This window comes from Pollachius pollachius (assembly GCF_949987615.1).
Source record: "Pollachius pollachius genome assembly, chromosome: 14".
Taxonomy (NCBI): domain Eukaryota; kingdom Metazoa; phylum Chordata; class Actinopteri; order Gadiformes; family Gadidae; genus Pollachius; species Pollachius pollachius.
This window is the reverse complement of record NC_136947.1, coordinates 12,465,844-12,597,657: the sequence shown is the minus strand read 5'-3', so window position 1 is coordinate 12,597,657 and position 131,814 is coordinate 12,465,844. Positions and strand designations below refer to the sequence as shown.

Sequence of the window (131,814 nt, the reverse complement as noted above, 5' to 3'; positions counted from 1 at the left end):
TTGACAGGTAAGAGCATCCAGCCATTTATATTGAGTTTAATCAAGTCAAGAGTTTAATTATTCAAATGCACAGTAAAACACAGGGTAGTTCCTGTTTCAACTCTTTTAATATATCCGGATGCACATGCTGTCTGACACTTTCGTCAAATGATAACAACATGTTACATTATCCCTCGGAAATTCATAAAACATCAGGTTCTGTAACATTATTAAATTGATCTCACTATCAAGTAACTCATTATTATACTAGTATTATTTTTGTTTTCATATCATTGTCACAACATACATTAAGGGCCAGAAATACAAAAATGAGTGAAGTTATACTCAAAATGTTTGGAAAAGAGACTTGTTAATATATTGTTGTGGAGTATGTGTAGGTTATATCTAGGTATAATAAAAGTATCATAGTAGTACTTAATTCAACGCTTTCCTCTCTCAAACCAACAGGGGCAAAAGGTAACTTTGAATCAACCTTTGAGGTGAGCCAAATCAAAAGCAGCTATGAGGATTCAAAACAGATTTCACATCAGGCCATGTTCGATGGAAGGAAAATACATAAACAACAGCAATCGAAAATCAAACAGATCTCAATTCAATTCACAAACCATTGTTGCCGCTATATGTGTGCAAGCGCACTTGAGTGCTTGTGTGTGTGTGTGTAATTGAGTGCATGAGTGTGTGTGTGTGTGTGGCTGTGTGCATTGTCATGCAACAAGTCGGGTGACTCATCCCTTGAGTCTGTAGCACTTGCGTCACCACCTGCGCGTTTCATCCTGGAGACGTGGTTAACGCGGCAGCAGAGAGAGAGCGAACAGCGAACATGCTTTTCTGTGTTCGCCGCGGGTCGTCTGGCAGGGAGGCGGCCCCCTGACCAATCACACGCACGCAAAGGAACAGCACTCAGGGCTCACAATGTCAGCGGGTTCTCCGATCAGACTGGGTTCTGTGCAGAAACCCCATCTACTTAAGGACATGCCCTTCACAGAACTTCAAGGTCGCCCCGTCCTCCCTCCATGCAGTCAAGGGGGCCGGTAGAGGTGTTTGTTTAGTGGTTTGGTTTATGCACATGGTCCTTTTGAAGTAGTGAGCGAGTGCGCCAGGACAGAGGGGAGAAAAGAGGGCTTTTGGAATTGTTTCATTGGAGGTATGCTCCCCCCCCCACCCCCACCCCCCCCCCCCCCCCCTGTCCTCCGGCGCGGGTCCATTGTACACGTTGCTATGGATTCGGCACGTCGATTATATCCGATTGGCTCTACCCCAGCTGTGCTGTGTGCAGTACCCTGTCTCACCACTAGGTCTCTCTGTCTTCCAGCCCCGGCCCCTCTTTCTGTCCTCTCCTCTCATCTTTGTTCATGGAAGAGATGTGTTGTTATTAAATTGGTTTCATCTCGAGTGTCATTACAATATTTAACGTTATCTATCTATAATGTACTGCGTTTGTCTACATCTATGCTTAACATTTTTCTTATGGGCTTCCTGAATACCTTTTTGTACCATATCTGGAAAGATATCGTATAAGAAGCTCCCTAAAGTAATTTCCTCACAGTGCTCGTAAAGCTCCATAGCTTAAGTATTTCTGTTTTATTTCCTTCTAATCTTGCCTCTCGATGGCCCTAGGCCAAATTAAATGCTTCTGCTACTATATTAAACCAATGGATATTAAAAAAGCTGCATATACAGACTTAATCTGAATAAATCCTGAATATTACGTCATAACCTCATGATGGAATCTAGTGATAGGCTAAGAGGGGTTTCTGAGATGAACGCCATTCAACCCATTAGTTCTAGGTGGAATTTAATGACAAAATCTCTTCCATACGTGCTACTGTTTTCCTATTAACGTAACCTGGCTGATCTGCTCTTTTCACTGCACTGTTTTGTTTTTCTTTCTTTCTTTCTTTCTTTCTTTCTTCCTTTCCGTCTGTCTGCTTGTCTCGTGGCCATGTCTGTCTGCCTCTTACACCTGCTTGCTCTGTTCTGTCTGTGTGTCTGTCGTGTCGGCACGTCTGTCTGTCTGTCTGTAGGTTCAGATAGTGCACAAAAAGCTGGACTTCAGTCACATCACGTCTCGCTGTGGCTCCAAGGACAATATCAAACATGTCCCCGGGGGGGGCAACGTAAGTAGAGGCAGAGCTGGAGGCAGACTCTGGCACATTCCCATAGACTCCCTCAGCCGGAATTAGCTTTAGCTCCAATCGCCCCGCTGCCCGGGTTGCATTTATTCACTGACAGTGAAGGGCATGTCTATTTTTATCATTAGCTCATTATTAGCACACTCTGACATGAGTATGCATACCTGACAAGTTGGCCTGAGGGTCGAATTTGCATTTTTTAATAAAGACTTTGCATAAACGTGCTTTGGTCAGAAATCAACTTAGAATCCTTTGTGAAGCCGTGTTTTTTATAAGGCTTGAATTAAAGTCAAGGAAGTCAATGGGGTATGCACAGCCCTTAATGAGAGCCTCAAAGGGCTTCACACGCCCAAGTTATGCCACGTTCTAAGCTCTCTAAAGGGCCAATATACTTGTTCACCCTCGAGAGGGAACACAGAAGAAGGATTCTTGTTTCCAGAGAAGGTTAGGAGTGCAAGGCATCTATGCAGAAACTGAGGACATTTTCAACCCGCTCTGAGTCAGGGCGTGAAGGTGGAGAACTAGGTCAACATTAGAGCATTGCCTCTCTGCCCCATCTCAAGTGTCATCACCCAGAAACAACCCTATCATGCACGCATTAAAAAGACCCTGTGCTAAGCCAAACTAAATTAAAACGCTTCCAGTTGAGCCCGTCCATTGCGGTGCTGGTTCCTCCTTTGCCCTTTCTTGTAGCTTGCCGAGCTAACATGACGCGATCGCTAACATGATGTCATGGCCCACATGATACGATCGCCAGCCCGACGCCATCGTTAACATTTGCGTCGGCTAACATACGATTTGTAACAAAATGCGAGCCGAACAGGATTTGATGTGATTCCTGAAACCATGATACAATGAGTGTGGGACGTCCTTGTGAACGAGAGAACTATATCTATTGTGTGTGTGTGTGTGTGTGTGTGTGTGTGTGTGTGTGTGTGTGTGTGTGTGTGTGTGTGTCTCTCTCTCTCTCTCTCTCTCTCTCTCTCTCTCTGTATTCTGCTTAGGTGCAGATTCTGAACAGGAAGGTTGACCTGAGCAAGGTGACTTCCAAATGTGGCTCCAAGGACAACATCAAACATAAGCCAGGTCAGCCATGCCCTCCTCTCCTCACCTTGGGAGGAGAGGGGAGGAGAGGGGAGACGGGAAGATAGGGAAAGATGAGAGAATGCCATCTTCTTTTTTTTCTCTTCTCCCCTCTCCTCTTCTCTCTTCCCCTCCGTTCTCCTCTCCCCTTCTGTTGAGATATACTTTATCATCTGGACTCATCCATTCTCAATTCCTATTTTCAAATACAGGCGGTGGCGACGTGAAGATTGAGTCTCATAAAATGAGTATCAAGGCGAAGTCCAAGATCGGCTCCCTGGACAATGTGGGACTGGACCCGCCGAGCAGCGGAGCCGCCAACGGGCACAAGGTGAGGGCTGCAGCAGGTCCATTTAGTGCTGTTAGGATATAGAGCGACTGTACTGGCAGTCTGCCATGTACTTTGTCCGATTTCTGCCACTAGGTAGAGAAGTAGCCCATCCTTCTCCCTGCCTTTGGCTCATATTTCATATGAAATGATAATTTAAGTTATGGTATTTTATATAAATTGTATATATATATACACATATATTTATTTATGTTATTTGATTGATATACAGTATAGGCCTGTCTGTAAGCTAACATGCTTCCCTGTGCAGGAGAAAGCTGAGAACAAAGCATCCACACCCCCAAACACAGCCCCGACGACAGGACCAGGAAGTGTTGCCAAGGCAGGGGCGGCCCCGGGAAGCGTTGCCAAGGAGAACGGGGTGAAGGAGCCCCTGCCCAGCACACCTTTTGGGGGTGACGGACTGAATCAGCCCCTAAGCATGAACAAACAAATGACTGAGACAAGTAAGATAGCACACACAGGCACGTACACGTACACACACACACACATATATTGTAAGACTAAACATCAATAATGTATTGTTGATGCGTGTTACGTGAAAAATAAGTTTAATTTATTTCCCTTTTTTTATGTTTCTTGCTTCTTTCCATCAGTCCAATCAGTACTCCCTAACGCTAACTCCCTCCTGTTTCTTTTCTACCGTTTCCTTCTAAAGATTGAGTCTCAACGGTGGTTAACCTTTTGGCGGGAAAACGGCGCTTGCCCTCCTGCCTACAGACAACCAACCAACCAACAACGGTCCTTCATCCCGCCCACTGCAGCACCGAACCGACCAATCGCCTCATAGTGATTCTCTGGGGGGGTCCACCTGCCAGCTTTCTGCTAAAACCCCTCCCACGTTTGACCTTGTGGTGACCTTCGATTGACCTTTCACTCTCCTCTGCAGTAGGGACGAAACACATCCTGTTTATCTGTGTTTCCCTGTTTCTGGTACCACTGTCTTCTACTCACTTAAACAACTAACCAGTAGGTTTAAAAAAAACACCCTCTAAATATCTTCCACAGTGCCCCTTTAACTCCTGACTTGTGTGCATGTTCACACTGTCCACGGGGGAGTCATTTCACATACGTCTACTAGACTAGATACAGTAAATCCATATATAATCAGTCCTTATTCTTCTCACTGTACTCCATGCAAACATTTTCTCAGACACCTCAGTCACCTTTTAGTCACAGTTTTTGAGCTTCTGAACTTTGACTCCAGTTCTACTGCTGCTCAGGTGCAGATATACTAGTTCCCTAAGTCTCTATATTACACTTTATTTACCATTTCCTCAGTCATAAGTATTCACTCTCTTAGACTAGTACACCAAATCTTTCTCCCCTTTGTCTCTATGGACAAATCATAGTAATTTGCCCCAACACACTAAAGGCTAGCTAGGTAATTAGCGATTGCGTTAGCTAAGTGGCTAACCCAGGTATGCATACTCATGTGGCCAAGAATCGAACGAGTCGCTTTGAATCTGCACATTCCAGTCGCTAGGACAACCAGCGTTGACTAATAGCTTATCTCTACTGACACTCTCATAGGCCTACTTGCATACCACTTCTGCAACAAACTAGCGTAGCGTAGCTGTGGTGCTGTGTACTGTTCCGCCTGTATTTGGTTCTGTGCATTGTGGTTTGTGCTAACAGCCAGTTAGAGACGAGACTCTGAGGAAAGATCATTCTTAAACTGCTTGGTCAATTCTGAAAAACGCCTCAATGGTCTGTTTGTTTCAATGAGCCTTGGCCATAGGTTTAAAATGCTTTGAGAGGTAAGATGCACATCATTGCTGTGTATCCTTTGGGTTAAGAAGCTAAGATGAGATGGAACTGTATTGCTCCCAGACAGCAAATTCAGGTGCCATGGCAGCAAGAATAGGCACTAAAATAATAATTTAGAGACTCAACTCTCAACTAAAAACGATATTTATTAATGTATTTATTTTCAGTGTGTATTCCACTATCCACTTTTGTTCCTGGAGATAGACATGAGGACAGACAAACAGGCAGACAGGCAGCTGCCATTGATGCATTATAGTGGCTGAGTGAGGCACTTCCTGGGGAGCGAGGCACAGAAATGGAGCGCAGAACTCCACTAGATATGTTGTGCTTTAGATTCCTGTTTGTAAAGCAAGTGGCTGTTTTCTTCATACATGTAGGCCTCTTTAACAAACAGGGATATCGAAACAGTGAACACACACACACATATGCATGGGGACATCAAACTCATATACAAACACATTGTGCACAGAGAGATCCGCACACATACACAGAAGCCAGACTACGTTATAGTTCTATAGTCAGAATAACAGCGCCTGTATTGTCTCGGCTGAATACTTGCTAACGAGTTGTGTTGTTGTGGCGTCCCCTCTAATATATAATCAACATCACAGGTCGTCATGACAACGACCTCTTCACGCCCGTAACCTAAAAGGCTACAGCTCTTTGGGCGGCAATACACCCTTTTTAACCTGGCAGTCATTACACGCGTGCATGCACACACACACACACACACACACACACACACACACACACAGTGACAGGAAAAACATAAAATGAGAGAGTGAGATTTGGATCAAATTTGTGAGGACTGAGTTGGCTTAAAGAAAGCATTAAGGCAATAACAATATGTTCCCAGAGAGCTGTAACATTTCATACTCAGTTGTCCATGTTATTACAATGAAGCTTCATTCATCACGTGTCGAGTCATGTATAGTTAGCTGCTAGCATAGCGCTAGCTGCTAACCTGCTTAAGGTGTACAATTCTTGTGCTGTATGCAAAGGCTGAAATTAGACACTGACACATCAAATTTGTAGCAATTATGTTAATTTGCCTCTGGGCTATATATATATATTTCGTTATCAAAAGTGATACGTATAGTGATATGTACCGTGCATATATATAGCACAGGCTAAACACTACAGTGGTGGGATGTCTGTCTTTTTGTTTAATGTCTCTGGATGTTAAAAGTAATCTTTAAATGTGATTCTAAAAGATTGACTGGGTGTGACCATGGAAAATACACCATCACCAAATTTAGAAAACAATTCTGTCTTGAAAAATAAAGATCCATGTTAAGAAAGAGAGAAAGGATTTACATATTTTAAAACACAATTGATTGAAATTACGATTGGCTCCATATAATAACATTATTTTCTCTTTTCATTTGAACAATTTCTGTTTTTCTCTGTACATTGCACAAAAAACTAGTTTCACCTATGTTCCCTAGCCTAAGCTTTAGTAAGTCAACACTGTGATATAATTTTGTAGATAAAATCCCATATTTTAGTATTTATTTAAAACGACATAGTACCAGCAACCCCTGAAAATTCTGTCACTCGATTCTATGCATTATGCTTTAAAGACCGATAGTAGCAGTTGGTTTGGTTTAGTCAGCTGTGATTGTGGCCTCTTGCCGAAGTAGTTTCAGATGTGTGAAGTGTTGTTGCTGGGTGCAGCCCTTAGAGGGCGCTGATTAGCCTCTGGAACACTGATAGTCTGGCTTTGGGAAAACAAACCGTGCAACTACCACGATTACTCAGAACCACAGCAGGATAAAACGATGCTCTTCTTAGAAACCTGCTTTTTGTTGGCCACAGCATAAAGTGACATTTATTTCTGGAACCATCAATACTATTCAAAAAAGAAAATATATATTAGCAATGTACAGTACCCCATTTGAAACTCAAATGCCCCTATCTTATGTGATATTGATTCTAGACAGGATGTTGTTCCTTTTTCGATGGACCAAGCTGCTTCCCTGTAATTCACTATGTTGATGTCTGCTACGTGCTGTGAGCGTGGGCAGTCAGGAGCTAAACAGTCTTAATCGTTCAGTTTAGATGTAGCACTGATAATCAACGAGCAAGATATCAAATTAAATACAATAAAGACTAGACGCGTACAAGCACCTTACGAAAATACTTTGTAAGGCGTTGTTCCTGCTAAACAAATGTTAATGGGTTGCTAAAAACTACATATATAGCAAATTGGTGTGACTCTTGTGAAAACAATAATGTGAATCTTCTTCTAGAAGTACAATTGGAGTAAAGGCACTTTGAATGGTCCTTAGAGCTATCTGTGTACATAGACCTAGATACAATAGAAACAGGTGTGGTACTCTCGTGTCCGGGAGCTCTTTGTTGTACTCACCTACAACTAAATGGAAGGATTTGTCTGTGTATTCTGAAGGATACATTAGGTTCCCTTGTCCTCGCATTGGTCACTGGTCAGGTTAGTGGATGCTCATTGGTTAGTGCTTGTGGGTGTCGTGCCAGCGGTGTCGTGCCATTGGTAATTAGCAGTCTGACACCTTGCTTTCCACCGTGCTCCTCTATACTCTTCTGTTCAAGCAACAGAGCAGCTCTGGGTCCACTAGCTATAACTTCAAAAGTTGGATAGCCAAATAGTTATTTTTCACCAAACATCTAGGTAGTGAAGTTCCAGTTGGTATAGCAGGGTATTATTTACTTAAGGTTAAAGTTCAACCAAATTGGAATTGTGTATATAAAGGGAGGGTTAAAATATAGATTAGGGACTAGGAAAGGACAGGGATTATTTTTATGATTTATGAGTTCCCCTGCTCTGTTACTTGGACAAATAGGACCCCAATGTCCTTTCACTCTGACCTTTAGCGCTTTATAAACGCCCTAATGCGTTGTCCCTCTCACGTCCCCTGTATATAGACACTACCTTGTTTTTACCACTACAGAAGTAATACAAATAATACAAATAATAATAATAATAAAAATAATATAATAATAACTTAAAAAACAACTGAAAAAAATCACAAAACCTTCTGTGGATCTTGACAGGGTGTTTGTAGGTGTTGACGAAGGAGCTTATCGTCATGGTAACTATAAGTAGAAAAATGATTCAAGGAAAGAAAATGTAAGGAAGAGAAAAACTGTTGCTTTTCTTTTTGTTTTCCGAGTCTGCCTTTTTTCCTCTGACAAGAAAAAGGGCTGCTCGAGTTTGAAGAATGTTAAAATAAATAATTAATTGTATTGTATTAAAAGATGCAAGATGAGATGAAATACATGTTTGAGGATGTCTGTGTTCTTCACAGTGAAGTGTCGGTTAATTGCTGGATCCCAGTGAGACAGTTGGGGAGAGAACACTGTGTGTCGGAATACCTGCCTGGACGGAATCAAAGTCAAATATGTAACTGACAAAATCAAATTATTTCTTCACATTGAATCAAGTTCCTTCATCTTAAAAACGAGAAAAAACTGTTTCTCAATTGATAATACACAAATACATTTATATTTCATCAAATTAGATAATGACTCAAAATTTTCAACAATATATCACCAATGGAAAAATGTGATTAAAATGTAATTATGGACGTCTGTTCCCAGGCTACTGACACACATTGCCTTGCCCTGATTCCCGTCTACTGCCACCATCCCTGTAAACACGAAGGTCTACGAGTGCATATTCTTCTGGCCTTCGGTAGAGAATAGACTGCTTCTTTAAAGCTCCCAGACATATCTGCCAACACCAGTAGCGTTACGGAAGGAAGCCAATTGAGTCAGAAGTCGTGTGATAAGTGAAAAGTAGACCAATTATTTACATTAAAAAGTACAATAAATGCACACATTCTCGATCAAAACCACTCGCTCCCAGCGGTTCTCTGCGAGACATGAGTGTGGATCCCCAGGGAGACCAGGATTGTTGGTTGATGTTCCCTGGAACACCATAGGGTCGATCGTACTCTCTGGGCATCCATCCCAATACTTAGAAAAAGCGTTTTTCTTACTTGTCCTCCTCACTAAATTAAACCCAAATTAAGCTTACATGAGCAAAAAATTATAAAAAGGTATGTTCGGCCTTTCAAGATGAAGTTTGAACAGCAAAAGGGACGTTGAAGGGAAATGTAATGTTATGTAGCATCACGAGTCTAAATGATTAGAGCTGTATTTTTTATTTAGCTAAACACTACTTGTTTCTTTGCTCACTCATTGACTTATCTGATACCACTGGTTTAATCTTTATTGTAAGTCGGCACGGGCAGCAGTTGGAAATATAATACAAAAATGAAAGAGGAGACAAGGAAAGGCAACTATACTTTTCAGTATTGTGAAACGTGCCGTATTGTATTATTCTTTCGGGCCCCCACATCATGGCAGGAGCATGCAGAGGAACGACTCAACAAAATGGAGCCTGTGTCTCTGAACGAGACAGAGCTCGACCTCTCGTCCCCTCCCCCACCTCCCTCCCCCTTCAATCTGAGGTGTAATGAATATTTTGTATGAAAGAGATGTTCAATGTGATTAACTGTTTAGTGGTGTGAATATTAATCATGAAATAAAAACAATTAAAATGAAGTGTGTTTGGTGCTCTTTGCTTCGCACACAATTTGTTGAGTATGTACTTTTGCTTATGGTCGTTACATCTCCTCTTAAACACACAGTAACAAAAAATATGGAACAAATGGTGTCGGGCAGAGCCAACGTGATTGACAAGCCATGGTAGAGTAGAAATGATATACAATCAAAAGTCAGTGTACATTGATGTGGAAATTGAATCAGACGAAAATAATATAAATTTGTCTCTCACCACAAATTTTGCATATTTTGTAGTAAAGAGTGTGCCGTTGGGCATTGTATTATTTGCATGTTTTAATGAGTTAAAACACAGACATTGGGAGATACATGGACGAAACCCCAGACCTGTCCAGCAGGTCTCGGGTTTGACAAAAAAAGGTTTTCCGATACACAGAGGACAATGAGCTTGTGGACATAGCGTTCCCTACTGGCATCCCATTGTATCCTTCAGCACAAAGATAACCCTGTGAAATTCCTGCTGGCTGCCTTCTTAGAGATGGTAATTCACTGGCAAGCTTGGAGGAGTAGGATAACTTGTGACGCAGGACTTTACTCTCTACATGAAGAGAGGCAGCAACAGGTGTTGCTGCCTCTTACGTCAGACATTTACTGACGTTTACAATGACAGCAACAATGATACCAGGCACAATCTACCAGCCCTTTTACTAGGAGTAATACTACATTATTTATTATATTATATATAATAACTAAAGTTTTCCTTGACCTTTTAACTGTGTTCTAAGAGGTATTGGGTCTGATTGTAGTTTCACAAATGTACCGCCAGGGATTAATAAAATCTATCTTATCTTAACCTTAGAGATATAGTTAGGTTAAGTGAAAGTTGCATGAAAAGATGATTTACAGTTAAGAATATCTTTATTTATAACAATCTATTTGACCATGATCAAAGGGGTGGAAAGCTGTGCAGGCCTAGCCAACGTTTGAGGCCTAGTAGTAGAAGTTTTTGCTTCAAACCACCTAAACCAAAATGTCAAGGATGTCACTAGTTAGTTTCCATAGATAAAGGGAAATCAACAGAAACAGTTAAAGAATTCTTTATAGATGTTTGTTGTTGCCATGGCAGCCCAGCTGCAGACCTGCCGAAATGTCCGTCTGGTCTAAAGGTGGGCCGTGTTTGGGCCTTGAGCATAAAGATGTGCATCGCGCTATGCTATGACAGAAGACAATGTGCCCAACCACATACTCTGATTCTAAACTGATTCACTTTGCACCCTCATGGGAATCTAAATCAGGCCCTTGTGCTGCAGTACCGGTCAGCCTTCGGTCAAAGGTCCAATTCCCAGCTGTCCACAGGCCCTTGTGCTCGTTTACGAAGGGAAGGTGTGAGGAACCTTGACTCCTCAAGTTTGACACCAGAGCTAACTTTCATTTCAGACCATTAGAGCTGCTATTGATAGCTCCCCTGTTCTTTAGCACAGGGTCACTTGAGGTGGTGTGTAGCGAGTGAGCCAGCCTCCTCCGTGTGTACTTTGGTTGTCTTTCATGCAATCTTCATTAGCCCTCATTCAGGCTGGGAAGCAGTGCCTGGCTTTATCATCCTATAGCCCTCCTGTCTAGTGGCTTGAGATAGCAGTTCATCTGGTACTACTCTGTTATGGCACAGAACACAGGGTCACCGTTTTTAAGGTATGGTTGTATGTATGTTTTTTATAGATTGAAATTGTGTTTTTTTTGTTGATGTATTTTTTAGTCTTCAGGTCAAACTAAACAATTAATGATTTCTGTAAGGTTCATAAAGGACAGCGAGATTTCATTATGCATTCATACATATATTAATTCTGTAGTACAGAAAACATTACAAGAAAAATGATGTGAGTACCTAAATAATCAAGACATCTTCAGGCCTTAAGCTTCTTGAAGGCCTGTTTCCCCTAAGTAGTACTGTTGCTTTTATTAGATAGGCGGCATTTAATCAGATCCACTAATCAATACATTAACTCACTTGTATTCACTTTGTTCAGGTAATGTTTGTATTAAGCTATGATGAATTAATTCGGTGGTTCAAATTAAGAAAATAACCACCTGCAGGCCTACCCTAAAGCTGTTTAATAGCCATGTTGTTTTAATGGCAATTTAGACTACTTTCTCAATTATTTTGTGTTTGTTTCCATGAAGCTGGCATAAAGTGATAATAAAAAAAAAACACATTAAAGCCAGTTGCTGTCTCGTCAACCCAAGAGGTAACTCCAAACCCTGCAAGAAAAGAACGAAGGTAATCAGCTTGTTGCTGATTGGTTATAATCACTTTGATGCCGATTGGTTAAAGTCGTCACCTTGACGCAGATTGTTTATTTTCACCTTGATGCTGATTGGATGCTTCAAAGTTCAAAGGACGGCGTATTGCTAGGATACTGACGGGCAGGCAGACGGTCATCCCCGAATGGTCAACGGTAAACTATCCAAATGTGAAAGTAACATTCGGTTATTATTAAGTAGTAGTATTAGTACTGACGTTTATTCTTCAGTGTGTGTGCTACTTTAGCTTTAAGTGAACTATATTCTCTTGTCACAGGCTAATATGAGGCTTGCTACTTGAAGAAACAAGAGTGCTATAGTCCATATGGTTACTTGGTAGAATAAGCTGAAATGTTCTGACTATGGAGAAACGACGACGATGAACATTTGAGTGAAATCATTTTTATTTCCCATATCACTAGCCAACACACTTGAGCCTGAAATAGTTATGCTAGCTGTTTTTCTCCTTTTACCAAATACTATAGGAGAAATACTGATTATACTTTCATTAATTTAAATTGTAATCGTTAGTGAGCACAATAATTCAATAAGTGCAGATGAAGAACAATAGCGTTTTTTAGTCTAGTGACTCAACCCAATGGTTTTAGACCATCTGCTATGTAATTCAGTGTCTTTGTATAATTAAAACTGCAGGTTAATCACATTGCCATGTATACAGTTGTAATCCCTGGTTATTGTACAGAGGAAGAAAGCACAGAGACACATAGAAGTCCAATGCAGATTCCCTTTATACTACGCCAACTAAATGTACTACACGCGTAAGGAGACATCTTTATTAAGCATACGAGGATGCCTCAAGAAGTAGAAATATGTCACCAAAACTCACTATTCATTTTTATTTGGCCTTTCTGAAAAGTAGTACGGCTTATACATCAGAATGCATCTGGTTTCTTAGCTAAGTGTCACTTACCCTAATTCCTGTTAGTGTCTGCTTGTGGAGTTGAATAGTGGAGTCCATGGCCCGCAGGTCATCTCCCTCTTAAGGTTGCTGCCGGTCAACCAAATATGGGGATGAACTTCTTGGAAAGATGTTGTGCAGTTGTTAGTGCAGTATATCAAACATGGGGAGGGCCTTTTCCCACGGGCAACATGATATGTTTCCAATATCCAGTCATAATAATGAATGATTTGATTTGCAATAAAAAAAAAAGAAGCAACAGCCATGCAACTCTAAAAATATGTTCCTTTGAAAGGTACATATTATGTGCAATAATGGATTATGTAAATTGTGTTATTTATAAAATGGATTTACTTGTTGAGACTGGCTGAAAATGTTCAACCATTGGTTTACGTTGTGAAAAGGGTAAGTGACATTGAACGTCTTCTTTTCAACTTTTCTTTAATTCGAGTGACAATACCAAGTAACAAAGTATCGAAAGGCCAAACCTGGAAGTTGACACACCCAGAATCTAATAATTATTACAAACCAATGTCAACCAAACTCAAGTCTTACATATAAATTATGATACAATGTGTAACCAAAGAGCATTTTATGGAGTTCGAAATTTTGGTTTGTGAGCATCGTATGAGGACAGTAGAAGGTTCCAGCTGTTGTTGTCTAATAAGGACAGGGGTCAGATTACTTTCAGTGATCACCCATACTTTTCTAAAGGCTTCCGTCTTCACCCTTTGTCTCGTCCTGTCATCATGCCATTGTTTCCTTCCCCTTTGGCCTTGACGACAAAGATAACCCTGTGAAATTTGTCTGTCTCTTTGTGAATGGCATATGTGATAGATAAGAGGCAACAGGTGCAATACTGGTCAGGGGATTTTTTTATGTGGTCCGTTTTATCTGCCAAGGAATGCTTTTTTCCGTTATTAACACTTCATGTGACTGGAAGAACATGGCCCATTGCATGACTGGCAGGTCTTCATTCAACATCGGGTCATCATTTACCACAAGCTTCTGAGACATGAGGAACAATTATGTAAAAGGATTGTATTATTCGTCAGGGCATCACTATTTTAGTGTTCTGTTGTGTGTTGTGTGTTTGGTTGCTGTACGCAGACCTGGATGACCTTCCTTTGCTCTTTCCTTCCAACTAACAAGCCTGCTTATGTGATTAGAGCTAACCTACCACACCATAAACTAGTCAGTAAAAACATTCACAAAACACAGTGGGAAAAAATGATCAAAAGAATTATTCTCACAGGCATGAAAAATCTCCATGAAATCATTGTCATCATTAAAAGTGCAACAAGATGAACATTTCCTTGGTGCTTCGAGAACATGCCCAGAGAGCCTCCCCACCAACACGACTCACAAGGAGGTTCAATTTAGTCGATTTGAATTAGCTTTCAAATTTGATCATTCCAAGCTGTCAATGCCTCCCTGTAGACACCATAGTCTGGCGTTCCGTCGTCGTTCGTTCCTCACACAAACTCGCCAGATGCTCGACCAATCTGTTGGCAGTTGGCGTCTCCGTTGATGGAAGCGACAGGTGGTGTCACCACCTGGGGACGCTGTGGCTGTATGCTAAAACCCATAGGTGTCCTAGGTGCTACTGTTAATGTCAGTAGGGTTGATTCAGAGAACAGCTAGTGCTTGGCAGTTATAATTATGGGATGTTTCTCCCAAAAACAAGCATCAGTACGACAATGCCCCTGTTGCTTGGCAAGATTATTTTTTATTTCCGTGGTTAATGCTTGAATATATATCCAATCTTTTAACTTCAAACTATGCAATATGTGTCTGCTCTTCCTCAGCATGCATCCAAGAGAACAAAACCAAAAAGAGCTTACAGTGCCCAGGAAGACCTGTGCTTACGTTCCCATTGTTTCCAGGGGTTGATGGCACCAAAGCATCGCAGAGCGTTTGCTTTCCTGCAGTTAAATGATGGCAAGTAGGCAGACATTCTAAAGACTGTTTAAATTACAAACACAAATTTTCGTGGGTCGATTTTAAAGACATGCAATATAACTTTAGCTTAGTAAAACCTTTGTTTTAAAAGCTAAAGCTTACTTACTACAAGCTTACTTTTTATATTTCTATTACTGGATTCATATTTATGCTAAAGGTTTACTTGGTATTTAGTTTAAAATGGCATGGTAGATAAGGGTTAGTGTATTATTGTGTATTTAACAGAAGAAGTACACAGTACATTATATGTCCCTTTAGTTTTACTTGGTACCCCTTCATTGATGTCTTGGCAAAAATAAATGTTGCTGTGGATATCTAAGAGCATTAACAAACACAATAATCATATATATTAACTTTAAATGGGAATTAAGGAGAATTTAGTGGCATTTTGCGGAACTGACTTTACAGAAATGTGATATAATATTCAGAAGTAGGTTTTAATAAGTGTATAATCCCAAGTAAATAAGAATTGCTATGTTGTCGTTACCTAAGAATGAGCCCTTTATAGCTAGATAGGGAGTGGGTACTGCTCTGTTGAGCCTGCCTTGTTGATGTTTTATACAGTGGCCCAGAATGGACAAACGGATGTAGAGAGGACTCATTTCGTTTTTCATCATAATCGCGATCTTACTTGTTAGATATGATGTATCCTGTTACTGCCTAAACACAATTTATGAATCTATCAAGGAACCTAATCCCTTGTAAATGATGAAATCATTTAGGAATAACCTGCTTGCACCTGACAGGCCATTACAGGCCACAGGGGCTTATCCTACGTCACTGCAATGGGATGGGGGTATTCAGTTGGTCACCGCTAGATGCCATTAAATCCTGCTGCACCATTAATATAATTGTATAGATACATTTTTATCAAAACATTACACATTTTGTAGGAATTTAGGAAGTTTATTTATATATAGAATGATTTTGTTTTCAAGTACCCTCCCACATCCTCTGGTATGACTATTTCTGTCCCCCTACTTAAGTCTTATTTAGTTTCATTTCTACATATCGCAGTCTTTTCTGCTTTTTAAACAAGTCTTCTCATTCAAGGTAACAGTGCTTCAATGCTGAGTACAGACGTACTCACAGTGTCATTATGGTGTATTTCCAGAAGGGGGCAGGCATGATCCACTAGGTTGTCACAGCTCTGCAATGTGACCTCCATCATGCCCGAGGCGAGGTCTTCCACACAGATGGAGCCAACTGTGTTATATTCTCAGTCTGTTTTCCCCTCTACTGAGAATAAACAATTGCATCATCTGCTACACTTTCTACACTTTCTCCTTTCTAAGTGTCCTATTAATGATCAATCAATTAAGGAGAACGTAATGAAGATAGAGGTTATGACTGAGTTCAGCTGTATGAAATAACCACTGGGCACATTATTATATTTGAATGCACTTTCGCTTTATTCTACAGAAACACATTGGGGACCATGGGGAACCCTCATCAGGTCCAAAGGGTCCATGGTGGACCTCCAGTAGTATCACTCCTCATCCAGCCCCCTCTGGTGGTAAGAGAGCACAGAGAGTAGATTTAGAGCGAGAGAGAGTGTGAAAGGAATTTAAGGTAAATTAATGTGGAGGTCTTCTAATTAACAATGTCAACTTAATTTACTGCGATGCATGTTGCAGGCTTGAGTCAACGCATCACTTCAACTATATATGCAAATAGCCTTTAACTAATAAGCACTAACGATTGTATTTATTATTCAGAATACCGATACTTTAATTTTAAATAAGATACTGTGTGTGAATTTACAGGGACAATCGCAACTGTGTCAGCTTAAAATGTCAATCCTAAAATAAAGGCCACTGAATCAATCAAATTCCACAACAAACATTCAATTACTCTGAAGTCCAGATACATTTCAGCTATGAAATATTAAAAGCTGCTGGTGTCTCTTGTTTGTCAAACAATATCTAAATTCACTCCATAATTAACCATTAAAACATAACCGATTTTTTAATTATAAATAAAAACATTTTAAATCAGCAGTCCTGATTTGTTTCCGGTTTCCTGATACACCTTTAAGAGGTCACCCACATGTCCCGTAAACAATTCAGATATTATAGAATGTAAACAGTGACTGTGAAAGTAGCTTTAATGAATGCAGCCTTAGTTATTTAAATGATCATCGTCTTTATGTCTGCCACTGACCTTGGGGCCCCCGTCGCGGCTCTTGGCCCTCAGCTTGTTGACCTGGGACTCTGCGATGTCCGCTCTCTCCTCTGCCTCGTCCAGCTCATGCTGCAGCTTACGGAACTTGCCCAGGTGGCAGTTGGCCTGTTCCTCCTGTTTCCACAGGGTTGTAATAGAAGCAAAGCCAACCAGGTTCATTATAAACCCTTCTAGACATGTTTATAGCTTCAACCCTACCTGTAGTAGTCTAGACCGAGCTATGACCTGTGATCATCGACTATTGGATTCACTTTGGAATAGCAGTATTCCACAGAACATTACATATTCTATTACACATGTATCAAAATAGTAATAGCAGGCACCCAAGAGGGTCTGTCACACATTCTACCTGCTACATACTAAACGTTGTAGATAGTGGAGCTGAAAGTTTCACACTCACAGCCTCCTCAGATGTCCTCTTGTAGGCTTTGACCTTCAGCTGCAGCTTGTCTACAAGGTCTTGGAGACGAGTGACGTTCTTGCGATCCTCATCAGTCTGAAAAATGTTGATAAATGTATATGAATACATATACTTGTGTGCTCTACTCAAATACTGTACTTCAACAAGTAGGGTCACTCCACTTGATCTTGAGTAAATAAAGAGCCAACTCTCCCTGCTGAAGGACATTTGTATTATAATGGAGTTTCACTTGTTACAAGTATGTTTCCATTAGCGCTTGTAACAAAAAATGAATAAAGCACCTGATATGTCAGCTCTTTGATTCGTCTCTCGTATTTGCGGATTCCCTTCACTGCTTCGCCGCTCTTCTTTTGCTCAGACTCCACCTCGGTCTCCAGCTCCCGTACCTGAGAATACCAACAATTACTACTAAAGCATCCATTACAAATACATTCATAGAGCAGGTATCGCTGTCTAACTACAGCAAATAAGCCCATAGCAGCGCACTTCAAATATGCAGCCTACTGCTTATCTATAAAGTATACTGGAAAGGTTAAGCACGGTGTGTGTGTGTGTGTGTGTGTGTGTGTGTGTGTGTGTGTGTGTGTGTGTGTGTGTGTGTGGGGCTATAGAGCACTCACCCTGGCCTCCAGTTTCTGGACCTGCTTCTTGCCCCCCTTCATAGCAATCTGCTCAGCCTCATCCAGGCGGTGCTGCAGGTCCTTGATGGTCTGCTCCATGTTCTTCTTCATGCGCTCCAGGTGAGAGCTGGTGTCCTGCTCCTTCTTCAGCTCCTCTGCCATCATGGCCGCATCAGTAATGGCCTTCTTGGCCTTTTCCTCAGCATTCCTGCACTCCTGCACAGCCTCTTCCACCTCAGACTGAAGCTGGGACGTATCAGCCTCCAGCTTCTTCTTCTGGTTTATCAGGCTTGTGTTCTGAAGATTCAGAAGAGATCAGAGTAAAGGAGAGCTGCAGACTCTACTGTTACTGGTTATTCTCAGTCTCTAAATTAATCTGTCATTGGTGATTATCAAAATGAATGTATAATTCCTGTGTCTTACCTGTGAGTGCAGTAACTGCACTCTCTCACTGACATCCAGCAGCTCTTGCTCAGCAAGTTTGCGGCAGCGTTCAGTTTGCTCGAGAGCGGACCTCAGCTCCTCCAGTTCAGCCTGCATCAGGTTGTTACGCCTCTCCACGATTGCCATGTTCTCCTTAAGATCCTCATTGGCCCGGAGAGACTCGTCCAGCTGGATTTGAGAATCTTTGAGGTGACCATGGACAGACTTCAGCTGCTTCTGGGCTTCAGACGCCTGGCGGTTGGCCTGGCTGAGCTGGATCTCCATCTCATTGAGGTCTCCCTCCATCTTCTTCTTCAAGCGGAGGGCCTCATTCCTGCTGCGGCACTCTGCTTCCAGAGAGCTCTGCAGGGTGTCTATGTTCCTCTGCAGGTTCCTCTTGGTCTGCTCCATCTCCTCATCCTTCTCAGCCAACTTCCTTTCGATTTCAGCCTTAACCTGATTGAACTCAAGCTGGGCTCTCAGAATCTTGCCCTCTTCATGCTCCAAGGAGGCCTAGTAAAAGTAATGCTTCTTATTACAAAACACGCATGCTGAAAGTACATCATTATACACAGTATTGTGTATATATCTATATATTTTAAAGTGTAAGTGAACCCCCTGTTTCATATAAAATTTGAACACTGAGATTTAAAATATATTGTTTTGGGCTGAGATTTTTAGGACGGAGAGAGCGTAACCATGGGGTGATCCCCATGGTTACGGTTATAATGAGCGAGTTGCATGAAATACAAGTGTCCTAGAGGCTAAACCCTCTCTTTAATTGGGGGCATAATCCTCTCATGGATTTATATGTTAACAATCTAATGAGAGATATAACCACAAGGGCTGGGTAAAAGTATCGATTCATCAATGCACAGCAATTTATTTGTTCTCGATTCAATTTCCATCCGATTTTTTTGAAAATCGATTATTTCCATAAAAATAAAAAAAATGAAGCATACTCAGTCATTGTAATCTAGAAGCGAGTATGCCTTAATGTACATGCCCTTTTACTTTTGTCCATATTATGATTCTTAATTCTAAATAATATTTAGGTATTTTTATCATCTGCACGTATTATTGAATCGGTATTAAAGCTATTGGATCAATATCAAATCTAATCGAATATATATTGAATCGAATCAAGACCTAAAGAATCAAATTGAATTGAATTGTGAGGTACCTGGCAATACCTAGCCCTACGTTAAATACTATTTTTGAACTAAGTTAAGCGATTTTGGGTTCACTGCCTCTTTTAAAGCACGTCCGTACCTCCGCTTCCTCCAGAGCAGATTGGATCTCACTCTTCTCCTGTTCCAGCTGTTTCCTCAGTTTCTCCAGTTCATGGATGCTCTTTGATCCCTCACCTAGTTGCTCAGTAAGGTCCGAGATTTCCTCTGTTTTTCATTTCATAAACAAGCAAAACAAAATGGCATAGCATAAGCCTTGTGACTTGGTAAATGCAAACCGTAACAGCAAAACTAATATGAAGATCCTACCTTGGAGGTTCTTGTTCTCTCTCTTAATGGTCTCCAGATGATCCAGAGCTTCCTCATAGGAGTTCTTCAGTTTGAAGAGTTCAGTGCTCAGAGACCGTGCCTCCTTCTGGGAGCTCTCCAGCTCACACTGAGACTCCTCAAACTTCTGCTTCCACTCAGATAGGACCTACATTTACAAATGCATAGTTGGGCCATTTTTATGATTGTCCTGCATTCCAAATGTGAAAGAGCCCTAATAAGGTCAGATTATAGAGAAACATGAACTGAAACGGTTACTTCAAGACAATGGCGTTATTTGGATCATTCCTCCACAATCACCCCGATATAATGTTTTATGATTTTCTCTGTTGACCTTATACTACATACAGTCTTTTTAATGGAGTACGGCCTTGCCTTATCAAAGTTTCTTTGCTTTTTGTCCAGAGCGGCAGCAGCAGCATTAGACCTCTCCACATCCACCATGAGATCTTCAATCTCATTCTGCAGTCTGTGTTTGGTCTTCTCCAGGGAGGAACATTTAGCATTGACTGCCTCTACAGCCTCCTCAGCATCTTGAAGACGCTGGGCCAGCTTCTTCCTTCAGAAACCAGACAATCAAACGGTTGTTGATGCTGGATATGTTCGCGCTCCTTTGGTCAATTATCGGTAGTGCTTTGGTTTAGTACAAAGGTTGCTCGTTCATCTAACAGACAAACTTTTTGTTCGTCTTACATTTTAAAAGCAACATAGCACAAACAAAAAGCTGATCTGCAGGATGGAATTGTGTTTTTTCCTTTCTGGAAATGAGAGTTTAGGTTAGCGTCGTTAGTCTCCAGCTTTCTTACTTGGCCTCCTCTAGTTCCTCAGTCCTCTGGATGGCATCAGTTTCATACTTGGTTCTCCACTGAGCCACCTCAGAGTTAGCCTTGGACATGCTGCGCTGTAGCTCAGCCTTGGCCTCCTGCTCCTCCTCAAACTGCTCTCTCAGCAGGTCGCAGTCATGGCGGGAGGACTGCACTGCATGGGCTAATGCATTCTTGGCCTGAAAATTTAATCACAGGATTAGCGTAGTACAGATTAATTTGCAATTTATTTGAGGCCAGTTGTTTACACTGCCTTTAAACTAAATATAAGTGCAGGAAAGCCCTATAATATACCTTTGTCTCCTCTTCTAGTTGTCTCTTGAGGTCCTCAACCTGCTGAGTGTAGGACAGTTTTCCTCTTGTCAGCTGAGACACCAGGGAGTCCTTGTCCTCCATTTGCCTCGAGAGCTCACCTTGTGTTTTAAGTAGCATAATAAACATTTTGGTGTTGGTGTTCCATGGTTTAAAACAATAAGAAACCGATTGCATTGTTACGTCATTTAGCTTCAAAAAAGACCAAATTATAAAAGAACCTACCATTTTCCGTCTGCAGCTTTGCCTTTTGCATGTTGAAGTCATTGATGCAACGTTGACCCTCTTCGTATTTAGTCTTGTATTCACTATTCTGATCTTCCAAGGTCCTGCACATTTTCTCTAGGTTTGTCTGAAATTAAACATATCACAGTGTACTGATTAATTTACTTATTTATTCTATTACCTCATTAGACCACACAATATTAAAGATAGTATTTTTATCTCATTGGACCACACATTCTTAGTGCCAACACCAGTTCTGACTAATATCTGCTTCTTCACATAGTGGTCAAAACAACACCATAAAAAGTATAATGGTTTTGAGATATATCTGACCCTATAGGAGTGGCTTCTTTATCATTCTGCCACCAGAGTCTGTTTACCTCGTATCTCTGAATAAACCACGTGTTGAACCTCTACCCCTGCAACCATGATACCAAGCTATCAAGGTTACACTTCATCAGTACCCCTAGTTAATTATGTATTAATTGGATTGTCCGTTTTATTTTGGCAAACAGAGCAAAATAAATGAATGAATCAAACCTTTGTCTTAACGATATGTTCCATGTTGGAGACCACATCGTCCAGCTCCAGTCTGAGCTCGCTCTTCTCCTTCTCCAGCTTCTGCTTGACTCTCTGCAGGTTGTCGATCTGCTCCCCAAGGTCGGCCACACTGTCAGCTTGCTTCTTCCGGAGTGTGGCAGCGGTGGCCTCGTGTTGCAGAGTGGCCTCTTCAAGGTCTCTGCGGAGCTTCAGGAACTCAGCCTCCCTCTTCTTGTTCATCTCAATCTGGGCAGATGTTGCTCCGCCAGCCTCCTCCAGCCTCTCACTGATCTCCTCCAGCTCTCTGGCCAAGTCTGCCCTCTGTTTCTCCACCTTGGCTCGGGCAGCTCGCTCTGCCTCAAGCTCCTCTTCCAGTTCTTCAATGCGGGCCTAATGAAGATGAAAGCGCTCATAACAGTTTTTCAACTTTTTTCTGCTTTTTGTGATCTCACTTTTTTTTTAATCTTATTTACCTGAAGCTCTTTAAGTTTCTTTTGAAGCTGAATGCTAATAGCCTGCTCATCTTCAATTTTACTGTTGAGTTGGCTCACTTCAAAGTCTTTCCTGTGGTGACAAACAGTTGAGAGGTCAAAAACATATTTAATATTTGTTCTACATCATTGTATGTCATCTGTAGTTCATGTATGGAATTGAAATTTGTGATGTGTTTACTTTTTAAGCCGCTCCTCAAGTTGCTGCTTGTCGTTCTCAAGGTCCATTAGGCTTTCCTGAGTTAACTTCAAGTCTCCTTCCAGCTTTCTCTTAGCTCTCTCAAGGTCCATACGAATTTTCTTCTCTTGTTCCAGTGAGCCTTCAAGCTGAATAAAGTATCACATGGATGAAATAATGAAGACATTTTAATGTTATTGGGTACTTAGACCTGTCAAACAACAATCGTAAGACATGCAGTATCCTACTTACATCATCCACTTGCTGCTCCAGCTTGACTTTGGCCTTGGTCAGAGTGTTGACTTTGTCTTCTTCACTCTGAAGGTCATCCAGTGTTTGTTGATGAGACTCCTGTAAGGCTTTCTTCTCCTTGGTCAACTTGGTAATGATTTCATCCAGAGAAGCCATTTCCTCAACTAGGTTCTTCACCTACAAATGTGGCAATGATTTGTTAATGTTATGATGAAATTACAATACTGCATCTATGGTTCTCAGGATTGTCAAAGGATTTCCTACCTTGTTCTCAGTTGCATGCTTCTCTTTCTCCACCTTTGCCAGTGTAAGTTCCAGGTCATCTATATCCTTCTTCAACTCAGAGCACTCATCTTCCAGCTTCCTCTTCTTAGCAGTAAGTTCAGCATTCATCTCCTCCTCATCCTCCAGTCTCTCGGAAAGCTCCTTGGCCTTTGCTTCCATCTGAATCTTGTTTTTGATAAGCCCTTCACATCTTTCCTCAGCATCTGCAAGATTATCTTGTTCCTGTAATTAAATATTGGTCATGTTATTATCAGTTATTATTATTCATTATTATTATGACTTTAATACTGCTGTATCCATTCATAAAATGTAAATAAAACGTACAGCTTGGACACCGAGCTGCAGGTCGTTCTTCTCTTGGAGAAGAGACACCATTTTCTCCTCTAGTTCCTTCCTGCGAGCCTCTGACTTTGCGTAAGCCTCCTTCAACTTCAGGAATTCTTCCTTCATGTTGGCCATCTCTTTCTCAGCCTCCGCCGATCTCAGCAGAGGTTTGATCTTGAAGAACAGCTTCATCCAGGGCCAGTTCTTCACTCCCATGAAGGCACGGATGTTCCACTGGATTACCAGTAGTGCATCTCTGTTAGAGAGCAATGCAATCGTAAATATTTCAATAATGTCATCTATGACGGAGTAATATTTTAATTACTACATCAACTGCAAATAATTATCCAAAAATGAGTTCATCATAAAGTGTGTTAATGTCTGAAGAGAAAACATACTAATTAAATAATATATTGATATTATTAGTTCAAGGCTTGCTTCATTTCATTTGTCTGACCTTCGCTCCACAATCTTCTGGAATTCTAGCCTTGCAAGGAGTCCCCTTGCCCGAGACTGGATCCCAGATATGATAAGTGACAGACGGTCATCTCTCATCTCCTCAAGTGTCCCGAGGAGACCGGCCTTGAAGAACACCTAGAACCCATTAGAGTAGAAACAACTTAATGATCAAGCATGCAATTGGTGCTGGATCAAATCCAACCAGTTGAATGTGGCTTTGCGCAAATCTGATTAATGAATTCTTACTTTAGTGTGTCCAAACTTGTACTGGTTGTGATCAATATCCAGACAACCAAGTAGCTTCTCAGCCCCTTTCCTGCTGTCTATAAATTGTCCGTCTGGGATTGCAGCAGGATTAAGGATGCGGTATCTGCAATATAGGTATTATATTAGTCAATTGAAATAGTACAATTGTTATACATGACCAACAACCTTCTCATGGAGTTACCTCTGTTTGAAATCTGCATACAGGATCCTGTTGGGGAAGCCCTTCCTGCAGATCCTGATGCCTTCCAGCACACCGTTACAGCGTAGCTGGTGCATCACCAGTGGGTTCTCCATGGCCCCAGGAGTCTTGCTCTCATTGGGGATGATGCAGCGGACAAAATGAGGGTGAGTAGACCTCAAGTTGGTCATCAGCTTGTTCAGGTTCTCCTGTTAATAGGAAAATAAGCACATTTTCAACATAAAAAATAATAACATAAACCTTTTATACAGATGTTGAACACTGAACTTAATCATAAAACTATTCTTAATCTTAAAAGTGTGTTTTACATGATTTGTTTCTTGTCATGCAAAGGTAAATTATCTTGAATGGATTATCAAAGATAAATGATCCACACAGCCAGCAGTTGTTAATTAATCGTTGAATAACCACAAAGATTTTGGATTATGATGGCTTTTTGTTTTGTTCTCTAGTTTACTAACCCTGTGTAACGCTGACACAGTCTGGAAGGAGGATCCCTTCTTCTTACTTCCACCACCTTTTCCTCCTTTTCCATCTGATGATCAAGTACAAAAAACTAGAAGATTAGCTTTCCCAATTAAACCAAGACAATATTGATGATGGCCTGCTCTTGAAGTCAATAAGATATTCTTCCCTTTCCAAATTTGTTTACCTGAATCTGAACCAGCATAATTTACGAAGAGGTTGGACAACATTTTAAGATTTGACTTCTGGTAAAGTCCCACAACAGTTTCATTCAGTGGATCCTTGTTCTTCACCAGCCAGTTAAAGATGTTGTAGTCAACGGTGCCAGCGTAGTGAACCAGGGAGAAGTGGGCCTCTGGTTTCCCCTTGACAACCCTGGGCTTCTGGAAGTTGTTGGATTTCCCCAGGTGGTTGTCATACAGCTTGGCCTTGAATGTGGCATCACTGGCCTTGGGGAACATGCACTCCTCTTCAAGGATGGACATGATGCCCATGGGCTAAGGAGAGGAAAAACGTGTGAAACACTATATTTAATACCATAATCAATGTATTTTGACACATAATTCATGGGAACTATTTCTATATCTTACCTTTTCAATCAAGTCGATGCAGGCCTGCAAGTCCATACCAAAGTCAATGAAAGTCCATTCAATGCCCTCTTTCTTATACTCTTCCTGCTCCAGCACAAACATGTGGTGGTTGAAGAACTGTTGCAGTTTCTCGTTGGTAAAGTTGATGCAGAGCTGCTCGAAAGTGTTGTACTGAAACAGAAAATGTAATTGCTTCGTTCAGCTGATGATACAGTATATAGCAAATAGATGAAAACACTGTACACAGATCATCTGAACTCACATCAAAGATCTCAAATCCAGCAATGTCCAGCACTCCAATGAAGTACTGGCGGGGCTGCTTGGTATCGAGGGACTGGTTGATCCTCACCACCATCCACAAGAACATCTTCTCGTACACTGACTTGGACAGCGCACCGATGGCGTAGTACACCTTGCATGGAAATACATAATTTAAATTACTCTTTCTCTACATCCAGATCAGCAAAATAATTGTACACCCTTTGAGCGTTTACACACCTGCTGAACACTCTGTCCCTTGGTGACCCACTCATTTCCTACTTTGACTCTTGGGTGACACAAACCCTTGATGAGGTCTGCAGAGTTCAGGCCCATCAGATACGCAACTTTGTCAGCATCTTCATAGGGGCAAAGATAAACAATATTTATAGTCTTGCCTAACGGTTGCCTTCTGGACATGGTGGTCTGCTAGTCTGCTTATCATCATTTAACAAGGCTCACCCTCGCTGCCATCAGGCTCAGCCTGCTCCTCACGCTGCTTCTGCTTGAACCTCATGTTGCCATAGTGCATGATGGCACCAATCATCTTATAGATGCCATTTTTGTCTTCTTGGGTGAAGCCCAGCACATCAAACGCATCCTAGTTGAGGAGAAAATGCACGGTATTGTCACTCCAATTCAAGGTCTGGGATAGAGAATGAATCTTATTCCTCAAAGTAGGAAAATAATGATCTGGATTTACATCAGTCATCACTAGTTCCTCAGCATCATCGATAGAGGCTACTGTCGTCTCCCCTTGAGAAATGAAGGAGTAGTCGTAGGGGTTGTTGGTGATGAGCAGCATTTCTGAAATAGAAAAACAATGCATTATGTGTTGGTTGTGAATATAATACGGTCGAGCTAGTTCTGGCAGGGACCTCGAGTCATACGTTGCGGCTGATGGCTAACGCGGTCCAGTCAAACGCACCTACACTGATAGGCAGTCAACACTGATAGCAGAATTCACTCACAAGCACCCAAGCCTCCACCGGCTTTGGTTCTGCTCTGTCAAGTATACAATGGGTTGAGATATCTGATGTACCCCATGGGGGATTGTATACTGTTAGTTTGATGTTGGTATTCTGTATCTGACATCTGTATGTCGTGCTTTAAATCCGACAGCAGGGAGCGGCTGAAAAAAGTTGAACAATACCGCCATACTAAATTGAGTGATTCCCGACAATAGTAGTATAATGCAAATAAGTGTAATGTGCGGTCTTTGATTTACCAAGCAACTCAGGTTTCTTCTGAGACAGAATCTGGTAGAAGATATGGTAATCTCTCTCAGCCTTCAGCTGGAAAGTGACTCGAGACTTTTCCAATAGATCTGTGAAGAGGTATATATCTAGTCAAGCAAAGTTATTCACAAAGCATATTTACTAATATTTAAGGATTCCTAAAAAATCTCCAGAAAAATTCAATAAAATCTGGTCGACGTCTGGATCAGAATTGCTATCATTAACAAAAAGAAATGTGTGAAACAAAAAAAGCAACTTACAAGTCTCAATATCCGCAGAGGCCAGCTTTCCACTGGCAGCAAAATGGATTCTAATAAACTTGCCCTGAAAATAGCAAGTTAACACAAAATCAGGGTTGTTTAATAGATGGGATAAATAGTAGACAGGAACTTTATTAATCCCTCTGGAATATTCCCTCAGGGAATAGCACCGCATTATCAAACCCATGGTACTGAAAATATATGTCATTGTAGAAAAGCACTCACAAATCTGGAAGAATTGTCGTTCCTGATGGTTTTAGCGTTACCGAAGGCCTCCAGGGCTGGGTTAGCCTGGATGATTTGATCCTCCAAGGTCCCCTGGGACAACAAGAGAACACAAGTTTAAACCAACTAGTTTTCCAAATGAGGTTAAGATTGTCTGAATTTTAAGTCTAAGCATGATGTTGAGGTTAAAATAGTCGGAAGGTTATGACAGAGCCTAAGAATGTTGAGCTAGGCATTTCAAGATTGTCACCTTTTTGTCAGAGTTTCCTTCCTTCTTCCCACCGGCAGCGGCGATACTGGCAAAGTACTGAATTACACGCTTGGTGTTGACTGTTTTCCCAGCACCAGATTCTCCGCTGGTAACATAAATTGATGATGTCAAATCTTAGTCATATTGAAATAAGCTTACTTTTTTGTTTCTGAATAACAGATACGACCAGAAAAGTCTCATTACAAAACTATTACTATTTCACCATCATTGTTAACATGCAGACAATTGCGAGACAGATAGAAAGCCCTAACACAAAAATAAGAGGGTTTAGGCTGTTATTATAACTCAAATGAACCAGATGAGATAGCTATATAAATGGAACAGCAGGATTTGTGTATTTTTTAACCAAGAATCACATCCTCATCCTCACATCCTCGCATGGCAGGACCACTTTCTTTCTTGATTTGGGGGATTTTTTCAGTTGGATTCTTAAAGATCTAGCTTAAGAGCCGGTTCCTCCCAATTGCCTTCCCTACCTTTAATATTCAGAATTCACCACACTCAACACTGCCAGTTGTTAACATATCATCCAAAAAATAACTTAGCCCAAAAAACTCACGTGATAAGAATCGATTGGTTTTCTCTGTCTGGAAAACAAAAAGTACAAAAGCGATCAGAAAACCTGTGATTTAAAGCCAGGTCCCAGGCTATTTCATGACACTGAGGTGTAATCACCTGTCAGCATGTACTGGTAGGCATTGTCAGAGATTGAGAAGATATGAGGAGGAGCTTCACTCCTCTTCTTTCCTCTGTACGCCTCCACCACCTCTTGGTTGTAGACTGGCAGCCACTTGTAGGGGTTGACCGTCACACAGAATAGCCCAGAGTACGTCTGAGGGAATCAGAGACGGAGGGGAGGGGGAATGCTCTCAAAATTACAACATCTAAAATAAATTGCCAATCCACGGTAGTGTGCCATTATTATTATTGTTGTAATTATTAGTAGTGCTATCCTGTTTTCATGTTGACAAGACTAACTCAATACAGAGATCCATTGTGCGGGTAGGTCCCCAAGTAAAAGCCGAGTGAAGAGAGCACTCACGTAGATCATCCACGCTGCGTAACGCTCTTTGAGGTTGAACAGCACGGCGGGCTCGTGGAGGAAGGTGAACATCGCCATGTCTTCAATTTTATCAAACTTTGGCGGGTTCTGAGGGTGTACATCACACTCCTTCACCGTCACGGTCTGGGAAACAGAAACAGCAGCTAATCAATCAATTGAAAACATTTTAACAGGGTGCAAGGTGTAGTTGCATAAAACTCGAATTTAGCTCAATTAACTTTAAGCAAAAAACTATTACGCAAAGATGGTGTTTGTTGTTGATGTTTCTCTTATTTAATACCACGCATTTTGTTTTTCCCTTGTGGATGCCATGTCATTGTTAATTAGAGATGCCCTGGCTTGTTCCAGCAGTGCCCAGTAGAGTAGCCACACTCACCTTTCCCCTCTCGGTCTGGGCGATGACGGAGTCCCCTTCTCGGCTGCTGATGGTGGCCTTGACATACTCCTCGTCAGCGTCGGGGACAAAGCATTCCTTCTTCATGTCAAAGGCCCGCGTCTGGGCCTCCAGACGTTCTTTGTCCGACTTCCTCAGGTAGGAAGCGGCGGGCCCAAATTCTCTCATGGTAGCATCCCCCATGTTCACACTGTTTCAGTGGAAATAGGCGCCCGGTTAGTCAGGGGTTATCTCTGTGTTCATGTGTGCATCAGAGGAGGAAAAGCAAAAAGAATATATGCTTGATGCTGGAAAGATGTGAAGTCATACCTTTTGAGCCCCTACCGAAGGAGAATGGAGGTGCACTGGTCCTAAAGAAGCAAATCAAACAGTTGAATGTATTTCCAGTCCATATGAATATAAACAGTAAGCCTCAGTAGCAAGTCAGATAGAGAAGGTGTATATGCCTTTGTGCTTCCATCTTACCGGTTGAAAGAATGGTGACCAATTCGAGGGGTCTGTCAGTGGGCCCTTTTTATAAATGAAGTCCCCCTCTGCCATATATGGGGGAGTGCTCCAGGTTCAGGAATGCTATTATGTCTGCATTGGGATTGGGGGGTTACGTGTAGGGAGGGAGGGGGTTAATGATTGGTGGAAAAGCAATATAGATATCAGCGGGTCGGTCATATCAGTAAGGGGGGTGGGTTGGGGGCCTTAACTGTGCCATATTAGGAGATCCATGCTGTGCCACAATGATTCATATGTATCCTCCTCAGACAGCCCTGCCTGAGGAGGTGCTGCAAAGCCTCCATCTTTAAATAGTCAAGAGGAATTCCATCCTCTACATGTTGTCCTGTGTCGTGTAGAACGCATGTCAGAACAATTGTTGTACCTCTCTGAACTCTGGGCATGTACTTCAGCATAACAGCAGACCACATCATATTTAGTAGCATATAATAATAATTTTAGTTATTACCGTCAGACCAAATAATAATTTGTAGCATGTAATCAATCAATCAACATCAAAATATTATTTATAACTTATCATAAGTACATTAGTTTAGGTTATCAGCTGATTAAGCACTTTTAGATACTTAGTGTATGATTCATATGTGAGAATGAATATAATATTTATTTGAGTATTCCACAGATATATATATATATATATGTGTGCGGAATATGTGTTAGGGTTAGGGTTAGCAAAAACTAAATATATATATATGTGTGCCAATATGTGTGTACATGGCTAATACTAAGGGGAGAATACATGTATACCTATGGTATATTTTACCAACACAATAGATGTATGCAGTGTATATTTGTGGAGATAAGGGCAGTATGTCATTCACAGTTCTCAGTTACAAAGAGGGCTTTGACGGAGCCAGTTTTGGATGGCTTTATCAGAGGATGGACTTTTTTCCTTCCGTAGCAAAAGCTACCATCAGATACCCAGTGGGCGGGTCTAAAAAAAGAACATGAGTCTGTGAGATTAACCAGGCGGCAAGTGTGGGGCAGCTCCCGCCAAGCAATACCACAGGTGACATGCGTGTCTGGAGGATGAAAGGCAGGACTGATGGCCCACAGTGGAGGGCCGAGCGCAGACCCCAGCATTGGGACAATGAAATGCAAAGGTCAACATTGAAGCCCTCTCCATTATCACCGGGCTGCTATAAAGCATTCCCTTCGTTGGTCGGTGACATGGCATTGTTTCTAGGAGGACTGAAATAGACGCGTGAGATTCCGTTAAGGCGCTCCTTATGGATTGAGGAGCGCAGCCCGGGGTGGCTGAGGCATGTTCAGGGTTTGGCCATCGGATCAACGAGAGACAGATGACACACCCTTCAGTGTTGCCTTACATGTAAACAAACCACAACCAAGACCCGAGAAGCATGAGTGGTATCTACTGTGGCCCGTGATTTTTGTTATATATTTATACATTAAAAGGGCTGTTGAGTCAGCCTCTAAGCTGAACTGTTTTGACTTCACAGCGGCTAATTCTTCAGGTCTTAAGCTGGGAATTTTCTCCGCAAATAAATAAAGTTGATGATGTGTTAAAAAAGAAAGTTGCTCTGAAAGTGTGCGAACAAAGGCTAATCAAACAAGTCTTTTTTAATTAGAAATGGCTTTCTATAGATGGAATCCAATGTGGAAGGACATTGTGTGCAGTCACTTCTACTAATAATCTCCTTCCCCTTTAAAGGTCAAAAGATATAGAGAGGGTCAACAACTGCTGACAAGTGTAGAGATAATTTCCAATCTGACAGTGTCGCTGGCCCTATAACTTTCAACTGGTGTCACGCTGCCAAATAGGGGGGCTGACAGATTCCATGCACTTCTAATGACCTGGTGCGCAGATAACACGACCTGCCACTTTCCGCATGTCAATCCTCCCACCATTACTGGAGAAGTAATGGGTCTTCATTGATTTTAAACTTCATACACACTTATATTAAAACTCATAAGAGGAAACATGATATATGTTTAGTGGGTGTCAAATCTGTGCCTTCGAAGAACTGTTTATCAAACAAATATTCTTAAATAGACTTGAAACGATTAAATCATGGTCAAAAATTCACCTTGTAAACATAATGTCAACAATAATTGTGATATAGGAATAACTAAATATAATAAATCATCTATCATCTTCTCGTATAACATACAGACCATTCTTTAGACTGAGGATTTTGACAACATGCCACTGCCTAGGGAGTGCCTTGGCACCTATTAAATCTGCAGTTGTTGTTGTTGTTGTTGTTGTTGGCCTGACTTCTGTACATTTGTAGCATGTTGCTAGTTTGACCCGTGGGCTACGCTGACAGAAGACACATTAACACCTCGACCAGACACCGAGGCCCCTTATTCATGTTCTTGGTCCAACTCTATGGCTTTCTAAACGTTTGTGTCAGAGGAACCATTTTAAATAGCTTGGTTGCAACTAATACATATATTAACCTATTACAACCTAGGCATATAACCTTGTTCTCTGATTGATATTTGGACGAGAAACCAAGCCGCTTGTTGGATGGGTAATATGAGACCTCAAAGCGCTTCCTTTGTTTGCTCAAAAGTCTGGTCCGCCTAAGTTATTATCAGTCTCTACCCTCATATAGTCCCAAGGTAAATCCCATACAATGACAGATGCGCATGTATAGCACTGGCGGGCTGAGGGTGCACAGTCACTACGTAGAAACAGGTATTTATTTTTACCCATCAACAATGCTCAAATTCTTCCTGGATTAACAAGTTGCAATTTGGGATATGCTCTATGTTGTGAATTCTGGATTTAAGCTTTATTGCCTGGGCTGCATTGAATCCTGCTTACAGTATAATTCCGATCTGTTTCAGAGCCCCGTCGTTAGAATTTGCATAAAATATGTGGTTTATGTATATCGTAAATAGAATTTCTTTCACCAAGTAATGTAAAGTTAGGTTGGCCTAGTTTATAAAAGAGCCAGATAATAAATAATCAATGACCAAATCTACAGTTATAAATAGATTGTGAATGCAATGTGCTTCTACGTTTGTTTAGATGGTCTCTGTTGCCATTGTGAGTTGGGAAATAGTCTGAGGCAGACAGGGATTCAGCAGGGCCAGCTGCTGGTGATTATCCATGCCACTATTACGGGCCCCAGAGAAGAGCAGGCTATTGTTGATCTTGTGGCCCTGGCCCTGTGTTTTTTCAAGTGCTATTTTAAGAACTGCAATTTGTTTTCTCTGCCGCATTGTTGAAGCTATCCTCACCTTACCTTTGTGCTTCCTTGAGGAACTCTTCCCTCCCTATTTACTGGTTTCCAAGGTGTTCTTATTTGCCTGGCATCTGGCATTTTGCCTAAACTCTTATCTCAGTGCCATCTTGGGCAGTGTATTTGTTAGATAATAACATCAACGGGAGCAGCAGCCAAACAATTTTGATTTAGTAAGCACAACAAGAAAACCTCTACAAATCAGCTTGTTCGGGAATAGTAACTAAATGTCTTCATGTCAGTCAGCATATTATTATTTTGCCCACTGTAATTTGAATGATTGTGATTTTGTTTTGTTGGAATCCTTTATTTTAGTTATTGAGATATAAGAAGTAGGATACAGCAGGTTTTTGCATGATGAGTTTTTATTGAACCCTATATGTGGTGAGCATTGTACTACACGGAGCAGACATAGGATTGCAGGAAGTATCCAGAGCTTCACTCCTCATCAAACCCTTTCTGTGAAAGCAAGGGGAAGTGGGGAAGGGAAGACAAAAGAAACATGTGTTAAGTTTTGATGGGGTTCAGATTAGTGAGGTTTCATGGGTTTCGATTAGTATCAGCAATAAGTACATGGGTTATACAGCATGTATGTACACCATGAAGCATTTAAGAGACGGGGAGCCGACAGAGGGCAGCATCTACTGGAGTCACATTGTCATGCACAGTTAAGCCTCGCTTACCTTGGAGCCCACATCGCGGCTCTTGGCCCTCAGTTTGTTGACCTGTGTCTCAGCGATGTCCGCTCTCTCCTCTGCCTCGTCCAGCTCATGCTGCAGCTTACGGAACTTGCCCAGGTGGGTGTTGGCCTGTTCCTCCTGTGGAATTAATATGACAACAATTGCTGCCTGTGCTCATATAACATGGATGCACAAAAGCCGGGTGTGAGTATTATTTTCTTTTATGGACTTACAGCCTCCTCAGATGTCCTCTTGTAGGCTTTGACCTTCAGCTGCAGCTTGTCTACCAAGTCTTCGAGACGAGCCACGTTCTTACGATCCTCCTCGGTCTGTGAATAGTGAGAACAGTCATTTCAGTATCTTTGTGTTGAAATTGAAATCTGGAGATGCTGTGATAAGGATATAATATGTAAACTCTGAGGTCCAAACCTGGTAGGTCAGCTCCTTGAGGCGACGTTCATATTTGCGAATCCCCTTGATCGCCTCACCGTTCTTCTTCTGCTCTGCTTCAACTTCATTCTCTAGTTCCTTCACCTGGAATAAGGGGAAGTGATAAAAATCCCTTGTTCTAATTGTGCTCCATTACATTTAAATCTGTGGCTCACTCACCCTGGCCTCCAGTTTCTGGATCTGCTTCTTGCCCCCCTTCATAGCAATCTGCTCAGCCTCATCCAGGCGGTGCTGCAGGTCCTTGATGGTCTGCTCCATGTTCTTCTTCATGCGCTCCAGGTGAGAGCTGGTGTCCTGCTCCTTCTTCAGCTCCTCTGCCATCATGGCCGCATCAGTAATGGCCTTCTTGGCCTTTTCCTCAGCATTCCTGCACTCCTGCACAGCCTCCTCCACCTCAGACTGAAGCTGGGACGAATCGGCCTCCAGCTTCTTCTTCTGGTTTATCAGGCTGGTGTTCTGAACAACAGATGTTTAAAATCACTTTTAGATAACACTGCCATGCAACTAAATTGCATACATCGCTGAAGCGTTGACTGTACCTGTGAGTGAAGTAGCTGCACCCTCTCAGTGACATCAAGGAGCTCCTGCTCAGCAAGCTTGCGAGCTCGCTCAGTTTGTTCCACCAAGGCCCTGAGCTCCTCCAGTTCAGCCTGCATCAGGTTGTTACGCCTCTCAACTATTGCAATGTTCTCCTTCAGATCATCATTGGACCGAAGAGACTCGTCCAGCTGAATCTGACAGTCCTTTAGATGAGATGAAATGTATGATTAATTTAATGTTTCCTACCAGGACAAGAAGTAGTAGAAAGTTACATTCAACACATTAAATTTACGTACCTTGAGATGAGCATGGACAGATTTGAGCTGCTTCTGGGCTTCAGACGCCTGGCGGTTGGCCTGGCTGAGCTGGATCTCCATCTCATTGAGGTCTCCCTCCATCTTCTTCTTTATGCGCAGGGCCTCATTCCTGCTGCGGGTCTCTGACTCAAGAGAGCTTTGCAGGGTATCAATGTTCCTCTGCATGTTCTTCTTGCTCTGCTCCATCTCCTCATCTTTCTCCGCCATCTTGCGTTCAATCTCAGCCTTTATCTGGTTAAACTCCAGCTGGGCTCTGAGAATCTTGCCCTCCTCATGCTCAAGGGAAGCCTAGATTCAATGATATGGTATTCACTTCAGAATATTTTTTTACATTGTTGGGTCTCACACACTTTAAACTAGCATTTTTCCACCCTTGATCAATAATATATTATTAATTAATGGGAACCATGTTTACAGAATATTTTACCCATACCTCTGCTTCCTCAAGAGCAGCTTGAATCTCACTCTTTTCTTGATCCATCTGCTTTCGGATCTTCTCTAACTCATGAATGGTCTTTGCGCCCTCACCGAGTTGCTCAGTAAGGTCAGAAACCTCCTCTGTCAATCACATGAGAGGGAAATCATGTTAATGTTGTTCATGATGGACTTTGCGTCACAGAAAAAGCATTTAGAGACATTACCTTGAAGGTTCTTGTTCTCTCTCTTCATGGTCTCCAGGTGATCCAGAGATTCCTCGTAGGAGTTCTTCAGTTTGAAGAGTTCAGTGCTTAGAGACCGTGCCTCCTTCTGGGAGCTCTCCAGCTCACACTGAGACTCCTCAAACTTCTGCTTCCACTCGGATAGGACCTACATTTACAAATATATTTATTCATGTTTTTTTTCTTCTCATAATTTTCATAATTTTCATCAATTAATATAAATATGTTCTAAGGATCAATGAGCATTTCAAAAGCAAGTTCAATGAAATTTGGCAAATGTGTTATACTTTGTCAAAGTTTCTTTGCTTTTTGTCCAGAGCGGCAGCAGCAGCATTAGACCTCTCCACATCCACCATGAGATCTTCAATCTCATTCTGCAGTCTGTGTTTGGTCTTCTCCAGGGAGGAACATTTAGCATTGACTGCCTCTACAGCCTCCTCAGCATCCTGAAGACGCTGGGCCAGCTTCTTCCTGTGGAAGAAATATTGAATGCACCATATATTCAATATATTCCTCTCCTCTCTTCATGGCAGTGATAAGAGAAGTCATAATCATATTGAAGACTATCTTATTTGAGCTTGCTTGAATAACTTATTCCTAATAATGTCATGTTTGTTTGTGAAAAGTCAAATAAACTTACTTGGCCTCCTCTAGTTCCTCAGTCCTCTGGATGGCATCAGTTTCATACTTGGTTCTCCACTGAGCCACCTCAGAGTTAGCCTTGGACATGCTGCGCTGTAGCTCAGCTTTAGCCTCCTGCTCCTCCTCATACTGCTCTCTCAGCAGGTCGCAGTCATGGCGGGAGGACTGCACTGCATGGGCTAATGCATTCTTTGCCTGAATACATTTGGAGAAGGATAATTAAATGACACATCACTGCAACTAATACTAAAGAGAAGTTGAACATTTTCCGGTTGTGTACCTTGACTTCCTCTTCCAACTGCCTTTTCAGATCTTCAAGCTGCTGGTTGTAAGAAGCCTTTCCTCGTGTCAGTTGCGAGACAAGAGATTCTTTCTCTTCCAGCTGTCTTGAAAACTCACCTTGAAATTCACAAATGAAGCTGTGTTAAATAGTAGTTATTCTAAAATCAAAATAACAGTTGATAGTAGTCTCATGCCATACTGACCATTTTCAGCCTGAAGTTTTCCCCTTTGAGTTACAAAGTCATTGATAGATCTTTGGTATTCCTCACACTTGACTCTGTATTCATTCATCTGATCTTCCATAGTTCTGCCACTTTTCTCCAAGTTAATCTTAAAAGACATGAAGAACACTCCAACTTTACAATATGTTCCTTTAAATAAAATCTCTTAAAGTGTATTTTTTCTATTCGCACACCATTATTTATTTTTCTGGTAATCTTCTGCCGAGGATACACATACCTTAGTCTTCACCGTATGTTCCATGTTGGAGACCACATCATCCAGCTCCAGTCTGAGCTCGCTCTTCTCCTTCTCCAGCTTCTGCTTGACTCTTTGCAGGTTGTCGATCTGCTCCCCAAGGTCGGCCACACTGTCAGCTTGCTTCTTCCGGAGTGTGGCAGCGGTGGCCTCGTGTTGCAGAGTGGCCTCTTCAAGGTCTCTGCGGAGCTTCTGGAACTCAGCCTCCCTCTTCTTGTTCATCTCAATCTGGGCAGATGTTGCTCCGCCAGCCTCCTCCAGCCTCTCACTGATCTCCTCCAGCTCTCTGGCCAAGTCTGCCCTCTGTTTCTCCACCTTGGCTCGGGCAGCTCGCTCTGCCTCAAGCTCCTCTTCCAGTTCTTCTACACGAGCCTAATACAAAATTATATATTGTATAATTTCATTTCACGTCATAATGATCATTTTAGGTAAGATGATGGTTTTTGTTCTACCTGCAACTCCTTCAATTTTTTCTGGAGCTGAATAATTATGGATTGTTCGTCTTCAAGTTTGCTGTTTAGTTGACTGACTTCAAAGTCTTTTCTGGAAAAAGTAATAATTTCATTAGTAAGAATTTTGAAGAAAATTAAAGATGAAACAAAAAGCATTGCTTTTGTCCAATCCTACTTTTTGAGACGCTCCTCCAGCTGTTGCTTGTCATTCTCCAGGTCCATCACACACTCCTGGGTCAGCTTCAGGTCCCCCTCCAGCTTTCTCTTGGCTCTTTCAAGGTCCATTCTGACCTTCTTCTCTTGCTCAAGAGATCCCTCGAGCTATAAATGGTTGACGCAAAGTACACATGCAAAGAAGGTGAAGTACATATTCATTTTTGCTATGAGTTTTGATATATGGTTTCAATCACATTTTTTATGATATTTTTGAATTTGACTCTTACATCATCCACTTGCTGCTCCAGCTTGACTTTGGCCTTGGTCAGAGTGTTGACTTTGTCTTCTTCACTCTGTAGGTCATCCAGTGTTTGCTGATGAGCCTCCTGTAAGGCTTTCTTCTCCTTGGTGAGCTTGGCAATGATTTCATCCAGACAAGCCATTTCCTCTACTAGGTTCTTCACCTACAAATGTGGCCATGATTTGTTAATGTTAAGATGAAATCACAATACTGCATCTATGGTTCTCAGGATTGTCAAAAGATTTCTCCTACCTTGTTCTCAGTTGCATGCTTCTCTTTCTCCACCTTTGCCAGCGTTAGCTCCAGGTCATCTATATCCTTCTTCAACTCAGAGCACTCATCCTCCAGCTTCCTCTTCTTAGCTGTCAGTTCAGCGTTCATCTCTTCCTCATCCTCCAGTCTCTCAGTTAGCTCCTTAGATTTGGCCTCTAATTGGATCTTGTTTTTGATCAGGCCCTCACATCGCTCTTCTGCATCACAAAGATTGTCTTGCTCCTACCGGAGAAAAAATTGTATTCGTATTATTTATTTTAATACATTCTTAAATAATAAAGCGGAAAAATAACACTATTCAAAATATTCTCACAGCTTGAACACTGAGCTGCAGGTCATTCTTTTCTTGGAGAAGAGACACCATTTTTTCCTCTAGTTCCTTCCTGCGAGCCTCTGACTTTGCGTAAGCCTCCTTCAACTTCAGGAATTCTTCCTTCATGTTTGCCATCTCTTTCTCTGACTCTGCCGATCTCAGCAGAGGTTTGATCTTGAAGTACAGCTTCATCCAGGGCCAGTTCTTCACTCCCATGAAGGCACGGATGTTCCACTGGATTACCAGCAGTGCATCTCTGAAGAGAAAACAATGATGATAAATGTACCATCGAATACCATCACATTTATTAGGCTCTCGTATCTAAAGAAAAAAGAAGCTACGAATACCTGCGCTCCACGATCTTCTGGTACTCAATGCGAGACAAGAGGCCGCGAGATCTGGCCTGAATCCCAGTGATTATCTTTGACAGACGCTCATCTCTCATTTCCTCTAGCAGACCCAGAAGACCAGCCTTGAAGAACACCTGAGAATATCCATGTTATGGTCTTGAGATTCAAGCTCTTTCTTTATTATTATGATGATATTGAATCAAAAACATTTACGCATTATGCTCACAGCTTTTGATAAAATGGCCTTCTGGGAAATAGTTTCCCAGATGTTTTAGCTTCCGAGACACTAGTGTTTGTACTATACCGCACTGTACCGTATTGTACTGTACCTTGGTGTGTCCGAACTTATACTGATTATGATCAATCTCCAGAGAGCCCAATAGCTTCTCTGCTCCCTTCCTGCTGTCGATGAACTGTCCCTCAGGGATAGCAGCAGGGTTCAGGATGCGGTATCTGCACTGGCCATATTTACAATGATCAACTTCACAACTTTAAAATTAGGCTGTATCCCATTACAATGAAGATTTTACCTTTGTCGGAAATCCCCATACAGGATCCTGTTGGGGAAGCCCTTCCTGCAGATCCTGATGCCTTCCAGCACACCATTACAGCGTAGCTGGTGCATCACCAGTGGGTTCTCCATGGCCCCAGGAGTCTTGCTCTCATTGGGGATGATGCAGCGGACAAAATGAGGGTGAGTAGACCTCAAGTTGGTCATCAGCTTGTTCAGGTTCTCCTGTTATGTCATCAAAGATTTGGAAGAATGAGAGTGATTCTCACTCTCGTATGTTGCAGCTAGTAACTGCTAATAGAATTTACTTATCTAACAAGTAACATAAATGTCACACAATACCCTATGAAGAGCCGACACAGTTTGGAATGATGCCCCTTTTTTCTTTTTCTCCTTCTTATCCACGGTTACTGTCAAGACAAAACATGCTCCCTCAGTATTCTACAATATATGATATACTATGTTGGTATCGGATGGTCAGTTAGGAAAGTAAGGAGAAAGTACCTGATTCGGCTCCAGCATAGCCCATAAAAATGACAGAAAGTAGCTTGAGGGGGGATTTCTGGTAAAGTCCCACAACGGTTTCATTGAGGGGATCCTTGTTCTTCACCAGCCAATTATTGATGTTGTAATCAACGACACCAGCATAGTGACCGAGGGCAAAATGGGCCTCTGGTTTCCCCTTGACAAGCCTAGGCTTCTGGAAGTTGTTGGATTTCCCCAGGTGGTTGTCATACAACTTGGCCTTGAATGTGGCATCACTGGCCTTAGGGAACATGCACTCCTCTTCAAGGATGGACATTATGCCCATGGGCTTAGGAGAGGAAAAGGTGGGTAATTTAATATATATTATACATCATATATGTATTTGGCCACTTAATCAATTGGGAACTATTGTCATATCTTACCTTTTCAATCAGATCAATACAGGCCTGCAAGTCCATACCGAAGTCAATGAAAGTCCATTCAATGCCCTCTTTCTTATACTCTTCCTGCTCCAGCACAAACATGTGGTGGTTGAAGAACTGTTGCAGTTTTTCATTGGTGAAGTTGATGCAGAGCTGCTCGAAGGTGTTGAACTTGAAGAAGAACAGGAGAACATGCTTAAACTGTCACACATGCCACTGTCGGCCAATGATCATTGCTGCTTGTTCACCATTGAGCTAGGATGTTATCACTCACGTCGAAGATCTCAAATCCAGCAATGTCCAACACGCCAATGAAGTACTGGCGAGGCTGCTTGGTCTCCAGCGATTGGTTGATTCTCACCACCATCCACAGGAACATCTTCTCGTACACTGCTTTAGACAGAGCTCCAACAGCGTAGCTTACCTGAGGCACAGTGAATCAATACCCACGTAACTGCTAAATGTCAACGAACGATGTAGTACGTCAGTGTATGTGTGTTAAGTGATCACATATAATCCTCAATATGTTTTATCATAATGTCCAGTCAACTCACCTGGTCGACTGTTTGTCCCTTTGTGACCCACTCGTTTCCTACTTTGACTCTTGGATGACAGAGAGCCTTGATGAGGTCCGCAGAGTTCAGGCCCATCAGATAGGCAACTTTGTCAGCCACTTTATGGGGGAAATATTTAGAGTGTGTAAAAGATAAGGTCATTCATTTTTTTTATTTATCCTTTTGCCAGGATTGAATGGAATAAAAAGGGAACAGAAAATGTCTTCACCCTCAGAGCAGTCAGCCTCCGCCTGCTCCTCTCGCTGCTTCTGCTTGAACTTCATGTTGCCATGATGCATGATGGCCCCTGTCAGCTTGTACACAGAGTTCTTCTCCTCTTGAGTAAAGCCCAGCACATCAAAGGCGCTCTACCAAGACAGGTCAACCAGGAGTCAGACAAAAAGCAGTGGTTTCCTGAATCAACAGAGATTTCTTTGAATCTTTGAAGTACATCCCATGCCCAGCATTCAGGCGATAACGTTTATTCTTCTGTGCCCGGTAAAGTTTTGACCTCTACATTATACTTCATGCCATGTTCCCTATTATAGATGTACTGGTTCTCAAACCCCAGAGGGTGAAATGAAAACAACAATGGGACTGACGTCTGTTGCCATCAGTTCTTCTGCATCGTCGATGGAGGCGACTTGGGTTTCCCCCTGGGAGATGAAGGCATAGTCATATGGGTTGTTGGTGACCAGAAGCATCTCTAGAGAGCAGAGGTGGGATTCAGAAGGCAGGAATTAGGATATTTAGAATATAAGTAGTATTGTGCTACATCAATGCTAAACCTGCTACAATTGGATATTCAATTTGTTTAAGAAAACATTTGAATAAATATTTGGGCCTTTTTCTTTGGGCCTCCTTCATACTAACCAAGAAGTTCAGGCTTTTTCTGGGACAGAATCTGGTAAAAGATGTGGTAATCTCTCTCAGCCTTGAGCTGGAAGGTCACACGAGACTTCTCCAGAAGGTCTGGCAAGAATATCATTTAGAGGTAATAAGTCATGAGTAAATCCCCCAAACATCTTGAGCTGAAAAGAAAATTATGATCTTACATGTTTCAATATCGGCAGAGGCTAGCTTCCCTCGCGTGTCGAAATGAATTCGGATGAATTTGCCCTAAAAGGAAATATTTGGTTTAAGAATTGTCTGTCATTGTTGTGCATTCAGATTGTCATATTTTTTTGGGAGACATTTACAGCTAACAATCAAATTCTGCTATACATATATGAAAAAAACATACAAATCTCGAGGAGTTGTCATTCCTGATGGTTTTAGCGTTTCCAAAGGCCTCTAGAGCTGGGTTAGCTTGGATGATTTGATCCTCCAATGTACCCTGTGACAAAGGGGAGTGATTTAGATTAAATGAAACTAGGATGAGGACAATGTCAAAACTAAATCAATACAAACAGGTGCTGACCTCCTTCTTGGTGTCCTTCTTGCCTGAAGCGGCGATGCTGGCAAAATACTGGATCACACGCTTGGTGTTGACAGTCTTTCCTGCACCGGATTCTCCACTGGAATCACAGCCAAGTAAGATTAATGTACATTAGATGGATAAGATGGTTAATCCTCATCAGGCAATATTGTTTATGAATGAATCATCAATGCTACGCACGTGATCAGAATTGACTGGTTTTCTCTGTCTGGAAAAGAAGAAACATGCATATTGTTCATGGTAAAGATCCGTACTTGGGCTTGATGTACATTTGAGAAGAACAAAGATCACAGTGCCCATTGCTCACCTGCCAGCATGTACTGGTAGGCGTTGTCAGAGATGGAGAAGATATGAGGAGGAGCTTCACTCCTCTTCTTTCCTCTGTAGGCCACCACCACCTCTTGGTGGTAGACGGGCAGCGCTTTGTAGGGGTTGACCGTCACACAGAACAGCCCTGAGTACGTCTGAGGGATTAGAGGATGCTCTCAAAATGTATGAATGTATAAAATACACCTCTATCTTTACATTAGGTTACATTTATTTAGCTGGCGCTTTTGACACTGGCTTTTCAAGCACGCATTCAACCTCACAACATCATGCGAGTACATACAATATACTATATGCAGTCAAAGCAACTCTGCAGAAAGTAAACAAATGAAACAAAGAGACGAGTGAAGAGAGGACTCACGTAGATCATCCACGCTGCGTAACGCTCTTTGAGGTTAAACAGCACGGCGGGCTCGTGGAGGAAGGTCAGCATGGCCATGTCCTCAATCTTGTCAAACTTGGGAGGGTTCTGTTGCAGAAGATCCACCTGTTTGACTGTGACCGTCTGGGGAGGAATGAAGACAGCATTACAAAATGTTAGCACGATAATCATTAGAAAGCCTGCAGGAACTAATGCCAAAAAAGGGGATTCTGCTGGATTGATTGAATATTTAATTAGAAATACATTTCAGGGGTATGTAGAAAAATAAGGGTTTAATCAAATCTGTTACAATGACTTTGTTACTGTGTTGCTCAATGCCATGTGCAGACCAGCAATGCTTTCACGGCATCTATATCCAGGCTCCTGCATGCAATGGCATTTACACTCACTTATGAATTCCCTCTTGAGCAGTAGCAGATTCTCACTTAGATTAACAAGCACTGGGCTCTGCATGTAGCAAGGGAGCATTACAGAACCTGACTGACCTTTGTAACGGGATACACAGAGGTACCTCTTCAAAATTCTCTGTCTAGCAGTATATATATAAAAAATGCATCAATCTGTTTTTCTGCACCACCCCTCCCTTTGTTCCAGATGCAAACACTTGACCAATCAGGGAAAGGGAAGGAGCTCTGACCTTGCCGTTCGCTGTCTCCACGGTGACCTTCTCTCCTTCCCGGCTGATGACGGAGGCCTTGACGAACTCCTCCACTGGGTCTGGGACGAAGCACTCCTTCTTCATGTCGAACACCCGCATGGACGCCTCCATGCGGTCCTTGTCCGACTTGCGGAGGAACGATGCGGCCGCCCCGAACACGGCCATCTGTGCGTCTCCCATGGCGACGCTGTATGCTACCACACAGAGGCTATAGGTCTTTAACCCTGTCTCTGCATATAAGTGTGCTAACGCTGCAGTACACCTGTTACTTGTCTTTTAAGTTAACCCTGTCTCTATATGCGATAAAGCATTTTGGAGATGGTCCTGCTAAGTGGCTACAGATCTTTAATCCTATCTCTCTATGCAATATCACTCCAGCAGTTACAGATTTGAGCCCTATCTCTCACACTGAGGGATAGGTTCATCTGTTGTGATCACATCGCCATAACAAGCCTTGGAGTCAGTCCGATTAGTGCAGCTGTTACTTTTCCAATGTGTTCCATTCCAATGTGTCACACATTGGTCAGGTCATGTGCTTTCATCATTTAATTACAGCTGATAGGTATGAGCGATGAAATGCAAACATTGTAGGAGTAGGCTAGAATCTTCATCTTTGAAAAACAAAGTGCCTTGACTACCTTTTCACCTTGGGGCAAGAGCTGGTTGCAGTTTTCAGTTAGTGGTCACCTGCAAGGGAGGTTACTCAGTCCTGCAAGAGAGTGAGCATCAACATGATACTGTTAACTGTCAGATTCATCCAAATAAATATTCTAAGCAGCCTCAGGAAAAGCTCAGAAAGGACTACTTAATGTAGTTCCGATGCCTTTCATTTAGTTCAGACGAAAGGTATGATCAATTATCAGACCATCTCTTGCACAACGTGAGCTTTATAAAGAATAAGCCTAGCATCCAGGTTGACTATGCTGTCATTTTAAGGTAACAGCCTCCCCAGGATCTACCCTGCTAGCGATCCCTGACACCACGCCCCAGATATAATTTAAACAATATAGAAATATTAGGAATGCAACGAACCCTATGGGATCACACATGCATAGTTTGGGACAAATTGAAATACCATGAAATACAAGAAAAGAAAAGACGCCTGATTGTAGCACGTCTTTGGAGTCAGCCATATCATTAGACAATACTACGATCCGAGAGATTAGGGGGACTTTATTATATATACCGCCAGTAAGAGTGACTATGGATAACATCAGTGATTGCGGGGTTAGTAGAGAACAACACAAAGGTAGAGAATGGCGAGCAGTAGACCCCCAGCCCAGCGTCATTTAAATCTGCCATCTGGGAACATCAACTATTTAAAAACATGGTGATGATTATTACACTCAATATTATTAATATATAAAATATATAGTACCAAACCGAAAAAGATGATCGAAACTGTGAATTTGAGTGTTAATGCAGACAAACAGCCAGGGCACAATACAAACAGACCGGGTGTTAGAAAACCATGGAGGATTATCAGGGACCCATCCCTGACTATATATGTATTTTAATTTATGACACACAGTGCTGTTCATAATTTGAATCAAAATGGTCAAATAAAATCCATCAATCAAGCAAGCCTCCTACAGGTCTTTCTATTCAGGCTACTAGTCACACTAGGGCCAGGTGAAGACCAGCCGAGGACATATTTTTACTAAGACCAACTGTAGACAGATTTAAACTAAAGAGAAGTCAGACTTTAAACTAGGACCTGGTGAAGATCGCCTGAACACAGACTTCAACTAAGACCAACTGAATACAGATTTAAACTAAGACCAGCTGAAGACAGACATAAACTAATACCAGGTGAATACAGACGTAAACTAAGACCAGCTGAAGACAGAATTAAACTAGGACCCATGGCAGACACTAGCTGAAAACAAGACTTAGAACAGGTGGAGATTGGATCAAGACTTACGCTTGGACCAGGTGATGACAGGCCGAGAGAGGGGAAGAGCAGGGAGTCAGTTTCACAGGTGAAGAGCGAGCAGCTTCTAACCTGCGGGGTGGCAGAGATCAAATATATAAACCCCCGGTTCCCCTCCAAGGCCAAAGCACCACCCCTGGCTGCCCTATCCACTAGTTTGGCACCACATCCCCACTCCAAATAATGTGACTTTTCAGGAGTCGTGCCAGGAATAAGATAAGCCAGGCTTTCTATCTATAATTCGCCCACACTTTGTCCTCTCTTATGCCAAATATTTACCAGGATGGATAGGGACCATGTTCCACCCATCCCCCTGTGTGGGGACCAGAGCCAGGGTGTGGAGGGACAGGTTGTGAAGTCATCTGATTAGGGTTTGGAAGAGCACCAACACAACCATAATGTATCAGCGCTCTTCGCCCTAACACAGGCATTTCTTAACTATTGGGTTTAATATATTGATATATCAACTGATATGTTTGCTGTATTTTGTGTTATTGTAGAGAATGGCAAACAGTCAGTTTATAGTTTGTTGTATGGTATATGGGCCCATATGACGCCTATACTGGCTTTAAATGATTGATTTATGAATTAAATGATTCCGTTACTGCTTTGGTATTATCAAATTAGTTTTTTGTTATTCATTATTATTTATAATTTGTCTGAATCAAGTGTGACTACACTAGAGTGATTAGAATTTGATCTATATCTGCCCGTTACTGGTTAGATTACAGGATGCCATCTCCATCCCTTCTCTGGATGTCCTTCCTCACCTTCAGTTGCTGGTGGGATTCAGGGAAATGAAGAGATTAACAACACCTGTCTACTGTTGTTATTTCATTCCCTTATTAATAGTAATAGATTCAAAGAAATCTGTTGGGTGCTAGCCCTCAGTTTACCTTAAAAGGGAATCAATTACCTATTGATGTCTAACAATACTATGACTGCAAACAATGATGGCCCGTAGTGGGAATCAAACCACTAACCCTGGCAGTGGTGGTGCAATGCTCCACCAGTTGGACCACACAGGAAAGCACTTAAGGATTGTTTCCTCTTCATTACGGTGTCCTATATAATTAGAAAAAACTCGATCATGGTGGCTGATTCAGTTATAGTTACAGCAAACCTATGTTAGAGACAAAATATGAGACGAGACAGAGTAATGATTATGGGTATTTTTGCTACTGATTGACAGCAGTATTTGGCACACCGCACCTTTCATGTGACTCATTCTCTAATGATGGCGGAGCTATGTGGCAGCCAGCCCACTTACAAATTATCACCGGACCTATTATGGGATGCCTAGCCCACCCAGACATGGAGCTCTTATCAGTGTGTGTGTGTGTGTGTATGGGGGGGGGGGGGGGGGGGCATGAGGTTGATGTTCTGGCAACTACCAGGAGCTCACAATAACACACTGCTGTTCGCACCAAGGAACCCAACCACACCTATCTATCCCAACCAGCACCACAACCCATCCATCTCTACCACTTACAGCCATCCATGAGCCATGAGTCTGAAATGGTTCTACAATTTAAACTTTAAAGCTAGGGTAGGCAATATATTTTAGAAGCATTGATTTCCATATATGTTAAAATCCTTATAACATTGTGCTGGAATCAATAAACCAAATACTCTGACAATCTTTTTAAAACAAATCTGGTACCTGTGGCTGTAGCAGGCCTGTACTAAGCCTGTTCAATCATTCCATTTGGCCCGAATGAAATGATTGGATGGCCCACCTGTCTGTCTACCTCCCTACCCGGCTACAAGCGCTCACTCTGCCCATGCACTCATTTTGCATGACCGGATTTTTTCACAAGGCTAGGCACACCACTTGCTAAAGCTAGCAAGCTAGTCACGTGTTTGGGGGATTGATTTCAGAGGGAGGCCTGAAAATAAGGTCGATATTTTCAAATTCGAGCTTACTCTGGCTGGTTTCTCAAATTGCCTATACCGTAGGCAATGGCACTACAAGACTAAAGCAGTGACATCATGCTATGAATCTGGTTCTGCAGCCACATGCACTGTGTCTGGTTAAGTCCAGGCCACCCACCAGCAGCTGTTGCGGAGCAGCTGGTGCAGACAGTAGTGGTGGGGCAGCCAGGCTTCCCAGAGTGACCGCAGACGCCCGCTGCTGGGACAACACATCAAACTCCACACGTTCCTCCCTGGGCACCTCAAGGGCATTACCAGACCCCTGCAGCTGGTATGCACAGCAATGTAGTATAATGTTGCATGCCACGGTTGTTCTTAATGGAGGCCTGTATATTCCATATGTAAACTGTAATCCAGCAATGAAGTGAAAGTGAACCTATTTCAGTGTTTATTCTGAGATCTTTTATGTATATTATATTGACTATGTAAGATGAAACTGCAATGATCTGTTTCGAGTTACCGTGTTTCATCTCTTCCACACACTATCCATCTGGGTTTCCGATACATTCATATATCCACAAAGCTATGAGCATAACCCTGAGTAAAATACCCCACCGATGACAATGATTTACGGCTGGTACAGGTAGTAAGATCTGTGGGCATCAGGTGGGTGTTTCCATGATGATGATGACTCACAAGATAAGTTTAGGATACGGAGCTGAAGTTAACTATTCCAGTCCTGCCGATCGGTCACACATTCAGCCAACAGCCGTCCAGTCAGCTAGGAGAATGTGTTGGTGTGGTCCACAGACGACCAGGCGGTGCTAGACTTACTTAACAGGACACTTCACTCCCGGCCCTGATAAGAGCCTAATGGGAGATGAGAAAGTGTTCATTTGACCGGTGGAACAGCAGCCCCACATAGCCGCTGATTAGAGCCTGTGTTTGCCTCGTGTGTGTGTGTGTGTGCATGGGGTCCTGGGAGGTCATAAATAGCCTTGTGGGCATACTCAACCTCACTTGGTTAGACCCTGGTTCACTGTCCTTGGATGGTCGTCGGGCCCCGGGGACCCTTCAGTGATAACATTGTCTGCCAGCCCATCTAATGCACTGCAGTGCTGAACCACGCTGTGAGGAGGTCAGTGTGTTTCCTATCCTATTAGATCTTTGTGCCAGGAGGAGCTCAGGAAACAAGGTTTGGGAACCAACCCCTAGGGACAATTCTACCTAAACTCAGAAGTTCTCAACAGGCAGGTTGGTTTGTGGGTAAAACCGTCCTCATTTCTACCATCAATCTGACCCAGCCTCTATTGGCACACTGTGTGGCTAAGTAACCCTAAAACCATTTCTTTCCCTTTCAGTCCCTCTTTCCCTGGAGGCCAACGGTGAGCGTGGTCTTTAATAGTGGAGCGATAGAGTTCACTGTTAAGCCCCCCCAGCCTAGCACACTGTCACATTCAGGGGAACAGTCCAAAAATACTGAACTCTTGTTTGGCTCCTGTGTTGTTCGAACCAAGGCTCGCATGCAGGCTCTTCCCTTCTGGTGCTCTCCCTGGACTTGATGGTAAATGTTTCCCTCTCCATCTCTCTCTGTGACTTTTGTACCTATCTCTCTCGACTCTCCCTCTCTCTCCCATGCCATCTCTCTTTCTCTCTCTCTCTCGCTCTCTCCTACTCTCTCCCATGCAATATATCTCTCTCTCTCTCTCTTTCTCTCTCTCTCTCTCCCATGCCATCTCTCTCTCTCTCTTTCTCTCTCTCTCTCTCTCTCTCTCTCTGTTTTATGGAGGCTTAGGGGTTATGATCTCACGGCTGGCAAATCTTCTGGAGGCTCACAGACCCCCATCGACCCCAGCTCTCCCTGTCCCTCGTGGTCGCTGGGGGAAGGAGGGGAGAGGTGAGGCGCTGCATCACAGCCGGTTAAAGCCAGTTCTTGTACCATTGTGTGCGGTGGCCAGCTTCCTGGTTTCCTTTGTTATGGATTGGAGTGGAATGCTAGAGATAGAAATAAAACTATTTCTTCCAAGGATCCTTAAATGGATGTTGTCTACAATGTCTCGGAAATATATAACTAAACCCTCTCTATGATTGCTAATTATTTTCTGCACTCAATTGTTGGTAACTTTGAGTGTTTCATTTAAATCATAATTTTATCATATCATTCAGCAAACAATATTTTCGACTGGACTTTACCTTTGTTATTAAATCGATTTTAATTAAACGTTTATTGTTGATAGCTGCTGTGAAGTTTTCACTGAACATGTTAACCCTCACCATGTTACGACCTTGGCTCTAGTACCATAACTCAATGTTATGGAGTTTCCACAACTGTAACACAAAAGTTGTCCAAACCTAGGTGCCATGTATAGAAGTAACGAGTACTAAGGGCAAATGTGAGTGTAATGTAATCAGTAAACAAGTCCCCTTTTCAATATAAATATCCGTTCAACATGTTGAATCTGTCCTATATAGGTTACATGCATGGCGGTTGTTAAACATCTTCTCTGGTGGCTTATCGTCAGCTCTCGAACGGTCTGGTTCCAAGCCTGTTACTCACCGCATCTGTACTACAAGAACAGTACAAACGTAAGTTTGAATAATCTTTACAGGTATCAAACCCCATTACTAACCCTTATGGTTAGGGTTAGACTTTAAATAAACACAATCACAAATCAAGCATGATAAACGATCATATATCCTTGGCTTCATCTAGATGTCACTTTTCTTGTTTCTTTTGTTACCTCTGATCTGCTTCACCTTCTGTATATTTGGGTCAAATGTTCATGGTCATAAAGTGTATACTTACTGTAATTCTATCAGTTAACCACATGGTGGCACTAAACAAACAATGATCTTGTGAGGGTTTTAAAACAACCTTGCGCAGAATTGACGTTCAAGAGTTTTCTTTTAAAATTTGAGCCATGTTTTAAAATATTTATAAATATAATGAACCATTGATCTTAATAAAATAAATATTGAAATGATAATGCAATATTTCAATTGAAATATTCGAATCAGATTGATCATTAATCTCACAAGCACCGTTTCATCAGTTGAACCCATTACATCCGTTTCACCTGTTAAATCAATTAGAATGTTCAACAAGCAAAGATTATAAGATGCCTATTAGCAAATTGCTTTTCTAAAACGATTTAGCTGATAATTAAATATTTAGCATTGAAAATAATAACTTGAACATGTGATTTAATCTTTATTTGCCTTTAGGTAAATAATCAGGGTATGTACATCACAAAAATTCAATGGAAAGGGGTTACATTAGCACAAGAGGAAGTGACGTTATACTCATTGATCTACTGCACAGTTGGACTGCGGATATATATAAAGTCCCAACTGTGTGAAGTCCAACAATTTAACACATAGCTGCATATCAGTTTATTTTTCACTCCAACATCGTGTACCCGTGAACACAAACTCAAATATAGAAAGGTACATTTATATGAGCACAGAGTTTATCTTATGCAGATCTCTTGAAATGATATAAACATCTATTCAGGAGGAAAAATAGGGATGGGTTCAAAAGATATACAACGATTCATTTAATACCAGGAAGATACGCTTTTATTACTTTTTCAAGAGTGAGATATATCCTTTGCATGTTAAAACGCACATGCTCAGACGACCAAATAGTTATTATCAATTCATTTTGGCAAAAGCACCGCAAAAAATAAACCTCAATGACTGCCGACGCACCATTCCACGCATCGAGCGCCCGAGTCATCGACCAACTGCCGCATCCCGGCGGCGCTTCCACGACAACGTTACACTAACAACGGCTGCTGGGTAACAACGTAACAACGGTTTTATTCAAAGAAACACTGAAATGCCTCATGTAAACACTCAGGTGAAAAGGGTTAAAGAGAGATCACATCGATACGGACTGCTGGGCTGCTCCGTCGCAACCAATAACAAGACACTCGGAGCGGAAGAGGAGAAGGTCACGTTAGCAATCAGGACGACATCTTCCACGGTTTCTTTATCTGGTAACAGATGGGAGACGGGGGGGTCGGGGGTTGGGGTGGGGTTGGGTGGTGTAGTGGTCCCCATGCTCCCAAACAAACAACCACACACACACGCACATCACTTCTTACATGTTCCTCCAACATACACACAAACACATTTCTCGGATTCAAAAGGAGGGATCGACCTATTAATCACTTCATGCTTGTGTCGTTGTTTTTGTTTTTCTTTGCTAACTTGGAGTATATACTAGTGTTTCTTATACTGTTGTATGGTTTTTCTCGGAGGTTAAAGTTACGTTTTTTCCGCGATGATTCACCGGTTGTTATTTTTACCCTGCTGCGTACCGGTGGTACGAGCAGAGTTCAGAACACAGCTACATGTTTTAAGACTGGGAAGCATGGTCATGCGTTCCTCTCCCTCCCGGTCGCTCCTCTCCCACTCCCGGGCGATCCGTTCCCCTTTTTAGTCCACCCGCTGCGTGAAGTTCTCGGGGAAAAGTCCTCGAGGGGCGGCCGTCCCGAGCGTCTTCCAGTCGCTCTCCTTGAACCCTGTTAGCCAGCCGGCATCCTACAGAACAACACAAACACACACACGCACACACACGCACACACACACACACACACACACACACACACACACAACACAGCTGGATCAGTGACGGTAGCGCTCCAAGGTGGTCACTGGGCCGTTAGAATATCATTTATACATTATTGTTTCATATATTGGTTAATTTTATATATAGAATTGGTCTGTGACGATTTGACATATCGTTTTGTCGGACCACTGTATCCATGTCCCAGACCACAACATAAAATCACTTATTATTTCACAAAATCTCAAAATAATAAAGAGTTGTTTAACAAAACTAATTATTGTAGTAATTTGTATTTCATTCAGAGCTATGTTCGTTTGCCAACATGTGTGACTGACCTGGTCCTCCAGTAAGGCTGTGGGCACCACCAGAACCATGTCCCCCCTTTTCAGTTCCAGCTCATCAGAGTTTGCCGCCTCAAAGTCGTGCATCGTCTCCACCTGTTGGTCATGTAGTTGGATGTTTATGCCCATTCAAAAATGAAGAAGGCTCTGTGAGTACTAAAGGGTTCCTTAGTTTGATAGTATGATATGATAAGGGTTTTTGTAAAGCTCTAGAAGGTTCTGGACCGTTGTTCTCACCTTGTAGAGGAAGCCGTCGGGGAGCCCACCAGCGGCGGCTCCGGACACCTTGGCTTCTGTCGCCATGACGCCGTTGTCACTGATGGCGGCGACGGGGGAAATGATGTCCACGTCGCGGTCGTCATCACCCTCGTTACTGGACGCAGGTTCAATCACCACGGAAGGGATAGGCATCGTTTTCTAGGCGATAAAAACAAACACAGACATTCATAATTATGTATACTTAGTCAAGGCCGCCTTAATGCGCGGGCTTACCTGGGCTGAAGCCCCAGGGCCTACGACGATCAGGGGGCTTATCATGAGCTGCAGTAATTTTTGTTTATTTTTATTTATGTTTTTATACTGGCTCATGATAGGCCCCCCGATTGGCGTAGGCCCAAGACAATGTGATTTTTTGTTTGGGGCTTACAAAGATCAGAGGTCTATCATGAGCTGAGAAAATGGGGGCCACTAGAGGATTTCTCGTCCAACCCCCCCCGTCGACAACGGCAAAATGTCGGAAATTAATTTACACAACTTCAATGTGAGATCCCCGCTCAGGGGGCCTACGAAACCTCTAAGCCCCAGAGCCCAATGGCAGGTTAATTCAGGCCTGTACTTAGTATGTGATTCTTTTTTATGCTTACAAGCACACACATCTGCACTCAACAGTTTTCCTGTTACACTTAAGGGGCACACACACAGCGCAGACTCAAACCAATGGCCAACTGCCTCCTTCCGACCACGTTGCCTCTCGACTGACCTGTAGAAGAGTTGCATTGAAAGATACCGCGAAGACTACTGCCAACTACACAGAACGTTCTGCTCTTGCGCGAGGTGTAATAAGTCTCCTTAACATCGGGTGGCGCTAGTCTCGTGGCGCTGGTCTGCCCCTCCCACACACTGCGCTGATTTGCAGGTTGTGTGCTAGCAGCACACAACTAGCAGCAAACAACCATTCAGAGTCTCCAACCCGCCAACACTCTCAGACTTGGAATGTTGAATTGGACCAGACACCGTCTGCACGGTTCCAAAAGCATCCAACACAGCTGAACACACCCAAACGTCAGCTGAGTCTCCCCAAACGTTTCAGATGGCCAACGGTTGGGCAAGTGTGCTCCACACTTCAAAGGATAGTACCTAAGGAATCTTCTCTACAAACGTGTATTTTAGTTGTTAAAATGCATTGAAGCAATAAATTGACTAAATGCTGAATGTTGGAAACAGGGTTTGTTTGGTGACGGTACAGACAGCAGTAACAAACATCAGCGACTGTACACAGAGTCTTTTGTTTAGATTGGTCCGTAATGCTGGGCCAGATATGAGGTGAGGATCGGACACGAGGAGGCGCTTACCGAGCTGTCTTCCATGGGGCTCTCCCTCCTTTCCTCTGGGGTCGTGGCAGATTCCTACACACAAGGCAAACATTCATTATCTCAAAAGGAGGAGTTAGCGTCCATGTCGTGATGCATTTCCCAAATGCGATGAAAAGCTAGACAATGCGTTAGTAACTCAGTCATTATCATACGCCACTGGTACACAGTGTATTGTTATTGTACCAGAGGGTCTGTTTCGCTGGATGAAGTCATCTTGTCCTCCTCGGCAGTGGGGATCTACATAACGGAACACAGCAGTGGAGAGTTTACAAACCGCATGGGGTCAGGATTGTGTAGCTTCAAGGTGAAAAAGGTTCTGGGTTCAATGCCCCATTTCTTCAGCCTGTTGGCATCCTTATAATGGCTACCTGGGCCTTACCGATCCTTAATGCCATGCATCTAAAATGAACTAGAAAGACATTTCTAAAATGAATAAATAGTAGTAGCATAATCGAGATTGTGGAAAATATTATTTGTGAAAAATGGGTTATGCTGAAAAGTTGTTATATGTGTTTCTATTTAAATTTGGTATCCCATTAATTGCATTACATCGACTTGAAAAGTCTATCATAAAATATTAAATAAGGAGTAAAACGTATCAACACAACTGGATCTAAATGAAGTTAACAAAGAGTTCACACAACTGAATAAACATAGGTTAAAACTTTGCAGTAGTCTTTTACCAAAAATAGCCTTTACCCTAAATCCAAGAGAGTTCAACTTAATGCCATCAGGTGGGGGAGACGTACCTGTATAATGTCTGGCTCTGGGACAGCCACCTCCACAGGAGCAGACACTGGGGACTGGATACACAGCATCATATTAGTAGTGGACAGAATCCTTACACGGTTTCATTCACGGTAGAATGATAGGAAACGTTTTGAAATCAGCAAGAAAATGTTGGCATTTGTACATTTGTTATCTTTGTATTAAACTGTATTTTATAGATACATTATTGGATGATGAGTCTTCCACCAAGTAGGATTTAGCTTGAACAGTATCCAATAAAATGGATGATGATTATGAGCACCAAAACTTGGACATCTTACAATCCTTACACAAAAGAAAACCATGGATTAATGATAAGGAAGGTTTATAGCAATGATGGTAGTGATGATGATGATGATGATGATGATGATGATGATGATGATGATGATGATGATGATGATGGAGATGAGGAACAATATGACTGCGAAGATGATGGGATAATGAAAATGACGGCGATGAGCTTGATGACGGAAATAAAGCTGATGACGTGAAAGTTTAAAAAAAGCTGATCGTCACGGCGATGCACGTAAACATGACAGCGTGGGTGACAGGGCATCAGCGGGGAGGAGCAGGTGAACAGAATTGACAACTCATCCCACTCACAGCCAGCTTCTCCTCTTCCTTTGGACTTGTGGGGGTGACCTCCTTCACCTCCTCGGTCACTACTTCCTTCACCTCCTCCTTCACCTCGTCCTTCAACTCCTCCACCACCACTGTCTCCGTCGGGCTGGCGTCAACCTCCGCCACCTGGGCCTCGGCGCTGGACTGATCCACCTGTTCTTCTGCCGTTGCTGCGGTGACATCTTCCGGCACGTCGCCCCGTGGCTCCGCCCCCTCTGCCTCAGCCGTCAATGGGGAGGTAGCCTCCACCAGCGGCTCGTCCTCTTCGTTCGCCAACACCGTCGCAGCGGGCGCTTCGGCGGCCGCTCCATCGACCAATGGGGCTGCTGCGTTGGTGCTGAGGGGGCTTTTGAGCGCGTCCCCGCTGTCCTTCTTGTACCCCACAGCCAAGGGAAGGTGTCGGTTAAACCAGACTTTATTGTAGAGTGTTGAGCGCCGTGAAGCGGGCCGTTGATTTAGTGACGGTTCTTTTTTACGTTAGTTTAGGTTATCAAAGTAAAAGCTAAAGGTAATGGCTCTTCAAGCCTGAATGAATCCTTAGGTTAACATTCACAGAGTAAAGAAAGGTTCCTGACATCCTGACATGAAATCGCATCAAATTAACAAATAACGAGTGAAGAAAAAAAAGTAATAACTTCAACAATCTACAGGGAAATAAGCAAGTCCATTTCGAGATGGTAATATTAAATGTTTGATTTTCACTCACAGTTACAGAATTAAAAAAAGATGACAAGGATTGTTTTAAATGTTTGTCCTGCAGAGTTCAAATTTGACCCAAAGAGAAAGTGTTAGACTGCTACAGGTTTGATGTGACACATATGACCTTATACATGTCTCTTTAACTTGAAGTAATCAACGGTAGACTCACCATGTTATCAAAGTCTGCAAAGAACGAGGATCCAGCTTCCTCCTTCAGGATGAATGGTGAAAACAAAATATGTAAAGACAGAATATTACGGGCAGAAACACAAGCTGGGAATAAGAGACCATGCATGTTAGTAAGGGGCTGATGATGTGATTATACAGTTAGTGGAATATCATTTAGTATTAATGTTTCCAACACATTTTTGTGTTTGCTTCCATTCGTTATAAATGTATATATTTGTTGTTTTCAATCATGTTTAAAAGCATCATATAGAGGTATCAGAGAAAAGTGAATTTTTAAGTTTGAAATAAAGTCATTAATTTAGTTCAGTTTAAAATATATTACTGGAATTATTGGAATTATCCTTTACGATACAACGTTATGTTATTAACTAGGATTATATTTGTACTCATTATAGCCAAAAATTTCAAAAAAGTTAAGCATTCATGGATCCCTGGTTTTCTAGCGAGTCTTAGTTACCTGAGCAAATCCATTAAAAGCATTGGTCCCCTAAATCAAACCAGAAACACAAGTTAATAGCTCGTCCACGCAAACAACAGCTGGGAGATGCTTGGTGACATTGGAATTGAAATCGGATGCAAATGCAAAATGTGTGGGATGGACCAATGGACAAGCAGAGCGATAGGGAGAGAGAGAGGTAGAGAGACAGAGAGAGAGAGAGAGAGAGAGAGAGAGAGAGACAGAGACAGAGAGGCAGAGAAAGAGAGAGAGAGAGAGAGAGAGAGAGAGAGAGAGAGAGAGAGAGAGGGAGAGGGAGAGAGACAGAGACAGAGACAGAGACAGAGAGAGAGAGAGAGAGAGAAAAAGAGCAAGCAGTCGGGGAGATTGAGGGGATGTTGGGGGTGAGGCCAGGGAGGGGTTTGGGGTTGGGGTGTCTGAGTCTAGGGTCCAGGCAGGACTGAGGGGGGGCGCACCAAATGTCTTCATTCTTTAGGCTTCGGTGGCCCGGGAACAAAGGCAGGGGGTTCTGTATCTGAGTCCTCGGGTCTAGGAGCGCTAGTCTCTCTAGGCTACCACAAACAGACGGGGGTTTGGGTTTCGGTCAAAGTACCTCGTCCTTCTCTGTTTCTATATCTTGGTACAACCTCCCATAGCGCTTGTTGGCGGCCTCGTCTTCGGACATGTCCGAGCTCTCCGGCTCTCTGTGCGGCCGTGGGACGACCACATAGGCGGCGGCGTCCGGGCCCCCCGAGGATTCTGGGAGGAAGGTGTCGCCGCACTCACCAAAGTCATCCTCATCCTCACCGTCGCCCGCGGCGCCCACCTCCTGCCAGCCCCCCACGCCAACGCCGTCAGCACCGCCGGCGTCCGGGAAGGAGGCTTTGAATCCCTCGGCAAAGGGGTCACTGTCCCACCCAGTGCCCCCGCCCCCCTCTCCTCCTCCTCCTCCTCCTCCTCCTCCCTCGCCGAAGGGGTCAGAGTTGAAATCAGCCAGGAACGCGTCGCCTGCGGGGGACGGCCCGAACGGATCGCTCCCGGCCGCGGGGTCTCCCCCGCCAACCCCAGGCTCAGTGTCGGCGAAGGTGACCGAGAGGCCTGACCTCCCCGGGGGTCCGCTCGTAGGAGGGGACGCCCCCGGCCCCGACCCCAGCGCGTCTCCTCCCTGGGTTCCGGCGAAGGGGTCCGACGGGAATCCCCCGGTCTCCTGAGCGAAGGGGTCTCGCTCGAAGCCGCCGAAAGGATCGGCGTCGAATCCTCCGCCGGGCGTGTCGCCGAAGGGGTCGGAGGTGAATCCGCCAGCGGCGGGGGACTCCGTCGACGGAGCCTTCACCGCGCCCCCACCCGTCCCCTGGGCTGACGGGTCAGGACTCTGGTCCTCCGCGGGACCCCCGGGAGTCTGGGACCAGTCGGCCGCGAAGCCGTCCGCTACGAACCCGTCGTCGTCCGCCTCCCAGCCCCCGTGGGACCCCTTTGGGGTGTACTCGTCGGCATCGCCGCCGGCCCACCCCCCCTCTTCCTGGCCTCCGCCCCCCCACTCCTCGGACGTCCCGTACTCGGAGCCGGAGTCCTCGGAGGAGCAGGAGCCCCACCCGTACGCCCCGCCGCCCTCCGTGCGGTCCTCGATCTCCTCTCCGTGCTCGTTGGTGATGATCAGCCCCGGGGTGGACTTCCTCCTGTCCTCCATCGCCCGCCCCGCCTCCTCCCCTGTCTGACCTCCACCTGCCGCCCTGGCCATTAGCTCCTCCTCCTCCCTCTCCTCCTCCCACTCCTCCGCTCCCTGCTCCTCTCCCTCCTCTTCCTCAGCACCAGTTGGGTGCGTGGGACCTCCCCCCTGCGGTAGTGCTACGTCACCCCCTGCTGCGGGGAAACCAAAGCCGGGGTTAGTGATGGGGTCAGGGGCCGGGCCGCTAACCTCAACAGGGGCGGCCGACGTCGGGCTTGCGGCCGTCTCCGAGGGCTGCAATGGAGCTTCTTCTGCTGCGGGTGGAGCTTCTTCTGCTGCGGGTGGAGGGGTTGCGGCGGCAGAGTCCTCCGGCTCCTGCTCCGCCCAACCGCCCCCGGCGTGCCAGGCCTGGGCCTCATCGGGCCCTGGGGGCGGGGAGGCCTCGGGCCACCCGGCGCTCTCCGCTGTTGCCGGGGCCACAGGGCCGTCTCCGTTAGCGCCGGCGCCGCCAAAGTCAGCTGACCAGTCCGCCACGAAGCCGAAGCCGCTGTCGGCCGCCTGCGTTGGGGAGGGTGTGTGTGTGTGTGTGTGTGTGTGTGTGTGTGTGTGGGAGCGGGGGGGTTGGGGTTGGGGGGATTAAAAGGGTTATAAATTGGACGATACGTTGCTGTAGGCTCCGCCCATCGCCACCAGCACCCCCTGTGTCAGCCCCGCCCCTTCTCCTCTACCTCTGCCCCCCCTCCACTGCTCAGATGCATGTATGGGTGATGAGAAGTGACTAAGTTGAATTACGTGACGTTTAAACTGAACTGGGAGCAATAAAGCATTTCTTCTGCTTTTGGATTGAATTTGACGACGATAGTAGTTTGATATTGGGCCTACCATGAGGATTAAAGGCTTCTGAAACACAAGTCTACGATCCAAAAGCAGAACAAAGCCGTGAGCCCATCGGACCAAAACGAAAACGTGAATAGTGTCCTTTGGATGATGAAGTTGGTGTGCAGGTGTGTATCTAGATAGTTCCATCGTAAACAAACAGAGATGACTAGCATACAGTCACCATGGTTATATACATACACTGTGATTACATCGAATGAGAAATAAAAAATGAGCAGTGTTCTTTGTGAAGAATGTTTTTTGCGCGATTGTGAGTGACCACTTACAGGTTGTGCTGGTTGAGCACTTCCCTGAAAGAAAAGAAAAACAGTATTTTTGTACAAATAACTTGCTATAACTAGCTCAAAAACCATACATATATCTAGGGCTGAGTTCTCTGCATGAAATTAAAACTGGTTTGTGGGTAGAATAAATGTCTACGGTGACTCACCGACCACATATCCCAAGGGACAGCTGTCTGCAGGGGGGGGAAACATATTGATAATGACGATGTTAAAATATCAATTAATAGATAGATAGGCTGGCTAAACTGTTACTGTAGAACACAAACTGTTTAATCAGTCAAATCATCTGCTGGTGAGATAAGGTTAAGGCATGTGGATATTTTTTTTAGGTGTAAAATCCAATCATTAGTATTTAACTTTTAATAAATAAAGTGTAAGCCGTACATCCATTTTCAAATGAAATTTAAGTGCATTACCCCCCCCCCCATCCTCAATCCAAACTCAGCGGTTTTGCTGATAGAAGCTAATTTGTTCCGGTGGTGACCAGATGCATGGTTTATTGAAACTACTCAGAAACAGGAACAGGAAATCAGGTCTCGTCAATTACACAGCTGACGAACAGACTAATTAACTTCATCCTTAATACGATGAGAAGAACAGCGCTCTATAATTCCCCTTCCTTCTGTTAGAATCTCCCACTGTTTCCTAGCAACAGTTGCAGATTTCCTACTAACTGCTCTTAACTGTTGCATTCGTGTGTGTGTGTGTGTGTGTGTGTGTGTGTGTGTGTGTGTGTCTGTTAGTCTCCCAACTGTCAAGTGTTCCAGAATGTCCCATCTGGGATTTACAAAGCACATCTTCTCTTATCATGCCTGTTTTCTATGTCCCGCGTGTATATATGTGGTAGCATCTAATTTCCCTTTCAGGGATTGATACTGTTTATTGCGTCCTATCGTAATGTATTATTTGGTGATGATGGCACACCAGCAACACGGTGTGTGGCACATTTCATAAACAACATCACTCTTTATAACGCTCCTACAGAACGACAATGTGATCTATAAAAGAAAGTATCACAAAGTAGTGTGGGTCAGAACCATGGGGATAACCCATCCCTCTCCATCCTTGGACTCTCATCTGAAAACACATTTTTGGAAACCTAGAATTTAGATCGGAAGCTTTGTAAGAGCAAGAACCTGAGGTATGGGCGACACGCTGTCGTCCGGCTGGAAGGCATCAAAGTCCAGATCCATGAGTGATTCTCCTGGTCGCTCATTGGGCTGTCGAGAGAGAACACACGCATCAGAGACATTAGCACGCCGCTAACCACATCATGTTCGCTAACCACATCACAAGCCAATCCGTAACTATGTAATGCTCTATAATTCCCTGTAATCAGTCTTAAAAAAATTGTTTGTGTCTCTATGGTTTAACCTGAGAGAAAACTGTCAGACATACTGATATGCTACACAGACTTGATATTGGATGCACCACACACTGTATGGATTATGAACATACAATATACATCAACAATAAAAATGTATATGATAGTGATCCAAGCTATGTGTGTACCAGGTTTCAGATGACCAGCAGATTGATACTATAACCTTGCTCAAACCGTCCTCATACAGGCTGTCTGAAGGTGGCCAGCACCAGCCTACTAACTGATACTGTAGTGGTACTATTTGAGTAGTAATACTTGTTGAAAATCACACAGTTGATCCCAACCCCTCCTTGAAATACCTCCGTGTAATTTGTCTGAAAAACGATTTGTCTCGTTTAACTCACTGGCCACTAGAGGGCAGCATCGACTAGCGGTCCTACCTGTAAGTTGTATTTGCAAAACCAAGTATCTTCATTATGTTAAGGAACTTTACACTTGGTGCTTATAAAATGAAGAGTAACAAAGAGGCTGTGTTGTGTTTTAACGCTAACACCCTAAGAGACCTTGCTTGGTACCGATTAGTAGATCTCTGCTGACAGGTCGTACCTGTGAGGGCGTGGGTGCTGGCAGGAAGTCCCCTCCGAACAGGTCGATGATCTGTTCCTGGGCCACCTCCCGGGTGGGCGTGGCCTTGGGGGGAGGAGGCACCGGGGGACCCTTTCTCGGCTGGGGGGGAGGAGACAAATACAATGTGTTACCAGTTATCGTCTGAACCGCGGATGAGGCACCTCTCCTAGACTTTCATTTGTTTTTATTTTAATATTACCTGTCTATTAATGTTGATTTTTTATTTTATTCTCTGCTGCTGTTACAAATTCCCCTCAGGGAAACTATCTATCTATCTGTCTGTCTGTCTGTCTGTCTGTCTGTCTGTCTGTCTGTCTGTCTGTCTGTCTGTCTGTCTGTCTGTCTGTCTGTTTGTAAGTCTGTCTGTCTGTCTGTCATTTTGATTTTGTTGACGGTGCACCACATCGACATAAAAACATCATAATGGCGAGTGTTGTTTTCATAATGGCGAATGAAGAGATACAATGAATGGGTAGAATGCGTCTATTACTGGTTTACAACAGCTACGAAGGGAAGAGTGCTAGCACCAAGGAAGAATGTCACTTACCATGGTAAAAACACAAATGAGGAAGATGGAGAGAGACAGAGGAATAATGAGAACAAGGAAAACATGCTACGAAGAGACACCGAGAAACGAATGGGCCTCAAGCATGTAACTTGAGGAAATGGTAATGATTTTGTAGTTCACAACAACAATAGATATGTCTACTATATCTTCACAAATACATTTGAACATAGTAAACGTCTAGAAGGAAAGGAAAACCAAACGTTTAAATTAAATTACAAAGTGATAGCTGGCTATACACTTTGCTATGCTCAATTTTCTACGCACAAGACTGAATAGTTTACATATCCACTCACCAAATAAAGACAATAGTTTGCAGCAAAAAAGCGTTAAAAAGGCAACAGGCTAACATTAGCCGCAAAGAAAATATGTCTGATAACAGCAAAAACAAAACATTGCATAGACCAGTGACCAAACAACGATACCGCTGCCTTAATCTCATACATTCTACGGACAATTGCCTGACGTATCTCAATTTTGGAGTCAAGACAGTAGGCTAGGACAAAATAGGCTACTAACTCTAGGTAGGCTGCTTAATCTAAATAGGCTACTAACTCTCGACACACATTACTCAAAGCCATAGAACATTAAATCATAGATTAGGAAGAGAGAACATTAAGAGATAGCACTAAGACAACAGAAATAGAGAACCAGAATGAAAGATCTCCAAAGTAGGGAGATTTAAGGGAAGCTTATGTTGGATAAATATGATGAACAACAATGAGCATTTGGTTGGTATTGAACTAATGGAAGAAACCGTATCTTAAAGGTGACATATTATTCCAGCAGGTGTGAGTGTGATTAGCCATTACAAGCCGTTTCTGCCTCTTCTGACTTCACAAGTGGGTGTGTCCACCTAGATGTATGACGGATAGATGAGCAACGTTTGCTACGGTCCACTGGGTAGGCTGGTAGACTGATCTATCAAGCATACATCTAGTTGGACACGCCTACTTGTGATGTCGGAAGAGGCCGATTTTCGAAACGGCTTGTTATGGCTAATCACACTCACACCTGGTGGTATAATATGTCACCTTTAAAACTAACGTCAGCTGTTACACTACAGGTATGTGTTTTATCCGATGCCCCAGTTTTCTGCCTAAACACCACACTAGTTTCCATTGGGTCGTACCTGCATGGGGGATTTGGGTCGTGGGGGTCCGGGGGAATGGGGCATCAGCATGTGGTTGGTTCCCATCTCCGGGCTGGTCGGGGGACTTTCTTCATCATCGTCGGGCGGGGACGGGGTTCTGGCTAGACGGAGCGGTCCCGAATCACTGGAGACCACCATAGAGACGACAGGTTAATCCCAGCGTCACCCAGCAGCTCCCCATGCTGACAGAATAACCTACAGGACTTTATGGAGCTGGTTTGTCAACTGTTGGGGTACTAGCTTAAGAGGAACCAATGGATAAACAGTCACTGCTAGTGTGGAACTGAACCGGGAGACAAAGACGAAATAAGTGCATTTACCGACAAACTAACAATCTGGTTTATGGTAATCCTCTGATAATATGATTGCCATAAACAGACCAATTAATTGGACCAATCGGGTGGGTTTTGGGGAACATGTTAATCGATTCACAGAGCCGACCAGTGAATCTTCTAGCATTCAACTGACGGTGTCTTTACAACTAGACTAACAATCACCTTACCGCTTCGGCCTGTTAGAAGAACGCCTATAAAAGACAGCAAGTCATGTAAGACAATCCCTTTCATTAGAATTTTTTTATCAATATAGTAGCTATTTAAAATATTGAAACATTATTAATGAATGTCCTTTCATTATGTTCAGTCAAACTCTGACAAGATCTGTCAATTCATGACGTTAGCTTGTGTTTTTAAAAACTTACGGTAGGTAAAGACACAAACTTAAATCAAGTTATGATAGTAAACCATAGGAAAGAGATGATATAGATAGTAATGCTAATGCAAATCCCAGTGACACTTCCCTGTAGCATGCTAGGGAGAAGCTAACCTTGGTGCTCCTTGGATGGTGAACATCTTGTCTGAATGCTGCTCCCCAAGCTTTGTCATCACTTCATAAAGCTGCTTGCAGAGCTACAAGATTCACAGAGGACAGCAAATATGTAAGACATACCTTTAGAAGCAGCTACATTTGTTTTGCACTCGTAGCTTTATCATAGGGTCGTTTTAAATACCATTGGTTGTTCTATACTTATGGAGACACTGAAAAGCAGAGGGTTTAGCATTGTTCTAAACTGTTTTTTACAGATTCACATAGCTGAATATCTGTTGTTCTTGGCTATGGGCTCCATCTAACACTTTTACTGATACATGATTCCCCTCGGCCACCTAAGGGGTTCAGCTACCACCAAATGAAATCTGAACACCTCACAATACATTTTCTATGAATTTTCATCTGGAGACCTGGACTATGAGGACCAGTTTTCTTATACAATAATGGCTTGTGTTCATCAAGAGATTGGATCAGTGCCTAGCGTGCTCACCAGAGAGATCTCCCGATGGAACTTGGCCTCCAGGCTGGTCACGTTCTTGAACGTGTTCACGTAGAACCCCACGCGGCTGAGAGAAAATAAGAGAAAGAGATCAATACACACTGTAAGCACCAGTAAGGTAAGTGATATAGGGGTTATATTATTATATTACAGTATATTTAACACCAATTTATACAATATATTCAACACACTTTCACAGTAACTAAGAACTTCAGTTTGCCTCTTAAAATCATGGAACTCATATACACACACACACACACACACACACACACACACACAAACACACACACACTCACCTGTCCCAAAGTGTGGGCAGTTCATCTTGGAGACCAACGTTTAGTTCATCGAAAACCTTTTGAGCTTTTTTCAACTCTTCTTCTGCCTGGAAAACAGGAATACAAACCAAGCAAGTGTTAAACAGAAGCCTCTAGTTTACAACACTGTTAACTCATTTCTGTCATTATCAGCTTCATTCAAATATAAAGAACATTTATCAGAAGATACACAACAACTCTTATTCAATATGCTAATAGCTACTAAGAGTAATTATTGAAGACACAAACCTTGTGAAAAAATGCACTAATTGTCAGTGACTTAAAAGGACACCAGCAATGTCCTTCAAAAGACCCTTTAATTGAGTTCAAATGAAGCCCTTCTCCCTGGCGTCAAAGGGTCTTTTAACATCTCTTTGTAACGATGCGTCCTGTACGAATAAGTGGGCATGGCCGACGTGTTGATGACCCACCTTCACCATCTTGCGGTCATTCTTCATCCCCGACGCCTGTAGCGTCTCCATGTGATGGCGAGCGCTGTCGTAGTCGATCAGCTTCCTGCTCCTCTTGGCCACCCTGGTCTAGACACCAACCCATTGGTTACCCATCACATTCATTGATCCAGCGGACGACACTACCAGTGGACCAGCGACTTAGCGCCTTCACACAGAGAAAACAGTCGGCCGTGTGTGATTTGGCGGGAACGCCACCAAGTACAACGTGTTCCTTTTAATCGTTAAATTAAAATGACAATGAAAAAGAGGAAGAACAACACGGTGACAACCCAAAAACATCCACAAGGTGAACACAACGGCTCTTACAGCAAACTAAATGGACGGCTAGTGTACACAGATATTTTTACTAAGTGAGACTGGAATTAGATAGAATATGTAATTCACTAGAAACCCTGCCCCTATATATAGAAAGTAAAGTGAAAAGTGGTGCATTTGTCATTATTTTGTCAAGCTTTGATGATTTGACGTCAGACCCCCTGCTTCTGTCAGATCCGACCATTCAAGCCTTACACATGTGTTAGAAATGTCCTCTAGAGTCTAGACACTTCCCACCTACAACTAAATGAGAGCGACTGAGTGTGGGACTTCACCTTGAGGTCAGGGAACTGCTGCAGGTAGCCGTCCAGGTTGAGCAGTGTGGAATCCACCAGCTTATTGTGGAAATCTTCCCACAATGCATCACTGTCCTGTTGGGGAACATTCCAAACAACAGCTTTAGATCAAATGGAATTGTGTCGGTACAAGGATTACTGTAAGGTTTGGTTTACAAGGTGAGCGCATGAGTATACATTAATCTTCCCTTGTTAGCAAATCATGAGCAGTTACTGATAGCATTACCTAAAACTATTAAGGTTAAATTGAAAACCCTTCTGTCATGATTCAGGTTACTCAACAGCATGTAGTCAGGGTTAAGTTGAACTCTACTGAAACCATTGTGTCTTGTCTAGGGTTGCCATAGCGATATCAGAGGGTTCAGAATATGATTGGACTGACCTTGCCAAGGACCATGACATCGTCTTTGCCATACCAGTCAGGCTCGTACACCTCATGGAGAGACTCTGATAGGTTGATGGACGCCTGCTGCATGCCTGCGAAACATACACAGCCCATTGGTCAGACAGCGTCCCTCCCGGTTAATCAGGAGGTTAGGAACTACAGGTTAGGTGGCGTGTGTTTAAGAGACGCTACCTACACGGAGAGTACATCACTGGGGTTAAGCATGTGCTTTACATTTTATGCCCTAATAAGCACACACAAACACACACACGCCACAAACATCACACACACACATACACACACACACACACCACATACACATACAAGCAAGCACAAACACACAAACATGTGCACACACACGCATACAGAAACACACATACATGTTCACGCACACAAACACAGACACAGACACACACCCACACAAACACACACGGTGGCTGCCTTGCTAAAGGGCACATGGGCACAGCAAGGAAAAGGGGATTCAAACCAGAACCCTTCAGCTGTTAGACCACCTGTTCTAATTCGTGATGCCCAGTTCAAATTGTGTGTGTGTATGTGTGTGCGTGTGTGTGTGTGTCTGTGTGTGTGTGTGTGTCTGTGTGTGTGTGTGCGTGTGTGTGTCTGTGTGCGTGTGTGTGTCTGTGTGTGTGTGTGTGCGTGTGTGCGTGTGTGTGCACAGCATGCGTGTGTTTGTATGCGGACGTACGTATGCCAATGTACATTTGCCACTGCCAGTGCCTTTGTGTGCGTGCATGCATGAATTACTGCTTGCATGTGCATGTGTACATAAATGTGTTTGTGTGTTTGTGTGTGTGTGTGTGTGTGTGTGTGTGTGTGTGTGTGTGTGTGTGTGTGTGTGTGTGTGTGTGTGTTTACCTTTAATGGCAGCCATGTAGGCCTTCATCTCTCTCTGCAGCCTGGAGCCTTCGGACTGATGGGAGGAAAGAGGAGGGGGGGTTTACGCCTCCATCATCACATGACCATGTGAGTTTAGCCCCCCCCCCCCCTACAATTTCTGCTTCCCACTGTTTCTCTCTGTATATCTTTGCGACCCAATTTAACCCTCATATTTTACCTTTAAGGACACCTGCTACATACACACATAGAGAAATTTAAATATTTTACATATTTCATATATTTTTATCACATAAATGTCCGTGCTGACACACTGTACACAAGTGTATCTTTGTCACATGTTATATTAATCTGAAGCCATATTAGGTTGTGTAACATTTTGTTCCAGGTTTTGTTATTCTCTGCTTGGAAAGAACATACATGTGCAGGATTGGCCGTAATGCACAGAAGATCCTCCTAACAAGATATCAAATAGGATACTTAGTACTTCTGTACATTGGGAGAAAAAATATATATAGAAAGAGAGAGACAGAGAGAGAGAGAGAGAGAGAGAGAGAGAGAGAAAGAGAGAGAGAAAAGAGAGAAAAGAGAGAGGGAGAGAGGGAGAAATAAGAGAGAGAGGTATGTGAAAACTGAAGAATATGTAGTTACAGAATATGTTACTACAATACATGTGTACATCGTAATAAGTCATGTACAAACAACAATGAATCGTTTTTCATCTCACCTCCTGTCTCTTGAAGTTGACGACGACTTGCTCAAACTGTTCATCTTTGGTCTCGTCTGCTTTTCCCAACTTCTGAAGAACCTGGGGAGATGATCACAGTTTGGACAAAATTAGGGCAATATTTAATCTGGATTCACTCAAACTCGCCAAATCTGTTTGTGTTTGTGTGTGTTTGTGTGTGTGTGTGTGTGTATGTGTGTGTGTGTGTGTGTGTGTGTGTGTGTGTGTGTGTGTGTGTGTTTGTGTGTGTGTGTTAGTTTGTTTGTATGTATGTATGTATGTGTGTATGTTTGTTTGTATGTATGTGTGTATGTGTGTATGTATGTATGTGTATATGCATGTGTGAACTTATGTATGTAGTATGCATGTATGTTTGTATGTATTTGTGTCTGTCCATTATTTAGCTATTCTTTTTTTTGTTATTATCATTAAGGGGATGAAAAGTTAAAGGCCAAAAGTAAAGATGAATCGATAGTCAAATAAAATCAGTTTGGAGGTTAGATTTCTTAATTAGGAGCATAACCCAGTATAACAGTACTGTAAATTAGCTAATAAGACAACATTTCATATACATATTCCGTCCAGTTTAATACAAATGGCAGGTATAGCAATCCACCACCCTTCCCAACCGAAACAACACCTTTATAAATAAAGAACCAGTGAAATCTCTGGTCTAAGAGGTGTGAAGACGGTGCTAATCTCCGGGAGCAGCTCAGACCTGCTGGCTCCACCCCCTAGCACTCCAATCCTCTTAGTGATTGACGACCCACAGGAGCCTCTTCCTAGACAGCCAATAAACAGGCCAGCACACCAAAGGTGGATGTTGCCTTACATGGGCGTCAGGACAACATCTGAAGGAACTGGTGTTATGTCGAAGTCATGCTTTCGTGTTAGCATAAGACTATCGATATGGAACTATTTTACATTCCGTTCTGTAGCAGCCATTCTGTTTGAGGAGGAACTTCTCATAACCTGTATTTGTCCCATAAGACAGAAAGCGGTTCGGGTGCTGTAGATGCAGTGGTGGGAATATTGGACCAACGTCAATCGTTTCTGTAAACTGAGTAGGAATAAAGAGCCTTCCGAACTTATAACAATTAGTGTAATATATTTAAGAAATAAAGGTACAAAAACGTATATAACAAACATGAAATAAAATCAATAGTCATACAATCATCCGAGGGCTCAGATTGGAGTTGAAGTCTCTCCAAGAGCTTCGCAAGGATTGTCCAAAGCATTGACAAAATGACTTCTTATACAATGTTGTCAGGATGCTGAGAACAGCTCTGCCCCCCAATAAAAACTATAGTATTGGTTACCGGATGGTAAACTATCGATGAACCTCTTCCGGATGTCATAAAACGGGACGTAACCTTCCCCTGGGGCTCAAGAGGCTCCTGGGGAGCAGGGGCCTTATCTGGCCAATAAGGTGGCAGTCTGCCATTTGGATGCCGGATGGGCCAATTAGAAGGCAGTAAGCCATTTGGTTGTTGTCTAATAAAACAATGGTAAGCAGTTTGGTTGCTTTTTTTGGCCACCGACACAGCAGTAAGTAGTTTGGGTGCTTTATTCAGCCAATGAGACGACAGTAGACAGTTTGTGTGTTTTATACGGCCAATGAGACGACAGTAGACAGTTTGAGCGTTTTATACGGCCAATGAGAGGGCATTCTTACGAGGTAACAGGAGAACATGAGGAGAACTAGACACCATCTCCTTTGTGTCAATTTTCCTGCAGAGGTGGCAGGTGTCATTTATCAAGACATCCATGTGAAAACTCAAGCACTAAAACCTCCTGCAGATCTGAGGGTCTGCATGTTACATAATCATCAGTCTGATAACCTTCCTTCCTTCGTCATTAAAGTCATATATTTGGTGCTTGAAGAGGAATATTTACCATTCTGTGAGGCTATAATCTAGAAACTTGTCTGACTCTGCTAACAAATCGTTAACCGGTCATTAAATATAGCAAAATACCGCCAAAACGGTCTGTGTCTTAATTAAACAAAAATAAATACGTCTACAAACTACTACAAATTTCGGGACTGGTTCGAATCTCTGAACCTTATCAGTGTCTCTTCCAGAAACACTATCTAACAGTGAGGCAATCTATCAATTATTTACAACATGGATTGACTTGTTGTAAAGACGCTGCACAAAGGAACACATAGCGACATGTAGCATAAAGGTATAGCATAAGCCTGGAAAGAGCGAGTGCTAGTTTGCCTTGAAAGTACCGATATCTTAAGGGTGCTTCTTCAAACTGGGCGATAATAAAAGCTAGTCACTGACGTTGTGAACGTGAACCAAGTCTGCCGGCCTACTTGGATTGGATATCTGACCATGGCTCCTTGAAGACATGTACCAGTATCTTTACTTACTCTACGCCTGTTGAATAAAGGGTTCTCCTCAACAACTTTAAACTGTGACTAGTGTCTAGTTTGTGTTTTACTTGTTCCCATGAGGACAATGTGAATCAATGTGTGATACGTGGGGGTTAAAGGTGGAGGCAGTGATTGTTCAGGCTAGGAAGAGGCAGTAGGTACTAAAGGTTAGCAAACCACACACACCACTACAATCATCGTCATCATCATCATCATCATCCTCACCATCATTACCACCCCACACACTACCATCATCATCATCATCATCATCATCACCACCACTACCAGTCATCATCCCCACCACCACTACTATCATCATCATCATCATCATCATCACCATCATTACCACCACTACTACCATCATCATCACCACCAGCCTCAAAATCATCATCCCCCTCACCATTATCCTAATCTCAGAAGTAGTCTCTGTCTCGCTCCCTCTCGCCCCTCTCTCTCTCTCCAGCTCTCTCTCTCGCTCACTCTCTCTCTTCACAGCTGGTCATTTAGTCTTCAGGAGGGAGAGGTATATTCATAAAACGCTACCACTACCAGGGTTAGTGGTTAAATTCCCACTGTGGCAACCCCTGCTAAAAATATGTGTACTCATGGTACCAAATGGTGAAAGTATTATATTACATATCCTGGCTTGCTGTAAAACGATCTGTTCTGTATTTAATTTGTAAGAATAGACAAAATCTGGGCTTATTGGCTATATAAAGCAGCTTCCCACAATAGCATATTTAAGGAAATCCGATCCTCTGACTCTGCTATTGGCAAAGACCAAGGAGAGAGCGAGAGATGTTACACTACCTAACCAGTAAATTCATTCACAAAAAAAGAAATTAAGCCTAGTAAAATCAATACACATATATGGACGGGAGAGAATCTAGCTGTGATCCATCGTCTCCTTCATGATTTGAACCCTGAGGGTGAAAGTAGAGATTTGTTTTGGTTTCGCAACCACCCCCCCCCCCCCCCCCCCCCCCCATGACACCTTGCTTATCCTTCCTACTACACTAAGTAGATAGTATATAGACGGCTCCACACACACACACCCACACACTCGCACGCACGAATACTGACGTCTCTGACAAGAACAGGACTCCCCCCCCATCTCTGACGTCATGCTGCAGCGCGCAGAGCAGGGCATTCCCCCCCCCCCCCCCCCCCCCCCCACACACACACACACACACACACACACACACCCCAAACACCACCATCTCAGCTCCCCTTCCGCCGACCTTGCAGTCAAATTAGGACTATACCGCTAGATAAGATCAAATAAGACGTTCCCCTGGGTAACATGACATACAAGCAGCAGTTCGTCTTAGGGCCTGCGGCGTGGGACGTCGAGCTGTGGAAATGTCATTCATGTCGACATATCGAGGTGTAATACACCGTTGGACATGTCATCCTCCGGCCCACGATGGACTTATTACAAGAACACATCGCGGGCTATTTGTGTTTATTATTAGCGCTGTACATTTCGTCAGAATTGAAGCTTGGGTTTGTAACGCAATGCTTCTGAGCGGCACGGTTAGTGGTAGTGCGGGGGGTTATAGCCTGCACACTGTTCTCACCTAGACGGTGTGACATTAGATTCATCAATACTCAATCAATGATAGATAATGCGTATGGCTAGTATTCAACTATACGGGATGTTTGTGTCCTTGATCATTCTAGTGGTTCCTGATATCCTCCGTGGAAGCGGCCAAGTCAAGTGATGCTGGAGGAATCGGCCTGCTGCTCGTACACCGAGCACCAACGCTACGCTGGACAGCTCCCCCCGAACAGCACAGCATCTCTGCCCCGATGACAAACACACGCTTGGCGTGAGCGATCCCGCACTACACAGTCCACCCCCCGTTACACTCCCGCTGCGCCTCACCTTCTCCTGTGCCCTGCTGAGCCTTTTCTGGACGTTTTTCGCGAATATTCCTGTCTTGATTTCAGCCATGGCTGCTAGTCCTGAACAGGGATAAACGGTTTCAGCAGCACGGTTTAAGAGCAGAGAGCCGCTGACAGCTCCGAGGGGGGAGGGGGAGGAGGGCTTCTTAAAGCCACAGGCCCCGCGCTGCCGTCACGCTTCACTGCTGCTGCCACCGTCCGCCATGCACACATCTTATTTTCATTTCTAGATAGATCTGGGTGTTTTTTGTATACCATGATTTATAACCGTCGTTGTCTAGCGTTGATATAGTGTAATATGTTAAGTTGAATTCCTTAGAATTGTCATCTTAATTTAAATGAAATTCTTCTTCATCTTAATTTTAGTGTTTTCAACCACGTAAAACCAACACGTTAAATCTAACTAGCCACCGGATATGTTCAGTGATTCCAGAAAAGAAAGTTGTAAAACAAAGTCTGAATCACATTTTCAATAATAGTTTAGACCAATACCAAGGGTATCTCATAATTGTTAATAAACTACTCTGTTTTCATTATAGAACATCTGAATGACTTTAAATAAGTTTGCTTTCTTATTATTTTAATGTTTTTGGGCAATATTGGAGCAGGATAGGCTATAAACAGTGGTATATTAAGAGTATTACAATTGTTTTAATGCATTGAATTAGTACATCATTAATAGATGGACCAAGAGACTTTGACAATTTTCTAGGTTCTGTTGTGGAGCATTGTATTTCTTAATGTTAATGTAATACATGGTTTTATAAATAGGCATGAACTTGCTGCTGTTTTGTTAACAGACCCCTAGAGGGCGTTAGAACCCCGAGTTTTGGTCGTGCTGCAGCCCCCTATAGCGCGTGTGACGTCAGCACCACAAGTGCGCGTAGCAGCTATGCATTTGCTCCTGTTAAGGCTGTCATCATTTCTGTAGGTACGTGGCGAGTGGGAACTGCTGATGCATCACAGAGCCCTAACGATGAATAATCGTTGTCGTCCTCTTCATATGGATCATGTGGGCATTTTTAAATCCCACATGGGTTAATTTTGGTGCTGTTGGTACGTCCTGTGTTCATCACCCTTCTGACGATGACGCGCACATGGACTTGAAACTTTATGAACCCACATACTTCATGTCATCAGGTCAACTAAACCAAAAGTGACTGGGACTCCACCTGGAGAGGATAGGTCTTATTCAGCAGACGTTCGTTCATTCTGACGGACAACTGATAAAGGCCTATAAAAGCTTACATATTGCAGTTCAACCTGGATTTAATTATGTTTCATGTTGTTGCTATAACGTCGTTAGCACCTTCTACGTAAGCTGTAACAAATGACAAATACGCTTCAGAGTGCATATAGAAATGTCCTTTAACATCACCTCAACGTGATATAAGTACCAGTATCATGTTAAAGTATCATATGTATCATGTTAAATTAGGCCTAGACACCGGAAGTGTTTATATTTTACAAATGGTTTGACTTAAGTCAATTGCAGAGTCCAGCGGAAAATGAGTCTGCAGTGTATACGTTTATGTTACTACATGAAACATGTAACTTTGTTAAAGAAAAAAATACACAGCGAATACAAATACAGGTCATTATGTAGGGGTTAGCCAGTACAGAGACAGTTATTTAAGGAGCAGGTAGGGGTTAGACAATACAGATACAGGTCCTTATGGTGCAGGGAGGGGTCAGATGGTTCAGAAACAGGACGTTTAGGAGGTAGGGATTAGAAAGTACAGAGACAGGTCATTAAGGAGCAGGTAGGGGTGAGACAATACACAATCAGCTCATAATGGAGCAGGTCAGGGTTAGACACTACAGATACAGGTCATTAAGGAGCAGGTCAGGGTTAGATGCTACAGATACAGGTCATTAAGGAACAGGTCAGGGTTAGACATTACAGATACAGGTCATTAAGGAGCAGGTAGCCTATGTTTTGAAGACAGGGCGATAGAAGAAGAAAAGAGAAACACTGAAGTGATGAAAAAGAAGCATTGAGATCCATTGTCACCTTTCCGACATGGGAATGATAATGCACAGACAGATATCCGCCGGGCCCTGGGCCCAGGAGAACCTCCACAGGGGGAAGGGCTCCCGGCACGAAAAGCCTTCTGGAAGCCCTGTTCCACCTGACCGTTGGTCCAGAGCGTGGGTTGGTTCCAGGCTGAGTGTCATGGAGCTGTGTGCCACAGGTGGAGCCGTCTTTGGTGGGTTGAATACTATGCGGATCGGATGGCTCCAGGGCAGCCCATCATAATAGACAGTGTGTTCATGTTACACACACTGGGGGCCAACACAGACCCACAGACACACAAAAGACGAGAGAGGTGAGGGAGAGGGCACGGGAGGAAGAGAAGGAAAGAGAGACCGCAGAGGATATACGAGCAAGAGAGAGGGAAGAGGAGAGAGAGTCAATAAGAGGGAAAGGAGAGAGAGTGACGGAGGAAGGGGGTAACAGTTGTGATGAAGAGGAGAGAGAGGGAATATGGGGAGGAGAGGTGAGACGGGGGGTGCACATGAGGTAAAGGGTAGAGGGAATAAGAGGAAAAGGAGAGAGAAAGTGACAGAGAAAGGGGGTTACATGAGGAAGAAGAGCGAGAGGTCAGAGGAAGAAGAGATGATAGGGGGGGAGGAAGAGGAGGGAGAGGATAGAGGAAGAGAGAGAAAAAGGGAGGGAATAAGAGGAAGACAGAACTAAAGAATGAAACACCCCAGTGCTTTCTCACTACCCGATCTCCCTTTATATCTCTATGATAGTCTAGTGGCTACAGTGTTTGACTCCAACCCTAAAAGGTTACGGGTTCGATCCCCAATGTCTGCAGTCTCCCTGTAGTCATCCCCATACCTAACCCCTTCAGGACATCTTTCTAACTAAAAGATACATTTTAATGAAAGTGTCTAGCAACAACATGACTAAAACAGACAGTTCCTGCTATTAGGACCACTAAACTCACTTTTCTATTTTATTTTAGTGGGAAATAAAACCACCGTAATTCCGAACAGGCGATGAGCTAGCGCTGAGTCATCAGCAGGACTTCACACAGAGGAAGGACGGCCACGACGCAACATGCCCCAACCAGCGTGTGAAACCGTGTGGAGTGTGTGTGTGTGTGTGTGGTTGAGTGTGCCTGTGTGTATTTGTGTGTGGTGGAGTGTGTGTGTGTGTGTGTGTGTGTGTGTGTGTGTGTGTGTGTGGGTGTGTGTGTGTTTGTGTGTGTGTATGTGGTGGAGTGTGTGTGTATGTGTTTATGTAGGTGTGTGTGTGTGTGTGTGTGTGTGTGTGTGTGTGTGTGTGTGTGTGTGTGTGTGTGTGTGGTAGAGTGTGTTTATATGTTTATGTATGCGAGTGTATTTGTGTGTGTATATGTGTGTGTAGTGGATTGTGTGTGGAGTGTGTGTGGTATGAATGAATCAGGATCATACGCTACAGCTCTCTTCCTCCTCTTTTGTCGTGACGTGGACAAACAACGTGGAAGCCGTGTGTGCATGTGTCTGTGTGTGCGCAGCCCATGTGTGTGTGTGCACGTGTGTGTATGACTCAAAGACAGGGGAAACACCAGCGAGAGAGGATGCTTTAAAAAGAGACGGGTGTTGTAATTACGTCCACGATTCTCCCGGCACTAGAGAGAGGCAGAGAGTACAGGAGGGAAAGAGAGAGAGAGGTATAATTACCAAAGAAAAGCAGGAGAGAGATAGTGAGAGAGAGAGAGAGTTCTGTGACCCTGCCCACTAGTACAAAGCCATTCAACTCAGCCGGAGAGAGCGCACACCAGTAGAACTCCAGACGGATCTATCTCTGAGTGTGTGTGTGTTTGTGTGTGCGTGTGTTTGTGTGCATGCACGCGTATGTGTTTTGTGTCTAAACCGGAGAACGAGAGAGGAACCCGACCAGGACACCTTCTGCTCTTCAGCTTCCTGTCATCTCCAGCCTCTCTGCTGCTACCTTCTGATCCTCCAGGGCTGGTTCCCACACTGGAGTACAGCCTCAAAGGGACAGCTTCTTCTTCTTCTTCTTCACTTCTGTGTCTCCAGAAGGACCCAAGCCCAATCCCAGAGCCTCGGCGGAAGACTTGAGAAGGGATATCCGTATTTTGTTCCTCCAGGAACCTCAAACGGACAAGAACTTTTTCTCTTCTCTTGACTTTTGCCACATTTCATCGGTATCTCCATTTTTTTTGGGGCATTTTGCATTTTGCTTCCTTCGCCATCATGACACTCCTCACGCACCTGGCGCACGTGTCCCAGCGGGCCCTGTGCGCTGTTTGTCCAGGACTCCCTGCCCCCACCCCTCCCCACCTGCTGGCGGGGGTCCTGGTGCTGCTGGTCGCCCTGCAGCCGGCCACCTCCTCCCCCACCCCCGCCGCCGCCATCGCAGCCGCCGCCGCGTCCCTGGACGTCGAGCCCCCCTGCGGCTCCTGCGCCCTGGCTCAGCTGAAGAACTCCTCCTCCTCCTCCTCCTCCTCTTCCCCGCCCTCCTCCTCCTCGTCTTCCTCGGGCCAGACGGACATGGTGGAGGCGGTGAAGCGGCACATCCTCAACATGCTGCACCTGAGCGCGCGGCCCAACGTGACGCAGCCCGTGCCGCGCGCCGCGCTGCTCAACGCCATCCGGAAGCTGCAGGTGGGCCGCGTGGCCGAGGACGGCAGCGTGCAGATCCAGGAGGAGGGGCCGCGGCCCGGGGAGACGGACGGGGGCCCGCTGGAGCCCCCCGCCGAGATCATCACGTTCGCCGAGCCAGGTCAGTGTCTCCACCGTTTGCAAGCCGCATGGTTCGACTATGAAAATGAGTCTGACGTTGCTCTGTGTTCGGAGAAGGCGTTACTTTAGAGCGCATTGAGGGTCTGGACTAGGAGGGTTAGGGTCTGGACTAGGAGGGTTAGGGTCTGGACTAGGAGGGTTAGGGTCTGGACTAGGAGGGTTAGGGTCTGGACTAGGAGGGTTAGGGTCTGGACTAGGAGGGTTAGGGTTTTGTTTAGATGGGCTAGGGTTTGATTGAGACGGGTTAGGTTTTTGACTAGAATGGTAAGGCTTTGGTTTATATTTATGTTTATAGTATTGACTGATGAATGCTATCCATACTATCAGATCCCTGAAGACACAAGACTGACAGAAAATGCTGTACCTTTGAAATGTCCCTACTCACACGCTGGTTACCAACCACGATCATTTCCACGTTATATCAAACAAAGCTGTTCTTCTCTTGGCTCAATCAAGCACATGTCCTGTCTCACGTGTGTGTGGTGTGTGTGTGTGTGTGTGTGTGTGTGTGTGTGTGTGTGTGTGTGTGTGTGTATTAGTGATGTTGTGCTTTGCTTAAACATCTGAGTCCACGTGTATGATGTAACTAATACAAAATCATGTTCAAGCCTGTGTAATGATCCACTTGTACTTGGGTTGCTGAACTGGACAGGAAACCATGCAGGGCATGATCCTGGATGTCAGAGTGTTGCATCGGGACTGGTCCAGATGGAAAGAGTACCGTGCTGGTCTGAGGTGCTGTGCTGGTTTAAGGTACTGAGACAATGAGAGAGAAAGAGAGGGAGACAGAGAGACAGAGAGAGAGAGACAGAGAGAGAGTGTGATAAAGAGAAGAGAACGATGAAGAGGAGGAGAGAGAGAAAGATGAAGAGAGAGTGCGATAGAGAGAAGAGAACGATGAAGAGGAGGAGAGAGAGAAAGATGAAGAGAGGGAGGGCGAGAGAGAGAGAGAGAGAGAAAGAGAAAGATGGACAGAGCGAGAGAGAGACAGAGAGACAGAGAGAAAACACACTCACAGAGACAATCAAGGCGATGGGCTGTCCGCTCCTGTGGCCACTCGGCATCCTATAACCCCCTGCTGCTGCTCAGACATCCTTTGTGTTCGGAACAAACCCAGCGTCGCTTCAATGGAATTGAATCCGTGTTCGGATCCGCCATCGGACGCTCCGTCTGGGGGTCACAAATGTGTGTTCCAGATCAGCATAGTGACGGTTCACAAACACACACGCGACTTCCTCGCTGCAATGAAACTATAGTTTCCGTTTGCTTTTTGCTTTTTAAACATGTCTCCTTAATGGTGATATTAAAGGAATAGAATTTTGATTGGGGAATGTGTAATATACTAATTAATCAATCGTAAAAAACATTCCTGGCCCAACTTGGGAAGGAAATGTTGAAGTTGAAAGTAGAGCAAAAGTTTTGTATTTGACATGCCAGAATGTTTCATCAGTGTTTTGTTCTTCTCCTTCTTGGGGTGGAACCAAGGTTCTGCACTGGGGTGTACCGCAGAACCCTACAAAACCAGCATGACAAACACATTCTCCTGCCGTCTGTTTACTTACATAAATGCACACAATGGCTTCCGCACTATAAATAGTTTCCCTCCTTTTAGAACCGAATGTTCAATTAAAAAAGTCCACTCAAAGGACCCGCCGAAATTAGTGAGACGGTAATGAGGTGTTTGGTTGGGTGGGGGGGAGACAGGGGTGGCAATGGGGTAGGGGAGGGTAGCATACCCGGTAGGCTCCAGGCCGTACATAATCACCTCATTCAGCCAAATGTGGCCCACAGTAATTACTCTAAGGCCGCAGAGATGGGTGAGAGAGATGGGCGAGGGGGCATAGAGAGAGAGAGAGAGAGAGAGGGAGAGAGAGAGAGGAAGTGGGTAAGGATTGGAGAGAGAGACGAGAGAGCTCAGGAGAAAGAGAGCGGAGAGGGAGAGGGAGTCGGTAGAAGAGAAAGGGAGAGATGGGAATGAGAGGGATGGAGTGGGAGAGAGAGAGAGAGAGTGAGAGAGAGAGAGAGTGAGAGAGAGAGTGAGAGAATGCATGAGAGAACAAAATGGAGAGAGGAGAAGAGAGAAAGGAGAAGAGAGACGAATAGATATAGAGAGGGTGGTTAAAGGACACTACATGAGAGAGGAGGGGGCCCTGCTACTTCCTGAATAGGGACCCCAGGCTTGTTAAGGACGGGACCACAACAATCACTCAACCCCTGACCAGAGCATCTTTTTTTAGCATTGCATCTGAAAGATCCTGCTGAATATATTTAGCACCATTCAACTGCTCGCTTTTATGTTGAAGGCATTTCTCGGCCCATTCATTCATATGATGGAACAAGAAAGAGACATCGGGAGGGGGTGGAGTAGGAGGTGGATGTATTCTAATTATGAACTGATTAAGATGGGGGCAGGGGTGCTGCAAGCTGTGTTTTAGAGGTTAGACACTGTGTGACTAATTAAGCAGCACTGTTCAGAAGTAACTAAGCAAGGACCGGATCTGAGCTATGGTTTAGTGATGGTAGAGTTATCTAAACCTCCTTTATTTCTGGGTTGCATTCTGAGGGTCCTCAAATCCATGGTGTAAAACTTGGAGCTGAAACAAGACGGTTACGATTTTGTTAAACTATGTGTTGTGAAACACGTAAGGTATTTAGTCCCAACTACAATAGGTCTATCCTGAAGTATCCTTCTACTCTCTGCAACGACTACATACATACACAACATGCGTCTGTCAAAAAAAGAAAGGATGAGCAGGATATTTAGGCTGTTACATCCAACCCTCAGCTGAAAGGTCCCTGATCTACATGTAGGCACCTGCTCTTGAATTAAATTATTCTCTTCTTTCTGTAAGTCACTTTGGGTGAAAGTGCTTGAATGGTCCTTGAATAGTAAATTCAAAACATAAAAAAGGCTGAATTCTGCAGTGTTGTGGCAGTATACCACAAAGAGCAGGACCATATGCATACTTATCAAATAGTTATTCAACCGATAGCATCAGTCAATACCTGTTGTGTTCCAAGATAAACACAACATGTTTCCAGGCCACCGCAGGTCAAAACGAGCTGAAGCCTACTTCAAACAGAAACTCTGAATGGTTCTGGTTTGGATCCTGGCTGGTGTAGAGCGGTAGTGACCAAGTAACTGCCGGTCAAACCCAGCTAAAACACAAGCCTTTCTCTACTTCAAACAGACACATTAGTTTGACCCCCATCTGAAAGGTTCTGACTTTACCAGCTTTTGTCTAGTGAAGTTTTTTGGAAAAAACAGCTGGAAATTAGGGTTTTTAACTCCTATCCGTAAGTTATTTTTGATTCTTATTCTCAGAGCAGTTTGCATCTATTTGTGTCTGTTTGTTGGTGATGCTTTATACTATCTTGGTTCCAATCCTCGAAGCCATCAATCCATCGCTCCTGATCCACCCATTGATCCCTCAATCATTGAGCCACCATCCATCCTCCACTTCCTCTATCCTTCAGCAATGTTTCAAATGGCCTCACAATGCTAACAGCGGTTGTCTTCTCCTTCACCCCCAGGTGATTCTCCATCCATGGTGACGTTTGACATCACCAAGGAGGGCGGCGGCTCCTCTGTGGTGGAACAGGCCAACGTTTGGGTCTTCCTCAAGCTAGCGCGGGGGAACCGGGCCAAGGGCAAGGTCACCCTCCAGCTGCTCCAGCCCCCTCAGCGGGGGGCCGGCGGCGCTGAGATAGCGGTCTCCGAGAAGGTGGTGGACACCCGGCGCAGCGGCTGGCACACGCTTCCTGTTCCGCGTGCGGTCCAGGCGCTGCTGGACGGCGGCAACAGCGTGCTCCACCTGCGAGTGTCCTGCCCTCTGTGCGCCGACGTCGGGGCCACGCCGCTCCTCGCACCGGCAGACGGCGAGCACGCCAGGGAGCGCGAGCAGTCCCACCGGCCCTTCCTGATGGTGGTGCTGCGGGAGGCGGAGGAGCCCAGCCACCGGCGAGACAAGCGTGGCCTGGAGTGCGACGGCACCGCCGGCCTGTGCTGCAAGCGACAGTTCTACGTCAACTTTAAGGAAATCGGCTGGAGCGACTGGATTATCGCCCCCCCCGGTTACCACGCCAACTACTGCGAGGGCGACTGCCCGAGTCACGCGGCCTCCATCACAGGTTCCTCGCTGTCCTTCCATTCCACGGTGATCAGCCACTACCGCATGCGGGGCTACGGCCCCTTCCAGAACATCAAGTCCTGCTGCGTGCCAACGCGACTACGGCCCATGTCCATGCTCTACTACAACGAGGAGCAGATGATCATCAAGAAGGACATCCAGAACATGATTGTGGACGAGTGCGGCTGCTCCTAAGAGTTTCACTGTTTGGTCACCTCAGACGGACGCTTTCATCCAAAGCGACTTACATGCTTCATGACTTTACAAATTTCATGAGGGATGAGGTTGGAGGTAGGTCAGGATGGCTCGAGGATGCTCAAAGGATGGTCTGTGGACATTGGGGATCGAACAGAGTGCGGGAGTTGTTTCGGCCCGGAGTTGAACACCCTAGCAACATCACTATCCTGCCCAGTTTCCTTTAAAACTTTTAGATAAGCGTGGCCAGTGGACAATACCGTCATTCCCACGCATAAATAGAAGTGTTGCTCTTCTGCTTACGGACGGCCTGTGCAAGAACTCGAGCCTGAAGCGCCTGCCAGAACAGCTCGGTCCTCATTGATAAATAAAAATATCTATTTTTGTTTAGTTATGAATGAACGTGTGGTCATTCACATGCAATGACATTCCCATGCAATGCCATTCCAATGCGATGCCATTCCCATGCGATGCCGTTCCCATGCAAAATAGTTCCCATGCAATGGGAATTTCTACGCTGCATTTGGAATGCATGAAAGACTGGAGAATTCTATGCAACACAAGTGTGAATCTAATGTCAATCTTTTGTTGTGTTTGGCTCATTTTTATCATTTTTTGTACATAATGCGTTTACAGTGCGTTTCAAGGGGTCCTTTTTGATACATAGTGTTTTGGAAGGTTAAAAGTGTATATAATCTCTGTTGGTAAGAGATACTTGACAGAATTATGTGTGATCAGGTATTGGAGCCAAACACCCAGAGCAAACATTTATTATTCATATTGTTATTAATATTATTATCATTGTTATTATTGTTGTAAAAATGTTGACGTTTGCACTTTCAACAATGCTATTTTTTAAGTCACAGATTCAGCCTGCACTTCGAAAATTGCATCATTCCAATTAATATGAAGGCTATTGAAAGAAATTGCCAAAGATAGATGGCTGTTCCATTTTTGACGGTTTCTCCAGTGCTACCATGGCTTAGATGTTCACTCAATGAGGCTGCAACCTTCATCCAAGTCAATTTAGGTGAACTCACTTTTCGATAACGACCTCAAAGGTCTAACCTTATGGCATTTTAAAGTGCTTCAACCACAGCCCATGAACTAAACACGGTTTAAGGCTTCGTGTAACACATGACTTTGTGTTTTTTGTTGTTTTATAATTTATTTACTGTCCATTAATCATTTTCATATGGTTCGCCCATGATGTCAAGTAACACTAGACAGACTCTCACACAACCGAAACCTGTTTAACTTTTCACAGAAACAATTTAGTATTTCCATCAACACATAATGACAGACGTGTGAAATCTTTACTGGCATGAACGTTTAAAAGAATAAAGCAAAAAAAAAAAGATGAATGTGTCTAATGTCTCTAACCTTACTCAACACACAACTCAACACAAAAAAATAAGTTTTAAGCTTTTGCTGAACCCACAATCTATTTCAACATGTGCAAACAACAAAGATGTTACACGATAAACAAAAAAATCCTGGGTTAGCTAAGGTAACATCGGGTCTATGAATGAAGGGTGACATATTAATTGGGCTTGGGTCACTTGGCAAAAGCGATTGTGCGCTTGGACAGGCAGACATATTCATAGCTGGCATCAACAGATTTATTGTTATACTATAGTTTCACTTTTTGGCAAGCTAACGAATATGTTGACCGACTGAAGTGTCATTTTCACTGTTTTTGCAATTACTCTCTAATGGAGTGAACTTTTCCTTTTCACAGAATGCATTAGTGAGAATGTTTTTATTTTCTTTCCACTAACACTTGACCCCCTGATGGTCAAAGACCAGACCAGTGATGATCAGTACACAAGGACACTTGATGATCAGTAACGGTGCTTTCATTGGAGGAGGATGATCGTTTGATGGAAGACAGAGACTCTTGTCTCCAGGTGATCTGGCACTACGAGGTCACACAGGCTTTCCACACTTGTACAAAAGAAGAGAGAGACAGAGAAAGAGAGAGAGGGACAGCAAAAAGAGAGACAGAGAAATGGGGGGGGGGAGAAACCTAACCGCCAGCTCTTTGTTTGACGGATGAAAACTGGAGCAGGACTGTACAGACTGAACGGCTCCTGTTGTTTTTTCCTCTTTCCTCGAATGTCCTCTTTTGCCCTCCCTTTTGCCTCTCTTTTTCATGTTTTCCCCTCTTGTCTCCCCTCTTCTCTCCCCTCTTCTACGGGGGTACATGCAGACGGGGTTATGAACTCTCCTTCTGGGTTTACTGCGCTGTGCCCCGGATGCTGACCCGGAGGAGGTCGTGACCACTGTCTCTCTCTCAACAGACATTCTGTTGGACTACTGGACCCACGGGGGACAGATGAAGGGCCTCAGGGTGATTTAGCAAATACAAAGACAGAGTTGGCATGTGGGAGAACACGGTGTAGAGTAACCTTATTAATAAATGATAACACATAATAACAACCAGGTGGTTCACCGGGTCGAGCGCGAACCATTAAGGCCTAGTCCTCACCGCAGTGTCCGGGGTACGATAGCTGCCCGTGGTCCGTTGCTCCATGTCTTCCCCTCTCTCTCCCGTAACTTCCTGTCTTACTCTACAATTAAAAAAAACAGCTCATAACTGTAACTAAAGGGGAGCCCATCTGCCTTCAATTTGCTTCTAATCAAAGAGAGTACAGTTCTCTGTCAATCTTTCTTCAAATCTCAGTTTAATAACGTTCATGAGATCTCAGAGAGAAATGTTTTCCCCGTCTCAACATTTACACGAGAGACGTCGACAACTGTTCGACAGCTGTACACAACCATCATCTAGTTGGGAAACAGATCTGTTGTCGTCTAGACCGAATCTCTCATCACGTCATGTGCTGACCTCCTACGTCACCTGTCGTCAACCAATAAAAAGCGTTGGGGTGTGTCATATACATAATAATCTGAAACATATCTGGGCTGTGCTTACCTGTCTCACAATTCCACGAGTCCTAAACCTGGCTTTCTATTGTTAAACCACGATTCGCGGCATTATCCAAAGCTATGTACACTGGTATCACCTTAACTACGTCTCCGCCCATCTCTCTCTGCCCCGACGTGTTAACAGGCTGAGGCGGTTGTGACCATGTTGGGCCTTTCACGTACACAGGATATCATCTTTATCTTGTGCAAACAGGGCCATAGACCCCTACCCGCTTAATGCCTTGCATCTGTAATCAATGTCCAACATTGTTTATCAATGTATTCACTGTCTATCTCGACTTGCTTCTTGATGTCTCCTTATGCACTGTCTAACCCCTACATGCTCCTAATGACCTGTCTCTATATTCACTGTCTAACCCCTACCTGCTCCTTAATGACCTGTCCCTGTATTCACTGTCTAACCCCTACCTGCTCCTTAATGACCTGTCCCTGTATTCCCTTTCTGACCCCTACCTGCTTCTTAATGACCTGTCCTTGTATTCACTGTCTAACCCCTACCTGCTTCTCAATGACCTGTCTCGGTTATCACTGTCTAACCCCTACCTGCTCCTTAATGACCTGTCTCTGTAGTCACAGTCAAACCCCTACCTACTCCATAATCACCTGTCTCTGTATTCACTGTCTAACCCCTACCTGCTCCTTCATGACCTGTCCCTGTATTCACTTTTTGAACCCTCACTGCTTCTTAATGACCTTTCTCTGTATTCACTGTCTAACCCCTACCTGATCCGTTATGACCCGTCTCTTCATTCACAGTTCACCCATATTACACATTTCTTGTCAGTGAACTAGGGTGAACTTTACCATTCAGAAACTTTCGAAACAGCCTGGGTTTATTGCAGGGCTTTTCTCAATCCCATACAGTGTGTAAACAGGGAAAATGGAGAGCGAAGAGTCTACTATCTAATGGAAATGATTAAGTCAATAAGGAAGGAATTTGGACAAATAGTCAAAGTACATGAACCTTGACGACAAGAAGAATGACCAATCTGTGGGAACTGCCTGCTGGGTTCAGCAGGGAATAACTCCCAGGAGAGATACGGGGGTATGATTTGCAAAATGGATCTACAACCTTAAAAAGATTGTAATTATGAATGATTAACTAGAGAGAATTATGTAACTTCCACGTATTCTTCTCATCTTGAGAATAACGATATAACGTATAATGAGATTCACAAATCAGCAAACACAACACACACTAATATAAAGAAAAAATATGAGATTCAGAAAAAGAAAGAAAAAGTGTTGAATTTTATATTTCTATATTACCCATTCATATTATTATTACTATTAATATTAAAAGTATATTAATATATATATATTACATTTCCTAAAAACATTGCAAAGGACCCAGCGCCAACCCAGTGAAACACTGGCAACCTGATTTACCTTACAAAGTATTGACAAGACTTACACTATTTTGATGGTCTTATAGTGTTATTGTGTACTCTATCATTCATCTCTCAGTTCTCTGTTAATGTCCAACCACTACTCATACTCTCCTTTTACAGAATGGTCAAATGATAAATGGACTGATAGCGCTTTTCTAACCAGTGGCCACTCAAAGAGCTTTTCCATATTACCTTACATTTATCCTTTATACACACAGAACCAAGTCAGACCGAGTTGGCTTCTGTCAAACTGACAAAATGTAAACTGTTTCTAATGCAGGTTAACAAGCAGCTGGACTGAGGTTTCAAGCAGACCAGGACTGGGTTAATGCAGATAATTAAAGCATTTAAGCTTTGGTATAAGGGTTAGGGAATGTTTGAGAAATTTTATCTGGACACCTCATCAGTGTTTCTTATAAATAGAACGCAGAGCCGTTTAAGGCAAGGGGACTGTGGGCAGTGGCGTGATGATCTGTAGATTCAGAGTGTTGACGAATATGTGATCCAAACATGTGACACATCTGAGCCGATCCCGACGACATCTAACAATTTCTTTGAATGTACACCAAAAGAGTTGACTCAGTTTCTTCTGCTTTAAAGTAAATAAGTAAAGTGAACCTATTTAAAAAGACTTGAGACTGTTGGGCGGCCTTGATGGCCCATGTTGTAATGATAATAGTTCATAATTAAATAGTGCATTTCTTGAACCAATACGCTGGGTCTGTTTTAGGGGTAGTTAGTGGTTATGCCGGTAAGGTTGGTTATGGCTGGTTAAAGGGGATGGTTGATGGTGATCTATTGGTTGGCTGTATACGGGTTGTTAAAGTGCTATAGGATTGGGTAGTAGTTGGTGGTTGAGGCAGTTGTGGTGGTTTTTAAAAGGTGGATGAATTGGATGTAGGCGTAGCGACGTTGGTAGTGGAGTTTTCGTGAGGTTGTAGCGAATTACCCTCTCACCCCAATAATTTACTTAAAAAACAAACAAACATTGCTTTCATCCTGCCATTCAAAATTATATGAATCAGTTTATAGCAGTAGTAGTAGTTGAATAGTAACAATTCAGTGGTCAAATTAAAGAGTTCCTCAGAACCAATAAAATATTAAAGACATTCCAATATTCACACGATTAGTTTACTTTGGTTTTAACACTGTGTCCACTTGCTCATGTCCAGACGCCCACACAATGAGCCTCTCCACACCTCTCCATCAGATATTACTCATGCCTGGCAGCAGAAGGGAGAGAAGGAGTGGAGCAGAGAGAGAGAGAGGTGATTTAGAGACGACGAGAGAGAGGTGATGTAGAGATGGAGAGAGAGAGGTGATGTAGAGACAGAGAGTTGATGGAGAGATGGAGAGAGAGAGAGGTGATGAGAGAGAGGCGATGTAGAGATGGAGAGAGAGAGGAGTAGCAATGGGAGAAGAGGAAGGATGAGAGAGAGAGAGAGAGAGAGAGCAAGAGTGGTCAAAATGAAGAAAGAGGGAGGTAGAGACCGCAATAGGAAGAAAAAGGGAGGGAGGGAGAGAGAGAGCATCGAGGGAGAGAGAAGGAGGGAGATTCCACAAATTCTCCTCCCCCTCCTCCTCAGTGGCTCCCCTCTTGCTTCCCCAGCCTGGAGCGGGGGAGGCGAATAAGGAGGAGGGAGGAGGAGGAGGGGAAGGGAGAGAAGAAGGTGGAGGGGGGAGGGGGTCTGAGTCAGCGCTGAAGTCACGGAGGTGGGAAGTTGTAAAACGTGACAGTAGGTGGACGCAGATGAACCTTCTAAATTTACACCAGCTTGACGAGAACTCGCCAACGCCACGCCACTGCTTAGCTACAGCCTCCTGGTGTGATGTCTTAATGTATTTCAGAGGAAATAAAAATAAAACGCCCTACAAGGACTTCTCTGTTTACTAGTCATCGCTACTTGGCTCGCGGCCTTGTTTCAGTTTCGTGGCATCCACACAACCGACGTTTCTTCAGGGCACCAACTGCTCCCAAATCTCGTAAAAACCAACAACTACTGTCTGTTAAACAAGCAATGAGTTTTGTAAAAAAATATGTTAGAGCAAACTATGAAGGGAGTTATGGTCAAATCTATTAAATAAATGTATATCTGTTAAGGCCTTTTTCTCAATAAGAGCCTCCAAGGGCTTCAGAAGCCCATATTCAGTTAGACTGAATCTAATGCTTTGGACTCTCAGCGGCTGGGTACTTGATTAGATCGCTGATGGCTGCTGATTACCTGTGAGCATCCACTGACCGGAGACCAAAACAGGGAAGCAGTACTAATGGTACGCTCCATCATTTCCTTTTAGATGCTAATACTCAGTTTACCGTGATTGGACCTTTCTCGTGGTTGAGAATAGGAGGGTGTGGGGTGGCTTTAGATCGAACATGCCAGCCAATGGACTTTTAACAGAAACGTGGTGCTTTGGGACATAGGATCAAAGCAAGTTCTCACAACAAAAGGGCGTTATTGTCTGGGCGGCTCAGTTCACAGCCGACTCCCTGAAGCTTGTGTCCTATTACATAATGTTTGCTAATCTGTTTTCTTTCTTTTAATAGCTAGCAGCTTGGAAAGCCTTTGTGTTAAGGAATGTAAGCATGCCCCCATAACTTTAGTCTTTCAACGTTCATTAGAACACATTGGACGGGAACGCAGAAATTTTTGTTATTATGTGTTAGGGCAACTATCTCATGGTGCATTATCTGTGCATTCATTGTTTCAGGTGTTGAGGTTACTACAGACAACATATACACTTCAGCAGCCTATTGTTTGTATTGTTTATTAAAGCAATGAGTACTGCATTTAAATGTATTCGATTTACTTAGGTAATATATAATTGTACATTTATTTAAGACCCCAATAAGATCTGAATCTATCAAACCGTCTCCCTTTTGCAGGTTTCTTAAATAATAGCACAGAGCCTCACTAATTATTTTGGGGTCTATGAACAAGAATAACTGTCAATTAATACCTTACCTATCTCTGAAAAGGACAGGAGGACCCATTGATCGATCCTTAGAACTATTAATTCCTAGAAGGAATTATCCTTCTTTCTGCTGCTCTCTAGTGGAACTCAACCATATAACATTGACAATGTAGAATGAATGAGTGACGGGAAGTGCCAAAGAATGGTTAATAACCAACATGTTTTCATCCATACGCTCCAAAGATGTGGCTGGACAGATTATAATCAAGATTGGAAGACTTTGGAATTCATGCTATATTTCACATTTAAAACCATTTGCTGTATCTTGTCAGCTGTTTTACATTAAAAAAAAAGAGGTTAATCAGGTAAGAATAAGATTGTTTTGAAAAGCCATCCAATAATCAGGCCTCACTATAGATCTAGGTTCTGGGCTCCGTGTCGGAATGCATGAATGAGGAGCGAGAGAACAAACAAACATACAGGCCACTGTCCAGGGACAGAAACTCACAGAATTCTGATGAACAGATTCCCAAAGAATGACCAAATGGAGACCTTCAAAGAGGGTGGACGATGAGTCATCACGGGGTATGTAAAAAGATGCCCCAAGTGGATAACGTCCTGCCAAACTATCCAGAGAGGGACAATCAGCCAACTCTCGGGGCCCGGGCCCTCTCGAAGGGAACCGGGTCAGCAAAGCATGAAGCCAGATGGATCCAGTCAGTAATCAGAGCATGAATCTGGTGGTGGTGGTGGTGGTGGTGGTGGTGGTGGTGGTGGTGGCGGTGGTGTTTGGGAAGTGCTGAGACCTAAGGCTTTAAATAAACAGAGACTCCGACCTCGAGGTGGGCCCATTGGCCCCTGGGCCACTGGGCTTTGGGGTTGTGGGGTGGTGGTGGGGGGGGACAACACAGGGCAGGACCTTGTGCTAAGTCAAGCTCCAGTGTAGCGCACAGCTCTTCTGCTAGCTGACCTAGCAGCCCGTGTCCTGGGCTCTAAATAGGCCAGCCAACTCTTCTTTTCTAATTAGGCAACAAAACCAGCAGGGACCGGCCAACCCTAATGTTCTCTAGCTGGGTTTATTTACTCAGGGATGAAGCTTAGTTCAGCAGGGGGCTTTTGGGGGAATGCTGGGAAGGGCGAAGGCTTCAGAAGGTCTAACGAGAATATGTTTCTCGGCCAATTCACATGCTTTTTGAAGTTATCATTTTCCTTGAGGTCGTTTTGTAGATGTCATTAATAAAGAGCAGGTTGGGGGTTTGGGTATCGCCCAAGGATGTCTACAGGTAGACTGTGGGAATGGGGTATCGCTAAGAGCAAGCAAAGGTCGATCAGCGAAGTCACAACTTTTCTCTGTTTTGGGACCTCAGTGGTGGAACGAGCTCCCTACCGATGTCAGGATCGCAGAGTCGCTCACCAGCTTCCGCAAAAGACTCAAAACTCACCTGTTCAGAGTTCACCTCGACTCTGCATAGAAACCGATGCACAGCCACCATTGAATGTTGTACGTCCTGGCACTTGCACATTGCACTTATTCAATTTACTTAATTGTGTAGCGTCTACAGTAGCTGCTATCGTTGCTTTACACAGGGAATGGGTTAGCCTAGCGATTGTAATACTTGCACTTGGTTCTATGAACATCTTTACTGTACCGACAGCGATATATATTGTTTCACTTCTTATGACAAATGTACTTATTGTAACAAATGCACTTCTTGTAAGTCGCTTTGGATAAAAGCGTCTGCTAAATGCCCTAAATGTAAAATGTAAATGTAAATGTATCGAACCCAGGGCATTTCGGCTAACACCCTAGCCAGTACAACATCCTGCCCCTGTATAACATGAAATAATGTGATGCTACAACACACAGCCATTTTGATTCTAGTGATTATACTCCTTATAAGCCAACTTGGCTGAATTCAAAATATCAAACACACTTTAAACAAATGCAAAGGATTTGATATGGTCAAAATTACAGTACAAAACTGCTATCAAAGTAATGGTACCACCATTTGGTACCACCATTTGCTGTGATTGATACATTACAGTGTAATGTTTTCAAAAATGCAATTTTGCTAGTTATAAGTCACTACATTGAACTATTTACATTTTTCAACGTTTTGTTTTGGCAGTAGGCTATTAACCATTTAGATATCACTTTGATTATCAGAGACGTGTTTCTCTGTAGACCAGATGCAGGTCAAGGTAGTCAAAGTTTCAGTTTAATATTTTAGTATGCAAAGAAAATGAACAAAGGGCATCTTTTCATGTAGAATGTGAGTCTAATGAGCGGATACCTGAGTCATTGTTTCTCCAGTCCGTCCTTCTCTATGTGATCTTGCTACTAATGGCCCGATAATACTTGCCCCTCGAAAGACCACAACATCTAGCAACCATTTTATGCACAAGTTCGTTTAAAATTATAATTCTAATTTAGAGATGTATATGATGTATACGATTGCTCGATTGAGTTGAAAATATTTCATAATAAACCTAACTGACGTGAACACAGTGAATATCAACAATAATAGGAATGTCATACATTACTAAATGCAACAACTAGGTGGCAGTGCAACGGCTGGTGGACGGACCAAAACCAAAAACGCCTTGAGAAGAAATTATTTCCGGTTCCGGTTTAGTACTCAATAATAACAGAAGCGGGAGTCTAGCAGGTAGTAAACTCACTTCGTTTCGAGATAGTTAGGAGCTGAAACAGGTGAAAAATATCTACTCACTGTTTAATTTAACAGTGTAAGATGCAGAGAGGTAACACGAGGTTTCCAAGCCCGGGTGGAATGAGGCCGCCGATGGGAGGCTTCAGGAGCCCCGGAGCGGACAACCAAGGCAGCGGTGACGGAGGAAGGTTTTACTCACCCACATTGGGGTACCGCGGTGCTGGTTCCCCCTCTACCGGACCACGATTCGGAAACTTTGGGGGTTCTCCTAATTCCTCGAGAGATTTCGGTAACAATAACAGGAGTTTTGGGCCGAGTGAGGGGTATTATGGTAACACATCCTCACCCATGCGTACACCGCGCAGACAGGACGGGAACGGCCGCGGTGGTCAGTCCTATAGACACCAGTCTCCGTACCAAACGCACAGTCCTTCCCCGTATCGTCGTGGCTTTCAGGTAAAAACACATAACCGTCATAGTGGAGGGTGTTGGTGGACATTTTAACATTTATATGGTCTGCGTACATTGTTTATGAATTCGTATTTTACATGCTGGGAACAGCCGCCGACCTTTTCTCATATTTTACCGAATTAATCTTTCTTTAAAGGGTTCACCGCAGACATCCACCCCGTTTGTCAGGGAGAGGGGCGGTGGCGGAGTGGAGAAGTATTACAGCCCGTCCATGGTACAGGACCCCTGGGCTAGCCTAAAGCCAGTGGAGGTTACACAAACGGGGACCAAAAGCAGTACGCCGAACACTTTCCACACAGGCAAAACGACGAGATATTTCTAAGGACAATGTTGGATTGCGATGGGAGAGTAGGGCGAAACTCACTTCGGGCGTTATCGTGATGAATTTGTAATAAGGAACGTCAGTTTTTATTTTGCAGATTGAAAATATCACCAGCGTATATATTACCTATTTTCTCAGGTATTTTGATTTTGAAAGTTTGTTCTACATGAACTCAAAAACAGCATTTTAATCATCCGACGGCTAAAAGGTCAAATCCCAGGGAATGTATTTACTACAAGATGTCATAAATACCTTGGCCCCATTATGTAACTGTACATATACAATTTTGAAATGTTAAACGTAATTGAATATCATTTTATGGAGTATTGTTAGTATTTTACAAACTATTTTAAAATCAATTCAAAAGCATGTTTACGTTTTTTAGAAATTAAAACAATTTGTTATACATGTGATTTCCATTTAATTATTTCTCCTGGATTGAAATTAACCATTAATCATTTTCATATTTTAATGAATGCACAAGCTAATTTAAACTGTACTTTGATACACTATGTCAGGATATTAACCCATTGCAACATAATTCTGAAATCCTAAACATTTCGGCTTCATCTTAATTAATTTGAGCTTACACTACAAATTCAGGATTTAATTGCTGGTCAAGTAATCCATAATCAAACCATGCAAAACTCTTATTACAGATTCATTTTTTTTCTCTATGTAGCCAACATTTTCCAGGAGCCAGTGTAATGATGGATTACCAATGGCGTGCAATTATCATATTTTCTTGTTGAAGCTTTGATACGGTTATGGCTAGGACAGAGTGATTGAGATGAATGCTCCTCATAGGATGTTAAGGAGAAATACAGCCAACATGAGGGGCTATAGGCCATGTTGAACTATTCTTGTCAAAACAGATTGGCATGAGTTGAAGTAAACGAGAACTTTAATGTAGTGTAAATATGGCTTTAATTTGACAGTTGCGCACAATGATAAACATCCAGTTTACAATACACTTAAAATACTCAATTAAGGTTTATAAATAGACTCTGACAAGCACAATTTCCATTAAGAGCCTACATCAATTTCTCAGCAGTTAACCGGTTATCAGCCTCTATTAATATGTACCACAATTACTCTTGACACTTTGCCACAACCACACAGTCATGCAGCACTCGGTAAGCTGCCATTATACTTCAGCTGCAAATTATTAACTTTTAAAAGGAACATCACTGGTGTTTTTTTTTTTTTTTTAAACATTCAGCCTGTATTAACAAATGCCAGGGAAGCAAACTTAGTCGCGGCCATACAAGCTCCTGTCCCACACAGGTACGATGGGAACGTTTGAGTCTTTGACCTGTTGGCTCTGGGTACCACTGGGAGCGGTGTGGTCCACATCCAGCTGTGGTTCTCTAGTGACAAGGAGGAGGAGTAGAAACGGAGACAAAGGGCCATTTGTCTGGCCCAGCCTCCTCAGCTGGAGCGTGACCAACAGCAGCAGCGGTCTCTGATCCTCTGAAGCAGACTCTTCTTTTTCTTCCCGCCTTTCTCTTTTCCATCCTCCATCTTCCGGCCACGGATCTCACGCAGGAGGTCAAAGAACGCCTGCAGGGAGGTCAGCTGGTGACTAAAGGGCTGATTATGGTTCCACGTCGACACAATGCAAGGAGTCCAGGGGCCTGTACTGCGAACCTCGATTAGTGGGTTAGCGAGGTATGTTGCGCTCAAAGCCTGGGTTAGCTGGGACACGAAAGTTGATCTCTTTTAGCGCCGCTGTATCACCATGGTGACTTATGTTCTAAATCAAACCGTGTCGGGAGCGGGTTTTCAGCTAAGTCTATCGGGTTAGATCGGCGTGCGCAGCTCCCTAGCCCCTCCTTTGACGATGGTGTCACTATTACTGGGTGTTCCCGTGGACCTCGGAGCCCGTTTCGTACAGGGGTCTCTCCGACAGAGGCTCTTTCGGGACCGATCCCTAAGCATTGCCTGAGAATATTCTTTATGAGAGATACAGGTTCTCATCAGAGGGTATTCGCTATTTGATCGTCCTTGTTGGACCTTATGTAGACAATGCTTACTGTTGCGTATTGTGTCTCCATGAGAGAGTGGTAGAGTGGAGGTAGCGCGTCAGTCTTGAATCTCTGGGCGGGGGGTTAGACTCCCAAGTGACTGTGGCATTTATGTGAAGCTTAAAAGGTCCCAATTCTCATGCATATGAAATACTTACTCACTAAAGATTATGGAATTATTTTTTTGTGCTTATTTCGAACTTGAACCCAATTATTTTCAAGGCCGTGCTTGCACCACATCTATGGTGGTAAAAGGCATGATGATAGACCGGCGAGATTTGAACCCCGGTCGCTGGCGTTCGGGTTTTATACTAATCCACTACGCCAACGCCGCTACATTTCAGCGGTGGAAAACATATGCAATACATTTCTTACATAGGGTGTATTTAAAGTGAATTCCCTAAATTATAGAATAAGGTAGGTTGGACGTTGCTTATGCATTTTGAAATCATTCTATTGGGATTAATGGCGAACAATTCTGCATTTGGCATAGTTATTTTATAGACAATATGCAGAATCTTTTCACTTATACGCATTTGTATAGACTTCTTGATCTATCCAGTTTGTAAAGGGGAGTAAAATGACGCGATAAATGCCCCTTTCACGTGAACATGCGTTGAACCTAAAGCGGAAAACCTGGCTAGACTAATTGAATCCTGAGTGAGCGTCGTAGTACCATTTAACTCTGATCGCGAGTTGCGTCTGTCAATCCAGGCTTTGCCCAAAGTAAATTGCCTGCTTGAGCTAGCACCCCAATTTGCCCTCCTGGACCCGGCACACATTGGCAGTTTATTGCGTTTCATTCTGTTGTAAATGCGATGGTTCCGGGGGTTGGGGGGGGCTTGGGTAGACGTGTTGCTGCGCTGTCTCCACAGAGACAACGTAGCGATATCATCATCAGCAGTTCTAACTGGAGAGACAGTATAATCCGCAAGCTGCTGATCATGTGAGAGAAGGTGATGCAGTCATATTAAACAAAGATGTTGAAAGATGGTGCGATCTACGAGACAGACGCAGAGGAACTGTCCTTACGAGGCTTATTTAAGAATACTTTGTTTTTTTTGCACTTGTAAATAGTTTGCGTTTGTAGCCTACACATGAACTTATTCTTGCATGCGGGGGTCTTCATTCATAAAAAAGTAAACATTTGGGAGTATGCAAGTTTTTCTAAAGAGCTCTAGACTCCTTGCGCAGCCCTGCCTTCTCCAGTGAAACAAGAAAGCCTGCGCCATGAAGAACGGTGGATTTTTGATCAAAAACTGAACTTCGCTATCGCACCAACGTGAACCCAATCGTGAACAGATTGCCGCCATGTTTATTGTTTAATGGGGTAGAAGCCAGGGTCGCATGGACTATACATCATCCAGCTCAGGTTGCGTATCCGTGCGTGTGCGCGTGTCGGCTCATTAGCATCTACACCGTAGCCTGAGCACACCGCCGAAGTGTACGCCACGGAATTGAACTGTACTTGAGTACGGATGGTGTGCTCACACTAGCCAAACGACCTAGGCTCTAGGGGGAAAACGTACTTGAGTACGGTACAGATGGCCTAGTGTGAGTGCACGCTTAGTGAGCGGACCAATCACAGCCCTTGCTGCTGCGTCGCCTCAACGCAAGGTTACAGTTTTTGGGAGGCGCAGGTCAGGCCCTTGCGGTGGACGCAAGGACGTACTGGGTCCATAAACCCCCTGGCGTTGCCTCGACGTGGAACCATAATCTGCCTTAAGGATCGTAGGTTAACATTTCGACTTTATTTGTCAATTATGTATAAACAAATAAAGATCAGGGAAAGTTTAAGGTAATATGTCACTCAAAGTAAATCTAGATGGTCCAAAATAATGGTCTGATCATGCTTGGATTTTTTTATAGCAGGCAGTAAAACATGCATATTTAAATCATAGATTCATACCCGCACACTGTAGCGCGCACAAACATGGGCGGACATCCACCGTGTTGCCGGGTGTGCTCCTACCTTGTCGACGTTAGCCCGGGTCTTGGCTGACGTCTCCACGTAGCCGACCCCCCACTGGTCCCCGCGGGCCCTGGCCTCCTCGGTGCTGATCTGCCTCCGGTCCCCCAGGTCAGACTTGTTTCCCACCAGGATGAACGGCACCTGGCCATCCTCCTTCACCCGCACGATCTGCTCCCTGAGCAACCCGTTAAAGTTATGATGTGGTCATTCATTTTCTTGAGATGATTGCCATTGAGGAGCATCTAAGGGATAAGGGCTTCATGCTCAAGGATACTTACAGGTAGACTGCAGGGTGACATTTGGATTCAAACACAACTTTTCGGTGGGGGTTTAGCCATAGTCCTTTAACACCACATTTCATGAGGTGTCAACTTTTTGGGGGGGGGGGTGAATCATCTCCCTCTACATATGCTTTTCCATTTCAGTTGTTTAAATGTATAAGACACTACAGGGTGAAACTATAATGCTTTGTCGCTGGGGAAATTGAAAACAGGCGCTAAACAAATAAAAGCTAAAATAAAAAATAAAAGAGGTGAGAAAATAACAGCAAAATACGTAAAAAAAAATGTATGGTCAATTCCTCATGACTGAAAGCATTGTGAAGGCGTGGGGTCTGCAATACACGTTCGGAATGTCGCGCTCCTTTCTGATTGGCTGCCCAGTACCTCAAGTCGGCAGCGGCGGCTAGGGACTCGGGCTCTGTAATGGAGAAGACGCACAAGAAGCCCTCCCCGCTGCGGAAGTAGTTGTCCCTGATGGCGGCGTAGTCCTCCTGGCCCGCCGTGTCCAGGATGTCCACCTGCACCTCCTGCCCGTCCACCACCACCTTCTTCCTGTAGCTGTCCGCCTTGGTGGGCTCATAGTCCTCCACGAACTGGTGGGCAGACGCACACGCACCTGATGGTAGGCTCGTCTGTAGTATGTACACTAGTCTGCCTGTCGATGTGCTAATGTCTTTTTGTACAATAGTCTGTCGGTCCACTAATCGGTCTGTATATATGCTAATGTATGTCTGTACACACTAATCTGACTGTTTACATGGTAGTCTGTTTCTTCTGGCCAGGGTACAGCAAAACATGTCCATTCCACAAGAGTTTTATACATTATATACAACCAAGATCCGATGATACTACTTTATGATACCTTGAAACCTGTAATTACTCAATATTTACAATAATGCTACTTATTGAATGTACTTTTTCCATCTACCACTTATCTGTGTCTAGTTAGCCTAGCCATAACCTGACCCACTTACTGTAAACAATTCCCTGCAAGTCAATTTGGATTGGTGTTTGCAGTGTCTGCTTAATTACTCAATAGCAAATAATTTCCATTGGAAAGTCCTTTGGGGCAATGCACACACACTCACCTCATCATACATGAACTGCAGCGTGAGGGCGGACTTGCCCACTCCTCCACTGCCCACCATGATCACCTTATGGAGGGCCAGTGGTGGGGACCCTTTACTCTTATCGGCAGCCATGATTTGGTCAACTGGTGGGCTGGAAACAAGGCAGGTAGTGGGAGTACCGGTCAGGTGAGCGGGTCAAAAAAAACACTTCAACCACAGGAAATACCTCTACATGGATCCTCTTCGTTCACTTCCCCGGTCCTGGACGAACTAGAAACGCTATCCGTCAGTAAACTTTTGTTTGTTAGTCTCTTATTTGTTCAACAGAACAAGCGGAGACAGTACAATGTTGCGTGCGGTTAGACAGGCTCTGCCTTCCAGCTCGACATTCATGAACAAAACGTCTTTTGTAAAGCCAGCTAAGGTGACATCACCAGCCCCGGGTCTGATGACAGACCACGGGCAAATCATCCACAAACAAACGCAGAGCAGCAACGCAGTCCAGAAACCTGCCTTGCCCAAAGGCTGCGAAGGAGTAGCGTGGTTTAAATGGTATAAGCCTGTCGACTCTCAAATAAAGCCTTTTTTTTTTTTTTTTACTATATTTGCATAGAAAGTGTTCCACCATCAGCACAAAGTTGAAAACACGAAACCTCGATAATAAGTAAAACCTATAGATGTGTAATACATAAGATAGTGTTGGCAACCTATAGTTAAAGGTTGTAGCATTAGCAGGGCGACAACTGTCACCAGTTTGTAAACAATCACTACATGAAAAAAATGATGTCCTCTAATGATGTACCTGGTTTCACCGGTTCTGTGAGGTAGTCCGCTTTCCAGGACAACACTGCTACCTGCGATCGAATATCCAGCAATGGTGAAACTACTTAACCAATAAATCTATAAAACAAAAGACCAAATCTGCGTTTAGGCTAGCAAAGGGCTTGCCTCCGTAACTTGTTAAACAGCAGCCCGCCCTGACAATGATATCTGTTGTGAGCCTAAACAAACCAACTTCCCTACGGGCAGTAAGGTGTACGACGCGTTATATGGCGCTGAGAACGAGGAGGTGGTTGCTCGACCGACAGCATCCTCGTCGATACCTGTTAACTACGGGGTTTCAGGCAGGACGACACATGCTGCTGTTCTACTCGTAGGTTAAACTGTCATCCGGACCGACCTCGGTCCGACGGTGCTCTGTATGGAAAGCCAACAGGGCCAGAATCTGCCTGGTTTCAGTTACCACGTCGTTGGGCGTTTATAAACGCTATTTAGCGCCATCGTTCGGAATGCTATGGTAAGGCATTATTTTTTTTAAATTAAATATTGATCGAATATTTCGTATCTATTGACCACATGGTGAATGCCTAACTTCGAATTGCCAAATTACTCAATTCTACGGAAAATGGATAATTGTCTTTATGGTACTTTGTACTTACAATCAAGCATATATTATTTTCTCACATTTATCGAAGAAAACAACATCATTGTTGACACTCCATTCAACATCTCCAGTGAGTCCAACCCAAGAAGTATTGAAAATGTTTTTAATAATATAAATATAAATTAATAATAGGAATACATAAACCAATCAATGTCATTGAATAAAAGGAATCCACTAGACATTTGTATTTGGTGTTCATCACAAGTGGTCCACGTTAACAATCAATGTCAAACATCCATGTTAGACGCCCGTGTTAGAATTCCATGTTAGAAATTAATTTGTTTAACATACATGTGTTTAACATCCATGTTAGACGTCCATGTTAGATGCCCATCTTGGAAATCCATTTGCTCAACATCCATGTTAGATGTCCATGCCAGATGCACATGTTAAACATCCATGTTAAACGTCTATGTAGAAGTCCTATTAGGTGTCTATGTTACAAGTTCGGGAGGGGTCTCTTTGCCGCTCCTACCTCCCTCCTCACTGGGAGGTTGAGGCTGCGGGGGCCGCTGTCTCCCGCCTCCATCTCCGAGTCTCGTGAGAGATAGGTGGAGGGAGGATGATACAAAGAAAGAAAGAAGAAACAAAACGGAGGGAAAGTGGAGTTAAGAAGAAGTGATGGAGAGAAGAGTGGGGTGGTAAGAAGAAGAACAGATAGAGAAGAAAAAAGGGTTGATAGAAGAGCTGGACGGAAACCATTACTTCATTAAGTAGTCCTCGCCCACCAGCACATTCTTAAAAATATGTTCACGCTCATTTCTGCCCATATTATAAATGTATCACTTAGGGACTGGGCTTTATTGCTGTTCAGGCTTTCAACCTCTTCACTTGCTCCAATCAGACTTGGGAGGAGTTGTTTGGAATCAAGAATGTTTGGTTGATTTGGTAACGCAAAACGGCGAATAACAGGTATTGCAGTAGCATACATTTAACCCATGGAGGGCAGTGTGAGCCCATATTTACTTCTTATCGTACGTTGGTGCATTTAATTAGATTTGGAACAAGATCAATCCATTGCACTCATGTAACCCACTACCTCCCTTTTCCTTTAAAATCAGGGGAATAAGGTTTGTTTTTCCTTTTAGAAACATTAATTTGCATTTGGTGGCATACATCTAATAGTCCAAGTACTCTGTAGTAGTAGTAGTAGTGCTGCTAATGTTGTGGTAGTATGACCATGGGACCTACCTTGAGAGTGAGGTTTAGCAGCTGTTGCCATTTCAGATGTCTGACACACCATACCCGGTAAGGGGGTGGAGCCTCAGGAGGATATGGGCTAGGAGGTCGTCCACCAGGTTACTGCCGACGGTGGAAGGAGTTCTGGGAGGACGGGACAGGTTAGCCGGCTACATCCTCTGGATACATTTAATGTATGTACATGGAAATGGAAGTTTGGACTTCATGGGCTTACATTTCCCAAGTACGTTTAGTATACCTAGCTCAATTGTATTATTTTCATGTATTATTTCATCGGCTCAGGCAAATAATAATATACATTTGATCTTTGACATTGTCAAACTATCTGTGGTGTAATGCTTTAGTATTTTATATTATTAATTTAGTATTTGCCATTCATGTAGTTTTTAAGCAGCATCGGAAACAGTCTGGATTACCGTGACAGCAGCCAACCTCTAAAAATTTAAGCTGAATACAATAAAATTGTTGATTAATACTAGGATGATTTTGTATGCCTGAGCAACTGACTGATCTTCTAGCTGGTCTGGGACCAGCCGAGCTACACCCAGAGCCACCAGGTTGGGTGTAAAGTGGCGGAGGTTGTGTGACGAGGTGGACAGAGCTGTCTAAAGATCCTCCATGTTGTCCAACACCTGCTCCACGTGAGCACGGATGGACTGGGCCACCTGGAAGACATGAGGACCATGGAGACAATAGACACAGACGCATGTTGTGTGTCTCTTTCGAATACAAATCATTTGATAAATCGACTACCAAAATATAGATATTTTGAAAACAACGATATAGGTAAACCTTTTACAAGAAAAGTAACACCTTGAATCAAAGTATGTTAAATTCGATAAGCTGCAAAATTATGTGGTAGTAAATGGATGGATTTGCAATATAATATATAATTATCAGACTAAAACACACAAATAGGTCAGCAGAATATCAGCATGGCGGCATCTAATCCCGACATCTGGAGAGTGGAGACCTGGTAAGAAGCAGTGGGCAGGAGGAGGTGGGTGGTGTGCTCCCTGTCCTCCTGACCCGGTGGAAAGAGGAGCAGAGGAGGTGCTTGGTGAGCATGGTGATCGTCTGAGTGGGCCAGATTGTTTGGTTTCACGCCCTATTGTGCTACTTTTGATCACGTTGGACTTGAAAGAATAGCCCAACGTTTGTTAGCCGTAGTTGTGCTGGGGACAGTACTGATCAGCACCTGAGTCAGAAGCTGAGAAACGACCTCTATGTGATGAAGGCATGAGCAACAAACGCCCACCAGGGCGTCGCTGAGGCGTGGGTGTAGTCGACAGCCGCATCGACCTCAGTTGAGGACGGCCTCAACAGAGAGACTGTGATTGAAAGTTCTGAAATGATTCAACTCAAATCCTATCTTTTTGGATGATTAAGACATACTGTGACACATTATAATATGAACAATCTTTAAAGCAGGCCCATGCTTGTCTACAAATGATATCAATACGATTAGCCACAAGATAGCGTTCTTTGCTTAAGGGCCTCGACACACAACCAATTACAAGCAAGTTGCAACTGTTAAAAAAAAAAAAGTAAAATAATATTTAACGTTACCTTTCCAACAATTGATCTGTTTTTGTGAACATAAAACTCTCAGGCATTAACCTCAACATTCCAAGTTATTGTTGGTAAGCCAGAGCAGTGCAGTTCATTTTTGTTCTATGGTGTACCCTCGGGCCCTAAAGTTGATAAAACTATGCAGTCATTCATGTGTGCATCCTTTTCGGCCGCCATTAAGGAGCCGGTGCGCCAGTCATTGTTTTATACACAATCGATTCTAGAGTTTAACACTTAAGCTGTGTTGAAAGGTATAATCTAACCATGACTTGTTTGCGACTTGCAAAGGCCTTCACCAATTCACCAGAAACAATTATTTACATTATTATATTCAAGTTGAAGTGGTGCGAGCGTCCGTGTATGAGCGCGAAAAAAACGATGTTTATGGTAAGCATCCGGTCGAGCTAATGTGACGAAGCACACGATTACCTTTGTTTCTCCCCACTGAACCATTCAACTTACTACCCTCACGAAGGTAGGAGGCAGAAACACTTGTCCTGCCACTTTGCCAACTCACGGCCACTTTTAAAGTGTGAACGAGTAGTTGGCCCGTCTGGGTCCAGGTGAAGAAACCGAAGACGATGGACTGGTTCCACTGTAACCGATGTTTCAGGAGGAAAGGGCCCAGGTTCTTCGTCTCCAGTTGTGGCCATATCTGCTGTGAGGGTTGCATCAACTCCAGTAGGTCTTTCTGTGCTGCTTAAACTTCTTTTTACTTTTCACATTCATTATTCATATACGCTAGTATTGGGCAGTAAACATGTCTCCCTTTCCAGCAGAACAGTGCACCGTTTGTGGAGCCAGTTGTGATTATCTGCCTCTTACAGATGCGGTGGGTCTAGCTTAACGATTTCTAATGAAAAGCCGAAACCTAGAGGTGCCCTAAAACTTTCACAAAACCTTTATTTTGGCTAAATTGTTTGTTTTTTAGATGAAGCCACAAGAAGAAGTGTTTTTCAAGGACCCTGTAAAACTTATTCAAACACGGCTTGAGCACATAACACAGGTTTGTGTGTATTAGCGAAGGATGGTCTTAGATTAGGGTAGTGGTCATAAATAAAAGAGATATAATTAGTATAACGTTAGCCAACTTGCTTTTAACCCTTGTTACCTACAGATTGCCCTCTTTCAACGCAAACAGAAGGAGCGAGTGACGGCCTACTTCAAGCATAAATCTTCTGAACTGGAGAGACGCCTGAAGGAGGCCACAGAGCAGGGTTACAGGTGTGTGTGTGTGTGTGTTCTAATACAGCTACGCCAAGCTAAACACAATTAGGTAAGTAGGCTATATAGTATCTGCTCCTGCATTCAATAAACGTTGCAGTTCTGCTACTCTCAACACATGGCTAAATATTTTAATAGTAAAGCATATTAATACCATATTAATAAAAAAAGTAGTTTTCTAAGGTTCTTCTACCTGAGGTGGTGGGACTACACGTCTCCTGGGTGCTGTCTGTTTAGTTTTGTCTGTGATTTCCACAGGCAAGTCTGTGAGCTGAAAAGACAAAATGCAGAGTTGAAGAAGCCGCTTTCTCAGAGAAGGGTGAGTGTTGAAAGAGTAGCTTGATACTACGTACTCCATCCACAACGTCCATAGCACTGTCTAATCCAAAGTTCACGCGTATCTCCTTACCACAGGTCTCACCGGGACAATTTCTAACAAGCAGGTAAGAAAAACTTGTATCGCCGCTTTTGTGTTCCAAAAATGCCGGTGGGATGAATATCATGAATCGGTTTGATGGGGTTTGTAATGTTTCAATGACACACAGTGCCCACAGGATATCTCTTCCAGTTGCGGTCACACCTCCAGGTAACCACAAGAAAAAGGGCTTTTATTATGTAGTTCAGTTAATTTGTATACGCCTCACAAGACTTGCTTAGTACTACTGAACTGAGTAATGGTTTCTTCCCCCTCCCCCCTAGTGACACCTCGCCCACAGAATATGAGGTACCCTGTTTACTGCCTAGGCACAACAGCAGCGTCCTGGTGGTTCGGGACACATCTACATAGAAAATGACATCTACATAGAAAATAAGGCAAAGAAAGTGCCCTTTAATGAAAAAATAGTCCCCAGCAAAAGTGCTTTGTAAACCTGTGCTTGACTCACTGTGTGGTCTTCAGTCATCCCAGCTCGGCCGAATCCCAGGGGAGAGCAAGAGGCCCACGGCTTTCCCTCACGGTGAGCATGATATGCATTCACACCTCCAGCCATCTCCATGGGCGTCATTCACCAAGCGGCCATCTTGGTTCTAAACGCTAGCTGGGTGGTGGAACTGAATGCGTAATTCTGCATTCAGCTCACCCACCCAGCTTGCGGAACCAAGATGGAGGCTAGGTTAATGAGGCCAATGCTCTTAGCATGTGAAACCCACACCTTTTTGAAACCACATATAAAAAAAAATAATAATACATTTGAGATTTACTTTAAACCATTGCATATAAATATACAACATTTAACCCCCTAAATGAATTGCACATAAAAACTATTATCCTTTTAAGGATTGATTTAATTGAAATACAACATATAATATGATATATTAGCGTGCTGAATAATAATAATTGTGTATCTTTTTCTCTTTATGTTATATGTTTATTTTTAGTTAAATATTTCCCTTCTGGTTGTATTGTTGTACAACTCTTGAATTTGTTTTCTCCAAATCATTGTCCATAAATGTACCTCATCATCATAGCCTGGCTCCGCCCGCCTAAGCACTTCCGCTCAATTTTGATTTCCCTTCAGTACTAGGTCTTGGTCTGCGGTATGTTAGAGGGTTTTCTCCGTCTAAATTTTCTGCGTCCAATCAGCGAACAGAGGGAGTGGCTGAGAACAATGACGTTAAAGTCAGCTCTCGTTGACGGACTTCTTCACGCAAGGTGATTGGTTTGTTTACAGCCTGCGCGCAACGTGATCCCCGGCCAGACGTTAGCGATTGGTTATGGCAGATCCAGAGTGGCACTGGGCAGACCCAATAGTTTTAAACTTCAACAGTCACCCGCCTTAAAGTGAGTTAACGTTAGTCAATTGAGTGGGTCCAGACTCTCTGTGCAAATGAAATGAAGTACGAGAGTCTGGTAGGACCAGGCTAACATCATTACCCATTGATGGTCCGAATCCTGTAAACAAAACTATACTTTTTTGGATGAACCAAATAGTGTACTTAGTATGTGTGTTCTGTTACTCTCTAAAAGACACCACCTGGATCGGCCCGGTCCATGTCCACTCATACTTCCCATCAGGACTTCAGTAAGTCTCTCTACAGACCATCACTTTGTTCGTTTAATGGTGACAATGTCATGATAAAGCTCTTAACTTCTTGATTTTCAAAAGGTACACCAGTCTCCTATACTCCTCCAGTCAGGTAACACATAACGTTCCAAACACTGTATGAAAGACAATTACCTTATTACAATTTGATGTTAACATGTGGTCCAGTAGACCTCACCAGACCAATTCATAGATATGTACAGGTATATGCCAGAGTAAATAAAACATGAGCTTGCAGATACGCCTGGTTCCTAGGCTAGTTTGCATTACCATTTGTGTTTAAATAAAACGTTTTTAAAAAGAAAGGTGGTAGGAAAGTATAGTGGCGAGTGTTTGGTTCCCAGCCAAGTGAATGAGTTTGATCCCTGATCTCCATGGACCACCTTGGTAGCTAGGCTGCCAGATTAATAAATAAAACACATTTGCTTCTTCATTTTTAGGGTTGGAAATCAAAACCCAAACGTTTTCCAGTTTCAGTTATTCAGTGGATCATCTCTACAGTCTCCCAGACCTGGGAGAAATTGGCGCTGAATTCCATTTAGTGGTCACGTTTCTGGTAAATTTAGTCACGATGAGGTCATCCCATTTATGGTAAAGGTTTGTTTTTGTAGTTGAATGGCCTGTTGTTCATTTTGCACAGGCCATGTGGCATTAAGCTGTTTAAGATATATATTCATTCATAGGTTTTCATATTCTATATTTTATTCATAAGAAAATGGCTGGAAAAGTTCATTTCTATTCATGGTTTCAGAAAACTCAGTTTTTGTACCAATAAACTTTTATTAGCATTGTTGACATTGTTGAACAATCAGTGTGGAATTTGAAACGTTATTGCTTTTTAACGCAAGATATACACAGCAGTCAAGATTTCTGAAAAGAGATGTATATATACATCCCTATAATAATGTTGACTTTAATATTGGAAGACCAAAAGGAGGTTCATTGCATTGAAATATATGGTATCTTATAAGTATTCAAAATGAAAATATTCAAAACCTCATTCGAATTTTAAGGGCATATTATATTTATAGTACAAAACAACCATAATTGTGTCAATTCAATGCCAATTCAAGTCATATTAGTCTAGTCCTATTCCTGAACAAATGTAATCTAAAAATAAGATAAACAAAAAGGTTAAATGACAGTAAATGGCCGTGTTATGAAATCAATGTTATTTACTGTGTGTTACCAGTGATACAATTGTGCAAAATGGAATGGATGATGTAGGCCATCTTTCAGTATACGAAAAGGCTATTATAGATTCACAACCATCTCTACAAATGGAATACTAGTATTTGGCTACTTTTCATACTCTTCTAATGGAATACACAAACCATTAAAGTAAAAATTCATGATATGTCACACATGTAAACACCTTAATTACATCTGTGCTTCAACTCATTATCTAAGGTGGATAGAAATCACGGATGTTTGTTTTGTATCTTTTATTTGACTAGTCAATCCCCATCTACTTCTACAAATGGGCCATCTGCGCTCACTTCCAGTATTTCGTATATATTTACATGCCCCGCGTTGCCAGTTGTCATTTACCTACGATACCCCTCGTCCGGTTCCGCCCTACAACTACTACATTTCCAGTAGATAAATGGACATCTATGGCCCAGACCACTACCCTTGCATCAACTACAGAGATTACAAAATATGTATCATAGCGGAGAGAAAAATACTGATACCGATCAAGTCAGCGAGTGCAAAGCCCAATTCTGGTTGAACCTCCTCCCTTTGATTGGAGGGACATTGTTAAGGAGATGCACAAATTGAACTAATTACTGACATGTTTTTTTCTGCAGTAAAACTGGAGCAGCCCTACACTAAACACACATTGAAAACCTCAGATTTAATACTTCTTGAGATGCACAGGCTCTAAAAATGAATACATGAACAAAATGAATATATTTCAGGTATATGCATGTACTAACAGTCTGTAAATAAAAACTAATAGAATAGCCAGACTACCACACTTTGTTAAAGTACTACATTAAGCATGGTACAAGGTTCAATAAAAAAAAACTAAAATGACACTGGTTGTCATCAGAAGAGATGGCTTAAAGAACGGGACAGCAGGCTCTGAAACAGCTAGTGCAACATGACAGTTTTTTAAGTGTGAATGTCCAGTGTGCCATTTGTGACAGGAATAATTGGCAATAAACACACGATTACACAGTGATAAGTCAACAATTACCATAATTATATAAACTTTCCCAGAGCAGCGCTGTGTCTGCAAAATTCTGAGATACACTGAAGTACCAAATGTACTACAAATATAAATTATACTGCTACAATACTAAAAAATAAATGTATTGCTCAGACAATCTAAACTGAGACAACTATCCTAAAATACAAACCAGTGTACAACATCCTTTTTTTTTCTTGAGGCAGTTCTTTAAAAAGCAGAAGCACAGTTCAAGACCAAATATATTAGAATACACGGGAAAAACCGCATTATAATAATAATACAAAACAATTGCTTGACTTTTGAGCTGGCTTTTGGAAGACGTAACGGATGCAGATCTATTCCAGTTAAAGCGATGCTAACCAATGGGGGGGAACACACTCCACCAGTGTCTTTTTCCTCAATCCGTGTTGTCGGACTCCAGTTCGGTGATGTCGCCCACCTGAGACGCAAACCACTCGCGGACCTGCTGGTAGCTCATTCTAGACCTCTTGCACAAGGAGTCGAGGTCTTTTTCCTGCAGCTTCCCAGTTGACTGGTGATACGCTTCCAGTGGTTGGATGTTCAGGGTGTCTGTGTTGGCGGCAGTTCCGTTGGCCTGACTCGACTTTCGCTTGCGACTACCGCCACTGCCGCGTGGTGTGGTACTGTTGCTGTTGGTTACGCCAGCGTTGCCCTGCTGCGTGGCCAGCTCTGCCAGGAACTGCTCCCGCACGCCCTGCACCCAGCGCAGCTGCCCGTTCTTAACCGCGTAGCGCGTATCCCCAAACCACTGAATGACGTCTGCGCGCGGTAAGCCGGTGAGCTTGACGAGCTCAGTGTAATCTTCACTCTTTGGCCACTGGCAGCGCAGGAAGTGCTGCTTTAGGACGTCCAGTTGTTCCTTGGTCTTCCGCGGTCGCCCAGCGGGGGTGAGGGCTGGGGAGGAGGGAGCAGAGGACCCCGATCCCCGGGAGAGTTGTGGGGTCACGGGCGGTGAGCCCCCCTTGGTGGAGCGCGACGACTTCTTTGATCTGCTGACGCCGTTTGAAAGTTGTTTGGTAGGTGAGGCAGTTGGTGGTGGGGTGCTAGCGGGGGAGGGGCAGGGAGAAGGTTTCAATTCTTTCTCCTCCATTTGTGGGGGTGTTGTTGGCTCTATCTTGGGGGGTAGTGGCTCTATCTTCTGCAGGATTTTCTCAATCTTCTCGGTTTTCTCAATCCTCTGTATGGTTTTCTCAGTCTTCTGTGTGGTTTCCTCAGTCTTGGCTGCGGTTTTCTCAGTCTTCAGTGTGGTTAGCTCAGACTTTACTGTGGTTTCCTCAGTCCTCTGTGGGACTTCCTCAGTCTTCGGTGGGACTTCCTCAATCTTCGCCGTGATTTCCTCTGTCTTCTCTGTGATTTCCATAGTCTTCTCTGTGATATCCTCAGTCTTCTCTGTGATTTCCTTCTTCTGTGTGGCTGGCTCAGTCTTCTGTTTGATTTCCTCAGTCTTCTGTGTGGCTTGCTCAGTTTTGGGGGTCTTGGTCAATTGTAACGGTTTCTCTTCAATCGGTTCACCCTCAACAAAATGGTTGCCATTACTGGAAGCCTCCTTCTCAGCTGCCTCTTCCTCTGCTTCCACAACTCGTTCCCCAAAGGCCTCCAGGCTGTTTGTGAGAAAAGTCCGGAAGAAGTGAGAGTCTTTAATCCCATTGCTACGCGTCACCTCCTGTGCATTCAGGCCGTTTTGTTGCAGATGTGTCTTCGGAGAAACCAGCGGAAGGGGTTGAATCTGCTGATGGCCCTCTTGCGTTTCTGGCACAGTGGGGTGGGAGTAGGTCTGTGCGGCACTGAGGGCCCCCCGGCCTACCCGTAGCTGGTACCGGCTATCGCTGAACCACTTTCGGATGTCGTTGCGGCTCAGCCCCGTTTCCTCCTGCAGTCGCCGTAGCTCTATCTCCGTGGGCCAGTTCTCCAGGAGGAAACTGGTGCGGAGGACGGCGAGTTGTGCCTTAGACTTTTTGTAGCGTCCGTGACGTCGCTGTTGCTGTGCCTGCTGCTGCTGCTGCTGCTGCTGCTGATGCTGATGCTGATGCTGATGCTGCTGCGTGGACGACTCAATGGAGAGGTCGAGCGAGACGTCAGCCACCACAGTAGCTGGCGTGTCGACAGGGGGGCGGTAGTAGTAGGAGTCCTGGGGTGGCGGGAGGGAAGATTTGAAACACAGGACCGCCGGTCTGGCAGGTTTGTAAGAGTCCTGGGATTCATACACCGATTTCTTTTTGGCTGGCATCGAAGTGGAGCGGGCCCCTTCTATTTCATGACCGCTGTCACCGTCCACCATAACGATCGCCTCATAACCCTTTCTCTTGCCCTTCGCAGGCGATTCTGTGTTTTTTACTTTAACAGAGTCGCCGGCGAGCTCAGGCACCGAGAGCTTCCTGCGGGTCTCCTCGATTTCCTCCGAGGCCCAGCTGATGCCGTACTTGATCCTCTGAACCATGAACCACACCTTCACTTTGTCCAGCGGTAAGGCGCATGCCCTGGCGAGGGCACTCACTTCACGGGATGTCGGGTACGGAAACAAATTAAATGCCTGGACTAGCTCTGGTATGGCATCTAGTTCTCTGGTCTGATCGGCCTGGGTCCAAACCAGCTTCAGTCCTTCAGAGACGAGGGGCAAGCAGACGACAGAGTTGTTGTTCGTGCTGAAGCTAGCAACGCCTTTGTCGTCGTCCGCCGAGTCAGCAGATTTGTGTACATCCTTGGTAGAGCGGCAGACTTTGTGCTTCTCCTGCTCTTGGGTCTTGGTCACCACCATCACCTTGTACGGCTCTTTCATGTGCACGGCAGCGCCTTTTCTACCGCTGAGTTCACTGGGAGCTGCCATCAGGGACATGGTAGAAGGGCTTTTCTACCTAAATAAAAGAGATAAAACAAAATTACTTTCTCACCACAACTTGTCTCAACCAGTTTGTCACCATTAAAGTAACATCCGTGACATCATCTGGGTAACAGAACAGAAAAGGTGAAGCTTACGTGCAATCGCCACTTCTCGACGCATTCAAAACTTTCTATTCTAAAAGTAAATTATCCGACAGCTGTTTCACACCCCTCCCCCCCCCCCACGACCCACCAGAGCTTGGCACCCTGTCCTCCCCGCGCCTCGCAATGAAACCGGTCGTATACTCCACCGTCCAGATTGACCACCCCTCCCCCCTGAGACCAAGAGTTGGGGACTGACTTTTGTTTCGTGGGAGTGGTGTCAATGGGTGGTGACGGGTGGGGTAGGGTGGGAGCTTGGCTTGGGGGGGAGAGGGGGGGGGGGGGGGGGGTGGAGGAAGAGGGGGGTGAGGAAAAGGAGGAGGAAGGAGGGGAAAGAGGGGCATACGAAATCCATCACAGTCCACTTTCTCACCAGTTCCCTGCACTGGCTTTGTTCTACTTCAAGTTCTTAGTCCTTAAAAGAGATTCAAGAGTCTTCATGGACACAAATCCACACAGTGCAAACACCCATGTAAATCTAAAAGCCAGCAGCGAGCTTGAGCTTTTGTCAGTCTGATTTAGTAGGTGAGGAGGATTTTTAAGTACACATAAAGCAAATGTAAAATGATCCAGACTCGAAAACGGATTATTTTGTATGGATCAATGCAAACCATTTTAGTGAACTTTGTATGTTGAATAGTGTATGTTATATAACAGGTTCAGAACTATAATATTGATTAAACAAATTGTAGCTCATACCTAAGCTGTAACGGGTCCATTTGTAATGAAACAGGTGTCACAATATTAACAACTTAAAGCTTTACAATGAACTACTGTTCTTTGTTTACTAAATCAAATGTTCCGAACTCAGTTTACAGATTACGCCACATCTGATGGTGGCAGAGCGTGCCAATTGGCCACTATCACAAACAAGTTTGTGTTCCGTTTATTTTTACAGTAGACCTAGATGGAGAACGGGCAGAAATTTCAGTCGCAAATCTGTCGTTAAATACAACATTTTGTAATCCACATCGTTCTATAGAGTCGGTGAAATACATTTCTCCAAACTTGTTCCCCGATCCCTTTAAAAACACACTGGGCTCGATCCTTTGTGGCGTACTAAGTAAAATGCCCAGACTGCACAGGCGCATTTGGTCGTTGGACACGCTTCAGTGAAACACAAAAATAAACTTACCATTAATGCCAATGCCGCTTTTGTCTTCAATATGTGTGTACGATTGCGTACACGGCTACCACTCTTATCCGAATAACAGTCTTCTCCTAAAATCAAGTCTTGATCAACACTGGGAAACAATACCGTCTGTTTGGTACCCTCGCTTAGTTATCAAGCACTCGACCGGATTAGGATTGGGATACAAAGATGCCAAATAACTAACTTTCTCGCTTTACCCGTGAGTTAAGAACGGTGTGAATCGTTATCGTCGAACAGCTGTGTGCTGAAATCTTTAATTTACAAACTAGAGGACTGAACTTGGATGCCCGTTACTTTAGCCTCTTCGGTCCGTTGTTGCTTTTGTTCTGAAACTGAGAAGTCTTTCCTCTGTCCGGCCACAGCGAGGCTAGGCGGAGCTGAGGACCAGGAAACTATGAGGGCCGGAGTCTCCCAAAGTGACGATTGTTGTGGGTGTGCCATCCTGTGAAATGCCAAGCACGGATTGGAGGAAACAGGCGCCCGTATAATAAGAGTAAACGACACAATTAAAATCTATAATAATAAAAATCGAAACTCTATAATAAATAAAAATCAGAAGCCCATATTGGCCCATAGACATAAAACCGACAAGAAAATATTAAGCTTACCTATTAAGCACAAATCAAATATCTTTTCTTGAAATAATAGTGTTGCGTTGCCCCGTCTGAAACCCATAATATCTTTGGGTAATATTCAGCTAGGAGAGATTTGCATCATGCATTTGCAAACCTCATCGAGTCATGGATATATGTATGTACTACTATTCATGCAATTAATAAAATTATTTTGGGGATATAAATATATGCACAAATACAACAAATAAAATAAAGTACACCAACAAATAAAATCGACCACATTTTAAGTTTTCTTTTGTATCAATATTTAATAATAGTTAAAATACATTACAAAATAGATATGATTATAGTACATTCATTATCTAGTGACTTCAAATCATGTGCAGAATTTGTGATTATATACACATAAAAAATGTAAACAATTAGGTTAATAGTTAATAAAGATGTGCCTCTTTTTCAAAACCACATTACATTCCTTCATCCAATCACTGGAGTCTCTTCAAAGATAACAATCCTTCTGCCTTAGGGTCAAGCATGTTTAAAGTATCAGTATAAAGTAGTACCAGGAGCCTAGCCTACAGAGGGAATAGGAAACGGTTCTATGGCTACAGAGGCTTGGGGGATGCGGCGGGCTGGTTAGAAGCGCCCCCCAGAGAGGGTGAGCATGAAGCGGGGCACCCGGAGGAAGGAAGGCACAATGGGGGCCAGCCAGGAAAGGTAGGGGACCTGGGACACCAAGAACTTCAGGGTGGTGTAGTCGGTCACGCTGCGCCCTGGCAAGTCAAGAGGATCACAAATTAATGAGAAAAAAGAATTTCAATTACAGGCCAAAACCACAATAACAAAAATACAAAAAGTAAATGCAAACATTTCTTCTAACAATTATACAAAAATAGGACATTTTTTGGCAATATGTAAACAATTTATATATAATTTGTGCCCCGTCAAGTGGTTGTGCAGCAATATTGTAAATATAATGTACATATATGACTACATAGTTTTACCGTCAACATCAAGTATTCCGTAGCGGCGTGCCAGGTCGCAGGTCATCAAGACCTTCCCCGTCATTGACATTCGATTTTTATCTACCGGGCAGAAGTACAAAATACCCACGGATTTATAAAAGCAAGACGATCAAATACATTATTGCATTGTCATATTTCCTTGTTATTTTATTGTTATCATTGAATAATGTAAACAAAGATTTTTTTTTGGAATTGTTCAAAGCCTCACTTGTCAGTCGCTTTTGATAAAAGCGGCTTCTCATTGATTAAATGTAAATAATTGAAGAATATCCCATGAGCGCTGTGAAGTAATACAACAATTGTACCTTTTGCCAGCTCCACAATGCACTTCCCGCTCACCTCCGTGCTCTCTCCACCCATCCACAGCTCTTTGAGCTGAACGGAAAACAGAAAACACAACCAGAACGTCAAGACAGAGCGAGGGATGAAAAGCCTTATGTTATGGCACTGAAGCTTTCGTGGAAGTATCGTACTAATATATAGCACAAATTTCCGTCTTCTCTTATTATATTAAAACCAATACATCGTTACAAAAACTATCACTAAGTCGGTTTGAATAAAAGTGATTTGATAAGTGACTAAAGAGGGACGCTACACAAAAATAATAATATTTACTTTATTAAATTCCAGACAGGAGATGTGGGTGTCAGGTCTGAAGTACAGAGCAGTGATAAGTAGCATAACATCTGACTAATATTAGAGGAGCGTCTGTATGTGTGCTAGTTCTGCACACATGTGTGCTAGTTCTGCGGTTCACCCATCAAAGTCACACTTGGCGAGCGTACTCCTGAGGACCCAAGGAAGTGCAGTGTTGCGTGTGCCGTTACAAACAGGCACGGAGCAGGCACTGCACCGGCAGGCCTACTGCTGAGGACCCGAGGAACTGCAGTGTCGAGGTTGAATTTGATTGGCTGAGTGGTTCTCGAGAAAGCTGCAAGCAGCGATACAAGGGGCCAAATAAGCAAGCAATCCGGTTCTCTGACAGGCCACTGAACTAGTCACATTTAAGATGCCATATCAAAAATATTAATAAGGAAAGACAACAAAGAATAGACAGAAATAATACATATCGATGCACATAATCTAAGTAGTAGAAAATGCCTGTAAGGGCAGACGGGATACCTTAGGGTCGACGGCCTCTCCCTTGTCTGTGTTTAGCATTTGGGACACCAGCTCTGTTGGCACGGCGCCCGGCCACAGGCTGACTGAGGCTACCCCGCTTCTTTTCAACTCCACGGCCATGTCTGCGGCCAGCCGATCACACTGAAATACAGACATGGAATGATATTTAATAACTGTAGTTAAAACATGGCTGTAGTTACTTTCACATCTCCATCCGATCCTTTAGACATTTTTATTTGGGAAATATTAAATGTATTTCAAGTTGTAATATGTCTGTATTTGGACCACTTTTTGAAGAATATACTTTGAAATATTCTTTATATGTAACTTTAAGATGATATTGCTCCGTAGTGGCCTAAGAGAGGGTAAACTTGATGAGCTGGTTTTGGTTTCATCCACGTGTACTCTTGACGGGTTTGCTTCCACTGAGAATTGAATTAGGTAATTAAATAATTCAACTGATTAGACAGGATTAAGACGTCTGGACTGCGGTACAAAAACTGGCTGCAGAGAGCGCGCCAACTCACCGCAGCTTTGCCGACGCCGTAGGACACGTTGAAGAGGTATTTCAACCCCCCGAGGGAGGAAATCATGACGATCAGGCCCCGCCCCTGCTCCACCATCATCCTGGAGGCGTAGACTGAGCAGAAGTAATGGCCCCTGGGCAAGAACAATGAGACTCAGAAACCGGCCTTTGAACACACAGTAGTTTAGTCATTTGTGAATACACTGTTGATTTATTTAGTTACAATTGGGGACATTTCCACTGCAGCTCTATGGCTGTGAATGACGATGATCATCTTCAACACTTTGAAGAGACCGAACACCACCCACCCACACCTCCTCCGTCGACAGTGTACATTTGCAATATTTCGAATTTTGGGAGAGGGTGGGAATAGGTCAGGTTGCTTCGGATGTTAGTGAGACCCACTGGGAACGTCTGAGGGCGGGGATGAGTGGCTGAATGAGTAGGCAAGTGAGTGGGGGAGCTTGTGGGCGAGTGATCGAGTCAGCTTGTGATTGGGTAGCATTAGTAAAATTACCGATCTTCTGGTTGACTGCTGACTGTCCAACCCATTTTAAAAGTTATTCACTACACTCGACACACTGCCGATCATTCTAAAGAACAACGGTGAATTAGCATTTCTGTATTCTTGAATTTCACGTTGGGGATTATTGAGGTGCTGAGAACAATGATTTCAGGAAAGTGTCTATACTTCCTGGTACACCACTTGTCCTCAAGAGTGTCATGAATATGGTTGGAATGTTATTCACGCCCATAGACACATTCGCAGACACATACATGCTGGATTCTGTGGCGTCACAGAATCCAGCACAAGACTCATCCGATTCCAATTAAATGAGCTGTCACGGTTACCATGGAAGGAATCCATTCTGTGTTGTTGTTGAGTTAAATCTAGACACATTGGTAGCAGTACCAATCACACAGGAGCTCCTATTTAATCCTCTGAATGTTGTTGCCCAATAAATAAACAGAGAATTATATATTTGTTATCCATTACGGCTTCATTCACTAATATCGTGTTTTGTATGCAGAATAACCAACCGTTAAAACCCTTGGGCTAAATATAGCCCTAACAAGATGGTGCAGATGCTTTTATCCAAAACGACTAACAGTAATTCAGATATAGATCACTAAGGAGCTGGTAGGGGTTAGGATCTCTTGCTTAAGGATGCCAACAGGTAGACTGCAGACATGGGGATCGAACTCAGTGCCTTTCGGCTGAGATTTGAACACTCCAGCCCCACTATCCTGCCCCTCGGTTTGTTTACATCTCATGGAGGCACTTCATCCATGGGTATCTTCATCCAACGGTAGCTTGCCATGACTAAGCAGGATCATGACTTGGCAGCGGCCATGACTCAGCACAAACACCTACCTCAGGCCTGTGTTATTGATAGAATCCCAAATGTCTGGATCTGTCTCCCAGAACTTCTTCCCCATGCTGTCAAAGATAGCCTGTAATTGGAAGAGCAACAAGAAGAGTTCAGGTTCAAGCCTCATGATGAACAAACGAATGAGGATATGTTAAAAAACACATGCCTAATTTTCTCCTCTATTTTCACATTCCGTCTACACACCAAATCTAGATTCTGCCCATATTGGATTGATCTGAAAACAACGGTCTTGTGTCGATGTTTGGACGTGAAAAAACTATATTCCTGAAAGCACATAAGGCGTATGATCCCTCACATGATCCCTCAAGACATCAGCAGCCGGTTATAGTTGTCGCATCATCGCATGTGACATTTAGAAACTGTGTTTATACATTTATCTGGAATGGCATATATAAACAGACAGTGTCCCGGCATTGGCCTACACCGACCTGCACGCCTGCATAGGCGTTGTTGACCAGGATATCCAGGCGGCCATTCTGTTCACGCTTGATCCGCTCAAACAGCTGTTTGATGTCGTCTTCTTTGGAGGAGTCACATACCACCGGCAGGCAGTCGCCTCCCCTCTCCTCTACCTGAAGGGGAGGGACCACAACAAGGCTATTGTAAGACCTTGCTTTATCCCCATCAACACTAATGGCAACTCCCATGAAATTAAGACTTTGGTCACTCTTGTTTTGCTCACCGAGTTGTTTTTTAGATTAGATTACGTTCAACTTTCTTATCACTATGCAGAGTAGGCTACAGGTACACAGCCAATGAAATACAAAGTCAATGTTAATGCTCAGTTATGCTACCATTCAATCTTCCCATTAAGTCACCTATTGCACTCATAACCGTCCCTGGAAGGAGAGTTCCTCTGTCAGTGTTCCTTCCTCCCGACTCTAAAATGTAACCTTTGAAGCCCTTTGAGACAGCCACTGTTATAAGGATCTAAACTAATTTAACTTACACTGCTTTTGTAGCTGATTCAGTCTCTATGTAAGAACTTGAATCAGACTGAGGTGAATCAGGCTCAACATTGATAGGGTTAGAGACGATTGGGAAAATAGCCTCAAAGGATTATGCAATCAAACAGTGATGACCTTTGATCGACTCTGGAAATGGAGTCACATTTAGGAAATTATTAACATGAGAAAGTGTTTCATGAAATTTAAATTGTGCCTACTTCCCTCAATAACAGTTTGCTTGTTGTGTAGAATACTGAGTAGTATGCATATACAATGTGTTTCATTATGGTGATATTTGATTCAAAATCCTTAAACCAGCCAATTCTGTATAGTCTCCCTTTTACCAACAAGAACCACCATAAACAATAAACTGGAGAGGTACTACTATACAAATAATGTCGTTTTTGAATAATGTGTTCCACCAAGCAGCTGAAGACAGCTAGAGAGCAACCCATATAGGTTCGACAGCAAGACTCAGAGCACATGTATCATGTGTTATGTCTTAATCCTGTGTGTCGTATGCGTGGATTATATTTTCAAAGCCAGTGGAAACAAGTTGACGTCACACATCATCACTCACGCACATTATGTTTGGGCAATAGTTGCAAACAAATCCAAGACAGAGTATATGCATAAAACAGTGTCCCATCTTGACCAACCAACTAGATTGTAATACAAATCGAAGCTCCCCTGCCATCCTAATATGGGGGAAAATACAAAGGTGGCCTACCTCTGAAGCAGTCTGTCTCAGAGTCTTCTCTTGTCGCCCTGTTATATAGACAGTAGCCCCTGCTTCGGACAACTGCAGAGCAATGCCTCTTCCGATCCCTCTGGAGGCGCCTGTGACCAAACAAATCCAGCCCGAGAGTGCCATCCCTTATGCCAGAGAAGAAAGAATGATCGGTACGATATTGTATCCGATGGTATCTGACTGATCGTTACAGCCAATTACAACCCGTCGGTAGTACGTGTTACGTGTCTATGTTGTCGCTGCCAAATAAAATCGGACCAATAGGGTGTAGTCGTTTATTACACAACCCGCAAATAGTTGCACTATTATCCAAAGCGTCTTCATATAACCCAATGCACTCAACCGCGGTTCATGTAAGCTTAGTTAAGTTTGGAAATAAGGAGCTTTTCCTAATCAGTCCATCATGAAACCCATACAAGGCGAGCATGTAGCCCCGTTTGTGACTCAACGGTCCAGCACCAAATATGGGACCCAACTTTGGGGAGCGATGGATAAAATGGGGTCTCGGTCCGGCGTTCATTGCTTTAGTGTAACCTTAAATCACGAACAACGATCACTTGTGAGTTGTAAAGACGTACGAGGGCTGTATCACTGTAAATACGCATATAAGCCAATGTGGCTTATAGGCAAGGACGCGTTCGTTACCTAAACAGTTATTGTGTTGTATATCGCGCCACCATTCCCTGGAACATCGTGGACAGCAGTTTAATCAATATATACTTGCCTACACAAGATGGCGCAGTAAAACAGATTGTGTGCACCTCTTGGAGGAACAACATCCATGGAATGAGGGGTAGAACGCATCGAAGGTTCCAACACAAGAGTGACCTTTGCTCTACTTTTCTGTGAGGTTTGACGCAGAATAAGGGTACCGCTTACTGCTTTGTATTTTCAGAATTGTACGTTGAGAGCCAACTTTCCTCAAACCAGTTACCATTTATTTAATAAATACAAGTATAAGGATACCACCATTCAATGTTTTAATTCAATTATGGCATGGGGCATTACATCAGATTAATATACTTAACATTAGCAGAGGCAAATTCATTCTTGAGGAAGGGGTTTCTGTTAATTTCTTTAACTCCAAAATCTAAAAAGGTAGGCTAGGTCGATTTTGGCTCTCATCTTGGAAACTAAACTGACTGAAGGCCACTTAATCTGCGTTGACACGATTATCAAACTCTTTGGGTCTGCACTGGTGAATCCTCTTCGGATGTGTATGCATGTTAAAAAGACAAACAGAGATGCGTGCAGTAAAATTGATATACAATGTCAGCCAACGCAATAATTAATTTTAATATGTAAATTGTTAAACCAATGCATGATGTGACTGATCGTAATACAATGTATCGCCTGAATTAAAAAATAATGAACAAGTGAGATAAAACAAAAGCAATAGTATAGTCTACTGCATTTATTTCTTGTTGTGGTAAAAAAAAAAAATCACAATAAGAAAGTTGAAATTATCAGATTATATTATCAGAAGCTTAAAATACTTTTCAATTTACCCGTGTGTCTTGTATTTCTTTCCCCTCCAGAAGCTTACATGATTGGGTACAAAACAGGAGCACAGTGCCTTGAGGTTCCAGGATTTCAAAATAATAGTCCATACAAAAATCCCCAAGCTATAACTCATTTCCGACCTTTACAAACTGCACACTGTAGGGCCAAGGCCCTGGGAAACACATTTAGCAACAGATAAACAATAGCCCTTATTCAAATGTTTTTGATTTTTGTTTGTTTTAATCCTGTAGGTATTCTGCTTCCAAACACTTCATTGGTTTATATTGCAGGTGATGTAGGTTAACACAATGATCCATACTATCCAAGTTGTAATTCAACAATAGATCCCCTACCATCACTGTCAGAGTAGGGTTCAGAGAGAGAGAGGGAGAGGAGGAAGAGAGACATTTGGTATTCAGACCTGCTTTTACTTGATATAAACGTCACAATTGCCTTCAAATCCTTTACCCATCGCACATACTTCAATCGAAGCACCAATGTCATGGCTCGACTCCCACAAGCCATCACTCTCTCCCGGCGGTACCGGCCACACTCTGGTAGAACCGTGCTACAAAGGCCGGGTCGTGCTCTTCCAGGACGAGCAGGAAGTGGTTCCTCTCTTCCTCACTCCATGACTCGAACCACTGGGTCCAGAGACGCAGCTGGCACTCAAAGATGTTCGGAGGTCTGTCTCTAACCTGACGCCGTGCAGAAAGAAGGATAACCATGTTACATTGTAGCATTCGCCAGTGATTCCCCACTTGGGGTTCGCACCCAGGAGCTTGGCATCATATCCTGATTCAGTTAAGACTAGAAATGTAGGTACACCTCAGCTTCTTCCATTTTACACACCACGACAATATTAATAATGATCCTACACGTCAAGGTATTGCAATATTAGTCCAATGGAAAACATTTCTGGTTCCACGTCAATAATGGGATACCTGAGGCATACTGAAGGGGCTGTTTGGGTACATCAGATCAACAAGGTTGGGAAACACAAACACACAGGGTGAACAAGTACCTGTAGAGTATTGAGTGAATCTAGAAGAGTGCACACTTTCCCAGGTACTGCTTTGCCCAGAAGGTCCTGCAGAAAGCGTTCTCTCTGGGGGCTGGTCCACCCCAAGAACCAGCTCATTACGCACCGGTACTCTTGAAGTGTGACGTATGACACAGGCAGAGAACCCCCACCTGGCACTGCATTATGGGATGCACACGAGAGGGACTCAAGGGTCGGTGGAGCTGAACATTGTGGTGGCGAGGGCAGAGTTAGCAGGCCGGGAGACGAATAGCTGGAGGGCCACTCTAGTCTTGCGTTGCCAAGGGCTTCCTGTGTCGATCCAGCGAGGCTGGAAAAGGGACTGGCCACGGAAGGGGTAAACGTGTCGCTAAGCTGCGGTTGTTGTTCATTTGATCCCTGACTGACATGGTAGAACCACGACATCTCTGTAAAGATAAGAGCATTCAGTATGACAAAGGAATCTACATTCATAAATCTGCTGTAAACACAATAACAGATACTGTCACATCATAGCAGAAAATATTAGTCTTCCATTTAAGTACTTCATAAAAACCAAAGACAGCAGCACAATAACAGAGTCGATGAAGCGTATTATTAGATGTATGTCAAAGGAAGACATAAACACTTCGTGAATGGATGTCAGAATACAAAATTATAAAACATCTCAACACCCACCTTTTCTGCCGGTGAGTCAACGTGTTTTAGGCATCCCTAGGCGGCCGAAACATAGCCTACGGATTAGCTACCGGTCGCTGACATTTGTTTCTAGCCTTACAAACATACTAACGACAGCAAGACGCAGCAAGTGTTGTGCTTTGGGGAGCATCACCGTTGCGCTCACAATGCGCAACGGTCGTTGTGGCAAATGTAAAAAATATAACAGCAATTATTAAATGAAATATAAAAACAATCATTGTAACCCTTCAAAAAAATCATATATTATTCTACCATAAAGCTTACAATGGATACATATTATTGATTGTATTTTTTCAAGGGAAGTCGTCGGCTATGACGCGGGTGAAGGAAGGCGTAGCTCACTACTCTAGCTGGGAACGAACTAGAGGATCGGAAAATGGCGGACCTTGAAGACGTTACGCTGGACGGGAGACCGCTAAACTCTCTTCGGGTGGCGGATTTAAAAGCTGCTCTCGAGGAACGAGGACTCTCTAAAAGTGGACCGAAAAATGCACTCGTCAAAAGACTCAAAGGGGTGAGTTCTGCGCGATTTCGCGATCGCCGCGGCTGCACGCTAACTAACGTTTACGAACCGACGGGCTGATGCTTGTCTAGAAGGCCGACAACTGCTACGCTACCGAGGTAGCAGTTGCTTGTATCAATGCATACACAATCAAAAAATCATTTAAAGAGCGATGCGGTTGAATCGCGCCTTCTCTCCGTGATGCATCACAACATGGCTTCGTTTTGCCTGCGTCTGCCAGCCAGGGTTACACGAGTTAAATATGGGACTGTGTGTTCTGTGGGGCTACCGCTCTGTGTAGCGGCTAGTAGAGCGGTGGCCGTAGTTGCTGACTTGCCGCCGCCGCTGATGTGTGTTTAGAGAAGTCGAATCCGCGCGTTGTTGCTCCATTAAAAAAAAAAAAAAAAACCCGGCTGGGGGGGAGGTTAAGTAAATACTTTTACTTGGTCGGTGATGAAAGGCGACTGTAGTTTACAGTGCTGAAATTAAACAATGGCAACAAATCATATGTCGATGCAACAATGTGAATGTTTGTTACTGAACTAAATACGCACCCGCTGTTGCTGAAGTTTGCGAGCTTCCGCGTGTGTGAGCGGTTTTGTTTACATCTATCGGAGGTGTTACGCTGTATAAACACAACAAGCGCGTCCTTGTTAGTAGTATTTATTCAAAGTGTCTTAATATATATACAATAGAAGCCTTTTATGTAGTTATCTATATCTATGTACGTCGGATAAATACGTTGAATATTAATGAAACTTGTCTGTTTCCCACCACTTTAAATCGTGTTTGGCAAATGCAATATAAATAGCCTTAAGTACTAAATGAAACCACTTTTTTAAACTAGCTTCAGTTGACTATCAATCATTTTCCCCCAAAATGTTCGTGGTGAATGTCAGCACTGTAAATGTAATATTAAGTAGTTGTTTATAGTATTCAGACGTATTATTATTTTAGTTGCATTAATTGCAATTGTACGTTGGATCGGTCCCTTCGGTTTTCCCATTCATTCCTGAATTTCTTCTTCTGATGACATTGTTACTTAGGTCCCGCCATATTATTGAACTGTAGTTATTGCTTCCTTGTGGTGTTAAGAATGTCTGTGTTGTCTAACCTGGCCAGAATCCATGTTTCTGGAAGTGTTGAGATAGTTTGAACGTGTATGTCTCTCTGTTGACCCATTGACATCTACTTCAGAAGAGAAGGGGCGCTTTTATATTGTCTGTGCTGTCTTCTGTATGGATTGTTCCAACGGAAGAAGCAACTTTCGTCTTCATTTGTTCTACAATGTAAAAAATGTGGCCTTAAGCATGCCTTGTTTCTGCTTTATGGCTCAGTCCCATTTAACAATGCTTTGAAATAAACAAATACTGTGCACACGGTGTTACAAACACACCAATTGTTCATGCACTTTTATGGATATCTAATCCAATGGAAATCCATTTCTATAAATTAGAACAGCAGTGTAATTAGCATAATGGAGTATTTACAAACTCTTTCAATGTTTGTGCAGTAAATAACAAGGGAATCAAATCGTCTCCCTTCTTCTCTCCAACAACAGGCCCTCATGCTGGAGAACCTCCAGCGCACCTCCACCCCTCACAGTGGACTGCAGCCCAACTCCCAGGTGGGTAACGCTTTGCAGCGCGTACCAGCAGCTACAGCTGTTGGTACATGTGGTTCCGTTGTCAATGATGTCATAAGCCCGTGAAGCAAAAATAAAGTGTGTCTATGTCAACAATCAGTCACTGATCATTTGCTTGACCTGTAATGAATGGGGTTTTATTCTGAGAGTCCAGGTTTGACATGAAAGAGAGAGGAAATAACGTATGAGGAGGTCTGGCCTATGTGGCTGGCACACTACTGGGCTGAGCCACCTGCAACGCTTTTTCAATGTTCTGCTGCTGCTGCTGCGGTTGTAGATCGGGGAGGAGATGAGCCAGAACAGCTTCATCAAGCAGTACCTCGCCAAGCAGCAGGAGCTCCTCCGACAGCGCCTCGAGAGGGAGGCCAGGGAAGCTGGGGACCCCGAAGGTAAAGCTTGCCAATCCAAGACACACACACACACACACACACACACACACACACACACACACACACACACACACACACACACACACACACACACACACACACACACACACACACACACACACACACACACACACACACACACACACACGCAAACGCAAACGCACAGGGAGAGTCATTCAAATGCTTTTTCCTTCACAGAACCCGAAGAAAACACAAGCGTCAACAACAGCGCTCCGTGCCCTGCTCCCTCCCAGGTTAGACCCCTTTCAACCTTTTAATCAAAAACCTTTTCCATTCAAAAGGGACTTTCATAATCTGCATGCAGGGGGGCCGCAGGCTCTTTTGCTCTCTTGCATGTTTGGGGAGGGGAGGGGTTATAGCCGGAAGAGTAGGAGACGCATGCTCTGGCACAGAGGGTCACAACGTACTCAAAGTCAGCTGCTTTTCCCGTATTCACCAGGAGGCAGCGCCAGCGCCCGTCGAACACCACAAGCCCCTCGGCCCCGCGGACGGCGAGGGGCTGGCGGGCCCCGCCCACCAGGAGGCGAACATGTCGGGTCAGCCCGCCGGCCCCGTCCCAGGCGCCGTGTCCACGCACAGCGCCGCCGCGGAGCGCGCCCCTCCCTCTGGGCAGGCCGCGGCCGACAGCGACGACGACGACAGTGACGACGGCGACGACGACGCGGACGAAGAGGCATGGGGCGAGCGGAGGCGGGCCCCGGGGGAACCCACCAGGCGGACGGCGGCTCGGAGGTCGGCGGCCAGAGAGCGCTCGGAGGCGTCCCGCCAGCCGCCTCAGCACATCCCCTCCCTCCTCTCCCCGCAGCTCCGCCAGCCCACGCCGCCGCCCTCCCCTCCCCCGGAGCTGTCCTACCCGCTGCCCGACACCCCCAAACAAAGCCCCCCGAGCCCGGACGAGGCCCCCGCCCGCCAGCGCGCCTCCAGCAGCTCCAGCTCCGGGTCGTCAAGCAGCCGCAGCAGCAGCCCAGAGCCCCAGAGCAGAGAGCGGAAGCCCCCCGGGCCCCTCACCCTGCTGGCCCGAAAAATGGCGTCCGAGGGGGCCTTCTCGGGCGCCGGGTGGCACGGCGCCGCCGGAGAGCCCACGGACAACGGTGCCGCCGCCACCGCAGCAGCATTAGCCCAACCCTTCACCGCCATTACGCACACGGCCAACACTGCGGCCGCCATCGCCAGCGTCTCTTTTCCCATGATCCCCGGCGGCATGCAGGGTGTACACGGAGGCCTCGGTAGCCAGGGCCCAGTGAGCGTGCTCCGCGCCACGGCGGCGGAAGACAGGGAGGTGCTGCTGGAGAGGGAAAAGGCCCTGGAGATGGAAAGACGAGAGAGGCAGAGGATGGTGGAGGAAGAGCAGGAGAGGGAGAAGGCGTTGGAGCGGGAGAGGATAGAGAGACAGAGGGCCTTGCAGCGGGAGGAGCAGGAGAGGGCCCTGCAGAGGGAGCGTGAGCTGGCCCTGGAGCAAGAGAGACAGGAGAGGGATCTTGCTCTGGAGCGGGAGAGACTGGAGCGAGAGTTGGCTCTTGCCAAAGAGAGGGAGGAACGAGAGAGGGCCCTTCAACTGGAGAAGCTGGAGCTGGAGCGGGCCGCTCGGCGGGAAAGAGAGGAGAGAGAGAGGGCTTTGCAGAGGGAAAGAGAGGAGCGGGAGAGGGCTCAGGAGCTCGCTAGGGAGAGGGAGAGGGAGGAGAAGGAGAGGATCGAGAGGGAGAGATTTGTGGAACAACAGCGGTTAGAGAGAGAGCAGGCCCTGGCCCGGGAGAGGGAAGAGATGGAGAAGCTGGCGAGAGAACGGGCCTTGGAGCAGGAGAGACTACAGAGGGAGCGAGCGCTGGAGCAGGAGCGCCTGCTCCGAGAGAAGGAGGAAGCAGAGAGGATGGAGAGACAGAATGCTCTAGAGCAGCAACGGATGGAGAGAGAGAAGGCCCTAGAGCAGCAACGGATGGAGAGAGAGAAGGCCCTAGAGCAGCAACGGATGGAGAGAGAGAAGGCCCTGGCACAGGAGCGGGAGGAGAAGGAGAGGGCAGAGAGAGAGGCTGCACGCGAACGAGAGAGGATGGAGAAGGCAGAGCTGGAGAGGAAACGCGCAGAAGAGCAGGAGAGGGTGGAGCGAGAGAGAGCCGAGACACTCCAGAGGGAGAGGGAGAGAGCCCTTGAGAAGGAGCGTGAGGAGAAGGAGAGGGCCCTAAAGCAGGAGAAGGAGAGGGAGGAGAAGGAGAGGGCCCTAAAGCAGGAGAAGGAGAGGGAGGAGAAGGAGAGGGCCCTAAAGCAGGAGAAGGAGAGGGAGGAGAAGGAGAGAGTGCTAAAGAAAGAGCGGGAGGAGAGGGCCCTCAAGGAACAGAATGAGAGGGAGGAGATGGAAAGGGCGCTTAAGAAAGAGAGGGAGGAGAGGGCTCTCAAGGAAGAGAAGGAGAGGGAGGAGAAGGAGAGAGTGCAAAAGAAAGAGAGGGAGGAGAGGGAAGAGAGGGACAGAGTCCTAAAGGAGAGAGAGGAGAAGGAGAGGGTCCTAAAGAAAGAGAGGGAGGAGGAAGAGAGTGCACTAAACAAGAAGCAAGAGGAGAAGGAGAGGGAGGAGAAGAAAAATACCCTGGAACATGAAAGACGGGAGAAGGAGGCGCAGGAGCAGCGAGACAAGGCTAAGCTGGCCGACAGGGAGAGGGAAAGCCACCTCCCTCCATCCAAGCGCGGCCGGGACATTGGTCTGAACCTCCTGTCCACTCCGCCTCAGGCCTCCATGGGAGCAGCCAGCAAGGTGGACCAGCCCGAGGCCATGGAGTCCCAGGCGCCCGGGGCCACAGGCCCAGGGGAGCCTTCAGAACCAGCCACCCCTCTGTCGCCCCAGTCCGCCCTCAAGAAGTTCCGCTTCCTGCGGGACACTCCGGCACAGCCCCCGCCCGCGTCCTCCGGCTCCGTGGTCATAAAGCGGCCCCGCACCTTCTCAGACACCCCGCCGTCCCAGGCCCCCCCCATCACCTCCCCGACCAAGGCGCGGCCCTGGGCCGACAAAGAAGGGCCCGCCCTCCCGCCAGCGGCCCCAGTGGACGGGCCCAAGCCAGAGTCTGCAGACCCACCCCCAGGCGCCGCAGAGCCCCCCAAGAAAGAGGCGGAGCAAGGCAGGGCCCCCTCCGTCGCGACGGCGGCAGCTCCGCAGGGAGAAGGGGAGAAGGAGAAACCCAAACGCCAGAGGAAGAGGTCCTCCTCCAGCGACTCCTCCTCTTCGGACTCTGGGTCGTCCTCGTCGGGGTCCTCCAGCTCGTCTTCGTCATCGCGGGGAAAGAGTCAGGTGAGTCCATCACAGGCAGCTGCTGGTGGGTCACCACAGTTCTATTCAGGGAGAACTGCTTCCATTGAGGTCTGGCGTTGGGGTAGTCATGGTTTATATTTGAATGATTACTTCCTTCCCTCCCCCTGGTAGTCAGGAGTAATGTTAAATATATATTTTTGATATTAGAGTTGTGGCCATTTCACCATTCTCTTTTTGAGCTTACGGTTATTTATTAGCAGTATGTGTATGTACTTTTTATACTTACTATATATTGGAACAAATAAAGAATATAACTAATAACCATACTAGGAAAAGACAATGTAGCAGAAAAGGACTAGAGCTGCTGTTACTGTATCATTCCTAACTACCTTCCTCTCTCACTCTCAGGACAAGAAAGCCCAGCGCAAGGCGTCTCCTAAGGGCAGGGCGGATGGTGGTCCTCAAGCCAATGAAATGACCAGAGCCTCCCTAACCAAAGCGGAAGGGGGCGGGTCTGGTGTCAAGCTGCACAGCGAGGTCAGTTTCCTCTCCGTGTTCACTCACTGTGCAGACGTTTCACCAGAACCACAGGATACCAATATTGAGTTTGGCAAAAGAAAACGGCCTTCTTGGTTTTGTAATATGATGCATTCCAAATATACTGCATTCAGTTTTTATCATAATAGACTTTGTTGTTATAACTAGATAAAGACTAGTACACAATTGCTTGACATATAATATATGTGCCTACTTTGCTACATTTATACTGCAATCAAAAAATAAATTCCATATACTTATATTTTTTTCTCCCTGAAATATTCACTTACAAATGATCATGTTATATGAATTGAATGTAGCGACCGACAAACATCCCACAAATATTACATGCTAAAATGTATCATTTTAAACCGTAGAGTTTCAATGGATCTTACTTTCCTGACCTAACTTTGTGGCTGACTTCTTGAACGAAACAGAAAGCTGGGGTTGGACCGCCTGCCGATGACCAGAAGACCCCAGCAGGGACAAAGGAGGGAGAGAAATCAGAGCAGAAGAAAGACAAGCCAAGGTCTGGTTCTGTTGACTTCTTCCTGTTTTATAACAAAGATGTGTTCAATAAAATCAAGACACACTCACAGTCAAATACACACAGATACACACACGTTTCATTCAATATTTTCTTGTGAAGAGAAACTATGTGGCTAATGGAGCCCTAGTCCTGCTTTCTTCAGCTCTAGTAAACCTTACATTCAAGTCCATTTCATCATATTACAAATATAGAATACTTCCCGTGTTACCCAATATACTGTGTAAAGAGCCCTGCTTGTGTTTCAAAATGTTCAAACATGGTTTGATATGCGTGTACGTGTGCTGTTCATGCCATCTGGCTTTTTCCCCGGATACAAACTTTTGTGTGTGTGTGTGTGTGTGTGTGTGTGTGTGTGTGTGTGTGTGTGTGTGTGTGTGTGTGTGTGTGTGTGTGTGTGTGTGTGTGTGTGTGTGTGTGTGTGTGTGTGTGTGTGTGTGTCCATTAGTAGTTAAGGTCTGTGCAGACATTAAGAGACCCGGTTGAGACGCTGCATGTGTTCTCTCTGTAGTCTATATTATGCTCATAATTATCTGTCTCTGGCTTCCTATATAATGTGTATGGCATAGCACACATTAATCCAAGAGGTGTTTTTATATATACACACACACACACACTGATGAATTTAACTATGATTATCCATTTTGACTGATTTATTTTTGTCAATTTAGGGGTTCATTTGTTGAAATAAGACAAAATCTTGCGCTGCATTGCAAAGCAGTCAACACGCAGATAACTTATTACACCATATATATATATAATCATTTAACACGGGCCCTGTTAAGTAGTTTGTAGTGCAGCTCATGCTCAGTTAGTCGTGGAACCGAGCCAGGGAAGACGAATTGAATTCCTTTCAGGCGATGTGTAAGGCTGCCTTGACGCCGGTGTGAACATGCGGGTCCTATAAAAAAAATCATTTTCGATCGCACCAATATGGCTGCGGTACAGGATTTGGTTAACAGCTAACATATTAAATACCGTCGTATCGAAAAGCTAAAATAAGATATTATAAGCTAGGCGGCGTCTTTTGGTACGCACCAGGTTTTACTGGCAGTCGAGGGAAATGTTTTGAGAGCGGAGTAGAGTCTAGTGTGTGAGAGAGAGCGAAAGGTAGGAGGAGCGGTTGTGCCTCGTCGCAGTCTTATTTTTTTCAGCAGCAACGTAGCGCTTGCTTCTATTTTAAGTGCCTGACAAAATAAACCAAGTTCCCCGGAGAGGATTTACCTTTTAGAACGGGAGTAGGCTGAGTGATTAACTTGCGCACTGGGGGATCGAGGCAATGTCCAACGTGCCATCGTGTAGCAGTATGCATCGTGCCTTCCGTGCTTTTTCTTTTTTGGGGGTTGAATCAAGCAAGCAACACGAATGATATCGCTTGGCTATTTTACGATATTCCTTCGATACGAAAGAGAACGGGCAAAGCATTTGTTTTGACGCCAAAGCTATGACAGTATTTGTAAACAGCGAACGTCACAGTGAAATGCGCTGTCGCGTATGTAAATGAAGCGCATTGATTGTCTCGCCCCTCAATAACGCTGAGGGCGGTTTTATATCAGAGGCGTCTGGAGTTAAAACCGAGTACAGATGAGGCTGTTAATTTGCGAACGCTGTATAAGCTGGATTTCAGTGGTCTTCCTGAATACTAATGAGTAGTGACTTAACCTCCTGCCGTGTACTGTGCGAACCCTACAGGGACCTGAAGGAGAGTAGCATGGCGGAGGCTGAGCTTGTCCAAGAGACCAACGATGAGGTAAGGCACAGAGGAGACCACCACCAAACCAACGGATCATCCATTTACTATATTTCCTTCACAGATTTAGTCGGTTGCTATTTTTTTTTCTTTTTTTGCCACTTTAGCTTTCAGACCATATGTCTTTAGTTTTGAAGTGAATTCGATTCATCTGAGTTGTGATAATTGCAAATGGAAAACCGTAGAGCCTTTTTTCTTAAATAATAATTTGGATAAAAATGAGCCCCTTTCAACAAGCTGTAGAATGCATAGATGTAGCATACACATTGATGATTTGGCTGTGTTTTTCAAAACCTTTGCTGTCTTAGACAGAGGCAGCAAGGGCATATTATCATTGTGGCTGATGTTTAAAACCCACTTGATTGCTTTGTTATAAAGGTGCTCATGCCTCTTCCATTGCCCCTAATGGTACCGGCACACTACTTCTGCCACTACTACTACTACTACCACGCTGCACTGTTCCACTGTCCCCCAAGAACCCTGGGTTGACCACAGATAGCCCCCCCTCGGGTCTGCGCTGTAGACGGACAGAGCCGGCAGCAAAATGCCCTTGTGTCATGGAGCTGGCTGGCCAGATTCACTGGTTGGACCGACGGGGAAGGCGGACGTTGCCAAGTCGGCTCATCTGTCTCCCCTGGTTGGTGACCCACAGAGCCACCCCTAAGCACGCTCGCTAGGGGGTGGTTGAAGACGCAACGCTAAACGACTGTTTGGGAGTCCTCGCGACAACCCCAGAATACATCAGACACTTCTGTCCCACACTGAAGTTACAGAAGACTGTGGGCCAGAGTGGAGCGTATGAATTTGGAGCGCATCTGTCGGAGCGGTTGTTCGCTCGCTGGCTGGACTATCCGGGGGGGGTTCCCTTCATCTTCAGAATGGAACCCCCGAATCATGAAGAGACTGGTCTTGTTCTGCTACTTCTGGACAATCTGTATGAATATCCACAGTCCTCTTGGGGCGTGGTGAGCGGAAGAGTTTTACGGACATTCACGCATTCCTCATCAAGCCCATGCGCTGCGGACACCACGTTGCGGTGATAAGGATGAGTCCGCCACAACGGGCAAATAAAGAAAAAAGGACAAATGCTAAAATGGATGCCTTGTTATAAAGGCGTTCTCAGGCTGCCGCCCCCGGGAACTCTTAAACACATCCGGCCAACCAACCAGCTCGCTCAGGTTTCCACCCAAACATCTCAGCCACCTATGATTGGACCCCTTGTTGCCTAAATGCAGTACATGCAGTCGTGATTGGGCCATTTCCAACCCAGTAAGGATCAGGTGTCAGTGGTACCAGGGAATAAGTAGACATTTTCTCAATGTTTTTCAGACTTAGGTTGTTTATTGTAGAGAATGCTAAGTTTTCAGTCAGACTTCTCTCTAGCTTATGCGGGGCAAGGGAGTGTTAACACCATCATTTTGGGGGGGAAATGTTTATATATTTTTTTAATATGGCTACTGCAGTTTTAATCAAAAACGTAATTTAAGTTAAACTAGTTTTAATCAGATGATACCGTTCTGAAAGTAACCCTGCTTCAGTTTTTTTTATTATTTGACAATCTTTCTCTTAGTAATCTTGTAGCTCTATGGCATTTAAACTGCAGTACCGCCATTGGTTGGGTTGTGTGTCCAATAGAAACTGCAATTACGACCTGGGGCGTGGCTCGTACATTTCTTCCCTCTTGCTAAGCATACCCGTGCAAAGACATACCTATGACTTACCATGGAGACGCAAGACGTCCTCTCAGGCAGTCTGCTTCATCACCTGTACACATTTAACCATGGTGTACCGCTTAACACTGTCCACAGACTCTTGTTGGATCAAGTGTTGCAGTTTCTATCGACCACTCTGTCCTTTTTATATCCTTATTTCCCCCCTTTCGTTCTACCTCTTCCCCCTCCAACTCGTTCTCTTCAAGCCTGTAGTGATGTGTTCCTCCTGGGGTCTGCCACTCACCTCGCTCCCCCTGTTCCCTGGGGCTCTTCCTATCTGTTTTCTGTTACAGACTCCCAAGGCCTTCTCTGCTCGGAGGATCTCCCTCGGCAGTGAGTACATCCTCACCCACGGGGCAATATCTACAAGTCGCATATATCACTTACTTTACTGAGGCCTACTACCTGTTTGACGGTTTATGTGTTAATACTGGTTCATTGTTGGAGATGGTTTGTCTCGTGGCCCTGCGGTCTTCGGTGAGGGTTTAAGTTCGAACGACTATTGTTTTGAACAGTATAAACTATGCATTATTTATCTTTATTTTTTGTACCTGATGGAAGTATGTTTTCTTTCCCTATGGGAGTTTTGTAATTTGTTAATGCATGATAATTTAAAAAATAACAAAAGAATTTTTTATAATAAAATAAATATATATATATATATTTTTTAAACATTGGTAGTCAAGGCGGGGCCCTATTGTT

General features: G+C 44.1%; 11 protein-coding genes across 18 annotated transcripts in view; 4 read left to right on the top strand and 7 right to left on the bottom strand.

The window, feature by feature from the left end:
- Nucleotides 1-16,508: 16,508 nt before the first annotated feature.
- On the bottom strand, nucleotides 16,509-29,487 carry LOC307086220 (myosin-7-like; the record flags this gene model as incomplete). The annotated part of the gene is made up of 36 exons (XM_079751358.1): nucleotides 16,509-16,529; nucleotides 17,183-17,317; nucleotides 17,604-17,699; nucleotides 17,906-18,010; nucleotides 18,245-18,541; nucleotides 18,668-19,180; nucleotides 19,940-20,064; nucleotides 20,167-20,332; nucleotides 20,560-20,743; nucleotides 20,991-21,187; nucleotides 21,303-21,421; nucleotides 21,546-21,672; nucleotides 22,086-22,475; nucleotides 22,559-22,649; nucleotides 22,758-22,903; nucleotides 23,007-23,183; nucleotides 23,271-23,513; nucleotides 23,616-23,871; nucleotides 24,073-24,209; nucleotides 24,321-24,444; nucleotides 24,523-24,728; nucleotides 25,002-25,075; nucleotides 25,193-25,502; nucleotides 25,596-25,766; nucleotides 25,858-26,007; nucleotides 26,094-26,212; nucleotides 26,316-26,454; nucleotides 26,557-26,660; nucleotides 27,082-27,180; nucleotides 27,352-27,415; nucleotides 27,577-27,669; nucleotides 27,827-27,932; nucleotides 28,407-28,434; nucleotides 28,523-28,679; nucleotides 28,890-29,033; nucleotides 29,287-29,487. 36 exons carry the CDS (start codon nucleotides 29,485-29,487, stop codon nucleotides 16,509-16,511), a joined length of 5,814 nt encoding a protein of 1,937 aa, XP_079607484.1.
- A 3,943-nt stretch (nucleotides 29,488-33,430) lies between these two features.
- Nucleotides 33,431-43,876, bottom strand: LOC307086219 (myosin-7-like; the record flags this gene model as incomplete). The annotated part of the gene is made up of 37 exons (XM_079751357.1): nucleotides 33,431-33,485; nucleotides 33,710-33,844; nucleotides 33,940-34,035; nucleotides 34,136-34,240; nucleotides 34,316-34,612; nucleotides 34,696-34,899; nucleotides 34,993-35,301; nucleotides 35,447-35,571; nucleotides 35,655-35,820; nucleotides 35,960-36,143; nucleotides 36,313-36,509; nucleotides 36,595-36,713; nucleotides 36,800-36,926; nucleotides 37,056-37,445; nucleotides 37,526-37,616; nucleotides 37,701-37,846; nucleotides 37,969-38,145; nucleotides 38,235-38,477; nucleotides 38,569-38,824; nucleotides 38,916-39,052; nucleotides 39,248-39,371; nucleotides 39,449-39,654; nucleotides 39,772-39,839; nucleotides 39,934-40,243; nucleotides 40,338-40,508; nucleotides 40,612-40,761; nucleotides 40,892-41,010; nucleotides 41,121-41,259; nucleotides 41,494-41,597; nucleotides 41,765-41,863; nucleotides 41,947-42,010; nucleotides 42,135-42,227; nucleotides 42,312-42,408; nucleotides 42,510-42,537; nucleotides 42,637-42,793; nucleotides 43,018-43,161; nucleotides 43,676-43,876. 37 exons carry the CDS (start codon nucleotides 43,874-43,876, stop codon nucleotides 33,465-33,467), a joined length of 5,799 nt encoding a protein of 1,932 aa, XP_079607483.1. The 3' UTR covers nucleotides 33,431-33,464.
- An 8,071-nt stretch (nucleotides 43,877-51,947) lies between these two features.
- amph (amphiphysin) lies at nucleotides 51,948-72,274 on the bottom strand (the record flags this gene model as incomplete). Its single annotated transcript, XM_079750610.1, has 24 exons — nucleotides 51,948-52,052; nucleotides 52,416-52,517; nucleotides 52,659-52,838; nucleotides 53,993-54,046; nucleotides 54,197-54,250; nucleotides 54,763-54,816; nucleotides 55,496-55,774; nucleotides 57,340-57,608; nucleotides 57,696-58,437; nucleotides 58,642-58,950; nucleotides 59,556-59,579; nucleotides 59,720-59,746; nucleotides 60,710-60,793; nucleotides 61,504-61,623; nucleotides 63,222-63,366; nucleotides 64,068-64,150; nucleotides 64,561-64,636; nucleotides 64,866-64,951; nucleotides 65,315-65,422; nucleotides 65,947-66,042; nucleotides 66,350-66,444; nucleotides 67,229-67,283; nucleotides 67,935-68,015; nucleotides 72,206-72,274. The coding sequence occupies 24 exons, from the start codon at nucleotides 72,272-72,274 to the stop codon at nucleotides 51,948-51,950; spliced, it is 3,297 nt and encodes a 1,098-aa protein (XP_079606736.1).
- A 4,163-nt stretch (nucleotides 72,275-76,437) lies between these two features.
- inhbab (inhibin subunit beta Ab) lies at nucleotides 76,438-81,311 on the top strand (the record flags this gene model as incomplete). The annotated part of the gene is made up of 2 exons (XM_079750467.1): nucleotides 76,438-76,966; nucleotides 80,521-81,311. 2 exons carry the CDS (start codon nucleotides 76,438-76,440, stop codon nucleotides 81,309-81,311), a joined length of 1,320 nt encoding a protein of 439 aa, XP_079606593.1.
- Nucleotides 81,312-91,202: 9,891 nt separating this feature from the next.
- mplkip (M-phase specific PLK1 interacting protein) lies at nucleotides 91,203-92,437 on the top strand. Its single transcript, XM_079750658.1, has 2 exons — nucleotides 91,203-91,692; nucleotides 91,844-92,437. Exons 1-2 carry the CDS (start codon nucleotides 91,318-91,320, stop codon nucleotides 92,027-92,029), a joined length of 561 nt encoding a protein of 186 aa, XP_079606784.1. The 5' UTR covers nucleotides 91,203-91,317; the 3' UTR covers nucleotides 92,030-92,437.
- Nucleotides 92,438-92,949: 512 nt separating this feature from the next.
- Nucleotides 92,950-98,612, bottom strand: LOC307085472 (ras-related protein Ral-A-like). Of its 4 annotated transcripts, none has more exons than XM_079750282.1 (6): nucleotides 98,182-98,612; nucleotides 97,606-97,649; nucleotides 97,398-97,530; nucleotides 96,694-96,902; nucleotides 96,029-96,203; nucleotides 92,950-93,592 (listed from the first exon to the last, which is right to left on the bottom strand). In XM_079750282.1, the coding sequence occupies exons 3-6, from the start codon at nucleotides 97,509-97,511 to the stop codon at nucleotides 93,461-93,463; spliced, it is 630 nt and encodes a 209-aa protein (XP_079606408.1). In that variant the 5' UTR covers nucleotides 97,512-97,530; nucleotides 97,606-97,649; nucleotides 98,182-98,612; the 3' UTR covers nucleotides 92,950-93,460. The 4 variants fall into 4 exon arrangements, with proteins under 4 accessions (XP_079606408.1, XP_079606409.1, XP_079606410.1 ...); XM_079750283.1 differs by lacking the exon at nucleotides 97,606-97,649 and having other exon boundaries at nucleotides 98,182-98,233; nucleotides 98,403-98,612; XM_079750284.1 differs by lacking the exon at nucleotides 97,606-97,649 and having other exon boundaries at nucleotides 98,182-98,233; nucleotides 98,483-98,581.
- Nucleotides 98,613-102,176: 3,564 nt separating this feature from the next.
- LOC307085748 (E3 ubiquitin-protein ligase RNF212B-like) lies at nucleotides 102,177-105,392 on the top strand (the record flags this gene model as incomplete). Its single annotated transcript, XM_079750608.1, has 12 exons — nucleotides 102,177-102,276; nucleotides 102,372-102,427; nucleotides 102,527-102,601; nucleotides 102,713-102,819; nucleotides 103,078-103,138; nucleotides 103,234-103,262; nucleotides 103,365-103,405; nucleotides 103,519-103,543; nucleotides 103,718-103,775; nucleotides 104,786-104,840; nucleotides 104,925-104,955; nucleotides 105,302-105,392. 12 exons carry the CDS (start codon nucleotides 102,177-102,179, stop codon nucleotides 105,390-105,392), a joined length of 729 nt encoding a protein of 242 aa, XP_079606734.1.
- Nucleotides 105,393-105,672: 280 nt separating this feature from the next.
- homeza (homeobox and leucine zipper encoding a) lies at nucleotides 105,673-111,543 on the bottom strand. The gene is made up of 2 exons (XM_079751495.1): nucleotides 111,194-111,543; nucleotides 105,673-109,931 (listed from the first exon to the last, which is right to left on the bottom strand). The coding sequence occupies exon 2, from the start codon at nucleotides 109,910-109,912 to the stop codon at nucleotides 107,456-107,458; it is 2,457 nt and encodes an 818-aa protein (XP_079607621.1). The 5' UTR covers nucleotides 109,913-109,931; nucleotides 111,194-111,543; the 3' UTR covers nucleotides 105,673-107,455.
- A 613-nt stretch (nucleotides 111,544-112,156) lies between these two features.
- On the bottom strand, nucleotides 112,157-117,708 carry dhrs1 (dehydrogenase/reductase (SDR family) member 1). 2 transcript variants are annotated; one of them, XM_079750273.1, is made up of 8 exons: nucleotides 117,531-117,708; nucleotides 116,282-116,425; nucleotides 115,835-115,914; nucleotides 114,461-114,593; nucleotides 113,934-114,074; nucleotides 113,117-113,186; nucleotides 112,791-112,871; nucleotides 112,157-112,559 (listed from the first exon to the last, which is right to left on the bottom strand). In XM_079750273.1, exons 1-8 carry the CDS (start codon nucleotides 117,672-117,674, stop codon nucleotides 112,423-112,425), a joined length of 930 nt encoding a protein of 309 aa, XP_079606399.1. In that variant the 5' UTR covers nucleotides 117,675-117,708; the 3' UTR covers nucleotides 112,157-112,422. The 2 variants fall into 2 exon arrangements, with proteins under 2 accessions (XP_079606399.1, XP_079606400.1); XM_079750274.1 differs by lacking the exons at nucleotides 112,157-112,559; nucleotides 112,791-112,871 and having other exon boundaries at nucleotides 113,167-113,742.
- A 1,118-nt stretch (nucleotides 117,709-118,826) lies between these two features.
- Nucleotides 118,827-120,892, bottom strand: cUnh14orf119 (chromosome Un C14orf119 homolog). The gene is made up of 3 exons (XM_079750645.1): nucleotides 120,754-120,892; nucleotides 120,079-120,503; nucleotides 118,827-119,752 (listed from the first exon to the last, which is right to left on the bottom strand). Exons 2-3 carry the CDS (start codon nucleotides 120,499-120,501, stop codon nucleotides 119,579-119,581), a joined length of 597 nt encoding a protein of 198 aa, XP_079606771.1. The 5' UTR covers nucleotides 120,502-120,503; nucleotides 120,754-120,892; the 3' UTR covers nucleotides 118,827-119,578.
- Nucleotides 120,893-121,141: 249 nt separating this feature from the next.
- acin1a (apoptotic chromatin condensation inducer 1a) overlaps nucleotides 121,142-131,814 on the top strand; it is a 16,181-nt gene continuing 5,508 nt past the window's right edge. For all 4 annotated transcript variants that reach the window (XR_013812396.1, XM_079750876.1, XM_079750877.1 and 1 more), the window contains exons 1-9: nucleotides 121,142-121,288; nucleotides 122,838-122,903; nucleotides 123,199-123,310; nucleotides 123,509-123,564; nucleotides 123,771-126,605; nucleotides 126,975-127,103; nucleotides 127,541-127,632; nucleotides 129,343-129,400; nucleotides 131,406-131,445. Coding sequence is in view for 3 of the 4 variants with exons in the window: in XM_079750876.1 (XP_079607002.1) it covers nucleotides 121,151-121,288; nucleotides 122,838-122,903; nucleotides 123,199-123,310; nucleotides 123,509-123,564; nucleotides 123,771-126,605; nucleotides 126,975-127,103; nucleotides 127,541-127,632; nucleotides 129,343-129,400; nucleotides 131,406-131,445 (3,526 nt within the window). In the remaining variant the exon portion in view is untranslated. The remainder of the gene's footprint in view (nucleotides 121,289-122,837; nucleotides 122,904-123,198; nucleotides 123,311-123,508; nucleotides 123,565-123,770; nucleotides 126,606-126,974; nucleotides 127,104-127,540; nucleotides 127,633-129,342; nucleotides 129,401-131,405; nucleotides 131,446-131,814) is intronic.

Coding starts and splice junctions, on each gene's coding strand:
- mplkip (XM_079750658.1), top strand. CDS start 91,318: ATGCAGAGAGGTAACACGAGGTTTCCAAGCCCGGGTGGAATGAGGCCG. Junction 91,693..91,843: donor CGTATCGTCGTGGCTTTCAG/GTAAAAACACAT, acceptor CTTTCTTTAAAG/GGTTCACCGCAGACATCCAC.
- LOC307085472 (XM_079750282.1), bottom strand. CDS start 97,511: ATGGCTGCCGATAAGAGTAAAGGGTCCCCACCACTGGCCCTCCATAAG. Junction 96,204..96,693: donor GCCGCCGCTGCCGACTTGAG/GTACTGGGCAGC, acceptor CGGGTTGCTCAG/GGAGCAGATCGTGCGGGTGA. Junction 93,593..96,028: donor CCCGGGCTAACGTCGACAAG/GTAGGAGCACAC, acceptor ACCTCCCTGCAG/GCGTTCTTTGACCTCCTGCG.
- homeza (XM_079751495.1), bottom strand. CDS start 109,912: ATGTCCCTGATGGCAGCTCCCAGTGAACTCAGCGGTAGAAAAGGCGCT.
- dhrs1 (XM_079750273.1), bottom strand. CDS start 117,674: ATGGCACTCTCGGGCTGGATTTGTTTGGTCACAGGCGCCTCCAGAGGG. Junction 116,426..117,530: donor TGAGACAGACTGCTTCAGAG/GTAGGCCACCTT, acceptor CCTCCCCTTCAG/GTAGAGGAGAGGGGAGGCGA. Junction 115,915..116,281: donor ACGCCTATGCAGGCGTGCAG/GTCGGTGTAGGC, acceptor TTCCAATTACAG/GCTATCTTTGACAGCATGGG.
- cUnh14orf119 (XM_079750645.1), bottom strand. CDS start 120,501: ATGTCGTGGTTCTACCATGTCAGTCAGGGATCAAATGAACAACAACCG. Junction 119,753..120,078: donor ATTCACTCAATACTCTACAG/GTACTTGTTCAC, acceptor GCACGGCGTCAG/GTTAGAGACAGACCTCCGAA.